The 121896-nt window shown below is 41.9% G+C and overlaps 1 protein-coding gene and 1 long non-coding RNA gene across 2 annotated transcripts; both read right to left on the bottom strand.

Annotated features, from left to right (window-relative positions):
• Positions 1-581: 581 nt before the first annotated feature.
• On the bottom strand, positions 582-91930 carry LOC117196135 (uncharacterized). Its single transcript, XR_007475780.1, has 9 exons — positions 91297-91930; positions 58442-60103; positions 57539-57750; positions 56173-56657; positions 29895-32676; positions 28759-28833; positions 10744-15309; positions 5366-5494; positions 582-2540 (listed from the first exon to the last, which is right to left on the bottom strand). It is a non-coding gene; the product is annotated as an uncharacterized LOC117196135 (long non-coding RNA).
• A 4680-nt stretch (positions 91931-96610) lies between these two features.
• Positions 96611-120772, bottom strand: MTPAP (mitochondrial poly(A) polymerase). The gene is given in 8 exon segments (XM_033403500.2): positions 96611-96684; positions 96764-96856; positions 106000-106057; positions 106060-106226; positions 109448-109659; positions 115417-115641; positions 116699-116932; positions 117460-120772. Coding segments are annotated over 7 exon segments (1248 nt in total). The 5' UTR covers positions 117799-120772; the 3' UTR covers positions 96611-96684; positions 96764-96843.
• Positions 120773-121896: the final 1124 nt, after the last annotated feature.

Genomic DNA, 121896 nt, shown 5'->3' with positions numbered 1-121896 from the left:
CCCTTTACAAGGGCAAAGGCCAGAGAACATATTTGTCATCTAGAGTCATTCAGTGAAGCAGCTAGACTAGACGCAGGTCAGAAGATCTCTGTGACTGCGGATCAGGTCGTGGAAATAACTGAAATGCAACGTCTGTGTATTTGTTGCATTTACATTACAGAAAAGGAGAATTTGAGATTGAGAATGTAGGGTGATCCGTAGGTATTGTGTCACACGAGGAGGATTTCCCTAGACACGTTTGAACCTCCAATTCTGCGTTTCCTTCTGAGTTTTGTCTGTCCCTGAGGCTTTAAAGTCGACCCAAGAGAGGGATTATGACTATTTCTGACTCTGCCTATAAAACACCACGGGCTTAACCTTGCAGCAGGCGAAGGGCCACCACATTTACACTTCAGTCTCCCTGCGGCTGCTTTGAAACGCTCTGCTTTTCTTCTCAGGGGCTGTGGGATCTGGGCAGACACACACTCTGGAGTTCCCTCCTCTTAAGCAGATCATGCAAGATTAATTTATCTCAGTAAACACAGGGCTCCCAGAGAGACAGCCAATCGCTTCCCAGGGGAATCAGAAAACCTCAAGGGAGAGAGAGAAGCCATCCCAGGCCTCTCCAGCAGGTCGACAGCACAGCGCCGGAGCCTCCCACAGGGGTTTGGGGTTGCCTGCGTCCCCCGTCACCCGACGCCATGGTGTGGGCGTGGCCTTGGGCAGGGAAGGCTCTTCTGGAGCTGTTTCTGCTGCCCCGGGGCCGGCACTTAGCTCACGGTGTGAAGCTGCAGAACAGGATTTCATGGTTTCCCAGAGCCCTCACCCATCCCCAGCCCTTGCCCTTCCAGGGCAAAAGTGCCTCAACCAGCAGCGGCTGGCCGCCTCGCACAGATGCTGTCCCACGCCACCCTTACGATTGCTTTACGAGCAGCTAGTGGCCAACGTCTGCATCTGCTCGGTAGATATTTAGTCTTCAAACTTCTGTTTCCTCCGACCTTCTGCCTGGCCTCCTGTGCTTGACTAGATCAAGGATTTCTACTGGTTCAGGGATGGATACATCACACCCAGTAAGAGTTCAGTGGGTCTGGGGGATTTTAGTTAAAGAAAATTAAGCCTGTCTGTACTACAGGGCTTCTCCGAGCCTCCAACAGGCCAAAATGTTCATTGCAAACTCCAAGAGAAGGGTATGGTGCAGGAATTTCCCAAACATAAGTGTTTACACACATTATCTTGGGTCCTAAAAGTCATGGGCAGAACACAATTTGGGGAACCCCGTCCTGGGCCACATCGGCCTCTGTGTTCAGGAGGATGGGAAGAGAGGGCAGAGTATCTACTGTGAGTCTGTACGTGCCAAGAGCCACGGTACTTTGGGCAGGCATTGCCTCGGCATCTGTAGTCTCTCAACGACCCAGCGAGGCGGGCACGGTCAACTCCGCGCCCTAGATCTGAGATGACGCCGTGTGCAGCCACAGTAAGGCCCCAACACTAGAAGCATCCGAACAATAAAACTTCCCCTGGGCTTCCCTGGTGGCGCGGTGGTTGAGAGTCAGCCTGCTGATGCAGGGGACGCGGGTTCGTGCCCCGGTCCGGGAGGATCCCACATGCCACGGAGCGGCTGGGCCCGTGAGCCATGGCCGCTGAGCCTGCGCGTCCGGAACCTGTGCTCCGCGGCAGGAGAGGCCACAACAGTGAGAGGCCCGCGTACCGCAAAAAAAAAAAAACAAAACTTCCCCTGAAGGATAGCTTTATGGTAATGCATTTACAAAATCAGGCCACTGTGCTGAGCAAGGAGCCGTATGCCGTGGTGCGTCGTGCGTGGCAGTGGTGTGCTCTGCCTGCTGGGCCCGAACGCCTAGTCAGTGAGGTCATGGCGGCCTTGGCCGTGGGATACGGACAGGATAGGGGTAGGGATGCCCATGGACGATCACAAATAGTCAGAAGACACTTCGTGCTGTGAAAACCTCAGCAATTCACCCAACAAAGGTCATTTACAGTCAAACAGGAGCTACTGCGGAGTCCAAGGCTGCAGGGGAAATTCTGGAAGGAAAGGAGTGTCCAGAGCCAGCCAGAGCTCTCAGAGGCCTGGGAACCAAGGAAAGGAGGATGCAGATGAATTTCCAGGTTTGGGAAAGAGAACTGATCAGCAGTATTCTTGCTTTTTAGTTTTTAAATAAGCTTTTCATTTTAGAACAATTTTGAATTTCCAGAAAAGGTGCAAAGATAGTCCACAGCCCCATGTGCCCATACCCGGTGTACAGAATTATTAACATTTGTCACAGTGAATGAACCAGTATCGTTACATCACTAACTGAAGTCCAGATTTTATTCAGATGTCTTCAGTTTTTACCTAACGCCCACTCTCCTTCTGCTCCAGGATCTCATCCAGGACGCCGCATCACACTTAATCCTGTCTCCTTAGATTCCTCTTGACTCATCGGACTCTCCTTGGTTTTGATGATCTTGGCAGTTTTGAGGAGCACAGGTCCAGTATTCTAAGGAATGTTCTTCTAGTTGGGTTTGTTGGATATTCTCCTTGTGGTTAGACAGGGGTTCTGCATCTGGGGAGGAAAACCGCAGAAGTCAGGTGCCCTTCTCATCACATCACATTGAGGGCCGGTACTATCAATGTGATTTATGTTGCCGTTGACCTTGAGCGCCTGGCTGAGGTAGTGGCTATCAGATTTCTCCGTTGCAAAGTCGCTCTTGCAGGCTCCCCTTTCCATGCTGTCCTCTTGGAGGGAAGTCACTATGAAGTCACAGCCCACACTTGAGGGGCGGGAGTGATGTACCTCCTTGACAAGGCAGTATCTAGAGGAGTCATTTGGAATTCTTCTGCCTGGGAACCATGTCTATTCTCCTCCATTTAAAACAATGTATTGGGATCAACAGATGAATGGATAAAGAAGATGTGGCACATATATACAATGGAATATTAGCCATAAAAAGGAACAAAATTGGGTCATTTGTAGAGACGTGAATCGACCTAGACACTGTCATACAGAGTGAAGTAAGTCAGAAAGAGAGAAACATATCGTATGTTAACGCATATATGTGGAATCTAGAAAAATAGTACAGATGAACCGGTTTGCAGGGCAGAAATAGAGACACGGATGTAGAGAACAAATGTATGGACACCAAGGGGGGAAGGAGGGGTGAGATATAAACTGGGAGATTGGGATTGACTTATATACACTAATATGTAAAGAAGAGATAACTAATGAGAACCTGCTGCAGAGCACAGGGAACTCTACTTCACTTTGCTGTACAGTAGAAACTGACACAACATTGTAAAGCAACTACACCCCAATTAAAAAAAAAAAAGAAAATGGTGACCAAAGAAAAAGTGTTGGGGGAGGGGGTAAATTAGGGGTTTGGGATTAACATATACGCACGACTGTATATAGAATAGATGACCGACAAGGCCTTCCTGTGTAGCCCAGGGAACTCTACTCCAGATTTTGTAATTACCTATAAGGGAAAAGAATCTGAAAAAAAAAATATATATATATATATATATATATATATATATATATATATAACTGAATCACTGTGCTGTACACTTGAAACTAACATGACATTATAAATCAACTATACTTCAATTTAAAAATGCATTCAATTATTAATTTATATCATGATGGACTCATGAATATTTACACTCTACTTTGTACAAATATGTGTATACAATATTACGTTATTTATTTTGTTGCTAAAATTACTCAACCTTGGTCACTGGGAACTCTTTCAGCAGTTCCTGGGTCCCTTAGATGAGCCCCCATTGGTGTGTGTGGGGGCTTATTTTGGGGGAGTTTTGTTTCTTTAGCCCATCCTTGTTTGTTAGCACTCCAAAATGCTCTAAGCTCATCTTGTATATTTCCTGCCCCAGCTCTTTCTAGAAAGAGCCTTTTCTCCAAGAAGCCCTGCTCCCTTCTATCAGAGAATGGTATTAGAAACCAAGACTAGGTCTTGGTGGGGGGCTTGTTATTCCTGGGGAGTCATTTCTTCTAGGACCTCCCAGCAAACAGAGCCAAAGGACCTATGTGTGTGTACTCACCTGAGCATGTGGCCGTCTGTATCTACACTAAGCTACCCCACGTCTCCACCTCTGATCCAGCATCACATGGACTATTCTCGCCTCTGCTTCTTGCTGGTCCGTAACCGTACAACCCAACCGTGTGAAACCTGGCTCCTGCCACCTCCTGGACATTCACCTCATGATTCAATTCCAGTTTACACATCTTGTGGCTTCAGAATTCTTAAGCCACATCCTCATGGGAGACAACTTTCCACCTAGAGTCCTGTGCTTGTGAGCAGCTCCTTTTGCCTTTGGTCTTAGAGTCTCCACTCATTCCCAAAGTTACTTGATCACCGTTCCTCCAACCCCCTCCAGGGAAGGTGTGTCATACATCTGTAGCACAGTTAGATTCTTTTGTCCCAGCCTGCCTTCCATCCTGGGATCCTCTGACCTCCTAAATGATTTTTTAAAATTTATTTTATTGAAGTATAGTTGATTTACAATGTTGTGTTAATTTCTGCTTACAGCAATGTGATTCAATTATACATATACATATTGCTTTTCATATCCTTTTCCATGAGGGTTTATCACAGGATATTGAATATAGTTCCCTGTGCTACACAGTGGGAACTTGTTGTTTGTTAAATGATCTTTTAAATTTGCATATACTAAGGTTAACGCTGTGCCATGAACAGGACAGTTTCGACAAATGCATAGCGTGATGTATCCGCCATTAAAGAATAGTTTCACTGTCCTGAAAGATGCCTGTGTTTCACCTATTCCATTCTCCTCCTGTATTTTTGTTTTTCCCTCCCATTTGCAAGTAAGCAGATATTTTAGATACCAAATAATGTTACAGGTCATGTAATTTTTAATTGCTTGACATCAAGTAGTTACAAGAAATAAAAGGTTGTTTTAGAATCACACTATTATCAAATATGTTTATTTTGTATTAGACCCACGTAACTTATTAGTCACAATAATTTAGAGGTTTAAACTTTTTCTTTTAGGTCACTGTGCACTTTCAGAGTTGAGAAAGCTGAATTCCAGAAATTTCACTACCCCTCAAAAGGTCAGGGTCTGGCCATGCCCAGGAAGCCATGGATACTGTAGCAAGTGCAGAGCCAGTGTTGATACATGGATTCAACTTCCCACCTGACCACGTCGTCACCTTTCAGAATTTTCATAAATCCGGGGGCTTCAAAACTTAGCAAGGACCTTCTTTTCGCCCAGCAACCAGCCCTTGCCCGACCCCATTTTCTTAAAGTCTAAATCATGTCTATTTACAAACTCCAAGTTTTGCCACAAAGGCTTTACTATGGCCACTTTGCTGACAAGATTAGAGCAAAATGCAGAGACGGATTTCCTCACCCCATGCTTGCAGTCAGTCGCTGCTTGTCGTTGACTACGGCTTCATGATCTCAAGAGCACATGTCGTGGAGGTAAAACTTTATGACTTCCATTAATTCCGTGTCCTCGGCTGTCATGTTTCTCAGCTTGCTGTCAAACCACAGAAGTATATTTTTAGGATATTTCGAAGGGAAGCAGTGTGAGGACTTCTCAGACAAAATTTATAGCAAGGCTTCCTGAGAGACTGAAGCAGGTGGATTCTGCTAAATACACACATGCGCGCACACACACAGAGAAATAAACGCACAGACACACGCACACACACGCAGAGACACGCGCGCACACACATGCAGAGACGCGCGCGCACACACGCAGAGACACGCGCACACACACGCAGAGAAACAAACGCACAGACACGCACACACACGCAGAGACACGCGCGCGCACACACGCAGAGACGCGCGCACACACTGCCTTGCACATAGAAAGGATAGGAGATGCACTCTTTGGGACCTCAGCTACATCACAAGAACGTCCTTCTGTGTGTGTATTCTGATTCCCGGGCCTGCGTTTTCCCTTTCGGTGTCACCTCGGGCACAGGGAAAAGCATGCCACAGTAGTAGGGAAGGAGGGAAACCAGGAGGGAGGGAGAGAATAGAGTGAAAGGACAGGAGGAAGGAAGGGGAGAGAGAAGGAGAGAGACACGGAGAGGCAGGAGACGCATCAGTGATGCCAGAAATGGGCAGAGGGAACGCTGATGGAGGGAATCGGGAAAGAACTTCTCCTTTCAGTGAAGAATCCGCAACAAGCCTCTCCCCAGGTGGCCAATCATCTCTCTCCAAGTGACTTTTTTTTTTTTTTTTTTGCGGTACGCGGGCCTCTCACTGTTGTGGCCTCTCCCGTTGCGGAGCACAGGCTCCGGACGCGCAGGCTCAGTGGCCATGGCTCACGGGCCCAGCCGCTCCGCAGCATGTGGGATCTTCCCGGACCGGGGCACGAACCCGTGTCCCCTGCATCGGCAGGTGGACTCTCAACCACTGCGCCACCAGGGAAGCCCCCAAGTGACTTTTTTTTTAAATAACGTTATCAAAATGTTCTGCCTCTAGCAAATCTTCTCCTGATCAGAGATAATAAATATGCAACTTTATTATTGCTTTATTCATCACTAACCCTGAACAATACCGACGGCCCGGGGCTCTTTGGCCTTCAAAGGACCTTCCTTCAATAAAAAGATTATATTTTATAACTGTTTGGGTATAAAGATGAATATATTGATAATATCTATTAACTTTTCATTTGGCCTAAAATTGTGTATTTTTTTCTTCTGGTTTTAAATGAAATTAGGACATTTTTGTGGGTTCTGGGCACACAAAAGTACTACGGGCCCTGGACACTGTCCCCACTGGGTACGTTGGCCCTCACGATACCCTTTTGTCCATTGGTTGGTTCACGCAGTTCACGTACGTCACCACGTGGTCCCCGGGTCCTGACCCCAACCTGGGGTGCGGAGTTAACGCCATATGCGATCCGGGTGTGAGTTTGTATTGCCAAGCGCCAGTGGTTGAATTCAATTGTTCTACATTCACTAAGTCTATTCTTAAAAATCAGCAGAAAATATGTGCATATCTGTACTGTAAAGTTGACAAAAGCAGCACTCCTGTGACAGAGAGGGACTGAGTTTACTCAGAAAGATGAGTTTCGTCCTGCTCCACCGAGAGCTCGTTTCTGTCCTGTGGAACCACCCAGCGTGGAGGAAAGTGACCTGGAAAAGGTAAGGTGTCAGGAGGAGAGGTTGTCATTCTTTTCTGGGTAAAGATTCTGAGGGCATAGGCATTAAAAAACAGAAAAAAAGAAAGAAGATAAGATAAAAGGAAAAGCAAATTCCAAAGACTCTCCTTTTCGTCTTGAGCATTAGACACTGTCCCTCAAGTCTTTCACAATTTTTAGGATTTGTTCTTAGGACGGTTTTCAGAATGAAGTAAGGCATTTCTTTGCCAAATTGATCTATTGTCAAAATATAGTGTTTACACTTTTGTAACTCAAATCGCTAGAGAACTTCACAGAGGAACCTTAGAGGAGCTGTTTTTTAAAGTACCAAACAGCCTCTAATGCAGCCACTGCATAGGCTGTGGGAGTGAATGGGAGCCTGTACAGCGAGTTCCCTTAAATGTGGATACACCAGGCAAGTACAGCAGAACAGTCAATTCTTTTGCACTTAAATTGCATTTTTTGTAGACCATTTCTCCCAGGTCTTTGCATGATTCATGTCATATCTTTAAGGTCACAGCTCAGCTATTCCCCACTAGAATGAGAACTTTCCCGACCACCCTGCTGTTCCTTATGCCACTTCCGTATTTTATTTTCCTGGTAATATTGGTGATCCTCAGAAATTATTTAGATATTTGTGGACTGGTGGTTGGTTCACTTGTGTGTTGTTTATCTTCCACTGCTAGAATTTAAGCCCCATGAGCGCAGACCACTTACATGTTTTGTTCGCTGTTGTATTTCCAGTGTCTGGAATAGTGTCCGCCACACATTTGTGGAATAAACGGTTGAATGAATGAATGAATGAATGAATTTAAAGTCTCCTCCAGAGACAATTGGAAACAGACTTCTGAATATTTCTGGGAAGTAACAAGGAGTTAGAATCGGAGGTCCTGGATGGTCCTCTGACCTCACTCACTCATTTACAGATGAAGACAGTGCAGTGACCTAAAAACGTAAGAATTGCCCTGGCGGGACCACTCTGAGGTTCAGAGGCCCCAGCTGTTTCCAATTCCTGAGGCAGCCCTCAAACCACAATTTGAAAATAAAGGCACATGAAAATCAGACAGAGAACCAACCCAAGGCATCTTCTCTAAGATAAATAACGGTCTGTCTGCTCTCACGCAGCTGATATTAATCAAGGCGAGGCCATCGGACACCAAAACCAAACATGTGTCTCTGTCTCCGAGCTTTTAGCCCAAGCTCGCGATCTCTCGTTCCCGTTCCCTCTCCTGGCTCCCACGTCCCTCACTCAAGGTTAGTAAAAATGCAAAGAGCTACAGCTTAGGAAGATTTCACCATATCCTGGGTATCACACTAAGTGTTTTATATTCCTCATCTCCCGGAGGAGACACCATTATCCCCAATTCATAGGAGAAGAATTTAGGCTTAAGATGTTAGACATTTGCCTGAGGTCACACAGCTAAGAATATGGGAGCTTGAGCACAGCTCAAAAAAATTAAATAATTTTTTGAATAGAGAATACATTCATAGTGTCCAAAATTTGAAAAATACGTATAAATTTACTAAAAAAAAACCCCACCCTCCTACTCATAACTACCCAGTGTCTCGCGCCACCCACAGACACAACCATCATAAGTTTCTTGAGGCTCTTTCTAGAGATACATTATGCATATACAAGTCAATAGGGTGTGTGTGTGTGTGTGTGTGTGTGTGTGTGTGTGTGTGCGTGTGCACACACACACACATGGACATTCTTTTGTAACTTTTTGCTGTGGAAAACCATGAACATATACAAAACCAGACAAAATCCTGTAATGGAAACCCATGTTCCCATCAACCTGCTTCAAGTAGTATCGCCTCAAGAACAATCCTGTTTCAACCACACCCGACCTGCCCCCTCCCAGACATCACAGCATTTCATCTGTAAATATTTCTGGGTGTCTATCTAAAGGATGAAGACTTTTAAAACATAATCAAAATACAATAATCACAACCTAAAAATGAACAATAATTCCTTAATAACCTAAAAAATCTAGGCAGTATTCAAATTTCTAATGGCTTCACAAATGTCAGCCTCTTTTATCAGTCACTGATACATCTTTTAAGTCTCTTTTATATATATATTTTTTACTTTTTATGTTTTAATTTTCATTTTATATTGGAGTATAGTTGATTTACAATGTTGTGTTAGTTTCAGGTGTACAGCAAAGTGATTCAGTTATACATACACATGTGTCTATTCTTTTTAAAATTCTTTTCCCATTTGGGTTGTTACAGAACACTGAGTAGAGTTCCCTGTGCTATACAGTACGTCCTTGTTGGTTATCTATTTTTTATATATAGTAGTCTGTATATGCCAATCCCATCTCCCAATGTAACCCTCTCCCCTCACCTTTCCCCTTAAGTCTCTTTTAATCTACAGATTCTCCCTCTACTTTTATTCTTTTACTCTCCTTGCAGTTTATTTGTTGACAAAATTGTTTGTTTGTTCTGTAGGATTTCTAACAGTCTAGATTATGTAAGCGGGAAAAAATCCCTTTTACACAAATGGTAGCATAAAATTCATACTGTTTTGTACTTTTTTCACTTAACAGACCTGGCTAATCCATTTGACCAATCCTTGTTGAGCACCTAAAGCTTTTCTGGGTGCTGCAGACAGAACAGTATGTAAAGCAAAGAGGCAAAGCAAACATCCCAGGGGATGGAGACGGGCACACCTAAATAAAGAAAGAAAGAAATGGGCACAACATTGAACACGTATTATCAGGAGAATAAAGCCGGGAAAGGACAGCAACTGCGTGATGAGAACTTCAAGTCTCAACCATCTGAGAAGACGGCATTTGAGCCAACTCTGAAAGCAGATGAGAGCCTGAGTCAGGCGCCTCTCTGTGGGAACAGCGTTTTAAGTAGAGGAACAGCAAGTACAGTGGCTCCATGTACACTAGAGAAACAAGACTTTAGTCCAGGAGTTGCAAATATTTCCCCTTCAGTGTAATTTTTCCCTTTTGCTTTTTGTATGGCGACTCTCACCATTTAGGAAATTTTGACTTTTAAAAATGTTGTCATCTGTAAATTTTCTCTTTTATGGCCCCTGGGTTTTGGGCCAGAGTTAAAAAAGAGCTTGGATTTTGAGTCACCGTGTTATTTCACGGCCCAAGATGGCCGGGGTGTAACTACGGTTCTAAATAACCGCAGAATCTCAACGGCTGAACATCACAAAGCTGATTTCTTGCTCACACCATCCATCCATCCAGGGCAGACCAGCTCAGCCTACTTTCACTCAGGGACCCAAGCCCCAGACGCGTCGACTACCGCTGTGTCAGAGGAGCTGTAGCGAGCTGCACATCAGCACTGGCAGGCTTTCGTTCACATTTCATGGGCTAAAGCTCCACCTACAGCCCACCTGAGCTCCAGGTGGTGGGCAGTGCAGCTCCAGGTGTGCCCGGCAGGGGAAGGGACCACGTGTGAACAGCCCAGGAGGGTCATTAGACCACCTAGCTCAAGTCACGGTGAAGGAGTTTTCTATTAACCCCATTTCTAGGACTTTCCCTAACCCAGTCAAAAGCAAAGTAGTGCAAAACAGACACACGACTAGACCCAGCTGATTGGTTTGTGTGGCCAGTTTGAGAATCTGTACAGGACAGGTGCCTCAGAGAGCATCACCTACTCACCCACAAAGCGCCACGGCTTCCACTGTCTTCCAGGACGAAGAGACTGTATCCTTCACACTTCAGGAGCCAAGAGGGCACGGTTACCCCCTGGCAAGGTTAGCTTTTCTGGGTGCGACATCTGGAACCAATGCATAAATGAATGCTGGTTACTCTTAGATAAAAATAAATAGTCTGTCCCCTACAGACCCAGAGAAAGGTGCTGTTTGTTTAGATGATGGATTTTTTGCAGATTTAGTGAAGCCCATGGGTCTTGGAACTTTCAACATAAACCATGAGGAAACCAAAATAAACACTTTTACAGAGCAGAGGAGATAGGAAGCTTTTCTTCAGCACGAATCATGAGCTAATGACTGCTCCTAAAAATGTAAACAAAATTAATTTATGCTCAGTCAGCAGCTAGAGAAGAGGAAGAACCCAGTACCTGCCTCGTGTTCAAATAGAGACTATCTGGAGACAAGAGCTGCGTCTGAGTTTTCTGCCTGCTAGGATACAATCTCCAGTAACGGGGGCTTCTTTTGAAAACATACATGAGTTGTAATAGAAACGGGCATCTCATGGGAAACTCAGCCTAGAAACCAGTGGAGACCCAGACTTTGATGGACATGAGACGACACCCAAAGCATCCTGAGAATCTCGCCCAGCAGCAGAAGTGGGTGGGGTTCTACGTACCTCGGGGGAAAGGGGGGACCTGAGCGTTAGTGCTGGTGCCTTGCTGGGACGGGTAGCGGTGAATCTGCTTCATAATCTGGGACAGAATGCAGTGGTAAAGGAGCTCATCGAAGTTCAGCTGCCTTTTGGGGATCCAGGCCACGCACTCACTGAAGAGACAGGGATGGTAAGGAAAGAGATGTCACGTGACAACTTCTTACTTCATTAGAACAGGAGAGCATGAAAAAGACAAATCCCTGTTTTGGATGAGTCGGTTTAAAGAAGATTTTAAAAAAAGACTGTGCCAGATGGTATTATTGTACTATTTATTCCAAATATTTGCTTTTCCTTGCTACTAGGCACACCCCTAGAGGCTCCTGCCTGGAGACAGAACAGACATACTGCCCACTGAGGTTCACTGTGTGACTTTCTTTGTCAAGTGGAATTTATACAATTGTCTGAACAGATGTTTTAAGAGCCCTGGCATGCTTCTGCCATTGTTTTGTTCCCTCTGCCACAAGACTAAGATAGGGGCCCCTCCTAGCCCGTATTGCAGAAGAATGCAGGGTGAAAGTTGATGTACCGCCAACACGTACACGAGCAAGAAATAAATATCCGATGTTGTAAGGCACTAGGGTTTTGGAAGCCATTTATTATTGCAACATAACATAGCTCAAGCTGATGGATATAGATATCAGGACCAGAACCGTAGTGCTGATCTAGCAAAGACCCTGACATATATAGCATGTTGCCTGCAATAAGAAAAATGGAGCAAATGAGCTTGTGGCTTTAGTTAAGAAGTGGGGAAAACAAAACATGGGTACCATGAATTTGCTTTTATTGCCTGCGTTTGACAAGGAACTACAAGAAAGAGATAAGTTCCAAAAAGATTTCCAGGTTGAAAGTAGAACTGAAAGGGAAATACGGGAAATCCCGATATCCCGAAGTTAAGAGAGTCAGAACAGGGCGGTGGGCAGTGAAGATGGGATAAGGGAAAGTGGGTGAAACCTGTCTCAGAAGTAATGGGTCTCTAAGTCTCCTTGTCCCTCCCCTGTCCTGGGCCACTTCTTCCTTGCCTCCCTGGAGAGGGTAGAACTGCAGGTCAGGGGACTGGGACATGGCAATCATAGTAGTGGGTACAGGTAAAGTATGTCTATTGAACGTTTGCTGCAGAGATATTCCAGCCTTTTTCTCCAATTCAACTCCCAGATCACTGGTGGCCATACCCTTCCTCTCCAGCCAGGAGATGAAAAGACTCCCCATGGAGAATCTCACCAGCCCGACAGGAAACATTCTAAGATATTGACATTAGGGTCCCCCAACAGATGGTCACAATATACTGTGAAAATCAACAAGTCCCAGTCAAGAACTCAGAGCTTCTAATCAGCCTTTTATTTCTCAGATCTTAAACTCTGCAGCCAGGACTGACTCACACACACACACACACACACACACACACACACACACACACACACAGTTAATATATTCAGAGACATAAGAGAAGATTTATCATCCATGACACAAGAATGAAGTTTTTTGAAAAGGGATCATTCAGACATTCAAAGTTCAAAAAAGAGCTCTTGGAAATTCAAATCAATTGCAGAAACGAGGAAATCTCCCAGAGAGTAGTCAAAAACACAAAAAGATGAAAAATACAGTGAAAATAATAAAATTAGAGGACCAGGTGGTCCAACACTAATATTTAATAGGCGTTCCAGAAATATACTAGAAAAAAAGAGATATGAAATCATCAATTAAATGGTTTAAGAATATTCTCAGAACTGAAGGACATGAGTGACCAAAGTGTGAGAGTCATTGAGATTCATATCAAAGCTCGACATGTGAAATGTCCACTTCCAGGAACCGTCAGGAGATCCTACAAGTTTCTAGAGAGGAAACACAGATCACGCAAAGGGTCAGTGTTCATGGCTTTAGATTTCTTAGGAAAGGTACAAGGGACTTCTCTTGTGGCGCAGTGGTTAAGAATCTGCCTGCCAATGCAGGGGACACGGGTTTGAGCCCTGGTCCGGGAAGATCCCACATGCCGTGGAGCAACTAAGCCCGTGTGCCACAACTACTGAGCCTGCGCTCGAGAGCCCACGAGCCACAACTACTGAGCTCACGTGCCTCGAGCCCGTGCTCCGCAACAAGAGAAGCCACCGCGTTGAGGAGCCTGCGCACAGCAACGAAGAGCCCCCGCTCGCCACAGCTAGAGAAAGTCCGCGCGCAGCCATGAAGACCCAACGCAGCCAAAAATATATATATATATATATACTAGAAGCAAGAAGATATTCTAAAGAAAAATATTATCTGAACTATTCCTCTCTATCTGGCAAAACTTGAGCTTGAGTATGAGAGTAAAATAAAGACATTCTAAGACATGCAAAGCCTCCAAAATGTATCTCGTACACACATATAATTTTGCAGGAAGCTACTAGAAGTACTCCACCAAAATGAGAGAGCATGGCAAGAAAGAAGAGGTGTGGGGTGTGCAGGAACCGCCCCCACCCCCCCAGAGAGAAACAAAGGGCATCCCGAGGATGAGAAGGGAGGCCCCGAGATGACCCGACAGAGGCAACCCCATCCGGATGGGAGCCCAGTGACGCCATGGGTCATCAGAACACCCCCTGCTGTCTCCTGAAACCAGGCGCCCAGCTGAGCACCCACCCCATCGAGCTCATCCGGCTTCTCCCGTCCATGTACTGATAAAGCCCCTTCTTCTCCTCTATGACCTACAGCTCCTGATCAGCTGAGACCCCCCATTTCACCCCCCAGAAATGTCCTTCTCTGGCAACTCCTGGGAGGCTCTGGTGACTTTAGACCCAGAAGTTCTGAGCAGCTGACCAGATCACATCGCCCCTGGGCCCAGAACCTGTTCCACAGCCAGGTACCTCAATGGTGTGAGCCCGGGGCTCCCCACGGACTTGCGTCCCAACATTTCCAGAAGGGCCTCTTTCTTTGCATTCAGGGAATCTCGACCCAGAAATTCCGTTGAAGTTACCTTCTCCTGGGAACCTAGGGGCAGCTTTTTAAAATCTATTTAACTTTTTTATTCCAGTTAATTTTGCATTTGCTACCCAATCAAAACTGAACAATGGATCCTTTGGGGATATACACATGGGCTGGAAATCAATTTTAAAAAGAAGAGGAATCATGGACACCAAAGTTTGGAGAGGGACCAGCTGGGCGTCAAGGGAAGGGGCTGCCACGAAAAAAAGGAGCAGGGAGGGTTTTGGAAATGTTGTCGTGATTCTCCTTCAGAGCCTGAGACAGGAGTAGGCAGGGTTCATTTTATTCCTCTTCTTCTGATGGCCCATAAATGTTTTATATTCTATGATGTACGATACATTTCACCAAAAAATTTATTTTTTTTATTTAAAAGAGTCAGGTAGCAGTGAATGGCTTAAGCAACAAAAATAAGACTGCAGGTGCTCTGTACTGACGCAGGAGGATCGCTAAGGTATAGCGTCAGGTGAACGGAACAGGGGCAGAACAGCCCGCTTAGGAGGCAGTCACTGAGTAGAGAAGTAAGAAAAGGAGACACCTACCTGTCCACCCCTGCCTGCGTATCCATCAAAATGTCCCTGTAAGGACACATTCGGGACAGTTAACACTGAAGTGAACACCGGACGCCGGGGGACCCAAAACACAATTATCCTCACATCCTGCCCCTTCATAGTTTTGAATTTTGAGGTGTTTGAAGGTTTTGCTTATTCAAAAAACTTTGTTTATAAAAAGAAGTCTGACAGTACCAAACGTTATTGAAGATGCGGTGGGCCCATCGGGAAACCTCCTTGGAAAGCAATCTGGAGATATCTCAGAGAGCTGGGGCCAGCGCCGATGCTCCCAGGAAAACCTCCCTCGCGTGTGTTCAGGAACATACACAGGAATGTTCAGAGCAGCCTTGTGTACAGTGAGCTAAAAGGGAAGAAAGATAGAAAGAAGGGTAGCAACCTAAAATCTCCCCCAAGCGGAAAATGCATTTAAAGAAATTCCCACTGATCCGTACAACAGACCATCATCCCAGAGCAGAAATGAATCCACGAGGATCAAAACCCCCAATTAAATGTGGAAAGGAAGCAAGTGTGAAGATGATACACACTCTGTGATACTGTTCATGTGGTGGTGTTCACACACATGAAAAAATTCTAGGGCTTCCCTGGTGGCGCAGCGGTTGAGAGTCCGCCTGCTGATGTAGGGGACACTGGTTCGTGCCCCGGTCCGGGAAGATCCCACATGCCGCGGAGCGGCTGGGCCCGTGAGCCATGGCCGCTGAGCCTGCGCGTCCGGAGCCTGTGCTCCACAGCGGGAGGGGCCACAACAGTGAGAGGCCCGCGTACCGCAAAAAAAAAAAAAAAAAAAATTCTATGTATTTATACGTAAAGTGCATGAGGAGGACCCAGGTGAATTTCCGGATAGATACTACCTCCAGGAAAAGATGGGAAATAAACTAAGGGAAAGGTATAGAGAGGCTTCACCTGGCTGGGTCGTGCCTTCTTCCTGAAGCTGTGGGTGGGCGCCCGCCCTTTATTACCTGTTCTAACTTCTCCATTCTACGTTATATTTCATTTAAGTCAACAAAATACCTCACTCGGCAGACATTAGATTATAATAACAAAAGATGAACAGAAAAGATCAATTCCAACAAGTCTGACCCTGCAGGGGTACGTTCACCGTGTTGCGTCCAGCCAGATTCATTTGAACAGAAAAAAAAAGGTAGGAATAAAAAGGTCCTGGAGTTTTGCTATGAAATCATCAGATATTTAGAGCTGTGAGGAATTTTACCCATTGCATAGTCCAAGCCCCTCATTTTTATAGAAGAAACTGGGGCCCAGAAAGGGAAGTGACCTGCCCACGGGCATGAGACAGAGAAAGTCCATGATGGGACCTCGTCCAGGTCCCCGTCTCCTGGCCCCTGGCCTGGGGCTTTGTCCTGGACGCCGCATTCTTATCAGGGAAGGAGCAGTGATTTCCCAAGAAGGCGTGTAGTTCCTGGACCAAAACATTGGCCAGGCTGTCGCTTGGGTACCACACCAGTGAGCCTCTGCCCGGCAAATCCTGAGAACGGGATTTCCTAGAGGGAGCAAAGCAAACAGCCCAGTGCGTGAGTCAGATGTGAGTGCAGCAACCTTCCCAGGAGGTGGACTGGGTGACTCGCCTGCTAGCCTGCCCCTTGTACACGTGTTACAGAGTTATAGATGGTGGACTGTGTGCGTGTGTGCCCGTGCGTGTGTGTGACATCTAATATATAGTAAGTGCGCGGTGGTTGGTACCATTAGTATCATCCTTTTGGGAGAAGTCACAAGTTTTCAGGGCCTGAAAACAAGGCTACTTTGGTTCAGAGAAGAGAAAAAAAACCACAAAACCGCCCTGGACCTAGTCCATCTGTCTCATGTTTCAAGTTTAAGGTGAACTAGCCTTTCCCAGCTTGCCGAAGCAATGCACGTGGACCTGGACGTGTGTTCTCCCATCCCCTCGGAGCGCCTCCACGGACACCCCAGGGAGGAGGGTGATGACAAGAAAATAAGACAGTTGTCCTTTAACCACAGACACATCCCCTTGAACGTCTGGGGACCTCACGGGCGGGTCAACAGCTCTCAGACGATGTCAGACCAGCCAGTGGGGCCACACCTCTCCTTGCTGGGCTGTGTGGCCACGTCACTGGCTGTACAAAGAAGCACATCTGAATGACAAGTGACAGGGACTTCAGAAGAGGAAAGGATCAGCAAAGCCTCCAGACGGAGGAAGAGGGGTCCCAGCCTTTGAGAACACGGGTGGTCAAGGGCTCTGCGTCCAGTTCCGGTGTGTGTGTGTTAGGGGTCCTCACACCACCAGGCAGATCCGTGACGCCCGCTGGGTGTCCTACACTTCAACTCGGTTCTCAGGCTGTCCACCTGGAGGCGGGTCGGGTCCCACGGCACAGGGGCTCGGCCCCAAAGGCCGCCCCCCAACCTCAGACGCCAGGCACAGGTGCAGACCGTGCCCTGGGCTTCTGACGAATGGCGGTAAACGGGAGGCTCCCGGGACCGGCCTCCTTGGGTACAGAGCTCAGAGAAGCAGCGTGTTGACTAGATCTCCACTTGGTTATAAAAGGGTGTAAGGAGGACGGGCCAGATGGAGGAGACGCAGAGGGCGGGCTCCGCGCCACCCCGGGGCACACCACCCTCCCAGACCGCCGTTGTCCACCCCCCGCAGCTCTCCAAGGCCTCTTCTCTTGCGGTTTCATGGAGGCTTTGTTACAGAGACACGACTGATTGCATCTCTGGCCTTCGGTGACTGATCTCAGTCTCCAGCACCTCGACCCTCCCCAGAGATGGGGGCGAGCCTGAAGGTTCCAGCCCTTTAATCCCGCGGGTGGCTCCCGGGCCACCAGCGCACATCCTTGGGTGGGTCCCAAAGCCAGTAGCATCACAAAAGGCACCGTTATGCCTCTCATCACTTAGGAAGTGCCATGGGTTTAAGCTCTGCTCCGTGAATGGGGACAATGGGCACAGACACTTATGCGGATTTCTTATTCTCAATCGCAACATCCTGGGGGGTTGGGTCCCGGGTCCCCACCTTCCTCACCAACAGCCCCTTCCCCTCACAAGTCCTGAGCGGCCTCCCAGCAAGTTTCCTCTGGAAGCTCGCTGCTCTCTGGTGCCTGGCCTTTCAGTCACCCCAAGACCCCTTAAAGGGTGAAGTGTCTGCCCTCGGGTTGCATTTCCTGAATTGGGGCCGGGGGGATGAAACTGGATTCATCACCTGATCTTTTTTTAAAATTCTACTGAAGTGTAGCTGATTTACAATGTTGTGTTAATTTCTTGTATGACATCACTTACGTGCGGAATCTAAAATACTAACCTGATCTTGACAGGACGGGCAGGGAATACCGTCTGAGGTGCGCTGGGAAGTGTGAAGGTCAGCGTCTGCCATGAAGGAAGGTCCCGTGTGTGCACATCCTCCCGCTGCTGAGGCCCCGCTCTGCTCGCCTCCAGGAGAAGACGATCCACAAGGCAGCAGTGGGCGGCTCTGGGGACCCGTGTTTGCTCAGCCTTGCCGCCTGGCATTTGGGAGCCATCTTGCTCGTCCTGTTCTCCAATCCACTCACCTTTCTAGTAGCACGGCTGCTTCCCCGCCCACGGAGTCGCCACGTTCCCCAGTTTTGTGATTACGGTTGGTTGCCTTCCCTGCTTCCGGCCCCCTTCCTCTCCTCCCCACTTCCCACTGGTGACCTGCACCCCCTAGCCCCCCACTTTCCTCCAGGCACCCCCACGCGTCGGAGCCCTTGAGATTCCGAAGCACCATCTGCTTTCGGTGGGGAGGACGTCTCCCCCCATCCCAGCCCCGGAATGGGTCCACCCAGGGGGCCAAGTCGGGCAGCTGCTGTGACATGCTGGGTCCGTGGTCCATGTACCCACGGCCCCTGCCCCCGGGAGACTCGGCCGTGAGCCCACAGGGAGCTGGACTCAGGAAACCCAGCTGCAGACAGCAAGCTGAACTCACACCCTCCCCGCTCACGTGCCCACCTTGCCTTCGCCTTTGTTGCCAACTCCCTGTTCTCATGTGAGGCTCCCTTGGTCCTCAGGATGTCTCCCCCTGGGAAGTGCCTTGATCGCTCACTAAAAGATAAGTTTGGGGAAGACCTGCCTTACCTGCTCATCCCTGGCCGGTCTAAACCCCGCACACGTTAGCTCAAGCCGGGCGCCCGCAGACGTGCACGACCCCAGCCCGGGTCGGGGGACCAGGGCTCTCTCACTGTAGACAGCTGTGTCGCTGTTTGGAGTCAGGACTAAGGTCGTGCGTGTGTCCCCGCTGCCGGACGGGCCGGGCGTTGGCGCCTCTGTCCTGAGCGCCCAGCGCGTCTGCAGCCATTGTGGTTTCTGACGGTCAGGTCACCGCAGGGCCCCCCATGGCAGCAGAGATGAGAAGTGAGCTCTGGACCCCACGGGCTGGGCCACCGCAGGGGCCTTTGAACAACGCAATGCTGTCCCGAGGGCCGGGGCTCTGCGCAGGGCCCCACTGGTGACAGTTTCTGTTGGGCCGCAGCAGGCCCTCCCTGTGCCTTTTTTGGAGACAGAGAAACGGGGTTTCTGCTTTGGGGAAAGATGCAGCGGAGAATATGCTTCTCATTACACTGCACGGAGACATGTGAGGAGGGTCAGGCCCGGGTCCTGGCGGCTGCGGCTTGAGCACCAATTTCCTCCCGCGGGTCAGCTGCCTGACTCACGCACTTTCCCGAGAATCTGACACTGTAAGACTCAGGGCATGGGAATGAGAGGCCAGGGGAGGCCAGAGTTTATCTCACTGGCTTGTTTCTTTCCTTCTCTCTCCATCTCCACCCTCCCTCGCAGCCCTTACGTCCCTGATTCTGTCTTCCTGCCTTCCAGCCCTGGAGACTCTCCCTGTCGCTGCCCCGTTTCCCACTCTGTCTCCGCGGCTCCGGCTTCCAGGCCCTCACCCCATCCATCCCGTCCGTGCCAGGGCTGCCCAGCGGGCAGACACATCAGAGGCGTCCCGGCCCGGCGTCTCCCCTTGCCCGTCGCAAGGCGCGGTCGCCATCTGCTTTCAATGAAGTGTGGGTTTTGGTACGTATTATGGAAACAGAAACGGAAAAACCATCGAGGTCCCTCCTGCAAAAACCATCATTATCCACCGAAAGGAGCTCTTAGCAACTTCCGGGTGGAGAGCACATCACTGTGAACGAAGAGGAATTCAGACAGGGATTCTGGCGGGGCTGCACAGACGGGAGAGGGAGACGTGGAATGTTCTCACTCACCCAGCAGTCGGGGGAGAGCGCCTTAGCCCGGCAAACAGAGCGGTCCTGGCGGTCCTGCAGCCACGGCTGCGCAATCCGACACCGGCCTGGCCGCCCGGTTTCTCTGTGACTCAGGAATGTGGGCTGGCAGGGCCGCCGAGGCCGGCTGAGTGGTGAGAGGAACACCCGCACCCCATCGAGGGCCAGCTCTAGCAGAGAGCAAATGCCATCTGCCCTAGGGCCCCGTGCACGGGACCGCGGCCCAGCTGCCCTTCCAGGAGGAATTCACCCTCCTCCCCTCAGCCCACGTGCCGAGGGACTGCTGTGTGTCAGGCCTCAACCTCAGCAGGTCTCCAGCTGAGCAAGTGAGGACAGTGCCTGCGTGTGCTAGGCACTCGGGAAGCATCTGGAAGGAACGCAGTCACCACAGATGGGGCTGGACAATGTCCTCTGTCTTTTCTCTGACACGAGGAGAGCCAGCACGGCCCCTGCCAGAGAGTGGCACAGATTTACGTCCTGCGTGAGATCCTGTGTGCATGTGTTCGTGTGTGTTTCAGAACCCCGCCATCCCTCCACTCAGGGATGCCTGAAATTCCAGGCTTACAGACCTCTTTCCTTCTTCCGTCCTAAGATACCATTATCTCAGAGAGAATAACACTTCGAGCTTTATCAGTAATTGGCATCTTAGGGGAAATTAGTTCATCAGACTTTCCTCAAGGGGAAGTCTTAATGGAGGGAAAAAGGAAGAAAATGAGTGCTAAGTACCGATGCGGGGGCAGAGCACACAGAGCTAGATGGTCCCAGTGGTCCCGGCGGAGGAGGGCTGGGCTGGGCTGGGCGCGGAGTGTGGAGTGCGTAGGTCTGACCTGCCTGCCCTCGGGGAGAGACACGCCCAGGGACCAGCGTCCACGCAGCACTCCTCAGGGAAGGGTCTCTGCTGAGAGGGGCCGATCACTGACCGAGGGGACCCGCTCTTCGGGATATCGTACTTCTCATCTGTCCACATCTCCACCGTGATTTTCACTGGTTGGTAAAAGGAAGCAAGTGGGGCACAGCCGTCCGTCTGAGAACGTGGTCCCTCAAAGCCCAGCCCTGGTCTCGGTTTCCTGAGCATCACTGATGGGAGCACAGCTGACACACGTGCTCACGTGCACACACACCCGGCTGCCACCACGTCTCAAAACCCAGCATGAACTATTCACAACAGCCAAGACATGGAAGCCACCTAAGTGTCCACCAGCAGAGGAATGGATAAAGAAGACGCGGTACATACATACAATACAATGGAATACTACCCGGCGGTAAAACAAGAACGAAATAATGCCATTCGAAGCCACATGGATGGACCTAGAGATTATCATACTAAGCGAAGTAAGTCAGACAGAGAAAGACAAATACCATATGATATCACTTATATGTGGAATTAAAAAAAATAATACAAATGAACCTATTTACAAAACAGAAACAGACTTACAAACATAGAAAACAAACTTATGGTTACCAAAGGGGAAGTGGGGGAGAGAGGGATAAATTGGGAATTTGGGAGTAACATATACACACTACTATATATAAAATACATAACAAACAAGGGCCTACTGTATAGCATGGGGAACTCTACTCAATATTCTGTAATAACCTATATGGAAAAGAATCTGAAAAAGAATGTATATATATATATGTATAACTGAATCACCCTGCTATACACCTGAAACTGACACTACATTGTAAATCAACTATACTTCAATTAAAAAAAATTAAAATAAACAAACCCCAGAGTGCATTTTCCTGGGAATGAGTACCCAGATAGAGCCCTGGAGCAACAGTGACTATTGTCTACGAGACCGAGGCTTGCAGCAGGTGTCCCCAACCCCCAGGCCGAGGACCAGTACCGGTCCGTGGCCTCTTAGGAACCGGGCTGCACAGCAGGAGGTGAGTGGTGGGAGGACGAACGAAGCTTCATCTGCCGCTCCCCATGGCTCCCCAGGGCTCGCGTGACCGCCCAAGCGATCTGCTCCCTCCCCGTCCGTGGAAAAATTGTCTTCCACGAAACCAGTCCCTGGTGCCCCAAAGCAGGGGACCGCTGGCTTCCAGGACAGACAGTAACCTCAGAAGGTTCAAGGTCAGCTTGCGGCGGGCAGTGTCTTGGTGTGCGTGTACACGTTAGCTTAGCAGTTACATTACAGTACAGCTCTCCTTAGTTTTTCCAGCTGAGAGAAGGCACTGAGGCTGAGAAGGGGTGCCACTCCCCTTCTCCCCCCAGCACTGCAGAGGGACAGGGGCTTCTCGTCGTCCTGGTGGGCGGGCTGTTTATTTACTCAGCTCTCTGGCAGCTTATGGACGGCATCCCAGTGTGGGCTTAAGCAAACCAGAGCAGGGTGGTGGCATGGGCTGGACCCATCACACCAGGTCTTTCCTGAGCTCAGAGCCACTATGTGGATCCCACGGCAGGAGGGCCAGGGTTCCAGGACCCCCTGTTGCCACACGCAGATCCAACCCAACAAAGACAAGAGGTGCTCCAAACCGAAGGATGGGCTCCAACCGGTGGCAACCGGGCATCAAAGGTCCACCTCGTCTGTCATACAAAGTTAGTGACGTAGTTACTCATCACACGTCGGTCATCCTTCAGTCTACACTACTGACTGCTCGCTTTGGAGTTTTCTGTTATTTTGTGGTCTACACACCAGAAGGTTTCAAGCAGGGATTATTCTTTCTCATTTTTAATAGACATTCACATGTGTTGAAAGTGCTGGCCACTCATTGAAGCCATGTGGATATGAGGATCTGGGCGGGTGAAAGGACTGTGTGATGTGTCCAAAGCTACATGGGGAATTTTAGGAATTTAAAAGGCCAGAGCTACCTCTGTACTCAAAATTCCTTCCCACCTCTGGAGGTACATTTAACTAGTCCAACCCCCGGACATGGTCTAGTAACTCTGGGTCAACTGGAATGCAGGGGCCAACCAATCACCTGCAGCTAAATGACCACATGGTGTGAATCTGATGGGTCGTTAGCATGGCTGGAACTAGTAGGGCAGAGTCAGTTTACAGGCAGAGCCTGGAGGTGCTGTGGGTTCGGTTCCAGACCACCACAATATAGCGAATGTCTCAGTAGAGCAAGTCACACAAATGCTTTGGTCTCCCAGTGCATATAAAAGTTATGTTTGCACTAAGTGTGTAATAGCACTGTGTCTAAAAAAAACGATGTACATGCCTTAATTAAAAATCCTTTACTGCTGAAAAATGCTGTAACCATCATCTGAGGCTTCAGCGAGTCATGACCTTTTTGCGGGTCGGGGATCTTGTCTTGCTGTTGACGGCTGCTGACTGGCCGGGGGTGGGGGGCAGTCACTGAAGGCTGGGTGGGGTGACAATTCCTTAAAATAAGACAGCAGTGAAGTGTCCGCACCCATTGACCCTTCGTGTCACTGAGCACTTAGAGGCCGTTGTAGGATGATTAACGGGCCTCATTTCAATATTTTTGTGTCTCGGGGAAGAGGGAGGCCCGAGGAGAGGACGATACTGGGGGGTGGCGGTCGGAACACACACAGCATTTATGTTTGCCGTGTTCTATGGGCGCAGGTGGCAGCACCTCGGAACAGCTACAATAGCAGCTGCAATCAGTAGTCAAAGCTTACTGGTCACAGATCACCGTAACAAACATGATAATAAGGAAAAGTGTGAAATACTGTGGGAATTACCAAAAGGTAACAAAACGCTGGGACAACAGCACCGACAGACTTGCTTGACGCGGGGTTGTCACAAACCTTCAATTTGTTAAAAGCACGGTACCTGTGACACGCAATAGAACGAAATGCGATAACACAAGGGACGCCTGTACTTCGGTCTGAGGCTCTGACCGTCCTCTGCTTAATGACCACAAGCCAGGAGTTCTGAGGAAGTGAGGTAACCTCCGTACCACAGTCCGAACAGATAACACACAGACAGGGCCTGCCCTGCGCCGGACATTGTTCCGAGCGCCTCGCGAGTGTTCACTCACTCAGTCCTCAGATCAGCTTCCTGACGTCAGCTCTATTATTGTCCCCAGCATGCGGATGAGGAAATGGAAGCGCGGGGAGGTGACTTTCCCAAAGTCACCAACGGTGAACTGGGCCACGTACACACCAGGTCCCCGGCTCACCTCCTACACGGGGAATTGCCAACCAGGATCACTCATGAACCCTGGACAGCTAATGCCGTGGACCTGCCCTGGCTGGATCTGTGCTGCCACCATGATTGGGAGAACTCACGCTCCAGCCAGGGCGGGGAGGAACTCAGGCACCAGGCCGATGTAGGCGGAGCTGGGGTCCAGGTCTCTGCTCCAGACCGCTCCTCCCAGCAGGGGCCCTGGCGAGCCAGGTGGAGAAGCAGAGTCGGCCTTGCCTGTGGGCTGCAGGGCATGAAACTGGGGTGCAGGGCCCAGGTTCAGAGGCCGGGGCCAAAGCGACACGAAAAGCCAGGAGACCGTCCAGCTTGGTCATGTGTCCGAAGGATTAGACGGATTGGAGAGATGCAGGTGTGAGTCAGCGAGGTGCAGAGCACGGGCCCAGCGTGGAGGCGGAACTCGGGAGAGGTGGGGACAGATACGGGACCAAGCCCAGGGCTGACCGCACGCTCCCAGCTGCTTCACACTGGGAAGTGCAGGCCGCGGTGGCTCCCGGGAGGGGGTGGGGGAAGGTTCTGGGCCTCCTGCCCTCCCTGGCTCGACCCGCTCGGTACTGAAGCTGGGATACTGTCCAGTTACTGGTAAGTTCTGGAAGGACAAGGCCAGGAGTCCCTGCTCACCCCATGCCCACCACGCTGGATCCAGAGAAGCAAGACGGGAGAGTGGGCAGGGGCAAGGCTTTGGAGTCAGCGACCCCTGGGCTCAGACCTCTGCTCAGCTGTGACCTTGGCCTCTAAGCCTCCGTCTCCACGCTGTAAAATAAGGATCATGATAAAACACGCACCTCCCCAGGTGAGTGGGTACGAACAGGGTTTGCGCAGGGGCCACGTCATTGATATGCGTTCAGTGGTCCCTCTCAGCGCTGATCGATCGGGGCTCCATTTTCTCCCCTAACTTCTGACTAAGTGGGTATCTGCCCTTCCAAAGGATCTCCCCCTTCCCCTGCCCCTCAGAACCCTGGGCATTTACCGGGACCTAAGGGTGGTGGGGTGGAAGGCAGAGGAAGGGCCAGGCTGGGGGTAAGGCGGTGACCCACATGGTCAGCAAAGCTAAGCCACCTCTGGTTTTAAGCCATTTTCTCAGAAGAGTCCTTCTGGCCCTTTCTCTGCTCGATCCTGGCATGCTTTCAAGGCCCCGGGAGCACCACGCTCCACGAGGCAAAGCCTGCTGGTCCACGGTTGTTTCCATCCCGGCCCTTCTGGCCGCATCTCAGTCTTAACAGCCTCCCCGGCTGTGAACACCCCATTAGCTACACGCATCAGCCATTGCGTCTCCAGCCTTTTTGCAAAGCACTGCTTAAGCTTCCATCTTCTAAACCACGAGGTCAAAATCTGTCTTCATATGTGGGGACAAAGCAGTCGTCCTCTTCCATAGATGTCGTACCGCCAGTTGAATGATAGGACGTGGGTCCCACACTCACCCACTGAGACCTTGAGCCCCAGGTGGGAAAAGCTCCTCCCCCAGACACCTCCCCCTCCCCCCAGGATGGCCTTCCACCCGTCGAGGGACAGCTGGGATGTCCAGGAGAGCTGGCCGCCGGGCCCGTGGCTCACATCGCCCCTGCCTGGCCGGGCCCGAATGACTTCAGGATACAGCAGTTAACAAAGGAAAATACGAAGGGAGCTGGATTTTCCCAGCTGCCTAAGAGGGGAAAGGAAGCTGGCCTCGGTGACTCATACAATGGCATCGAAACAATTCAAGGAACTGTCCGGAGGAAGTGACCATGACCAGAATAGCCGGGCGATGGCTGCGTGCTGGTAGGGTGGGGGAGGTGGAAGCCGGGATCTCTGCAGCACAAGAGAGGGAGGTTCAAAGAAGAGGAGGAAATTTCCCGGGGCGGGGGAACTGCCCTGCGGAGGCATTTACTGAAATGAAGCTGTCTGCCGACTCCCAGGCCCAGGAGGAGAAGGTCCACGGGGGAGCGCAGAGGAGAAGGCTGCGATGCTGGGGTCTCCCCAGCTCAGGGGCCGCGCGGGACGGGGGCAGCTCGCCACGGAAAGCGCGCCCCTGCCGCGGGAGCCAGGAAGGGACCCAGCGGGTCTCACGCAGGGAAAGAAGGGCCCTGGGCGCAGGCTGTGTGGTCCCCGGGGAGAGGGCCTTGTCTGCAGAGAAGCTTGGATATAGATGCTAAGTCCCGAGGTCGTCCTCCCCTCCCCCTGCTCTAAGCGTCAACTCCGAAAGCCTCTCTCAAGGGTGAAAGAGGTTCAGAGTTTTCTAGAGCCAGCTAACTAAACACGGAGCCCAGGAGAGGGTCAACAGCTGTCCGCGGCCACACTCAGGATCCTTGGCTTCAAAGGACTCCGACGTGATTACAAAAAGAACACGAGAGTTCTCTGTGTTTATTTTAAAGTAAGGCCCTTAATAAACAGTCATTTTTAAAAAAAAAAAAAAAAAACCCCAAATAACACACAGGGGAAGCAACCTTCTTTCTGTCTTTCATGCATCAGTCAGAGCATCACACTCCCCTTGGCTTTGGCTTAAATGAGTTTGGTTTCTTCGCAGAAGTTCACCGTTTATAAAATACATACATTTTATGGACTTTGTTCTCCCCACTGGCGCAGCTTGGGGTTGGTTCAAAGTTCTACAGAGTTAAACAAAACCACATGGGACCGGGCAGCTCACGTTGGCCAGTGTCCACAGAGGCAGTGTCAGCGAGGTGGGCGAGGCCCGGGGGGGGAGGGTGGGGGACCCACACAGGGGATCTCAGTGATGCTCTCGCCTCCCCTCTCCTGTCTCCCGCCCAGGGCACGCTGGCCCCAGGAGAGAGAGGTGAGCAAACTTGGCCCAGGGCCACCCGGCGGCGCACGGAGGTGAGGGGAGTGCCAGCCAAGCTGGCTCTGGTCAGGGCCCCTGTTTCTAATCCTCCCAGGACTGGGACACTCTGATGAAAATGCACATCGTGGAAGTTTTGTTTGTTTGATGTGTCTCCTTTCTTTTTTTTTTTAAGTTAAATTAAATTTATTTATTCTTATACAGCAGGTTCTTATTAGTTATCTATTTTATACCTATTCGTGTATACGTGTCAATCCCAATCTCCCAGTTCATCCCACCACCAGCCCCACTTCCCCGCTTGGTGACCATATACGTTTGTTCTCTACAATCTGTGTCTCTATTTCTGCCCTGCAAACCAGTTCATCTGTACCGTTTTTCTAGATTCCACATATATGCGTTAATATACGATATTTGTTGCTTTTTTTTTAGAAAAGGTAAAAACCACACCCCTTAATTACAGGAAGTCAAAAGTACAGGCATTTAAAGTCTGTGCATGTGTTTAGGTATGTAGGTAAGTAGGTTGAAGAGAGATAGATAGATGATAGATAGATAAGCAGATAGATGGTAGATAGATACATAGATAGATAAATGATAGATATATGGGCAGATAGATGATAGGTAGGTAGATAGGCAGATAGATAGATGGTAGATAGATAGGCAGATAGATAAATAATAGATAAATAGATGGGCAGATAGATAGATGATAGATAGATAGGCGGATAGATAGTAGAGCAGGCATGACTGTTACAGTAAGGTAGAGACTTATGATAGTGAGTTTAGTTAGGAAAACAGAAATCACACCAGATATTCCAGAGATGTTTTAACAACACAGGGAATTGGTGACACAGGTGATAGGAAGCTGAAACTGCAACATGAGATGCTAGAGGAGCCCAGAGACTAAGAATTACAGAAGCTGTCCTGGGAAGTAACATGGAAGAGGTGGTGTCACCAGCTGTGAGCTGACGAGGGGCCTCACGGAGCTGTTGGCCTCCAGAGCAAAGTCTTGTCCCACTGCTGTCCAGACACGTGGAGACAGGCAGCTACCACAAGTCTCTTCTGCCCCCTCTTCCACCTTCCAGATCCCCTCTAGTGCTGACGACTAACACACCTGGTAGGAAGCTGGCGAGGGAGCCTGGGAAATGTGGCTGGCACAGTCTCAGCCCCCGAATCCCAGAGCAGCACAGAGAAGCATGGTCGCAGAGCTAATGGACAATAGGTAAAAATCAATACCTGTTTGGCCAGCAACTACCATACACAGCCCTCTACCTTACAGGAGATTTCCTGCAACGATGACGACTTGCCTCTGTCCTATCAGATGCATCAATCTGTCTTACAAATGATGACCTTCTCCCCTTCTCCCCCAGAAGGTGAAACATCGGGTCCTAGGGGCTTCCCTGGTGGCGCAGTGGTTAAGAATCCGCCTGCCAATGTGGGGGACACGGGTTCGAGCCCTGGTTCAGGAAGATCCCACATGTCATGGAGCAACTAAGCCTGTGCACCACAACTACTGAAGTCCGCGTGCCTAGAGCCCATGCTCTGCGACAAGAGAAGCCACCGCAAGGAGAAGCCCGCGCACTGCAATGAAGAGTAGCTCCCGCTCGCAGCAACTAGAGAAAGCCCACGCGCAGCAGCGAAGACCCAACGCAGCCAAAAATAAATAAATTTATCTATTAAAAAAAAAAAAAGTTGGGTCTTACCTGTCCTCTCCCTATCTCAGATTTTCATGAACTCCTCTTCTAGCTCAGTCACAATCCCACTTGAACTTCTGTAACCTGGAGATGAAATGAAAAAGCTATCCATCAACAGCAAGGCTGATGTGAAATGATGTGATGACAAGCAAAGAGGACAAAGCATCACTGCTACAGTCTTCATTTCTATACAAGACACAGGTCATTGCTGATTTCTGTAACTTCCTTCTTCCCCTTCCTCACAGACAGACAGCCACTAGGTCAGTCCGAGTTCTCTACTTTGCTTCTCCTACTTTCATTCCTAAGGGACTGAATCTTCTACAGTCCTACTGTTCTTAGGTTACTAGAGTTTTCCATCAACGTTTGTTACAGGACTTCATGGGACCAAGAGCTGCCCCCAGAGGATCCCCCAACCTCCAGACACAGTCCTCCCAGCCCCTTTTGTGTAGCGGCAGCCTCATCTTCTGCTACGTAATCAGGATCAATCATCCCAGCCAGAGGGCAAACGCTTCTTTGCCTATTGGTTCGGTGGCATGAAAGCCCAAATGTCCAGGTAGAAGTCCCAGCTTTCAATTTGATGGAAGCATTGTGTGCCCTGCTGGAAGCATCTGTTGTCACTAAGAGCTCTAAACCCAAAGTTGCTGAGACGGGAAGGCAGTTTCTCCAGGGGATTTACTAGTGATAGGAGCCAAGTTCATCTTCACCCCTTGATTTCTAGACCCTTCAGCTCTGGTTATGGGGGCAACCGCACCACGTTTCCATTACCACACACTGCAGAGCGGCGTCCAGCATCTCAGGTGTTGTCCCTCACCTTGCAGTATAACTACTTCCTCTGAGGGCCACTCTTCGGTTCTCTGAAGCCACATGCTTCTGGGTGATGGGACACATGGCAAGACGAAGCAGTCCACCAGCCTAAGCCCACGGCTGCATTTCTTTGGCTATGAAATGAGTTCTTTGGCCAGAAGTGAGGTTGTGAGGGACCCCATGACAGTAAATAACGTAGTCTCTATGCCCATGGATGGTGATGGTGCAGAAGTATTTCAGGTGAAAGGAAAGCCCCCATCTAGAATAAGGGCTTATTCCCATAGTATAAATTGCTTCTCCCTCCTTAATAGAATAGAAGGGACCCAGTGGGATCACTCTACCTGCAGGTGGCCTTCAGGAGTGATGTCACGTCCAGGGCTCCACATGTTTCTGCTGTTGGCAGGTCAGGCACTCGCCCCAGGTCACCCGCAGGGAGGAGAAGTCCGTGTCGCCACGTGGAGGAGATGCAGGGCTTCCATCGCTGCCACTACGGCCGCGTCGTACGTGGACCCACTGACGGAGCACCAGTGTATTGATAGTTGTGGGGAAAGCTGGCCGACACTGCAGAGGGTCATGGGATTCATCGGATTAGTGCGAGCCTCTTGCAAATACCCCTCTGTGCGAACTCATATAGGACAGAAGTATCCTCGCACTTGGCACCATTCTAGGATGTCACCCTATTCCTCTTCTCTAGTTTCTAGGGTGTTCAGCGCTCAAGAGCAAAGTGAAAGGCAAGTTGCTGCATTTTGCACCTCCTAAAGGTAGGAGTAGCTTCTGCAGACCATTTGTACCCTACACACTGTGTGTGCTTCTACCAGGCAATAGAGCTCAAAGCCTAAAGGTCTGAGCCTGTCATTTTCCCTCTGTAAGTTCTCTTGTGTAGGTAGATGTGGCCATCTGGTTTCTTCAGTGGCCACTTTGCTGCAAGCACCACAGCTAATATGAACTGGACTGGTGATTGGACTGGTGATTTGGGTTGGCTTAGCCCTTCTACCAAACTGCTTGCTATAAAGCTGTCCTTATAACTTACACCACGGCAGCAGATGACAACTGAAAAATAGGCTCATGGCTTCAGATGGCTCCTAGTCTGTGCCACTGACAAAGAGCAAAGATCTCTTCCAGACCCCCTAGAGGCAGCGTGTACATTATCAGGCCAGCTGGAAATTTAGTTCTACCACATTATCTCTTTAAGAGAATGGAGGAATTTTTAAGACAGGCACTGGTCACAGGTCACGTCTTTTCCTAACCAAAACTAACATCCATTATTTTTAGTTAGAAACCCTAAGCTCAGATGAGAGTGTTCCAGGTAGAAGAAAACTGCATGAGTGCAGGCAGAGAAGTTGGAAAGAATGGTGGAGGGAACTTCAAGTTTAAGATCATAGACCGAGTGTGAATTAACTTGCTGTCTCTTCCCAAAATCCCATTGAAATGATAAGAAATGACACTTTTAAAGAAGAATAAACCCATTACAATGTTGGGAAACAAGAAGGGATGTCATAGGCAGACCAGAGTTTATCATAAGGTTTTTTAAAAATAAAATTCCATTGTAATTCACACTAATTATAATAAGTGAAATGATACACAGATATTTAAAGAAAAAAGTTAATCTCCCACCTCCCTAAGACAACCAACTTTTACAACCTGATGTGTACCTTTCCTGCTCTAACTCTCTTTTCCATATATACACATACACACGTACGTATGTAGATAGATGATAGAGGATAGATAGATAGAGGATAGATAGATAGATAGATGATAGGTATTTAGATAAGAGAGGGTATGTTTTGTTTTGATACAAATATTGTCTTATACAAGGTGAATTTATACTATACTTTTATTCTACAACTGTTTTCTTACTTAACAATATACCATGCATATCCCTTCAATTCAATGCAGAGAGATCTAACTCATTCTCTGCAGTTGCTGTGCGGTAGTCCGTGGCACGGATATGCCATAATTTCTTCATCATATTCTCTTGCTGGTGTTTCCAATTTTTTGTCACAGTAAACAATGAAACAACAAACAGCCTTATCCTTTCATTCTTATGTGTTAATATATTTATTGTGTAGTATAAGTTTGCACAGATGAACTTGCTAGGCGAAAATGTATGCAATATGCCTTATCTCTATTTATAAGTATAATTTCCGTGTTTGCTCTACTACTTGACAATTCTCCCCGGAATATCATGACCATTCACCCCTAAATATTTTAGCATGCCTCTCTAGGAGTAGAGAGCATCTTCTAGATAGCTACAAAACCACTGTCCTACCTAAGATAATTAGGAATAATTTCATCATGTCAGCTAATATTCAGTCCACATTCAAATATCCCCCCAGCTGTCCTAAGAATGTCCTTTATACTTTCTTTCTTAGCCAGAAGTCAATCTGAGCTAATGTACTGCACTTAGTTTTTGTATCTCTTTGGTCTCTTTTAGTGAAGAAGAGTTTGTCACTTTTTTCTTGAGACATTGGTGTTTAAGGTGTCTGGCTAAGTTATCTTGTAGAGTGTCCCACATCCTGGATTTCTGACTATTTCCCTCTATGGTATTATTTAACTTTTCCTCTATTTCTGGTATTTCTGAAACTGGAAGTTAGGTCTAGAGGCTTGGCTAGATTCAGGTTACACATTTCTGGCAAGAAAAACAAGAACAAATGTATACCACATGTGATGTTGTATAACAAATATATATTTTAACTTTAATAAATTTTGTCAGATTACATCTCCCAAAGATTGTAGCACTGTACACTTCCACCAGGAGTGGCTGCCCTTGCATTTTAGCTGCTCTAAATATTATTGCTTTTTTAATGTTCGCAAATCTGATGGATTTTTAAAATGGTATATCTGTGGTTTAATTTGCATTTTCTTGACTGCTAGGGAGGTTAAAATTTTAGTCATATGTTCAATGGGTATTGCGCCATTCCCTCCTGTGAATTTTATGTTCATATCCTGTATTTGTTAGGGTAATGCTAGCCTTAATAAAAAAGAAACCTCAGAGTTTCAGAAGCATAAGATAATACACTTATTTCTCGTTCATGTAACTGTCCAGTGAGTTTGGAAGGCAGCTTTCCAGATGATTCAGGGACGTGGACTTCTTCCATCTTCTGGCGCCACCATTCCTTAGAGCTGTAGGAAGAGAAGATGGAAAATTGACGCCTTTCCTTCACTTCCTTGACCCTAGCAATGACACAATCACTTTCATCAGTGAGAACTAGTCACATGATGTCATTAGATGCAAGTGGGGAGGGGCTAGGAAATCTGGTTCCTGATTGGACAGCTGCTTTCCAGAAACAACTCTAAACTATGACCTGAGAATATGTGGCCATCTCTGTTGGGTTGTTTGTCTTTTATTTTATGATTTCTCTATATAGAAGGGATTACTGTATATATGTTTATATGTTGCACATGATCACCATATGTGTATATTATATTTTCCCTGGTATATTAGTAATTGTCTTTGGATTCTATTCAGTGTGTCTTTGGAATCTATTTAGTGTGTATTTTGCTTTATAATTATTTTTAAAAATAAACAAACAGCTCATGCAGCTCAACATCAAAAAAACAAACAACCCAATCCAAAAATGGGCAGAAGACCTAAACAGACATTTCTTCAAAGAAGATATACAGATTGCCAACTAACACATGAAAAGATGCTCAACATCACTAATCGTAAGAGAAATGCAAAGCAAAACTACAATGAGGTGTCACCTCACACTGGTCAGAATGGCCATCATCAAAAAATCTACAAACAATAAATGCTGGAGAGGGTGTGGAGAAAAGGGAACCCTCCTGCACTGTTGGTGGGAATGTAAATTGATACAGCCACTATGGAGAACAGTATGGAGGTTCCTTAAAAAAATAAAAATAGAGCTATAATATGATCCAGCAATCCCACTCCTGGGCATATATCTGGAGAAAACCGTAATTCAAAAAGATACATGCAGGCTTCCCTGGTGGCGCAGTGGTTGAGAGCCCGCCTGGTGATGCAGGGGACGCGGGTTCGTGCCCCGGTCTGGGAAGATCCCACATGCCATGGAGTGGCTGGGCCCATGAGCCATGGCTGCTGAGCCTGCACGTCTGGAACCTGTACTCCGCAATGGGAGAGGCCACAACAGTGAGAGGCCCACGTACTGCAAAAAAAAAAAAAAGATACATGCACCCCAAAGTTCACTGTAGCACTATTTACAATAGCCAGAATGTGGAAGCAACCTAAGTGTCCATCATCAGAGGAATAGATAAAGAAGATGTGGTACATATATACAATGGAATATTACTCAGCCATAAAAAATGAATGAAATAATGCCATTTGCAGCAACATGGATGGACCTAAAGATTGTCATACTGAGTGAAGTAAGTCAGACACAGAAAGACAAATATCATATAATATCACTTATATGTGGAATCTAAAAAAATAGTACAAATGAACCTATTTACAAATCAGAAATAGAGTGATAGATATAGAAAACAAAATTATGGTTATAAAGGGGGAAGGGGGGAGGGATAAATTGGAAGATTGGGATTGACATATACACACTACCGTCTATAAAACAGATAATTAATAAGAACCTACTGTATATACAGGGAACTCTACTCAATACTCTGCAATGACCTACATGGGAATAGAATCTAAAAAAGAGTGGATATATGTATATGCATGAGTGATTCCCTTTGCTGTCCAGCAGAAACTAACACAACATTGTAAATCAACTATAATCCAATAAAACTTTAAAATAAATAAAAAGATACATCTCAAAAAATTGTTTGTAGTCAAGTATATATGTATTTACATTCATGTATGTATAATTATATAATTATAGGTATTTTCTATCATGTTATATATTTTTGCTTTCATTCATTGCTTCAGTATTTACTGTCTTACTAAGAATATGGCTTACTTTCTAATATGGCTTGGAATCCCACCTTTGTGTATATTGTTTCCATATATTCATGAATCCAATATCAAACTCTATTTTCTTCCACTATTTTTAGACATGTATTCTTATATATGAACTATGTAATAATTTTATTTATTTCCAAAAAATGGAGAATCCGTTGAAATTACATTAAAATAACTTGGAATGACAGATCATATTTTTGTAATTATATCTTCCCATCTAAGAATATGAACTGCCTCTCTGTTTATTCAGGCTTTGTTTCATGTTCTTCAATAATATCTAACAGTTACATTCATAAGCATGCTGAGCCTTTTAAAAATTTATTTCTAAATATGTTATAGTTTTTTCTATATATGGATGGTACTTATAAAAAAATATAACTTCCAACTTTTTATTGTTATCATAAAGAAAAGGTTTTGATTTTGTAAACTTATATTGTATCTGGTTATATTATAAAATTCTTTTATTAATTCTAATATTAAGACTTCTTTAATTTTCTGGATCTACAGACCTATCATCTGAAATAAAAGTACAGTTGTTTCTTTTGCCTACACAACCATGGGGTCGGCTGTGCCCCTCCTCCTTCCAGTATATTCCCAATCACAAGTGACTAGGGCAATTTCTCCTGAGATAAAACTCAAGAATGAATCTGTAAACAGAGTAAGCATCTTTCTTGGAAAAGAAGGAAGTTTCCAGCATGGACAATACAGTCATAGAGTGAAGGCTAATAGGGACTAGTTAGAAAACAAGGAGGCCAGGAGCAGTGGAATGACATCTTTAAAGACTGGAAGGGAAAAAGATGTCAACATTGAATTCTTTATCAAACTCAAGTATCCTTCCAGAGTGAAGGCAAAATAAAGACACTTCAGATTAAAAAAAAGAAAAGGAGAGTGACAGAATTTTTTTGTCAGCAGACCTGGACGACAGTAAATGCTAAAGTAAGTTCTTTAGGATGAAAGGAAATGACAACAAATGGAAATTTGCATCTACAGTGGAGAAGACTGGAAATGGTAAATGTGTTAAATAAACATAAGGCTAGTTTTCCCTCTTAATTTCATAAAAATGCATATGATTGTTCAAAGCTAAAAGAAAAACGTAGTTTGCAGTGCATAAAATATACAGACATATTACATATAACAACTGTAGCATAACAGATGGGGCTGGAAAGTGGGCTTCACACTTGCAAAGTTCTTACATTTTATGTGAATTGGTACAACGTTAACTCTCAATAGACCATAGAAAGTAAATGACCTATACTATAATCCCAACATAAACTCCTAAAAAGTAAATCAGAAAGCAGGGTTCTTTGTACAACCTTGAAGGGTGTAGGGGAAATAGAGTATATTTCTCCTTCCCATAACCTTCATCCACTAATGTTGGGCTTGACCGCGCGACTTTCTTTGGCCAATGGAATCAGAGCAGAAGAACTAGTTCTGAACTTAGACCTTAAGACACATCACACTTCCACTTACTCCTCTGGGAGTTTCTGACCTTCGCCATGAGAATAACATGCTCCAGGCTGCTTACAGCCTCTCCAAAAGAATGAAACATCGTTGAACCTCAGCCTGAAAGATCTCTGCCCAGGTCCACCAACATACACATGAGTGAGAAACAAATACTTGTTGTTTTAGGACACTGAGGTTTTATGGTTGTTTGTTATGCAGCCAAAGTTGACTCCAATACAGTAGAACTTGGAAACGGGCATAGAAGTAAGTAATAAACACAACTGATACCACAAACATACAAAGAATCACAAGAGACTACTATGAACAGTTCTAAGCCAACAAATTGGATAACCTAGAAGAAATTGGTAAAATCATAGAAACATACAACTTAACAAGAATGAATCATGAAGAAATAGAAAATATAACCAGAACAATAATGAGTAAGGAGACTGAATGAGTCATCAAAAACCTCCCAGCAAAGAAAAGTCTTGGACCAGATGGTTTCACCAGTGAATTTTACCGAACATTTAAATAAAACTTAATACCAATTCTTCTCAAACTCTTTCAAAAAACTGAAGAAGAAGGAACACTTCCTAACTCATCTTATGAGGCCACTGTTACCCTGATACCAAAGCCAGACATGGACACTGAAGACAAGAAAATTACATATCAGTATCCCTAATGAGCATAGATGCAAAAATCCTCAGCAAAATACCCCAAACAAAATTCAACAACATATTAAAAGGATCATACACCATGATCAAGTGAGATTTGTCCTGAGATTCAAGTATGTTTTTACATATGAAAAATCAGTAAATGTGACACACCACATTCATGGAAAGAAGGATAAAAAACAAACACAACATCGAAGTGGGCAGTGGGTACCAGGGACCTAGATGACCACTCTTAGCTGATTTGTCCCAGATTTGAAGTCATGAAAGAGGATGACATCGCCAAGGGACAAATGAGCGTAACAAGAGAAAAAGATCAAAAAGAGAATCTTGAAAAATGTCATTTCCATTTATGTCATCTTAACAAGAGGGGAATAATTGGACCCTCCCTCCAAAAAAAAAAAGAAAGAAAAGAAATGAAAACCAGGACGGCACTCAGGTGCAGAAAGCAAAGGAGGTAGGGTGTCAAAATGCTGCTGAAGAGACTGGATGGAAAAGCGTCCAGTGGGTTTGGTAACTGGAGGCCACTCTTAACTGACTGTGAAGTCAAGGGACAGGTAAGGAAACGAGATGACAAAGAGCAGAGCAAAGTGCACCTGGAGAAACGTCTAGGGCAGCATGTGAGACTGTGGAAGCCAGTGAAGGGCAGGTACAGGACAGGTGTCGAGAGTGGAAGCTGACCTAGGAAAGGTTTTGTTGAGGATGGGGAGACTGGAGCCATTTGTAGACAAGAGGAAAGCCACTGGAGAGAGAGCAGCTATGAAAAAAAACAAGATGGGAAGAAAGAGCTGATGAAGTGAAGGGGTCAAAAAATCAGAAAGGGATGGAAATGAGAGCCAGCTGCAGCCTTAACAGCCTTGGAAAGGGAGCCACTAGTAACTGTGGTTTGTCCTGTCCACACATCACAGTGTAGCCTCAAGAGTGGGGGCAACCTCGCCCCAGACCCCCAGCTTCCCTGGCTATAGTGTCTAGCCTTATAGCTGGAACAAAGGAGGGAAGCTATTGTGAAAACCCTGATGATAGTGATGGTATCTGTTCCTACCCTCCAGACATTCTGTTCGTTCCAACATGATCTTTGAGCAGAATATGGGACAGGTATTATTGTTCTCAGCAGAAATGGGAGTGCAGAGCTGGGTGCTGAAATCAAAGTCAAACAGCCAGGAGAGGTGGCCGTGCTTCCTGTTTGTCCCCTGGATAGCCCCACATTGCTCTGCAAAACCTCAATATTCACCGAACATCCACCCCACACTCAAACCAGAGAAAGCTTTCACAGAATGCCAGCAGTTCCAACAAAAATATTTGAACTTTCTTCAGTTCCTTTCATCTGATCCCGATATCCTTCCTTGAATATAGTGGCTTCATTGAATCCAGTGGTTCCTAGGAGCATGGAGAAAGGGAACAGATGGACGATGAGATAAAGGAGTTTGAATTTGCCTCAAGATGATAAAATCTTGAGGTATCCAAGCTTTCCATCTGTGTAAAAATCTGCCAAGAATCTCCCTAAATATTAGGAATTGCACTTAAGTAGCCATTCCTCTGGATGATGGTAACAATAAGGGTTTACTCTGGACCAGGCACTGTTTCAATCACTTTACATGTATCATCTCATTTAATCCTAACGAGAGTTCTGTGAGGGAGCTAGAACCACCTTCCTCCTCATTTATAGATGAGGAAACGCTGGCTTGGAGTAAGTGAGAGACTGGCCAAGCTCGTAAGTAGTGAGATGGGGATTTGAACTCTGGACTCTCATGGCGGAGCCTGCATCTCGGCCGCCATGAGGCCATCGCTCAGGGATATGTCCACGTCACTTTTCTTCATTATACTGGAAAAACACAAAACTCAATTTGAATTGTATAAAGCCATCTTTACTATGGGTTAGGAGCTACTTGTGGCATAAACGAGCTGTTACCACGTCTTTCCTACTCAGTGAAGAATAGCATAGATAAGTAAGCCATTGAGGTTAAAAACACTAACTCAGTGGCTTACCTGGCACGCCACCACCATTCTTGTCCTCAGTCTGTATGAAGGCAACTAAGAAGAGGCATGAAACTTGTGAGTGGGAGGAACAGCATGCAGTCGCAACTCCTCGTGCCTGTCACGGCAGCTCTTGGTCACCGCACAAGGCAGTGCATTCTCACACCTCAGAGCACTGTGAGTCTAGAGAAGCACACTCTCACATGAGGCCTCCAGAACCCTGGCAACACACTCACGTGGGGCACTTGCTTAAAACGCAGATCCCTGGAGCCTGCCTAGGCCTGCGGTCTGATCCATTTACATGTGGGCGGGGAAGGGAACGCAATCAGAGAACAGGAACCTCTGCAGGCCAGGGGGTCCTAGGCACCCAGCGTCTGGGATCCACTACACCACAGGTTTGTCCTGAGCACGTCACGACTGAAGAGACATTGAGGTCCGTGTCACAAAAGTCAATGCCAGAATGAACAACAATGGGGGGTGGGGGGGAGTAGGACTCTCGGGCGGAAGTGCACGTTTGCTAGTTTCTCATCTTGTCCTGGCAGCCTAAAGTGGGTAAAGACAAAATACCAGCTGAAGTTTACTCTTTCTAGCAAAAAGGGCCCCCAAGATGAGAGAAAAAAAAAAGGATATAATGACCAGGCATGACAGTTAAAAGAAGGAGGAGGGGAACAATGGGTTGAAAAAGTAGAATATAATAGATATTGACAGTGAGAACATTATAAAATCAATAATAAGGGGTTAGACAGACTAAAGCATTATAAGGGGAACCAATAGGAAAAATGAGCAACATTGAGATGCTACTGATAGGCTGGGTGTTTTCAGTCCTTCCCTCCTCTAGGGAGTTGGCTGTCAGACTACATCCTGGCATGTGGAGATGAGCACTTCCTCCCGTGAATCGGGGCGGGGCTGAGGTGGAGGTCTTTCCTGGCGTTACTAGTACAACTGAAGCCTCTTCTCTGTTAAGCAGACAAAGAAAGTACCTCATGACTTCCTGTGTTCTATTCTCCAGGGTCTCATCCTTGTCAGGAAATACTGAATTTAGAGAGGAAATGTGTTTGCTAAAATAGAAATAATAATTAAATCATGTAAATCAAAATAACAAGATATGTATGGAGTTTATAAAAAACTGAAGAAAATTCCAGTGAACCAAATCTAAATATAATCATATGAATATCTGACTAAGGTCAGTTAACTAACAAGAAGTTAGCAAACAACCTGTGTCCAGATGTTTCTGTGCTACCTAAGCGCTGCTCTGCCTTTTGTGAAATGTCTGCAGTGGACTTGTGATACTTTACTGATCAAGAATAGAGATGGTTCTATTGGAAAAGGATCCCAGTCAATATCAATATTAGGTAGCGTATTTGCAAAAAGAAACACAAGAATGATGAATTTGATGAGTGGATAGAAACAGGAAGGGAGGTAGGGGTGGAAGTGAGATATCTGGGAGTATACTTCTTTATATCTTTTTGATTTTGAACCATATAAACATTTTATATACTCAAAAAACCCAAAATTAAATCCAAATGGATTTTTTAAACTCCAAAACTGAAGACAAACAGAAGCGAATAAACTTAAATACATATCAAGTTGATAAGATAGCCACCCTTGGAAAAATAACTATTTCAAGTAACTTTTGATTTTAAGGAGCTTCTAATTCTGACTAATCCAAGTCACTTTTATCTCTAACATCTGTAATGGAATACATTCTAAGGTCAAAACGAATGGAAAGAAAGCTGAAAGTTGCTAGGTTTGTGGATAGTTGTAATACTGGTATTTGTGATTAATTTTGTGTGTCACCTTCACTGGTGAGTTGTTGAGAGTGTTTTTGCCATGAGATTGACTTTTGATTGGTAGACTGCGTCAAGCACATGGCGTTCCCTAATGTGGGCGTGTCTCATCCAACCCTTCAAGGGCCTGAATAGAACAAAAGGCTGACTCTTTCTCAAGTAGGAGGGAACTCCTCTTGTCTGGTGGTCTACAAGCGGGGACACGATTTTTTCCACGCCCGTGGGCTCAAACTGAAGCACTGACTCCTCCTGGGTCTCAGGCCGGCCAGCCTTTGAACTGAAACTACACCATTGGCTGTCTGTGGGTCTCCTGCTTGTCAAGTCACCCTGCAGATCCTGGAAATTATCAGCTTCCATAGTCATGTGAGCCAATTCCTTATAGCAAATCTCATACAGAGAAAGAGAAAGAGAGAGAGAAAGAGAAAGAGAAAGAGAAAGAGAAAGCTATATATATATATGCCTCCTACTGGTTCTGTTTCTCTAGAGGAACCCTGACCGATACAGTACTATAATTCTAAAACAATTTTATTTTTACTCTGGATAAGGCAAAAGGTAAATATATTAATCTTCTTAAGAAACAAAAGTTTCTCTGTAAGAAAAAAAAGAGATGAAAATAGAAAAGATAAGGAAAGGCCTTATACTATGACATTTGTGTGGGAAATTCATTAAGAACTCATGATTATTTTGAAAATATATCTGCCAGCTTTGTTCAGTGAAATGGCTAGTAGCCATGAGCACACATGGCACCCAGATTTTGGTTTCTAAATGCTTCTCCCCATTACAAGAAACCAGGGTGTCCTGGAGCAACGGCTGATTCCAGATCTTGGTCAGAGAAAGCACGAGATGAGTCTGGGACAACTTGTGCTGGAAAACAAAGTGGTGATCAAAGACTCATGGGGTCACATAAATGGTTATGGGGCCCAAATAAAGGGGCTCCCACTGGTGAAATTTAGGACAACGTGGGCATTAGAAAAATGATGGTCATTGTTTATAACAAATTAAACTGCAAAAATCATGAATTTATAATGATATGCAAAGAGGGGTATGGGGAGGGAGTGAGAGGGAGAGAGAGAAACGGAGGTGGAGAGAGAAAGCTCTTCTTTTACAGAAGGCCAGCTAATAAATATAAAATAGACCGCACAATTAAAAAAATCATCAACCTGCAGCCACAATATAATAACTCATACAGGCAGGGATCATCATGGATTCTTAAATTGTTGGACAAAATATTGCTAGTGACATTCTCTTCACACAGTCCCAAAGTATTCACCGCCCCCAATTATTTACCAATTTGAAAAAGAAAATCTATCTATATAGTGGAGGGGTCTGGTGGCCACAACCTTAGCCAAAAACATGAAATTTCATCACAAATGTTAGGACAATCTAACATCCTGTTACTCTTATAATGAAATACAAGTTCTCAACACCACCTGTGTAACATTCTTCAGAGAATTATTTAACCGTCATCTAACTATACATTTCGTCTTTACTCCAAGTTACGGCAAAAACACAGGCACTACCAAAAAAAAGCAAACACCACCATGAGGACACAGTCAGATCAGTCTACAAGGTAGAATGTTGTACAAGGCAATGGGCCTGCACTCTTCAAAAAATACAATGTCACAAAGACATAAAAGCAAGTGGACTGTTGTATCATAAAGAAACTTAATAGGATCCTGAATTGCACAAAAGAGTATAGACTGCATATGAGATGATATAATGAAATACTGTTCATTTTGTCAGGTGGGATAATGACATCAGAGTTATGTAAGTGAATATTCTAATTCTAAGGAGATGCATGCCGAAGTATTTGGAAGTGAACCGGCGTGGTGACTACAATTTACTTTCAAATAGTTCAGCGAAAAAAGCTAATATATGTATAAAAACTCAGAGAAAAAAGAGGGAGGGAGAGAGAGACAGAGCCAAAGAAAGCAAGCAAATGAGGCAGAATTGGTGAATCTAGTCCAAGAGCACATGGGTTTCATTTTTTAATTATTTCCATTTTTCTGTATGCTTGAAAATTTTCAAAATAAGAAGTTGAAGGGAAAGTATTGGTGCTAATACCTTTGAAAAACACAATTAAGTTACTGCAGGAAAGCGAAAGGATTGATCTGTGTTTTTAGGTAAGAATAGAAACTTCCCCCAAGCTGGGGAGGAGCACTGCGCCACGGTCAAGTTCACTCTGATTCTGAGCGCGTCTCATTAACTCAAAAGGGCAAACCTGACCTACATCCTCCCAAGCACTCCTTACAAAAGCAAGGAGCCCTTTTCCAGGGCAGCCAAGTGTCCATGGAGGCAAAGCTTGCAGGATGAGAGGACCTTTTCTTCAGAACAAAGAGCTGGGAGGGAGGTAAGTAGGACTTGCCTTTGAGAGACGGAGCAGGCGTATGTCAATGGCACAACCAGGACGAGAGGCAGCAAAACGAGTGAAGGGATAGGAATCTGGAGCTGAGATATGGGCTCTGAGATGGAAGCTTAAAATAATTTAACGCAAGAGAGTAAAATGCTTCCCAGTTTCCGGGAGAGTGCTTTGGCTGTTTTTGGCTATTGTTAAGGAAAGCCTTTCTGTGGCCTCTCGTTTCACCTGCCTACACCCCTTGCCCCCGTGTACCCGGTTACCTGCACGACCTCTGCCCCCCTCACTCTCCCACAGCGCTCAGAGAAGCACTAGCCAGCTGGTGTCCTGACACCCATTTGGGTCCTCCAGGCTCAGCCTCTCCCCAGGGAGCCTCTTCTTTTACCCGGGATTCGAAAGCACCACATGTGACCCTAAGAGAGTCCCAAATAGCCACAGAGAATCATGGTCTCACAGCATGGACTGGAATCACATTTCAAGTTCCTGCTAAACTGACAATTTTTAGGACTTCCCCGGCAGCGCAGTGGTTAAGACTCCACGCTCCCAATGCAGGGGACCCGGGTTCGATCCCTGGTCAGGGAACGAGATCCCACATGCCTGCCGCGACTAAGAGTTCGAATGCCACAACTAAGAGTTCACATGCCACAACTAAGAGGTCACATGCCACAACTAAAGAGCCCACATGCCGCAACTAAGACCCGGGGCAACCAAATAAATAAATATATATATATATATATTTTTAAAAAAAGAACGGCTATTAAAAAAAAAAGAAACAGGAGGCCACAGGAAACTGTAACACATCGCAGTGTCTCTCACCCCTCCTTCCCCCCACCCCCCACCAAAGGGACAGCACAGAAGAACTCAGCGGTCCTGCAAACAAGACATTTCCTTTAAAAATAATAATAAAATAAAAAATAATAAATTGACAATTTTTAACTTACTACTGGCAAAAACCTCAATAACTTTGAAAGGGTGTGGTCAGAGCTGGTTGCATTAAAATATATACATATGCTGGCTTTCCTCTTTTTTGGTGAGAGTCCCTAGATTTTTATTTCTGTGCAATGAAGGGTAGATAAGACTTGTCGATGCTGGTTGAAGGGCCCTCCAGAGTGGAGAACAGGCCAGGACATGCCGATACCTCATTTCTTCCCATGAAATTTGTTTAAAATATCTTCTATTGCAACTTCACATAAACTTATTTCCTTGAAAAATCAGATTATAGATGTATTGAGCTCAAGCATAAGATAGTTGCTGTTTTTTCCTTATTATCTATTTTATTTTTTAATGAATTTTTATTGGAGTATAGTTGATTTACAATGTTATATTAGTTTCCGGTATACAGCAAAGTGATTCAGTTATATATATACATATATCCACTCTTTTTTAGATTCTTTTCCCATATAGGTCATTAGAAAATATCGAGTAGAGTTCCCTGTGCTATACAGCAGGTTCTTATTAGTTACCTATTTTATATATAGTAGTGTGCATATGTCAATCCCAATCAAAGATGGTTGCTTTTGCATAACCCAACAAGTACCCATTTCCACAGAATGCCCAAGTGCCTGGCAGCTACTAACTTCATATACACTTAATACAACTGAAAACACTTCGTGCTCCTTTTCATCCTGGGGACTTGGCTTTGCGGGACGGGTATTTGTTGGATGGTTCCACAAGCCGGCTAAATCTGCTTTCCTTTTCACACTGACTGCAAAGTTGTTCAGAGCCATATTTGAAACCCACTTCGACCAGTGTGATCGAAATCTTACACCCTGCCTTTGAGGCAATGTTTTTACAGCCTCATGATGTGTTACCGTAACTGGTTGCCTTGCATCTTTCCTGGCTGAAGAGGCACTTACGGGATGAAGAGAACGCTGGCTGAATCCAGACCCCAGCAGAGGCTGCTCAGGCTCCAGGATGCTCTCAATGTGTAGTGGACCCTGAGATGCCTTGACAATAATCAGGGATCATTTACCTAAGAGCACCAGGCCTGTAAGAACAGCAGCTCCCTGGAGAGCAGCTCTCAGTTGGCAAAGCCAATACATGAAGCTGCCATTTTGGTTTCTTAGGAAGCACAGAGTGCATCAGGGAAGGAGGCGGGGCTGCGGCCCATCCACCCACCCCCACCTCCACAGGTGCACCTGCAGACGTTTCCAGGATGTACGGACTAGGAAGCTGAAAACAGTAGGAGCTCATTTTGCTGAACACTTGATATACACTCTGTAACAAGCCTGCAATGGGACATTATTATCCTACTTACACACAAGGAAACTGAGGCTCATAGAAAATGTTGCCCAAGGTCGTGTAGCTGCAAGAAAATGGCAAAGCAGGATTTAAGTCCCTGGTGGGCCTGATTCAAAGTCCTGGGTCATTGCAGCATGCCTGCAGGGCCAACTGCCTGCCCTCACCTCTGTTTCCCCAAATGCCACGTGTGTGAATATCACGTCTTTGATCCCTGATGAGGCTACTACATGAAGTCTATAAAATATTTCAATTCTTCGGAGGAAAAGAACCTTAAAAACATAAAGCCATGTGAAATGAGGCCAAAGAACTCCTGGATGACTGCCTGGTTTGATTTTGGGTCCCTGTGAAAGTTAGGGAGCAAATGTCAAAGAACAGATCTTGCTCTCTGGCATCCACAGACGTCACAAAAAATTCATGGAACCTCTGGAGAAGTCCTGCAGACTTCTGTAGCTACAGCGTTTAAATGCTGCAGTGGGACTCATCAGTGGGGTGGCCCCAGCACCAGCACCCTGCCCCATCAGCCCCGTCAACACACCCTGAGCACGGGCAGAAGCAGGGCACGGAGGGCCCTCTCTTCCTCCTCGGAAGCTGTGGTTCCCAGCCTGAGCTGTTGACACTGCACCAACCAGGGGCTGCAGCACTCAGAGCTCCCTGGGGGACCCCAGTGACCCTGCTTCAGAGCCTGTGCTTTACATTGTTCAGATCCCTCAGAGCAGTCCCAGGAGGTGTGTCCTGAAACACTTACCATCCCCTCCAAAGAGAATTTGTATGCGCCTCATTTTTTAATAAAGTTCTAGTCCTTTCTTTTCGATCCCTTTTCTTCTTCTATTCTGATATTATTGACACTGGTCTCTTTAAGTTCTTCTCTATGCCATGCTCTCTCCCATCACCAGCCTTTGCACAGTTCTCTCTGCCTGGAACACTGGGATACCTGCATGCTCCCGGGCCCCTTCCCTGGCTTTGACTTCCAGGTAGTTCTAGTTTAGTTAAGTCATCACTTCTGAGGAGGCCTCCTGACTTCCCTAGAAAGTCGGGCCTCTGCTCTGGAGCCCTGCTGTAGCACCCTGTGGTTCTTTAGCTTTTATCCCTGTATAATGGCCATTGTCTATCTCTTCCATAAGACCGCAAGGTCCATGGAGGGCAGATGCCCCAGCTTTACTGGTTGCTGCTAAAAGTTACACAAATGCCTGGCACAGAGCAGATGCCCAATAAATGTCTAATGAATGAATGAATGAATCTCTTTTAAAGAATGAAGATCTAACTCGGACTAGTGCCATAACAATAGTAACAAAATGTCCTCAGATTTATGTAGCTCTTTGTAGTTTAAAAAGTGCTTTCAATAACTCTATGACAATAAATTTGATAACCTGAGTCAAATGGATCAGTTCCTTGAAAGACATAAGTTGCCAAAACTCACCGAAGAAGAAATAGGCAATCTGAATAGGCCCGTGTCTATTAAAGAAATGGAATCAATAATTCACAACCTTCCCAAACAGAAAGCACCAGGCCCAGGTGGATTGAATTCTACAAAACATTTAAGGAAGAAATCATACCAATTCTCTACAATCTCATTCAGAGGATAGAAGTAGAGGAAATGCTTCCTAACTCATTCTGTGGAGCTGGCATTACTCTAGTACCAAAACCAGATGAAGACATTATGAGGGAAGAAATCTGCAAACCAATATCTTTCATGAACAGAGATGAAAAGTTCTCAACAGAGTACTAGCAAATTGAGTTCAATAGTGTATAAAAATAATTGTACACCATGACCAAGTGGGATGTATCCAAGACATGCAAGGCTGATTCAACATTTGAAAATCAAATAGTGAATTCCAGCACATCAAAAGGCTAAAAAAGAAAAATTACATGATCATATCAATGGATGTAGAAAAAGCATTTGACAAAAATCCAACACCCATTCATGATTAAAACTCTCAGGAAACTAGGAATAGAGGGGAACTTCCTCAAACTGATAGAAGCCTACAAAAGCCCTACAGCTAACATCATACTTAATGAACAGGAACAAAAAGCTTTTCCTCTAAGATCAGGAACAAGAAAGGATTTCCCTCTTACCACATCTTTGTGATATCATAGTGGACGTCCTAGCTAATGCAGTAAGACAAGAAAAGGAAATAAAAGGCATACAGATTGGGAAGGAAGAAATAAAACTATTTTTGTTTGCACATAACATAATCATCCATCTGAAAAAGTCAACAAAAAAACTCCTGAAACTAATAAGCAATTATAGCAAGGTTGCAGGATACGTGATTAATATAAAAAAAGGCAATTTCTTTCCTATATGTCAGCAATAAATGAATGGAATTTGAAAGTAAAAACACAGTATCATTTACATTAGCACTCCAAAAAAGAAATGATTAGGTATAAATCTAACAAAAATATGTATGATGTTTATATGAGGAAAACCACAAAATTTTGATGAAAGAAATCAAAGAAATACTAAATAAATGGAGAAATATTCCACGTTCATGGATAGGAAGATTCAGTATTGTCAAGATGTCAGTTCTTCCAACTTGACTCAATGCAATCCCAGTCAAAATCCTAGTAAATTATTTCATGAATATCAACGAAATGATTCTAAAGTTTATATGGAAAAGCAAAATATGCAGAATAACCAACACAATATTGAAGGAAATAAACAAAGTTGGACAACTAACATTATCCAACTTCAAGACTTACTACAAAGCTACACTAATCAAGTCAGTGTGTTATTGGTAAAAGAACAGACAAATAAATCAGTGCCCAGAAGTAGAACCACATAAATATAGTCAAATGATCTTTGACAAAGGAGCAAAGGCAATACAATGGAGCAAATGTAGTCTTCAACAAATGGTACTGGAAAAACTGAACATCCACATGCAAAAAAGTGAATCTAAACACATACCTCACAGCCTTCTCAAACATTAACTCAAAAATGGACTATAGACCTCAATGTAAAATGCAAAACTATAAAACACCTAGAAGATAACATAATAGAAAGCCTAAATAATCTGTGGTATGGCGATGACATTTTAGATACAATACCAAAGCATAATCTATAAGAGAAAGGATGCATAAGGTGGACTTCATTAAAATTTAAAACTTCTGCACGGCAAAAGACAATGTCACAAGAATAAGAAGACTAGCCACAAATGGGGAAAAGATATTTGCTCAAGATACATCTGATAAAAAACTGTTATCCAAAATACAGAAAGAACTCTTAAAAGTCAACAAGAAAATAAACCACTTGATTAAAAATGGGTAAAATATCTTGCGACACTTCATCAAAGAATAGATACAGCTGGCAAATAAGCCTGTGAAGAGATGCTCTACATCATATGTCATCAGGGAAATGCAAATTAAAATAACCATGAGCTATCACTACACACACATTATAATGGCCAAAATCTAAAATACTGACAATACCAAATGTTGGCAAGGATGCAGAATAATAAGAATTCTCATTCAGTGCTGGTGGGAATGCAAAATGGTACAGCTGCTTTGAAAGACATTTTGGCAGCTTCTTACAAAACCAAACATACTCTTACCATATATGATCCAGAAATTGTGCTCCTTGGTATTTATCCAAAGGGGTTGAAAACTTATGTCCACACAAAAACCTTTACACAGATGTTTATAGCAGCTTTATTCATAACTTTCAAAACTTGGAAGCAAACAAGATGTCCTTCAGTGGGTGAATGGATAAACAAACTGTGGTCCATCCAGATGATGGATTATTATTCAACAGTAAAAAGAAATGAGCTCTCAAGCCATGAAAAGACATTGAGGAAACTTAAATGCATATGACTAAGTGAAAGAAGGCAATCTGAAAAGGGTACACGCTGTATGGTTTTGACTACATGACATTCTGGAAAAGGCAAAACTATGGAGGCAGTAAAACGGTCAGTGGTTGCCAGGGGCTGAAGTGGAAAGGGATGAATAGGCAGAGTGCAGAGGACTTTTAGGACAGTGAAAGTACTCTGTTTAACACTATAATGATGGAAACATGTGGCTATACATTTTCCACACCCACAGAACACCAAGAGTGAACCCTAATGTAAACTGTGAGCTTTGGGTAACAATGATGATTCAGTGTAAGTTCGTGAGTTGTAACAAACGTCCCACTCTGGTGGGGGATGTTGATGATGGGGTGACTGGGTGTGTGTGGGATGAGGCGGTACATGGGAAGTCTCTGTAGCTTCTCCTCAATTTTGCTGTGACCCTAAAATTGCTCTAAAGTCTCTTAAGAGAAGTGCTTTCACATACGTTATTCTTATAACACTGTAAATTATGTTTCTTATAAAAGGCTTCCTCTTTCCTCCCAATCTTTCATTATTAGTAGTATATTTTTGCCCTGTAAGTGGTAGCAGGTCTACACCCCCGCCCCTCTATAATTTTTCATTCAGATAACTAACATTTATTTAGCTTTCATTATATACTAGGCACTTTACCTAAGATTTCTTATTGAAAACTCAGAAGAGGTCTTATGATCCCATATTTACAGCCTGGCTGACCTCCGCCTGGGCCATGCATCTCCTACTCCTGTCACTCCAGCCCCTCCTACCGTGGCCTCTACTGCTGCCCCTCATCCTGATACCCCCCTCTCCTGCCTCCTGGTTTTGTCTCCCGTCCAAGCGAAACTCTCACACCACAGGGTCCGGCACAGGAGACGGGTCCCAGCTCCTCTGATACTGGCCATGCTCACCCCTCAGACCTCCCCGTCCTCAGGGAGCTCGAGGCAGGCGCTGCCTCCTGGACCCCTCCACCAGCTTCATCCTGGCCCTCCTGGCCCTGAAAGCAAAGCGAATCTGACCCTGGGAGTACTTTCCTCACCAGAGTCAAGTAAACACACGTCCAGCAATTCAAGAGGATGCCACAGGCAGGGCTGTGAATTCAGCAAGAGAAATGTGGTTGGTGACCCCGAAATGAGTTGCTGGTGGAGGGTCCACTCCCAGAAAACGAGAAGGTCTTTGCTAATCTGCCACCAGATCCAGAGGTTGTTTTCTCCCCAAGTGGGTGCTAACTGCAGATACACTGGCTATCAGAAGAGGACACGCACTTTTGGAAAAACAAAAGGATGCCCACTTTGAAAGTTAAACACAAGACCGCTCAGGGCAGAAGCTGGCCCTTCTGTGTTAGATGGCTAGATCACATGCAGCTCCAAGTCACAAACTCGGGACTGGTCTGGGTTGAGGGTAAAGAAACGCAGTGGGGCCTGGGCCTGAGAACTACTCCCACCTTCATGAAAAGTGGGGGGAGGAGGTTCCCGAGGTCACAGGCTGCATGGGAGCCTGGCCCTTTCCAGGGTTTAGCTGGGAGACTCACGTTATAGCCTACGTCGTAGTCTGTAAGCTTGGGTGGTAAATTTATCTCTCTTTTTTTTTTCAGTGGGGAGGAGAGGGGATGGGAAGAGAAGGGAGGCCAAGAACAAATCGTCTGACAACCTTTGAATTAGGTGTCTTCCCTGTATTGGAAGAAAATATTTGGCTACTGGATTAAAACCTAAAACCCTGAGAATAACAATAAATAAATAAATCACAGTGGATGAGCACCCAGGGGAGGGCTAAGTACTTGACCCAGAACCGTAAATGCAAACTTGAACTCTCTTTGAAGTCTTAGGCTTGGTCTTTGAAATTCATCCACTTTTGCATTCTGCCCATTCATGTTTATTTTAGTATGAAATAATATTCTTTCTCCTCCAAAATCTTCAAACAAAGCCCAGTGCTTCAGGAAGGTGTGGCAGGGGAACGCACAGCCCAGTTTCATGTGTCCGGGGGTTTGAATAAGCACGTATCCAAAATCTCTGTGCATTTAGAGCAACTGCTGGTCGACGATCTGGCTGCCGTGGGTGACAGAGATAGGAGTGCAGACCCTGGGCGCTGGGTGACAAAGGGATGCAGAGGACCTCTTTCCAGGGGAGGATGGCCAGAGACACTGCTGAGCACCTTGCGTAAGTCACACTAGGAACAAGCATTCCATCTTGGGGCAGGCACGCAGGGGTTGCACAGGCTGCCAACACCCTGGTGTCCTTGTTAGGGTCTGCGTTCATTCAGGTGGGCAAGGCTGTAATAAAAGAACAGACACGAGCACGCAATGCTTCAGCACAAGGGAACTGGCACCATCCACGGAGGTCCAGGGAAGCAGCTCTGCTCAACGTAGACGTACAAGAACCCAGGCTGAAGGTGGTGTGCCGTCTTTAACGTGAGGCTTCCTGGGTCGCCTGGGGGTTGCCACCCCAATCACCGGGAGAAGGAAAAGAGCATATCGGAGAGTGGGTGTAAAGTTTTCAGGCCTGGGAGTGACGCACACGGTCTCCTACTCACGTCCCACCCACTGTCAGTCATGTGATCACACCGAATTGCAAGGGAGTCTGGGAAAGGGACTCCATCTGGGTGTTCAGGAGGAAAAGGGAAACAGATTATGTAGAATAGTACTTTTATCCACAACACCTAAGGCCGGGAAATCCCACCAAGCTGTGCATATTAATTTCAGACAGACTAAATAATGAGATAGTTGCTACACGGGGCACAAACACACCTCTAGGTGATTCTAGGCCCTCTTCAATATTCCAGGTATGTTACAGAGGCTCAGCCCAAAATCAATGAGCTATTGGAAAGTTTACTGGAGCTTTTTCTGAACATCCATTTTTCTAAAAGTTTGATCTGATTCAGTTAATTCCAGGCCCTCTGTGATGCAATTAATAAAAAATACTTGTCGCTCTAAGACCTACATTTTCTTCCTAAAACTCCCTCTTTATTCCTAAAACTGTCTTCCATTTCAACCTTTTAAATTTAAGTAATAACAAGTGTCTCTCTGGAGCACAGAGAGTTCCAGTGAGACTAATTCAAAAGAGCGAATGATCCAATGGTCCTGCGCATAGATTGTCTCCCATAGTAAGTTCGCTTCCTGGCTTCATTGGTTGGGCGGGTGCAGACATGGTTTGTAGCTTTGTGAGTCAGAATGACCATTACCAGCGTGACACCTGTGACAGTTCTTCCTCTGAACTGGAACACTTTGTACTCAGATTCAGAGCCAGGGCTGCTGTGAACTGCTTTTCTGGCAGCGGGAAGGTGATATCTGCATCTCTCAACCAGTGTTCTCCACCACGCAGATTATGTGAGCTCCCGTGTCCGAGGCCAAGAGACACCTTGGATTTGTTCAGTTTCCTCACCGGACTCTTGTTTCCAGAAGGATGGCACTCATTTCAAGGCACTGGGGCTCAGGCACGTCTGGCTGCCCTTGCTTTCTCCTTCCTCTTGGGGATGTGGCTGCATCACATCGTCTTGTGTGCAGTATGCCCTGAGTTGTGCCTTTCACCTTCACCCCAAAGCATGTCGCCCCGCTCCAGAGCGCACAGCTGTGCCCTCTGTGCATCATGAAGGCCTCCCTCTATCGTAAGAATCAGGAAGCCTGCATCTGAAGGGGGGCTTTCGTGTCTCCTCAAGTCCCCGTTAGAGCCTACAGGAAAAATTACATCAGCTGCAATTGAACAACAAGCGGGGACTTCCATTTTTAGAGATACGGTTTGGAAACCAAACCATTGCAAGTATTTGGTAATGCAAGATAAAATAGGACAAATATGACATTAAGTACAGCTTGAAGGAAAGGAAAGGAAAGCCCAGAGTAAGGAATAAAGAGTAAGCTAAGGACCAAAGCAGTGAGCATGTGAGCTGATACGGCGATTGTCCCAGAGGTAGGGCTGTCAGCCTACGTAATCTTGAGGCTTGAATTTTAATACTCCTGCCAAGACGGAAGGAAGAGTTTTGGTCCCATATGAGTAAAAGGGAGATCAAGACGCCCGCAGCAAGTGGGGGCCCTTAAAGAACACACCCTCAAGGAAAGGTTACACTAGATAAATATCCACGTAAGATCACAGAGACGTGACAAGAAAGCTTGTGTACTGCTTATCACACTGGGAGTCGGAAAAAAAAAATCCTTCCTGGGAATTGGTAACTACTCTTCATGCAGATTTTGGTTCAATTTCACACTAACAGCATGGTTCAGGAAAACCCAATTTAAGAAAAGAATATGAAATTTGTTCCAGACAGTGAAAATCCCCAGGGCACTAAACTCAGGCTACACAATATTTTTACAGAGGATGAGCTCACAAAAACTCTTGTTTGTGAAATGCCTGAGGAAATAATCTGCTAGGATTAAGAGCCCTCAGACATAAAAAAAGAGTATTAGAACCTGAGAACTTCAGATAACTGTTTAATCTTATAGACTATAAAATGAAAATATGTGACATGATTAATGTCAAAAAGGAAGGAATTCAAAAAGTAAGAAAAGAATAAATCATTATCAAAAATGAAACCAGGCAAAAATGAAGAGTAACCAAATACAAGTTTTAGAAATAAAAAATCTAGTAATTGAAGTTAAAAACTGAATGGATAGGTTTTATCTGATTAGATACAGCTGATCAGAGACTCAGTGAACAGGAAAGAAAATATGAGGGAATTTTACAACATGCAATACCCAGATCAAGAGGTAGAAATTATGAAAGAGGAGTTAAGAGATATTCGAATAAATGAAAACATCCAAATATATCTAATTAAAGTTGCAGGAAGAAAGAGTCAAGAGACGGAGGAGAGTCAGTATTCATAAAGAGAATGGCTGAATATTTTCCGGAGTTTATAAAAAATATGAATCTGTGGATTCAGGATGTGCAACACATTGTAAGCAAAATAAATAAAACACGACTATACCTGAACACATGTTGGTAAAACTGCAAATCAGAAGCAAAGAGAAAAAGCTTGAAAGCAACCAGCAAGAGCATTCTTGCTGTATCTGTAGATATACTATAGCAGCAGTCATAAAAGCCCAAATACAGTGGAATAATATCTTCAAAGTGCTGGAAGAATACAACTCACAATTTAGATTTTTATATCCACTGATTCAGAAGTGAGGAAAAATTGAAAATATTTTCAGACAGACCAAGACTGAGACCACCTAGCCCAGTAACTCTCACTGAAGGAACTACTAAAGGATTTTCTTCGAGAAGAAGTAATCAAATTCAAAAGAAACAAATATAATGTGAGCGGCAATGAAATAGGTAAGCATTCAGGTAAATCTAAATAAGAATCAGTTGTATAGGGGCTTCCCTGGTGGCGCAGTGGTTGAGAGTCCGCCTGCCGATGCAGGGGACGCGGGTTCGTGCCCCGGTCCGGGAGGATCCCACGTGCCGCGGAGCGGCTGGGCCCGTGAGCCATGGCCGCTGAGCCTGCGCGTCCGGAGCCTGTGCTCCGCAACGGGAGAGGCCGCAGCAGTGAGAGGCCCGAGAACCGCAAACAAAAAAAAAAGAATCAGTTGTATAAAAATCAATGACAGTGTATATAATGTCCACTCTACCAAATGTAAAATAGATAGCTAGCGGGAAGCAGCCGCATAGCACAGGGAGATCAGCTCGGTGCTTTGTGGTCACCTAGAGGGGTGGGGTAGGGAGGGTGGGAGGGAGACGCAAGAGGAAAGAGATATGGGAACATATGTATATGTATAGCTGATTCACTTTGTAATAAAGCAGAAACTAACACACCATTGTAAAGCGATTATACTCCAATAAAGATGTAAAAAAAAAATCAATGACAGACTTCAGGAAAGAAGTGCAAAAAGTGGAATAAAATACCAGATAGCAATAACTGATTGAGGAGAGACAGGAGGGCCATAAAGTAAGGCAACCCAGGGTCTGTACATTACAAAGTGGAAGGGAGAAAGGCTGAATGAGTACAGACTTGTTAATTCAGGTACGAGATAAAAATTGGAAGGCGACCACTAGGAGAATAGAAATAGAATGTATAACTTCCAAAGCAGCAGCAAAAATAAGAAAAGGAAATTAAGAAAACTCAATCATTCTAGCAGAAAGCAGAAAAGGAGAAACGAAATTTACATACGACATGTACACATACTGTGAACAGAAAACACAAAATAATACGGTAGGAATAAAGTTTTTAAATCACAATAAATATGGGATATATAAAATATGTATTAAAATATAAGAATAAGTATAATATAAATGCCTTAAACTTTGTTAGATAGATTTAATTCAATTCATGGAGAAGGATGCAACCCACGAAAGATTTAATACAGCTCACTACAAACATGGAAAGAGTTCTCAGCCTCCCTAGTAATTAAAGAAACAATGAGTTCACATATGGATTTTAAAATGACAACCCTTAGTGCTGAAGAGAGCGGGTAAATCGGCATTCTTTGAAAATGTTGACTGTAAAGTGAATTGGAACACATTTTCTGGAGTAGAGTTTGCAACATGTATCAAAAGCCTTAAAATATACACATGTAGCAATTACACTTTGAGGAAATAATCAGATAACATGGGCAAAAATTTACCTGCAAGGATGCTCTAATAAATTATTTATAATATCAAAAACCTGAGATCTAAATTTCCAGCAATTAATTATATTACTATTACAGCTACCACCACTACTACTACTACTAATAGTGATAAAATATAATATTTATTAAGAGTTTATTACGTGGCAGGCATTGTTCTAAGTGCTTTACTGATGAGCACATTTTGATCTCCATTATAACTCTATGAGATGGGTATTATAATCATCCCCATCTTACAGATAAGAAAACGCAGGCACAGAGAAGTTAGTAATTTGCTTAAAGTTACCCAGTGATCAAAGGGAAGCGCCCCCCTCACTTTTTTCTTAGGAAGGTTCTGTTTTCAGGGGCTTGTCCCTTCCCACTTCAAAAGGCTTTTTGGGGACACTCATCATAGCCGAGAGCCGAAGGCCAAGGACAGCTGGTGCCGAGAGTCTGGTAATAATCACCATGGCAAGTACTGAACCCCCTGAAATCCCCTCCCTCGGTCTGACCCAGGCTGTTCTATTTTTGTCACCTCTGTTTAATCTTATGTCATTCCAGTGATTAAGCTCTTGCAGGAGGCAGAAGAACACGGGGGAACAGGTAAGATTATGTAGCAGGTGTGACGGCCAATCCAAGCAGTGAACACTGGGGCAGATTTTTCATAAATGCACAGTGTCTTCCCAGGTCACAGGCTACTCCAGAACCTTGCCACTGCCCCATTAGGAGGGAGAACCTATGTTCCCTCCCCTCGAACCTGAGCGGGTTCTCCAGAACGACCACGACACTTGCGTTTAGGAGATTATGCAGCCGATAAAGAACATGTTCTAGGCAATACTGTGTTTTAATAACGCAAAGCATAGGAAACAACCTGTACTGTGAATCCTCATACTGTAAACACACAGACGTATGTTAGTATAAAGTGATACTTACACAGGGACATATTTAGTTGCAGAAACAAGTATGGCTGCATCGTACACTGAAATACGAACAATCCTTACTCTGGGTACCAGGATCACAGGGAACTTTTGTCCTTGTGCTTACTTTTCACATTTCTACAAGGAACATACATCACTCATGCGATCTGAAACACAGAACTTGTAATTCCAAAGACTGAAAACATCCATGTGGTTGGTGGGGTGGGTGAGGATACGGGAGTCAGAGGAGGGAGAAGCCTCCCCTGCCTGCCCAGCTGGGTGCTTACTTGCTTCTGAGGCCTCTTGGACCCACAGAGTCCAATGTCACAGGTCACCAGCACACGACCAGCCAGGGTCTTTTCCTTCAACGCCCAGCATCTCCAGCTGCGTCTTTCGTCAGCTATCTGTCCAGGGTCAACTGCTTAGACTTCGTCCTCTTGGCCCAATCCAAGAAGACGCTCAATCACGTGGGGAGTCATACAGGCGTTTCCTTCCTGTCATCTGAGGAAATGAAGCCAGGTGTACAGTCCACAGTGGCAGACAGTGGCGATGCATTAAATGTATTCAACAATTGTTGACTGGACGTCTGCCACGTGACGGACACCATCTTTCAGGCCGAGCAACCTTGCATTCAAGGACAGTAAACTAGGCCTCTTCCAATGCACTCCTCTAGTGTATTTTTATTTTTTTAGATAAAGATCACAACAAGTTAAACTCCTCTTGTGGCAAGATTATAAAAGTTCTTCGTCTGGGAATAAGTCTTCCCTGATAAGCTCATAGGTTCCAACAGACGTCTAAGTAATTATTTGATCGTGACTAATTCCTTAATTGAGCTAATCATGCTCTATAGCACTCATGCCCATCCCCCAAATGAAATCAAGGCTGCAGCATAGAAACTGCTCAACTGCCATGCTACTGTGTAGCCGCACTTTTTTTTCTTTTTCTTTTGCGATACGCGGGCCTCTCTCACTGTTGCGGCCTCTCCCGTTGCAGAGCACAGGCTGCGGACGCGCAGGACCAGCGGCCATGGCTCACGGGCCCAGACGCTCCGCAGCATGTGGGATCTTCCCGGACCGGGGCACGAACCCGCGTCCCCTGCATCGGCAGGCGGACTCTCAACCACTGCGCCACCAGGGAAGCCCTAGCCGCACTTTTTAAGCAGTGAACCCTTAGTCTCTTTTGGATGGAAACGTCCTGCCTAATGGAAGTTTAGAAAAAGCTTCCTGCCGTTGGCATATCTTTCATCTCAGGCTTGCCCAAGTCTGAAACGGCAGTCTGACGAGGCTGGCAGTCCTTCAGATTCAAACCTGCCCTCAGGAAATACCCTCAGTCATTTGGGGTGCAAACCTGGAGAGATTCTTCCTCGGGATCCCACTTCTTACCTTTGCTGGCTCATCCTGCACCTTCTAACCCTTCTTACAAAGCTGTGTGTAGATGGACAGAACCCTTTTCAATAGGTGTGCTTCTCCTTGAATTAAAATGCTGATGAGGGCAGCCTTTTATCTCTTACAAATTCTATTCCTCTTCATTGTTGAGATGCTGATGACACCCCACTCAGTCGAGCGGGGAAACATTTCATCCACAAGAAATCAACCTGAGAAAACGCAAATAAAAATTTCTTAGTTTTTCTTTTTCCCTTGGCCTGTGTTCCACATTTATTATTTTTAAATGTTATTTATTTATTTAATGACACTTCATTTAATTAATTTAGAAAGCATCTACTTATCATAAACTTTATTTCCGTAGAATCCCTACACTGGTCTAAACTAAACTAACCTGAGCTCTAAGTAGATTATTGCTTGACTGTTTGGGTTTTTTTTTTTTTAACCCTGTAGTTGTTCAAGGTTTACACAAAATAATTTTAACTAACAAAAAAATTCTTTTTCTTACACAGCAAAGACTGAAAGAAGGAAATATGTCTCATACCCCATAAAGAAACATCCCTATAATATTTAACTGGACCAAGGAATCAACAAGCACGACCATTCTTGATCCCTGTTTCTCTCTGTCTACTTTTCTCCCTCCTTTAAAGAAACTGATAAGCATCTGGAAATCAGACTCCACCATTTTGCTCACCGTGGTCTGAAGCATCCATTCAATTCAAAGGTAGACAAAGAATAGATATCAGGTCACAATTGTAAAGACTCAGGGGATTCTGTATGTATTTGAATTCTCACTTGGGGGTCTTGAAGCTCCATTCTTTTCTATCTCTTCTGGTTTCCTTGAAGCAAACAAATACCTCCTCTCTGAGAGAAGCACGGGCAACAAGTTTCTTAAAAACTCACATTTTTCTCTCTGTGGACGGTAGCCAGTGCGAGAGCTGCGGTCTCCACCCTCTTTGCTTCTTCCAAACGCTCAAGGGCAGACAGACTGCGGTGTGCGGAGCAGACTCACTGCCTTGTGTCCGATGTGCCGCTCCCAATAAAACATTTGTTCCGTGACAAGTTAAATGTGCGCTGCCGTGTCACATGGCATCTCAGAGTTCTCTGCCATCACATGGACAGCAAAGGGTCATGAACTAGCCGTTTAATGTCTGGGTCGGATGGGCTGAGAAAACGAGCTACAAGCAGCCCTAGAACAAGCCACTCGTCCTCAGATCATCAGCTGAATTCAGGACACGTAGGGAGAAGGGTTTTCTCTTCAGTCAAGCTGAGTTGCCATCGCAGAACCTTCTGTGGATGTCAGGCCGTTCCTGCTCTGATCTTCTCCAGTGCAGGAAGCTGTCCTGACACGGATTTTGCAAGTGTCGATCGCAGAGCATGAAGGCTTTAGGCAGTACGGAGCCTATGAGACCAGAAGGAGATACAGCCATGGTGGGCAGCTCTGTGTTGGAGGTTCTGAGCAACTCTTTTCTTAATGTGTTTTCAATTTTCAGAATGTTCTGTAATGAGTATGTCTACATTTATAATTTTTAAAATGAATTTAAACAGTAAATCGCAAACTATACGGAAGAGGAAATGGTTCTTTGTAGAAAGCCCAAGGGTGCTGAGTTCTCAGGACCACAGAAGACTTCTTGTGGCCTATCCCTAGAAGGGAGATTTTCCAGAGCCTTTCAGAGCGCTGTGGAGCACGTGTGAGTAAAACCCTCTGTGCACTGACCCCGACTCCCGGGGTGGAGATCCATTACATAGCAGAGCAGTAGGGAAAGGAAAAGCTAAGTTGACTCTCTAATACTATATAGTCCATAAGTCACTCCCCTACATTAACCAATGGGCCAGATGTGCATTGGAGCAAAAGAAAACCACAGAGCTCCCTCTGCAGGCCAATGACGGTATTAACTGACCACCTCTCCACCCTCGGCTTCCTTGGAAGAATCCAAGCCCCTGTCAACCAGGATGTGGTCATTTTAAAATGAAATGAAATGTGCTGACATCAAAAAAAACCACCCTTTCTCCTGTGCATTCTAGGGTGGCAGAGCAAAACAGTATTTTAAACAAGTATAGAAAATAGAAGCAGCCCTTATAATTTCAGTTCTGTGGAAAAACTCAGCAGGGGGTGATTGAAATAACATTACCCGCTTGAAAGCCAAAACCAAGGCTGCAAGGCAGTATTTCCAGCTGCAGTGGACAAAGGCCTCATGTCCTCAAGCTGCTTCACGGAACGGGAATTGGTAAAACAAAGGTGACAGGGTCAGACGGGATCTCTTTCCTCCTTTCCCCTGTGAACGTTGGACAGCTTCTTGATAGCCCTGTACCATGCTCCCCATCAGTAAAATGAGAGTGGGCGGGGTCATGTCTCAAGATTCCTTTAAGTTCCAACAGAAGAGAAACAAATATGCGATAGTAATGATACACATTTGTCACCAAGGTATATATTAAACACTGGATGGTTTCTATCCACAAGTTGGTATCGGGGTGGAATCAGATCTGAGGCCAAGTTCCATCTCAGCTGCTTGCCACTGGTGAGACTTCGGAAGCTCACTTCTCTTAGTGTCAGTTTACTCACTGCTAAGAGTGGAAACAGTAACAACAACAGTCAGTCGTAAGACGCAATGAAAGAAAAGTCCCCCTTTTCATAGTAGCAGTAATAAGGAGAAACTAGCTAGGAATACACCCAAGAAGAAATGGGCGTGATTTATGTGATGAAAACTGGAAGCACACTCCTGAGGCAAACGAAAGAAAAGATACACAAATGGAAAAGTTACCATGTTCCTGGGAGGGAGACTCAACATCACGTAGCTGTTAACTCTTCCTAAGTTAATCTATTAATTTAATACGATCCCAATTTTAAAAACCAACCAGGTTTTTTTTTTGGAACTTGGCAAGCTGATTCTAAAGTTTATATAGAAAGGTAAATAAACAAAAAAGTAATGGGAGGGATATAAGCCCTTCAGATGCTGAAACAAATTATAAAGCTATAATTTAAACATTTTGCTTAAACAGTTTGTTAAAACCATTTGGAATGGACACTTGAATAGACAAATCAGTAGAAGAACACAGAAGGTCAGAAAGAGACCCCAATACAAACTGGAGTTTATTATATAATAAAAGTAGGATTTAAAATCCAGGAGAGAAACATGTATTATTTGATAAATGGTATTGGGACAATTAGGTAGCCATCTAAAAAATAATGGACACCTATTTCACGTGTCGTAGTAGGATAAATTCTAGCTACATCTAACATTGCAAGCACTGTAATTGCAAAAACATTAGACGAAAGCATGAGATAATTTTAAAAATACTCCTGAAATGGAAAAGGCTTTCTTGACTCTAAACAAAAAATGGATATACTTTTACCATGTAAAAATAAAACATTTCTACATGGCAAAAACCACAACAGTAAAGTCAAGAGACAAATGGCAAGCGAGAGAAAAATACAACCACTCCATGGTCGAGGAGCCAATTTCCCTAATATATAAAATGTTCTTACAAAACAGTAGAAAAGACAAGAAAGTTTTTTATGAAGTAAATAGTTTGCAGAATAGCAAATTCAAAAAACTTACTCATAATAAAGAAAATGCAAAGTAAAAGCATGACACCATTTTTGAACTGATATTAGTAAAGATTTAAAAACACTGATGCACTCTTGGTGAGGGTATAAAGTAACAGGCACTATCATACATTGGTGCGAGGGCAGTTTGCAGTACTCTCAAAATTACAAATTCATGAAACTTTTGACCCAGAAACACCACTTCTAGGAATTCATCCTACAGATACATTAATACATAAAACAAATGATAATACAAAATATTATTAGCAGCATTGTTTGTAATTGCAAAAGATTGGGAAAAAATGTCTGAAGATAGGAGACTGGTTAAACAAATTCTAATTTATCCGTTCAATGGAAATTTATGCAGCATAAAAATGGACGAGGAAACACTTGCTATCTGATACAGAACAGTTACTAAGAACTAATGACAAATGGAAGGAGGGAGGTAAAAAAGTGGAAAAGAAAACACAGGCAAACGTTTTTGCTTAAGCATAAAACTGGTGGCAGTGGCATGAAAACCTGGGTGGAGTGGGGCAAGGTAAGAGGAAGACCTTTCACTGTGTTTCATGGTATGTCCTTTTGTAAATTCTGAATTTTGGACAATGCAGAAGTTTTACCTCCGAAGAAATAAATTATAGTATAAGGGGTATGCCTTCAAGCTCGTTCCAGAGGGAGGGTTAAAGGTGATAGATGATCTATATAAACTCCACAGCACATAGTAGGTACTCAACAAGTAGTTCCTGAAGAATGACTGAGCACTGCCATCTGGGGTGCGAACTGTGTCTTGTCACAGTGGCCGGTCCCAACGCCACTCTCTCCCTGGAAGAGTCCTTCAGGCATTCAAGGAAGCCTCTGACTGGCCTTCCCCACGATTCTTTCAGTATATTTGAATCCTACGTGAAACATGACTGGCTCAAACTCTAAGTCCCAGCTATCACTTTTTTTTAGAGAGAGAAAATTGAAACCCTACTCTCATGGAGTTCATGCAAAGAAGACTGAGAAGGGAAACTGCCTTCGCAAGACTATCTTTAAGGTTTGGAGAACAAAAGCAAAAACAGAATAGATTAACCTAGACTCTGAGAGGCACTGCAGATGGTGCAGACAGAATCTGTGGTGCACATGCCAGGATTTGTTTACCGGAACAAGTGATGACAGCACTGCTCCATTATTTTCAGGCGGAAGCACTGCTAAAGCCTAGCTGGGCTTCTTAGTATCAAATCGTCAGAAGCATACTATCTTGTGAGTCAACGAGAAACGAGGCATTTCCCTTTACAGCGACACGATTGGTGGGGAGACAAGCGAGCCCCACCATATTCTAGTGCAGGGTTCCTGCAGGCTGGCCTCGACCTGTGAACCGTGTACGATTGGCCCCGACTGAGATAAGCACAGAAATGGAAAGAGAGAGCCTAGAATAGTATGTCTACTGAATCCGATATTTTAAAATTAAGCTTGCATTTTACTTTTCACTTTCTATTTCATTTTTATTTTTTCCATTCTTTTTTTTTTTTTTATTTCATTTTACAAAAACGTCAGTCCAAAATAGATTGAACATTTAAAAAACACAAGCACCGGTCCTACACCAGAGCTAGTTTGAGATGCACTGTTCTGGTCTACATTTTCTTCCAGCAAGAATGACTTCGAAGTTCCTGTAGAAACTGTGGTGTCCTACATGGCAGCCACTGACCACACACAGCTATTGAGCACTTGAAATGTGGCTGGTCTGAATTGGGATATGCTGTACGGGTAAAACACACACTGGATTTCAAATCCTGGTGCAAAAAAATGTATATTATGTCAATGTTTTAATAGAGGTTAAGTATTGATATATTGTGCTAACCAAAATATACTATTAAGATTAATTTAATAGTTTTCTTTTTACATTTTAACGTGGCTTCTAAAAGTTGTAAATTCCATGTGTGGCTTATATTTGTGGCTCACACTACACTTCTGCTGCACGTGCTGAGTGCTGCTTTAGACTTAGCCTGCTACATCTGACACAGTGTTGTGGTGCCCAGTCTTTTCGCTACATATTCATCCCAAATATCACCTCTTCAGTTAACTGTCATGAACCATGACTATAAATAAAGCTGCTTTTTATGTGACTCTTTAAACATTCACATAAAGATTTTTGTGTGAACATGGTTTATATCTCTCTTGGGTAACTACATAGGAATGGAATTGCTGGCAAGTATATGATTAACTTTATAAGAAACTCCCAAATTGATTTTCAAAGTCGTTGTACCATTTTGCATCCCCACCAGCAATGTACGAGAGTTCCACTTCCTCCTACCTTGGCCAGCACTGGGTGCTGTCTGATTTTTAAAAAGAAGTCATTTTAATCAATGAGTAGTGGTACCTCATTTATGTTTTCTTTTGCATTTCCCTAAAGACTAACGATGTTGAGCACCTCATCTGGCAACTGTGTCTTCTTTCATGAAGTGCCCATTCAAATCTTTTGTCGATTTGGTTTTTATTGAGTTGTTTTCTTATGGTTGAGTTTTGAGAATTTTTCATATATTCTGGATACAATTCTTCCACCAGATATGTGATGTGCAAATATTTTGTCCTAGTCTGTGGCTTGTCTCTTTATCCTCTTAATACTGTCATTGCAGATCAAAAAGTTTTCAATTTTGATAACATCTGATTTACCTATTTTTTTAATAGAGCATGTTTTTTTGTGACATATCTAAGAATTATTTGCCTAACTCAAGGTCATAAATGTTTTCTAACACGCTTTCTTCTAGAAGTTTTATACTTCTGTGTTTTACATTTAGATTGATAATCTATCCTGAGTTAATTTTCATATGAGGTATGCATTATGGGTCAAGACTCATTTTTTTGTATATGAACCTTCAATTTTCCAAGGATCATTTGTTGAAAAGACTATACTTTAACTGCCTTTGCACTTTTTCAAAGATGGATCTGTATCTAGGCTCTCTATTCTGTTCCATTGATCTTGTTTTTCTATCCTTTCACCAATTCAACACTGTTTAAATGACAGTAGTTTTAAATGTCTTCAAATTAAGTAATGTGAATCCTCCAACTTTTCCTTCTATTTCAGAACTGTTTTGACTCCTCTAGCTCCTTTGTCTTTCTATATAAATTAAATGTCAGTTTTTCAATATCTATAAAAAAATTCCTGTTGGGATTTTGACTGTGATTGCCCTGGATTTACAGATCAATTTGAGGAGAATGGACAATGTAACTCTATTGATTCTTCCAATCCATGAACAGGGTATATGACTCCATTTACTTGTTTTCCTTGGTTTCTTTCATCAGTGATTGTAGTTTTCAGCACACATACCCTGCACATACTTTGTTGGATTTATACCTAAATGTGTGTGTGTGTGTGTGTGTGAGCACATGCACACTTTTTAAATTGTTGAATTCCCATTGCTAGGGTAGAGAAATACAATTGATTTTTATATATTAACCTTGTATCCTGTGTTCTTGGTAAACTCACTTATTAGTTCTAGGAATTTTTTTTAAATAGCTTTTTTGGTATTTTGCTTATAGACAGTCATGTTGTCTGTGAATAGAGAGTTGTATTACTTTCTTTTTTATCTATATGCCCTTTATTTCCTTTTCTTGCCTTATTGTACTGGAGAGGACTTCCCGTTAATGATGAAAGGGGATATCCTTGCCTCATTCCAGGTCTATAAAGAAAGCATTCAGTCCTTGACAATCGAGTGTGGTATTAGCTATAAGACTTTGTAGATGCCCTTCGTCAGGTTAAGGAAATTCCACGCTATTTCTGATTTACTAGGAGTTTTTATTATAAATCAATGTTGATTTTTGGCAAATGCTTTTTCTGCATCTACTGAGATGATCATACGGTTTTCTTCTTTAGTTTGTTAATAACAATGAATAATACTGATCGAGTTTAAAAACATTGAACCAAGCCTGGCATTCCAAGGACAGACCGCACCTTGGTTACACTGGGTTCTTTTTTGTTGAGTGATTTTACATCTCTGTTCAGAAAAGATGTTGGTCTGTAACTTTCTTTACTTATAATGACTTTGATTTTGGTATCAGGGTAATGCTGGTTGTATAAAACGAATGCGAAGCGTTCTCTTTTCTGGAATAGGATGCATAGAAATGGCATTATTTCTTAAATGTTTGAAAGAATTCATCAGGTAAGCCATTTTGACCTGGAATTTTCTTTGTTGGGAGGTTTTAAACTATGAATTCCACTTCTTTGATAGGATATTCAGGTTATCTATTTCTTCTTCAGTAAGTCTTATTAGATTGTGTCTTTCAAGGAATTGGTCCATTTCATCTAAAGTGTCAAAATTGTGGGCATAAAGTTGTCAGTAGAATTCCCTTATTAGGATGCAAATGTCTCTTCTTTCATTCATGATATTGGTGATTTGTGTCTTCTATCCTTCTTTCATGGTTTATACGTTTATCAAGTTTAATGATCTTTTTAAGGAATCACATTTTTTTAAAAGTGTTTTATGAGGTATATGACTTTGAGTTAGCAGGCTTTTTCTTCTTTCAGCACCTTTAAAAATACCACTCAATTGTCCTCTAGCTTAGGTGATGATGAGTCCTGTGATTCATAGCACTGGTTCTCTGTACTATTGCATTTTTTTTCTCTCTAGCTGCCTTCAAGATTTTATCTTTGTCTCTGGTTTTCAACAGTTTGAATAGGAAATCAGTTGGGGGCTGGGTGTGCTTTGGTTTTATCCTGCTTGATGTTCTCCGAGCTTCTCGGTCTGGTATTTGTGTCTATCATTAATTTTAGAAAATTCTCAACCAAATATTTCTCCTGCCCTATTCTTTCTCTTCTCTTTCTTGGGTTCCAATTACACGTATGTTACACTATTTGTTATTGTCCCACAGCTCTTGAATGCTTTATTTCCCACTCTTTTTGCTTTAGTTTGAATAATTTCTATTTTTCATTGAAGTATAGTTGATTTACAATATTATTAGTTTCAGGTGTATGGTATAGTGACTTCGAATTTTGCAGATTATACTCCATTATAGGTTATTACAAAGTAATGGCTATAGTTTGGATAATTTCTATCAACCTATCTTCAAGTTCACTAATTCCCTCCCTAGCTACATAAGTCTACTGATGAGCCCATTGAAGAACAGTTTCTTCATCTCTGTTACTGTGGTTATTTTACCTTTAGCATTTTCACTTGATTCTTTTTTATTGTATCCATCTGGGCTGAAATTGTCCATCTGATCTTGCATGGTGCTAATCTTTTCCTATGAACCATTAGCATATTAATTATGGTTATTTTAAATTATCTGTCTGCTGATGCCAACAGCTGTGTCATATCTGAATCTGGTCTATTGTTTGCTTTTTTTTAATTGACAGTGTGTTGTTTTTCTTGTTTTTTCATATGCCTTATAGTTTTTTCTAGCATTAGTCAGTAGTGACTCATGCCTGGAGGTGGACATGCCTTTCCTTCTACTTTTAGTATGGGGCTTTGAGTCCATCAATAGGGTTGAGCTGGGTTTAGGATTTGTTGTACACCCGTCTTCAAATTCTTCTATAAATACTTGTGTTTAGGGTGGGGCTCATTTACCAGAGGATTTTTCTCAGTGTCTGCTCCTCCTTCAACTTTAGGCTATCCTTTTGTGCTATACCTCTTGATTCACGTTCTTACAATTCTTGCAAGCAATGTTCCACTGTTACTTGACACAGTCATGCGGCAGAGGTCTAAGGGGAAGCACCCACTGTCGTTCTGATTAAGCGTCAGTCTAAAGCAGGTCTTGTGTCCCTGAGTCTAAGGATGTGGTCCTCTTAGTGCTTCTGTTCCCACAGTTCTGGGCCCTCCATGTATTGCTATCCTTCCTCAGGGAAGAGGTTTTTTTTTTTCCTTTTCCCTTTCTTCAGCTGCAGTGGTGTTTTACCAGTGCCCTCAGAATGAGCATTTGTTACCCTTTCCTCTGCAGTTTAAGGTTTTTAAGGGGGAAGGGATCTGGGTAGGGTTTCATACCTTTCCCTCCAGGCTGGCACAATGAGAGCCCATTTCTCAGAATTTTCATGTATCATTTCTGTGGGCACCTGGTGAGGTTTGTGAAGAAAAGTATACACCTGGATGTAATTTTCCCTTGTATCTGCAGTCCCCACAGCCTCCAAATTCTGTCACCAATCCAACTTGGCTTTTACCTATTTTCTAAGAATCCTAGCTAAATGCTTCTTCCTGATGTTCAGCTGCATCTTTCCCAGGTAAGCTTGCATCTTGTCTCTCCCTGCATGTGCTTGCCTCTCCTTAGATTTGGGGCTAGCTTGTAGCACTTCAACCTCCGCTCTCTAATGAGTTCAAGAAAGTTGTGAACTTGAGGTTTGCTCAAGTTTCTTCTTCTTGTGGTTGTAATGGTGACAGTGATGATCATTCCAGCTCACTGCACCCTCCGTGGAAGCTGGTCCTAGATTAAGCCTGTTTAGCCTCAGTAAATACTGCTAACTAGATTCCCCAAATGGCTACAGTATATCATTTTACATTCAAACCAACAAAGTATGAGAATTTTAGTTGCTCTACTTCCTTGTAAACACATGGTAATATCAATCATTTTTAGGCAGCATCTGATAACCTCTTTCTGCTTTCTGTCTCTATAAATTTGCCTATTTTAGATGCCTCATATAGGTGGAATCATACACTATCTGATTTTTTGTGTCTGGTTTATATCACTTAGCATGTTTTTTAAGACTCATCCACATTGTAGCATGGATCAGAATTTCCTTCCTTTTTAAGGCTGAATAATACTTCATTTTATTTATAAACCATATTTGGCTTATTCATTTAGCTATTCACCTGGATCATTTCCACCTTTGTACTATGGTGAATAATGCTTCTATGAACATTGGTATACAAGTATCTGTTTGAGTCTCTGCTTTCAATTCTTTTGTGTATTTCCCAAAGAATGGAATTGCTGATCATATGGTTTGATCATTCTATGTTTACTTTTTGAGGGACCACTAAATGTTTTCCACAGTGTGCTGCTCCTTTTTACATTCCCACCGGCACTGTACCAGGGTTCCCATTTCTCCACATTTTTGCCAATGTGTGTTATTTTCCATTGTTTTAATATAATAGCCATCTTAATGAGGGTTTGAAGTGGTATCTTACTGTGGTTTTGATTTGCACTTCTCTAATGACTAATGATGTTGAGCAACTTTTTAGGTACCTATTGGCCATTTGTATAGCTTCTTTGGAGAAATGTCTATTCAAATCTTTTGCCTATTATATTAACTGGGTTGTCTTTTTGTTGTTGAGCTGTAGGAGTTCTTTACACATTCTGCATATTAATTCTTTATGGGATACATGGTTGGCAAGTATTTTCTCCCATTTTGTGAGCTGCCTTTTTACTCTACTGATACTGTCCTATGATGCATAAAAGTTTTAAAAAAATTTTTATAAAGTCCAATTTATCTATTGTTTCTTTTTTTGCCTATTCTTTTGGTGTCTTCCCTGAGATCATTAGTAAATCTAGAGTTATGAAGCTTTTCACCTATGTTTTCTTCTCAGAGTTTTATAATTGTGGTCTTACATTTAGGTCTTTATTCATTTTGAGTTAATGTTTATTGTAAGGGTTCAACTTCATTCTTTTGCATGAAAAGACTGTCCTTTTATTGTTGACTAGTCTTGGCACTCTTGTCAAAAATAGACAATATTTATGTGAGGATTTATTTTCAGATTCTTTATTTTATTCCATTGCTGTATATGTCTGTCTTTATGCCACTGTTTTGAGTATTGTAGCTTTGTAATAAGTTTTTGAAATCAGGAGGTGTGAATTCCCCAATTTTGTTCTTTTTAAAGATGTTTTGTCTACTCAGGGTCACTTGAGATTTCCTATGATATTGAAGACCTAACCCTCAGGGTGACAGTATTCGGAGATAGGGTCTTTAGGCAGGTAACTAAGGTTAAATGATGTCATAAGGGTGGGACCCTAATCTGAAATGATTGTTTTGGTTTTTCGTTTGTTTGCTTGTTTTTTTGGCCATGCTGCACAGCTTGCAGAATCTTACTTTCCCGACCAGAGATTGAACCTGGGCTCCCTGCAGTGGAAGTGCCGAGTCCTAACCATTGGACCGCCAGGGAATTCCCAATACTGTTGTTCTTAAAAGAAGAGGAAGAAACACCAGTGATCTCTCTCTTCACAATGTGAGGACCCAGTGAGAAAGCAGACTTCTACAAGCTAGGAAGTGAACTCTCACCAGAGACCAGCCCTGGTGGCAACTTGATCTTGGACTTCAGAACTGTGAGAAAATAGATTTCTGTTGTCTAAGCCACCTGGTATGTGGTATTTTGTTATGGCAGCCCTCACACACCACTACCCAACTAGTGTGTGTAAATGGAGAGGGGAAAATCAATACTGGAAGTGAGAACAGTTAGGAGTGACAGCAGCTTGAGCTAGGGCGTTTATAGTGGAGATGGTGGAAAGCAGACACAGCTGGGCTATGCTCTGGAGAGTAGCCCACAGGACATGCCAATGGACTGGAACCTGAGGATGTGGGAAACAAAGGTATCAAATTCCAGATATATAGGGAGGTAACTAAATCAGGCCAACTTTCCATTTTTAGTTTGGACTTTAAGAAGAACCATTTGGCTAAAAATGAGAAATAAGCTTGAAGATGAATCAGAAGATATTTTCAGACAGAAAGAACAGTGAAGTTGTATAGGTCCTAATTATCATTTAATACTATGGTGCAATTTATGTTTTTTTCATATAACAGGCTCCTGCAATCTGAGTAAATGGAGGCAACACCATCTGAGAGAGACATAAACCACTTCCCCCAACTCATCTACATTTCTCCCACACAGTAACGAATAACTTCTTCCCTCAGTGGAGGAAGAATGTACATTTTGACGAAGGTCTATATTGCTCCCAAATCATTTGGGCACATATGAGAATAAATATCATTTTAATTCTGGAAATCTCTGGGAAGCCACTACTTTGGAGCCAAGTTGCAGCCCTCATTTTGCTTTCACATTTCCAGAGAGCACCAGCCCTTTTAAGAATAAGGTTTCCAGTCCACAACAGCAGCACAATCTGCTTTAGTAGCAGAGAAAAAGGGAAGTAATTAGTTTCTAACACACACATTTTTTCTTGTTACCAAAAGTTTGCTTTTGTTTTTTTGGTCATCTTCAATAGCTTTTGTAATGTGACACCACACCACTAACCTTCCAGAGTAGCTGACTGGCCTTCTCTACCCAGAATGTGTTCTTCTGAGTATAGTTTCTCCTGGATATGAGGAATAAAGAAGAGACAGGAGAGTACTGGGGGCAGAGACGTGCGAGGATCCTCTTAAATGAAGCAAACTGCCATTCTTTGTTACATGTCTGATTTGCCCCATTCTAAAGCCACCCAATCAGAATTGGAATAATAGCTTTAATTTATCCAGCGCTGACATTGTGATTCTGATCTACTGACCGATATCCAGCCTTACTGCCAGCTACGATGGTAAGCTGTCAAAAAGCACAAAATGCCACTTCTCTGCTGCATGGAAACGCTATGTGGCGACTCTTATTAGCAAAATTACTATTAAATTCATTTCTAAAGTTTTTCCTATCCAAGACTAACTATGGAATTTTCTCTTAGTCACAGCTATAAACTCCTTGAAGATTAATATTTATGTTAAGAAACACGCATCATAATGAATATTATATCCAAAAAGGTATTATGGGTTATTGATGTATTTCAGGACCAAGTATTATTACTGTATGTTTGAAGGATTATTTTTTCTGGCGTTACATCTAGAGTATATATAATCTTGGTATTCATCACTTGTTAACTACAACTTGTACTGGCAAAATTAAAACAATATCCATCACTATTCTTGTATTCTTTTTTCATATCAATGTGAGTCATGAAACTTCTACTTTTTCATCACTTAAGGCTAAATTCCCCTTTCATTTAAATGAGCAGGGCGTTCTAATCTAAAGCAGCTTTCAGAGGAAGAGACCAAACACAGACACAGACCCACAAAATTATTTTCATGAAACCTAAAAAAAAGATATAAATATACAAATTTAGGAGTTTCTTGCTATCTAAATTACTGTTTTTAGATCAAAAGGCATTATTTCTTAAGGAAAACTTAGAACCACATTTCCAGTTGTTCTGTTTCCAGATCAGTAATTAGAATGCCTACTCAAGCTTTCTTTCTTTACCCCTGTAACTGCTGTAATTAATATAAGTCCACAATGACCTAGTGCATAAAATAACTATTCTCCTGAGACATGAAAAATAGCTCACTGGCAATGGATACTTGTCAACACATTCAAAATTTATTTTTTTTCCTCTTACTCTAAGGGGGGAAGAAAAGCCAAAAGATTAAGATCAGTATAAAGCACTTTTATAGTACGCTTAAAAGAAACTAGGATGCTTTTTGAATTAACATATTTATCATCATTAAAATGATTTTTAAAAGGTCAAAGAAATACCTTTTTAATGGATAATTGTAAGGTTATCAATGTAAATCTAGTTTACAGAGTAATTGGTAAAACCAAAGATTACTAATAAAAGCCAAGTTTAAAGGGTTAAAAAATTATAACCCTAAAAACTTTTATAGATTAAAAAAATTAATCAATACTGTCTTCTGCTTCCGCCCAAGATGGAGTAACTAGATTTACTATCCCACTTAAAACAACTAAAATGTTAAACTACGAAAAAACAGCTTTCATGACTTTGGACATAAAGGAAAAAAGAAGTGAGCCCTGAGAGAGGGTTCTCCCAGCTCACTGCCTTGAGTTTCCCAAACACATCCCTGGGAAGGGAACCCAGGCAGAGACAAAAGGACTTCCTGAATCAAGAGGATGGAGACCAAGGCACTACAGTTTGCAATGCAGAACGTTGGAGAGGAGAGAGGGGCACAAACAGTGTACAGTTGGATCTTGTTTTTTTATCCTTTCTGCCATCTCTGCCTTTTAGTTGGAGAGTTTAATCTATTTTCATTTAAAGCAATTGCTGGTAAAGGTCTTACTTCTGCCATTTTGCTATTTGCTTTTTTATATATCATATTTTTTGGTTCCTCAATTCCTCCATTACTGTCTTGTTTAGTGTTTGTTTGTTCTAGGATACTATTATGATTCTCTAATTTACATTTCTGTATATTTTTTACTTATAGGGATTAACATTAACATCTTAAATCTATAACAATCTAGTTTGAATACCAATTTAGCTTCAATAGTGTAAAAAATCTCTGCTTTTACACAGCTCTGTCCCCCCTTTATGTTGTAATTGTCACAAAGTACATCTTTATACATTGTGTGTCCATTACATAGATTTATAATCACTGTTTTATGCATTTGTCCCTTAAATCATATACAAAGTAAAAATTACCAGAAAAATACAGTAATGCTGGCTTTTCTATTTACCTACATAGTTGACCTCATTCTCGTACTTCATTCTTTCGTATGGCTTTGAGTTATGTCTAATGCCCTTCATTTAAGCCTGAAGGTTCCCTTTAGCATTTCTTGTAGGGCATGTCTCCAGGTGACTGGTTGCCTCAGCTTTTGTTCATCCAGCAAAATCCTATTCTCCTTCAGTTTTGAAGGATAATTTTGCCAGATACAGTATTCTTGTTTGACAGGTTTTTTCCTTCCAGATTTTCAATATATTATCCACTCTCTGGCATCCATGATTTCTGGTAAGAAATTGGCTGTTAATCTTATTCAGGATTTCCTGTACATGATGGGTCACTTTCAAGGCTCTCTCTGGCTTTGATGGTTTAATTATAATGTGTCTTGGTGTGAATCTCTCTGAATTTATCCTGAGGTTCTTGCATTTGTAGATTCACATCTTTCACCAAATTTGGTGAAGGTCATTAATGTTTCAAATATTCCTTCTGCCCTTTTCTTTCTCTTCTCTGCTTGGGTTTCCATTATGCATATGTTGTAAGCTTGATCAGGTCCCACAAGTCTGTGGGTTCTGTCCACTTTCCTTCATTTTCTTTTCTGCTCTCTAGACTGGATCTCAACTCACCTACCTTCAAGCTCACTGATCCTTCCTTCTACCTACTCAAATCTATTGTTATATTTTTCCAAAGAACTTTTTAATTGTTGTAAGTTTCAAAATTTCTATTTGGCTCCTTTTTATGGTTTGTGTCTCTTTATTGATATGCTCTACTTGGTGAGACATTATTCCCCTATTTCCTTTACTTCTTTGTTTGTGATATCCTTGATCTCTTGGCATATTTAAGATGTTCTAAAGTCTTTGTCTAGTAAGTCCCATGTCTCTGCTTCCTCTGGGACAGTTACTGTTATTTTTTCCCCAAATAATGGGCCATACTTTGTTTCTTTGCATGCAACATAATATTTTTTGAAACCTGGACATTTTGAATATTATAATGTGGCAACTCTGGGTTTGTTGTTGCTACTTTGAGGGAGGTTGTAGTTGCTTGTTAGTGGTTTTTCTAAAATAAATTTGTAAGGACAGTATTCTTTGTCATTAATGGCCACTGAAATCTCTGTTATTTAAGCTTACTGGTCAGCTAGTGATGTAACAGAGATTTCCTTAATTGACTTGATCTAATCATCATTGTCATCACTGTCATCATTGTCACCTCCCAGTCTTTGCAGATTGGCTCTGTGTTTAAGCACTCCAGTGCTTAGTCAAGCTGTGTATGACTGGAATTCCTGATTCTCTGGAGCCTACATGTCAGTTGGAGGTGAAAGCTTAGGATCTTCTCAGGTCTTTAATGAGCACACCTCCAGTCCTGTGCATGTGTGTGGCTTTCTAGATTCCCTGTATACCTGAGAGCTTTTCGAAGCCCTTATATCCCTATGCATTTCCTTTCCCAGTCTCTTCTTTCCTGGAATTTTTCAGTGTGTCTACTGCTTGTCCCAATTGTTATCTCTTACCCCCAGGCAGCTATAGCAAGTATATTTGTCGCTAAATGCTTTGGACAAATGTTTCCCAGGAATCTCATGTGTCTCCGAGAAGGTTCTGAGGCAGATGAAAGAAAGCCAAGCCGTTGAGTTGATTCCTCAGGGAGTCACCAAATGGATCAAGACACATAACCACAATTATTTGAGAATTGGGTCCATATTACCCCCTCTGCACCAGGAAGCTAACTAAGTATATGGGTTGCTATCTTCATAGTCACTGCCGAGCATAGGAGTAATAAATGGCAAACAGGTGAATTAAAAGGCCACAGAGCCCTCCCTGAAATTCAGCAGCTTCCTTTTTCATTATGCATCCTCCCATTAAGTTTTTTTTTTTGTTAGATTTCAAACTTCAAGAAAAGTTGATTCTGAAAGATTGTGCCAGCTTAATCCTTGTTTCAGGGGAGGGATGGCATTTCAGAGTTCCCTACCCTACCATGTTCAATGATGACTCTCATGGACAATGGCACGAAGTCAATTTGATGGATAACTGCATGCAAAACAAGGTACTCAATCCATACTCTACACCACATATAAAAATTAACTCAGAATGAAACATAAACTAAATTTAAAATATAAAACATCTGCAAGATGTAAAATGCAAAAATGTAAAACATCTAAAAGAAAACAAATGAGAAAATCTGCTGCCTTGGATTAGGCAAAAATTAGATGTGACTGCAAAAGCATGATCCATAAAAGAAGCAATGTATAAACTGAACTTCATCAAAATCTAAAACTTCGGCCCTTTAAAAGATACTGTTAAAATAACGCAAAGATAAGCTACAGATTGAAATATACCTGATAAAGAACTTGTATCCAAAGTATATAAATAATATTCAAACCTCAAAAAGAAAACAACTCACTTTTTTAATTATGAAAGATTTGAAGAAACACCTCAATAAAGAACATATATAAATATTGAGACCTTCAAGATGGCGGAGGAGTAAGACATAGAGATCACCTTCCTCCCCACAAATATATCAGAAATACATCTACACGTGGAACAACTCCTACAGAACACCTACTGAACGCTGGCAGAAGACCTCAGACTTCCCAAAAGGCAAGAAACTCCCCACGTACCTGGGTAGGGCAAAAGAAAAAAGAATAAACAGAGACAAAAGAATAGGGATGGGACTTGCACCTCACGGAGGGAGCTGTGAAGGAGGAAAGGTGTCCACACACTATGAAGCCCCTTCACTGGCGGAGATGGGGGGTGGGCAGGGGGGACGCTCTGGAGCCATGGAGGAGCACGCAGCAACAGGGTTGCAGAGGGCAAAGCGGAGAGGTTCCCGCACAGAGGATCGGTGCCGACCGGCACTCACCAGCCCGAGAGGCTTGTCTGCTCCCCCGCCGGGGCGGGCGGGGCTGGGAGCTGAGGCTCTGGTTTCGGAGGTCAAACCCCAGGGAGAGGACTGGGGTTGGCTGCGTGAGCACAGCCTGAAGGGGGCTAGTGCGCCACAGCTAGCTGGGAGGGAGACCAGGAAAAAGTCTGGACCTGCCTAAGAGGCAAGAGACCATTGTTTCAGGGTGTACAAGGAGATGGGATTCAGAGCACCACCTAAACAAGCTCCAGAGACAGGCGCGAGCTGCGGCCATCAGTGCGGACCCCAGAGAAGGGCATGAAATGCTAAGGCTGCTGCTGCAGTCACCAAGAAGCCTGTGTGCAAGCAAAGGTCACTATCCACACCTCCTCTCCTGGGAGCCTGTGCTGCCCACCACTGCCAGGGACTTACGATCCAGGGACAACTTCCCCAGGAGAACACATGGTGCGCCTCAGGCTGGAGCAACGTCACGCTGCCCTCTGGTGCCGCAGGCTCACCCCGCATTCAGAGGCCCCTAATCAGCTGCTACTTTAATCCCGTCCTGCCTGAGCGAAGAACAGACGCCCTCAGGTGACCTACACGCAGAGGCGGAGCCAAATCTAAAGCTGAACCCCAGGAGCTGTGTGAACAAAGAAAGGAAAATCTCTCTGTGCGGTATCGGGAGTAGCAGATCATATCTCAACAGTCAACTTGATGTACCTGCATCTGTGGAATACCTGAATAGACAACGATCAACCCAAAATTGAGGCGGTGGACTTTGGGAGCAACTGTAGACTTGGGGTTTGCTTTCTGCATCTAATTTGTTTCTGGTTTTATGTTTATCTTAGTTTAGTATTCAGAGTTTATTATCATCGGTACATTTGTTTATTGATTTGGTTACTCTCTTTTTAGTTTATATATATATATATTTTTCCCCCTTTTCTTTTCTGTGAGTATGTGCATGCTTCTTTGTGTGATTTTTGTCTGTAGAGCTTTGCTTTTACCATTTGTCCTAGGGTTCTGTCTGTCCGTGTTTTTTTCTTTCTTTAGTATAGTTTTTAGCGCTTGTGATCATCGGTGGATTTGTTTTTTGGTTTGGTTGCTCTCTTCATTCTTTCTTTTTTTATTACGTTTTAATTTTTAATAATTAAAAAAAAATTTTATTTTAATTTTTTTTCCTTTCTTTCTTTCATGTCCTTCTCCCTTTTCTTCTGAACGGTGTGGCTGACAGGGTCTTGGTGCTCCAGCCTGGTGTCAGGCTTGTGCCTCTGAGGTGGGAGAGCCGAGTTCAGGACATTGGTCCACCAGAGACCTCCCGGCCCCACATAATATCAAATGGTGAAAGCTCTCCCAGAGATCTCCATCTCAACACTAAGACCCAGCTCCACTCAACGACCAGCAAGCTACAGTGCTGGACACCCCATGCCAAACAACTAGCGAGACAGGAAAACAAACCCGCCCATTAGCAGAGAGGCTGCCTAAAATCATAATAAGATCAACAGACACCCCAAAACACACCACCAGAGGTGGTTCTGCCCATTAGAAAGACAAGATCCAGCCTCATCCACCAGAACACAGGTACCAGTCCCCTCCACCAGGAAGTCTACACAATCCACTGAATCAACCTTACCCACTGGGGGCAGACACCAAAAACAACAGGAACTAACAACATGCAGCCTGTGAGAAGGAGACCCCAAACACAGTAAATGAATTAAAATGAGAAGACAGAGGAACACACAGCAGATGAAGGAGCAAGGTAAAAACCCGCCAGACCAAACAAATGAAGAGGAAATAGGCAGTCTACCTGAAAAAGAATTCAGAGTAATGATAGTAAAGATGATCCAAAATCTTGGAAATAGAATGGAGAAAATACAAGAAATGTTTAACAAGGACCCAGAAGAACTAAAGAGCAAACAAACAGTGACGAACAACACAATAAATGAAATTAAATATTCTCTAGAAGGAATCAATAGCAGAATAACTGAGGCAGAAGAACGGATAAGTGACCTGGAAGATAAAATAGTGGAAATAACTACCACAGAGCAGAATAAAGAAAAAAGAATGAAAAGAATTGAGGACAGTCTCAGAGACTTCTGGGACATCAAATGCACCAACATTTGAATTATAGGGGATCCCAGAAGAAGAAGAGAAAAAGAAAGGGACTGAGAAAATATTGGAAGAGATTATAGTTGAAAACTTCCTTAGGATGGGAAAGGAAATAGTCAATGAAGTCCAGGAAGCACAGAGAGTCCCATACAGGATAAATCCAAGGAGAAACATTCCAAGAAACATATTAATCAAACTATCAAAAATTAAATACAAAGAAAAAAATATTAAAAGCAGCAAGGGAAAAACAACAAATAACATACAAGGGAATCCCCATGAGGTTATCAGCTGATCTTTCAGCAGAAACTCTGCAAGCCAGAAGGGAGTAGCAGGACATATTTAAAGTGATGAAGGGGAAAAACCTACAACCAAGATTACTCTACCCAGCAAGGATCTCATTCAGATTTGATGGAGAAATTAAAACCTTTATAGACAAGCAAAAGCTAAGAGAAGTCAGCACCACCAAACCAGCTTTACAACAAATGCTAAAGGAACTTCTCTAGGCAGGAAACACAAAAGAAGGAAAAGATCTACAATAACAAACACAAAACAATTAAGAAAATGGTAATAGGAACATACATATAATTACCTTAAATGTAAATGGATTAAATGCTCCAACCAAAAGACATAGACTGGCTGAATGGATACAAAAACAAGACCCGTATATACACTGTCTACAAGAGACCCACTTCAGACTTAGGGATATATACAGACTGAAAGTGAGGGGATGGAAAAAGATATTCCATAAAAATGGAAATCAAACGAAAGCTGGAGTAGCAATTCTCATATCAGAGAAAATAGATTTTAAAATAAAGACTATTATAAGAGACAAAGAAGAACACTAAATAATGATCAAGGGATCAATCCAAGAAGAAGATATAACAATTGTAAATATTTATGCACCCAACATAGGAGCACCTCAATACATAAGGCAAACACTAACAGCCATAAAAGGGGAAATCGACAGTAACACAATCATAGTAGGGGACTTTAACACCCCACTTTCACCAATGTACAAATCATCCAAAATGAAAATAAATAAGGAAACACAAGCTTTAAATGATACATTAAACAAGATGGACTTAACTGATATTTATAGGACATTCCATTCAAAAGCAACAGAATACATTTTCTTCTCAAGTGCTCATGGAACATTCTCCAGGATAGATCATATCTTGGGTCACAAACCAAGCCTTGGTAAATTTAAAAAAATTGAAATCATATCAAGTATCTTTTTTGACCACAATGCTATGAGACTAGATATCAATTACAGGAAAAAATCTGTAAAAAAATACAAACACAGGAAGGATAAACAATACACTACTAAATAACCAAGAGATCACTGAAGAGATTAAAGAGGAAATAAAAAAATACCTAGAAACAAATGACAATGAAAACACGATGACCCAAAACCTATAGGATGCAGCAAAAGCAGTTCTAAGAGGGAAGTTTATAGCAATACAATCCTACCTCACGAAACAAGAAACATCTCAAATAAACAATCTAACCGTACACCTTAAGCAATTAGAAAAAGAAGAACAAAAACAAGCCGAAGTTAGCAGAAGGAAAGAAATCATAAAGATCAGATCAGAAATAAAGGGAAAAAAATGAATGAAACAATAGCAAAATCAATAAAATTAAAAGCTGGTTCTTTGAGAAAATAAACAAAATTGATAAACCATTAGCCAGACACATCAAGAAAGAAAAAGGAGAAGACTCATATCAACAGAATTAGAAATGAAAAAGAAGTAACAACTGACGCTGCAGAAATACAAAGAATCATTAGAGATTACTACAAGCAACTATACGCCAATAAAATGGACAACCTGGAAGAAATGGACAAATTCTTAGAAAAGCACAACCTTCTGAGACTGAACCAGGAAGAAATACAAAATATAAACAGACCAATTACAAGCACTGAAATTGAAACTGTGATTAAAAATCTTCCAACAAACAAAAGCCCAGGACCAGATGGCTTCACAGGCGAATTCTATCAAACTTTTAGAGAAGAACTAACATCTATCCTTCTGAAACTTTTCCAAAATATAGCAGAGGGAGGAACACTCCCAAACTCATTCTAGGAGGCCACCATCACCCTGATACCAAAACCAGACAAAGATGTCACAAAGAAAGAAAACTACAGGCCAATATCACTGATGAATATAGATGTAAAAATCCTCAACAAAATACTAGCAAACAGAATCCAACAGCACATTAAAAGTATCATACACCATGATTAAGTGGGGTCTATCCCCGGAATGCAAGGATTCTTCAGTATAGGCAAATCAATCAATGTGATAAACCATATTAATAAATTGAAGGAGAAAAACCATATGATCATCTCAATAGATGCAGAAAAAGCTTTTGAAAAAATTCAACACCCATTTATGATAAAAACCCTCCAGAAAGTAGGCACAGAGGGAAACTACCTCAACATAATAAAGGCCATATATGACAAACACACAGCCAACATTGTTGTCAATTGTGAAAAACTGAAACCACTTCCTCTACGATCAGGAACAAGTCAAGGATATCCACTCTCACCACTGTTATTCAACATAGTTTTGGAAGTTTTCGCCACAGCAATCAGAGAAGAAAAAGAAATAAAAGGAATCCAAATCTGAAAAGAAGTAAGCTGTCACTGTTTGCAGATAACATGATACTATACATAGAGAATACTAAAGATGCCACCAGAAAACTACTAAAGCTAATCAATGAATTTGGTAAAGTAGCAGGATACAAAATTAATTCACAGAAATCTCTTGCATTCCTATACAGTAATGATGAAAAATCTGAAAGAGAAATTAAAGAAACATTTCCATTTACGACTGCAACAAAAAGAATAAAATACCTAGGAATAAACCTACCTAAGGAGACAAAAGACCTGTATGCAGAAAACTATAAGACACTGATGAAAGAAATTAAAGATGGTACAAACAGATGGAGAGATATATCATGTTCTTGGATTGGAAGAATCAACATTGTGAAAATGACTATACTACCCAAAGCAATCTATAGATTCAATGCAATCTCTATCAAATTACCACTGGCATTTTTCATAGAACTAGAACAAAAAATTTCACAATTTGTACGGAAACACAAAAGACCCCAAATAGCCAGAGCAATCTTGAGAAAGAAAAATGGAGCTGGAGGAATCAGGCTCCTGGACTTCAGACTATACTACAAAGCTACAATAATCAAGACAGTATGGTACTGGCACAAAAACAGAAATACAGATCAATGCAACAGGATAGAAAGCCCAGAGATAAATCCACACACCTATGGTCACCTTATTTTTTTTTTTTTTTTGCGGTATGCGGGCCTCTCACTGTTGTGGCTGCTCCCGTTGCAGAGCACAGGCTCTGGATGCGCAAGCCCAGCGGCCACAGCTCACAGGCCTACCCGCTCCACGACATGTGGGATCTTCCCAGACCGGGGCATGAACCCGTGTCCCCTGAATGAGCAGGTGGACTCTCAACCACTGTGCCACCAGGGAAGCCCCTGGTCACCTTATTATTGATAAATGAGGCAAGAATATACAATGGAGAAAAGACAGCCTCTTCAATAAGTGGTGCTGGGAAAACTGGACAGCTACATATAAAAGAATGAAATTAGAACACTCTCTAACACCATACACAAAAGTAAACTCAAAATGGGATTAAAGACCTAAATGTAAGACCAGACACTATAAAACTCTTAGAGGAAAACATAGGAAGAACACTCTATGACATAAATCACAGCAAGATCCTTTTAGACCCACCTCCTAGAGAAATGAAAATAAAAACAAAAATAAACACATGGGACCTAATGAAACTTAAAAGCTTTTGCACAGCAAAGGAAAATATAAACAAGACGAAAAGACAACCGTCAGAATGGGAGAAAATATTTACAAATGAAGCAACTGACAAAGGATTAATCTCCAAAATTTACAAGCAGCTCATGCAGCTCAATATCAAGAAAACAAACAACCCAATCCAAAACTGGGCAGAAGACCTAAATAGACATTTCTCCGAAGAAGATATACAGACTGCCAACAGACACATGAAAGGATGCTCAACATCACTAATCATTAGAGAAATGCAAATCTAAACTACAATGAGGTATCACCTGACACCAGTCAGAATGGCCATCATCAAAAAATCTACAAAGAATAAATGCTGGAGAGGGTGTGGAGAAAAGGGAACCCTCTTGCACTGTTGGTGGGAATGGAAATTGATACAGCCACTATGGAGAACAGTATGGAGGTTCCTTTAAAAAATCTAAAAATAGAACTACCATATGACCAAGCAATCCCACTACTGGGCATACACCCTGAGAAAACCATAATTCAAAAAGAGTCATGTACCACAATGTACATTGCAGCTCTATTTACAATAGCCAGGACATGGAAGCAACCTATGTGTCCATCGACAGATGAATGGATAAAGAAGATGTGGCACATATATACAACGGAATATTACTCAGCCCTAAAATGAAATGAAATTGAGTTATTTGTAGTGAGGTGGATGGACCTAGAGTCTGTCATACAGAGTGAAGTAAGTCAGAAAGAGAAAAACAAACACCATATGCTAACACATATATATGGAATCCAAAAAAAAAAAGGTTCTGAAGAACCTAGCAGCAGGACATGAATAAAGACGCAGACATTGAGAATGGAGTTGAGGACACGGGGAGGGGAAAGGTAAGCTGGGAGAAAGTGAGAGAGTGGCAATGGACATATATACACTACCAAATGTAAAATAGATAGCTAGTGGGAAGCAGCCACGTAGCACAGGGAGATCACCTCGGTGTTTTGTGACCATCTAGAGGGGTGGGATAGGGAAGGTGGGAGGGAGACACAAGAGGGAGGGGATACGGGGATATATGTATATGTATAGCTGATTCACTTTGTTATATAGCAGAAACTAACACACCATTGTACTCCAATAAAGATGTTAAAAAAAAATGTTAGCAAACTAGAAATGACAGGGAAATTCCTTGAAGAAACATTTGCATTTGATATGATTATCTACATAAGCAAATTAAGAGACCATCTAGGCAAGATATTTGTTTTTTTTTTAAATTATGGATACAAAATCAAATAAAATTAGTGTATTTGAACACCACGAACAATAAGTTAGGAAATGTAGTTTTAATGTCTTACTCCAAGTAGCTAACAAAAAATAACATTCCATAGAATAAATCTAACAAAAGATCTGTAAATGCTTTATGAGAACAAATTTCATACTTTATTGAAGGATATAAAGGAAGACCAGTTGGAGAGGTATACCACGTTCATGGATGGGATAATACACTATAATAAAGATGCAAATGTTGAAGGTTAATCTATACAATCAATATAATTTCAAAGATTTTTGTTCATAAAACTTGACAAACAGACCCTGATATTCACAAAGAAATGTTGAAGCCCAGAATAGGCAAGACAATTTTGAATAAGAACAGGGATGAAACACCTATAAGATGTGAAGACTGGTTATAAAACTTAATAAAAAAGTTGATTTGGTGAAGAAAGAGATAATTAGAAAAATGTAAAAAATAATTACAAAACCAATCCAGAATATGACAGACAATATTCACAATGAATAAAGCTAGAATACATAAGAAGCTCTTAAAATTAATAGGGAAGATACAAAACTGAGTAGAAAAATGGCAACAGCAATTTACACTAGAGGGAACACAAAATAACTATAAATATTTGGAAAATGTGCTTAGGGAACTGCAGGGTTTTTTTTTTTTTTTAAGCCGCATCATCAAACTCTCTTAAGTTTTTGTAGTAATGTGGAAATTTTGAATTTTTGTATTTCTGTAGGAGGGAAAGTTTTTACAATCACTTGGCAAAGGAATTTGGAGGTATCTGCTGCATTGCATTGTTCTCCCTGATCTCCACCCCCTACCCCCATACACACACATTTTAACATTTCTGAAATGCAGATCCATTTTACAATTGTTGGTGTCTTAAGATTTTGAATGATAGCATTTTGGGTACAACTTACATTAAATGTCCTCTCAGTTTTAATAAAATATGTAATAAAGTTGAAAAAAAGGATATATATAAAGTATATAAAGCTATAAGTAGATAGTAAGAATGTAATGAAGAAGATATTCATAGGACATTAGCAAGATGGCAGACTAGGAGGTCTCAATACTAGAACCCCCAAAAAACAACTACTAAAGTTTTTATCTTTGAGGTGTTCTTCGTCCTGCTTGTGTCCTACGAATCACTGTTTTGCTTTCTTCGATGTTAACAGGCTTCTCTCAGATATCTTGTGTACTATTTTCCTACTGCTGCACAAATTACCACAAATGTAGTGGCTTAAGACACCACAGATTTCTTAACTTACAGTTCCATCGTCAAAGACAGCAGTGCAGTACCTTCAAATACTTCTCCACCTGACCTCTGAATCCCTCATCACATCTTTTTTCCTCCTACTGACCCTTATGATTACATTGCGCCCACTTGGAAAATCCAGAATAATCTCAGGGCCTTTAACTTAATCACACCCACAAAGTCCCTTTAGCCATGTAAAGTGACATGTTCAGTTTCTGGGATTAGAACATAGACATAGTTGGGGCCTTTATTCAGAGCACAGCTATAACCTTTGATTCTTTACTGATGAGGATGATTACTCATATCAATCTTCACCCTTTGACTCCAGTCCTGAACAAAGATATTTACACTGTAAAGTGAATAAACAATAATTTAACTTTCACAAGGGAGGTTTTCCCTAATGTATTGATTTTCTATTACTGCATAACAAACTCCCACGAACTTAGCAGCTTGAAACAATATACATTGATTTTCTCAGTTTCTGTGGCTTGAGTCAGAAATCGATTTAACTGGTCCTCTTCTCAGTCTTAGAGTGCTAAAATCGATGTGTTGGCCAAGGTGTCATCTCACCTATGCTCAGGATGCTCTTAAAAGCCCCTACATTTGTTTATTATCTCACAGTTTCCTTGTGGCTGGGAACAAGGCCCCTGATTGCTTGCTGGCTGTTGGTGGGGACGGCTCTCAGCTCTTAGAAGCCACCCTCAGGTTCCAGCCACGTGGCCATGCACAATGAGACAGCTTACTTCTTCGAAGCCAGCAGAAATGTCTCTCTCCAGTCGGCTAGGAGTCATATCAGGTAATAATCACAGAACGATTCAACCATCACCTTCGCCATGTAACACAACCCAATCAAGGGACTGACTCACAGGTCTGATCACACTCAAGGAGAGGGGGTTACACAGGGGTGTCCTCCAGAGGGTGGGAATCTTGGGGCCATCATAGAACCCTGCCTACAACACCATGCATTAATTTTGAATCCTTCTTTTAGAAAAAGAAGTTAAAAATTTTTAAATGGAAGCTGAGCTCTTAAATTTTTCCTAGTACTATTTTTATTTCTTAATACCTTTAAAATCATGGGCTAAGAATGGGGGTGGGATAAGGGAAAGAAAGCAATGTTTATCGATTACCAAATACGTGCCAGGCACTGTGCGAGGTCCTCTACTTCCTCCATATCAGAGAAAAGAACTGCACTGAAACCGATGTACTGTAAGAAATGTGACCAAATCAAATATTGAGAGTGTTCTTAAGGCTTTTGTTTTGTTTTTGCGGTACGCGGGCCTCTCACTGCTGCGGCCCCTCCCGCTGCGGAGCACAGGCTCCGGACGCGCAGGCTCGGCGGCCGTGGCTCACGGGCCCAGCCGCTCCGCGGCATGTGGGATCCTCCCGGACCGGGGCACGAACCCGTGTCCCCTGCATCGGCAGGCGGACTCTCAACCACGGCGCCACCAGGGAAGCCCTCTTAAGGCTTTTAAGTACAGATAAGAAAATCAGACAATCATAACAAATGCCATTAAATTGATAGGCTAAAACTAGTATTTCAAAATTTTCCTAAATATGTGACCGGGTATGCTTTTGATGGTCTTGGATAACAAATACTCCACATTTTCCAGTGCAATGAACTTTTTATTTTTAAAGCAAAACAGATTTCATTGCACAGAATTTAAAACATACCATAGCTTATGTAACTAAATTTAATGGCCTAAAATATTTTCTCCTAAATCACGCTGCACATATTTTACTAATCTATGAATAAAATTTATTCCAGGATGGTACTGTACGTATTTAATCATAGTCAAATCTTTCTTCATCTAAAGATCAAATATAGCTAATATTGCTTAGAAAACGGAAACTACAGAGGGCTTTAGAATTAAGAAACATTTTAAACCACATTTAAATTCAAATACTACTTAACACAATTTTCACCCTGAAGCGTCGAGAAGTTTGAAGTACTGGCTTTGTTCAGAGCAACCAAGATAAAAACACCGAATTATTTTGCTTTTCAAAATGATTTTATTAAATATTTACACTTGAGTTAAGGTTTCTGGCAATATGGCAATGCTAGAAGACAAGTACCAAATTATAATTTGAAAACTAACTCAAAATTATGATAGCTATTTTTAATTGCTACCTCTCTGTTACCTAAACAAATATAGGCTGATAATATAGCCGAAAAACTACAAATATGAAATAGCTAAATATTAGAAAAATAACTTATAGAAAAGAAACACGAGTTATTTCACTGATGTAAAAATGCACTAAAATCTTGCGTTCATAAATAAGATACTCTAACAACATATGCCTAAAATTCAAAAGGGAACTCTATTATAAATCATAAAATTTCCAAGGGGTTTTTGGCCTAAAATGCTTTCATTCTTGGTCTCAGCCCAGATAAATATTTTGGAAAACTGGAAGAAAAATTGTATTTCACAGTTGTTTGAGGTGTCTGAACATGGTTGGAAAAAGAAGATATTTTCCCCATTCTTATTTGGGCACTTTGCCACTCATTCACACATGGCATAAATTTAAACTTTCAAATGGCATGGACAAAATCCTCTATGAGGAAATCACAATCCAGAAGTAAAAGCTGGAAATTTCTGATTTCTGAAGCCGAGCACAGAACAACACCTGCAGAACCTTGTTTCCTCAAGGGTGAACTAGGCTTTCACTTCAGCCAGGTGTCCGCACTGCTAGGTAAAGCCCAACTCAAGGCTTTTCGGCAACTGAGACATCATGTGAAAGCCCCTTAGAAGGAAGTAAACTAAATGAACAGTATACGTCATTCCTATAAAATTAAAAAAAAAAAAAAATATATATATATATATATATATATACACACACACACATATGGGATCAGAAGCTGGACTCAAAAAGAACTCAGTGGCTTCCAGTAATGGCAGTCTAGGCAGTACATACCAACTCTCTCTCTCTCTCTCAGCTGTCTTTGCAGCTGGGCAAGACAAAAAGCAGTTGCTTGAAAGCATCCAAATGCTATCAAGGCAGTGAAAACCTACAGGACTGCAGAGACGCAGACCTACACTAGGTGAGCCTAGCACGTGGGACTGCTTTCCCCACAGGGACGCCTGCGGATGAGGCAATCAGAGCTGAGCAGGGCTTTCAGAAGGATCGCAGGGAAAGGGAGCTCAGGACCTAACGAGGAGAAGGGGCCCCGCTGAGCCCTCCTGGCTTTGGGCGAGGCTAGAATCTGGAACTGAATCCAAATTCAAAATCTTAAGCCCCTTCTGGACCACAGTGATCCAGGATCATCAGTACTCCCACCCACCTTCCAGAAGCAAAAATAAATCCATTCTGAAGGGAAATCAACATCACCCTCCCTCAAGTAATCTATTTTCCACATACAATGTCAACACACAAAACACTACCAGTCAGGCATCCTAGAATAGAAGTCAGCATCATGAAACACAGAAGCAGACCAGATCATCAATCAACTTATCAGACAGACTTTATAAGAAAATCAAAGACAAGACTCAGAATTCTGTCAGAAAATTAGAAAAAATAATTTCAAATACCAGATAGAAATCCTAGAACTGAAAAAACAAAAACAAAAATAAAAACCCTACTGGAATTGAGAACTGAATGAATGGGTTTAAAAAATTAGACACCTCTAAAGAAAAAAACTGATGAGCTGTAATACAGATTAGAAATACCCACAATGAAGAGACAAAGATAGGAAAAAAACAGGAAAGAACATGATTGAAAGTTTTCTAAATCTGATAAATATTCTTATGTCATTAATGTTGAACAACTCCACAGCACAGAATCATATGTGCCAACAAAATCAGCACCGTCCGTGTTGTGGGAAACTCCCTAAGACAGATAACCCCGTATCTTCAATATATCGCAAAAGAAAAAGAGATGAAGTGTAAACCTAAGAATTCAAGAGACTTCAGAAACAGGTCAACCAATCACAACATGGGGACCGTAACTGGATCACAATTCAAACAAACAGTCTTGGGAAAAAACAACTGTGACATCCATAAGACAATGGAAACTTGAACTCTAAGTAGATATGAAGATACTAGAGAATTATTGTTTTGTTTGTTCTTCTTAGGTTTAATAATGATTTGTGATTATGTTAGAAGAAAGCTCTTATCTTTTGCCAGTAACTGACATATTTACAGATAAAATGATAGAATGACTGAAATATACTTAAAATAATACAGATTGGGTAAGTAAATGGGTTATATATTAAAGCAAATTTGCCACGAGTTAATTATTGAAACAGGTGATGGATTTATGCAAGTTCATTATACTTTTCAGTTTACTTTTGCCTGGGTTCAAAATTCTCCGTAATAATAATGTTTTATATAATTATCTGTAAGCTTGACCATCTTTATTACTTGTCCATTTTAACTGCTTCTATGATATAGCTTTGTTCTGCCTATTTCTTATACATTTGTGGAGCTCATTATTAGAAAAATTGGCCCTTTTTCCATTAGGATCAGAATTTTGGTTATGGCTGTTTTGTGGCATAGCTTTCCATTTTAAAGTAGTCAAATTTATCAATATATTCTTTTATAAATGCATGTCATCCTTGAAAAGGCACCCTTCCCTATCCCAAGTTCATAATATTCATCCAGGGTTTCTTTAGGACTTTATGATTTCACTTTCTTCCCCTCCACATTTAAATTCCAACCCACCTGGAGTTTATTTGGGTATTAGAGTGAGACTAGGATCAAACTATTTTTTTTCCAATAGCTACCAGTTGTCCCAACACTATTGAATAATCCATCTTTCTATTGATTTGAAATGTTGCCCTTTATCATATCACTGTAAATTCCCTTATATATCTTGAGTATATTTCTGTTACTGTTCCATTGGTTTGTCTATCTCAAACCAGTAGTATTATTTTAATTACCGTGCCTTATATTTTAATGTTATTTGTTGAATTTTTAAAAATTTTTTCTCCTATTTTTGTATGTTTATTCTTCCTCATACACTTCCAATGACTTTCAAGTTTCTTTAAAAAATTCTTAAAGAATTTTAATTGACTGCATCATCATTAATTGATACGTAGGCAAAACTGTTACCCTTACACTAAGCCTTTCTATCCAAGAACAGAAATCATTTTTCTGGCAATTCAAACCTTCCGTCTCTAGGTATGTCTCAATTTAGAGGGTCTGGTACATAGCAATCACGGGTAAATGTTTACTGAATGAATGACTCTGTTGTACCAGTATTTGGGGGATTAAGTGTCATTAGTAGAGAAGTTTGAAAACTTTCAGAAGTCAGTGGAGTTTATAAACAGAAGACATTTTGATGTTACAGAAAAGAATCCAGTGCTTTGTACTAATTAGAACCTTCAACTGGTATATGTTTTGTACACCTGATATTTAGAATGACCTTAAGCTCTGCACAGTTTCAAGGTATCTTTAGAACTGCAATAAACACATATAATTTAATGTTAATTTACCATAAAAGGTACTTTGACTCCTATTCCTTTGAAAATTGACAGTTTACATGGGTACACAGAAGAGGGAAAACAGTGGGTTGGGAAACTAGCTAATACATTATTGTATTAAGTTAGAAGAGAGGTAATGACATAAACTAAGCTAATGGCAACAGAAATAGAGAGATTAATTAAACAAGGTGAAAAAAAAAAGGAGTCTAAAAGGATCCCAGAGTCTGAGCTATGGTGGCAGAGAATAATGATACCAACAACAGAAATGAGCCAATTATGAGGTTAGCCAGTTTTGAGGAAGAAAATAATTTTAATTTAAAACAGGTTGAGGGACTTTCCAGGTGGTCCAGTGGTTAAGAATCCACCTTCCAATGCAGGGGACATGCGTTCGATCCCTGGTTGGGGAACTAAGATCCCACATGCCATGGAACAACTAAGCCTGCGCACTCTGGAGCCCGCACATCTCAACTACTGAGCCCGTGCACCACAACTAGAGAGAATCCTGCAACGAACAGCCCGCGTGCCGCAATGAAGACCCAGCACAGCCTAAATAAATAAATAAATAAATAAATAAATAAATAAATAAAAAAAACAGGTTGAATTGGAAGTAAAGCACAAAGTCCAGTGCACAATAATGATGAAGTTCTAGAGGTGGAACTAAAATAATCATTTGACAGTCCTATGTCCAGAGATGAGGATAAAGCTCTGGAAATCAGTGTTATATGAAAAATGTGTTCACTTGAACCCATCTTACCACTTAACAACAGATAAGTGAAGTACCACTGCTCACTGTTATTCTAGTCATCACTTTTTTAAAAAAGAAAGATATCAAAATATAAAAATATTTTGATCAAATAAAAAATATATGAAAAATGCTGTAATCCTCTGTTTTAAAAATTCCATTATATAAAGCTGAAGAAGACCCCTCAGTCCTGATAACTGAGCTTTACAACCAGTGATGCCAAGAATCTAGCAGGGAAACGCCAAAGATACTTGCTTTAGGTTTGATTAGAGAACTGGGGGGAAAGGGGACATTATCACATAAATCATAAACAAACAGTCCTTCTCAAATCACCAAAATCAACTGCTAAAGAAGAAACACAAGGTGAAGCTTGTGCTACTTTTAGACTGACAGGCGTATCTACAGAATTATAATACACATCTCACATGAAGTTAAAAAAAAAAAATCAGGCTTTGAGTTTCAAATTCCACTGCAAGACATCAGCCAGCTTCATAATCCACCTTTTACTCAGTTTTTGAGACAAAGAGATGTTAATGTTATTTCACACCACTCTCCAAGCCCACGTGTAAGTTTAGCAAAGATTAATTAAAACTCTAACCATTAGGCACCATTAATCTAAGCCAAGTACCAGTAACTCTGTAATAAGAAGCTTCAAGATGTATGACTTCCATTGTGCCTGACACGTTAATGAATTTGGTGACACAGAACATAACACAAACCTAATTTGTAATCTTTCATTAACTTGCTCCATTTTATTTGACGGCATCCATTGTAGTAAGTTTTCAATGTGTCATACTTCAAAATAAACCCAGAAAGTATCATTTATAATTTATATTTTTCATTATGTTGGACTTGCTCTATTCCAAATTAGGTATTTTACCATACTATGTATTCTTCACAGTGTAACATTTACTGTTTCAAATCCCATCTTTCCAATACTCTCTTTAAAACATCTCAGCACCCCATCCTAAAAGATGAGAAACTTTGCCGTGAAAAAAAAAAAAAAGTTTAAATGTATTCATCTGAAAGTAGACAGAAAAAGTGAATAATGACTTTAATCTAGTTTTGACCCCACTGAGCACTTAAAGCTGGGTGGATACACATACACACAGATAACATAAGGGATCGCATTTGAAATATAAAGAGTGTATTTTCAAAATAGTTTGTGGTGATTTATATATCCTGTATCATAGATATTTCTGATTAAAGATTCCACCTAAAATAGACATTTTCTGGGAGTTGCTCCATGGGAATTCCAGAGGAACATTGTAATGTTTATATTCGTTGGAATATGTATCCACAAGAAATTGAACTCAGCATGGAAACTAAAATAAGCCTTTCAAGTATTTAAAATAAAATTTCCAACATCATCCCAAGGTGAAAAGTGACTTCTGATCATGTTTTCATTCCTGTCCAAGTATATACTGCAAAGAATTTCTCATTAGGAAGGCTTTACATAAAATTACATACCATGACCTGATGATATTTCCTGATGATGGCTTTAAGCCACTTAAACTTTGCCTTCTTGTTAAATACTCTTCTGAGGTATATGAGAGTCAGCTCCTGGACCTGTGTGCAAAATTTAACAGCCAAATTTTATCTAACTCAATGATGGAACCTAAGGTACTCAAATTTGCTAAGAAAAAAGCAGCGGCGCTTGATAGCTACTTAGTATCAACAGATTAATCATCTAAAGTACTGCTTTAACTTTTATTACTCTCGTACACAAAAACCTTCAATGCTCTACCGCTGCAAATATACTCAACCTCCTTAACTCGCTGTCCTTCACCATCTTGCTCAACCTCGACTCTCTGAGTATCACAGCCAAAACCCCACCCCAGCCGGTAAGGCGGCCCGCACTCCAAACGCGCTTCGTCCTCCTGACTCCCATTTACACTGCCTTCTGCTCCCAGAATGACAATCCCTATGGCCCCTCCTTTGGTCTACAGGGATTACAGTTCCTTCAAGGCCTACCCTATTCTATTTGACGAACATCGGCCTCTTCTATCTCCGGTAGAAACAGTTTCTTCCTTGCTACAGCGTTTTGAATGTTCCCCTCCCACAACGGCTCCTGAAGGGGCTGAACCGAGACACTAGGACAGCTACTCACCAACTGAATACGGAACTCTGGAGAGTGGAGAAGAGAGCTGCTACCCGGACGTGCTGCGACTGCCTGGTGGCTCTTTCTGCGGGTTTTGCTGCAGATGTTCTCTGTGCAGGTTTAAATTATACATGTAAATGTGGCGTTTGCCTACTGTGGCAGCATCAGGCTGTAACGAATTGAATAGAGCTGTATGTCTAAGGCCAAGTGATTTCTAGGAACATGAAGTGACTTGAAACAGTCTAATTCTGGTCTCACCCTAGAGCAAAACAAAGAGCTAAGTAGTGAATGATCGCAGGAAGAAAGTCCAACTGCAACTGTTTTTATCCTCTCTTCTTCTCTATGATGACTGAAGGTCTGTGAATGAGACAGATTACGCGTTGTTTTCCTAGAATGTCTGGACAATTCTCTGATTTCCTAAAAATGGATAATAACTCCACGAATTAGCCTAGTGGGCTATAAAATCAGGAATGATGTATAATGAAATCAATCTGATTCAGGCAGGCTCACATCAAAGTTACTTTCACACAGAGAATAAAACTTATTGTTCATGAGAGTTAGTGGATGAAACCCTCATAATAGCTAGAAAAGAAAAACCTTGAAAAATTTTCCTTACCTTTATTGCTGCAGTTAGTTTTAACTAAGAAATGGCAATGACAAATAACTGCTGATTATCCCCTAAGATGTAATAAAAACTATCTTTTAAAAATTTGGCAAGTGATACAATGAACTTATGAAAAAACATAATACATTTGTTTGTAGTCATATGCAGTTTACTGGAATGAAAACTTCATGTTAAAAGATTAGTGTAGGGACTTCCCTGGTGGCACAGTGGTTAAGAATTCGCCTGCCAATGCAGGTGACACAGGTTCAATCCCTGGTTCGGGAAGATCCCACATGCCGCGAAGCAACTAAGCCCGGGCGCTTCAACTACTGAGCCTGCGCTCTAGAGCCTGTGCTCCGCAACAAGAGAAGCCACCACAATGAGAAGCCCGCACACCGCAACGAAGAGTAGCCCCCACTCGCCGCAACTAGAGAAAGCCCATGCGCAGCAATGAAGACCAAACACAGCCAAAAATAAATTAAAAAAATAAAAAGAAAAAAAAGATCAGTGTAGATTAAAACATCCTATAATTAAACCTCATTCTGAAAAGTAAAACAGACCTAGAGTGTCAAAGTTATTCTATAAATTACAAAAAAGAAAAGAAGTGCTAACACATATACATACTTTATGTGCTTAAATGACCATTTTAGACTTAACACCAACCAAAAAATGAAAATGTCCAATCAAATACCTGTGAACAGAAAAAAAAATCATTTCATTTAGAAACTCTTAAATATTTATGCTTTTTAAACCTCTTTTTAACTCTCAATACAGATTTCCGGCCCAACAGAATTAACCTAATTAAAAAACAAATGAAAAACGGCTTTTAATTTAAGGACACCGCCTGTATAGAAGAACACTGATGCCTGCCTGTTTGTTGGTTTCAGATGTGAAATCAAATAGCACGGCACATGGGCGCAGAACTTACTTGCTTCATGACAATTCTATCAATGAGTTTCCCATAACGCCCCAAGCAGAGCTCATTATCGTTTCTGACCTAAAATTTAGATGGGAAACTATTTTGAAAACCAGTACAAATGCTACATCTGTATTCTGAGTAGCAAGAATAATAATTCTATACCACAAACATTACAAACATGTGCTAAGTGCCAGGCCCATGACCTTGCACTTTCCTATGGGCCTCGCCTAACCTTCACAGCCATCTGGTGAAGGAGGCACTATTATCATCCCCATTTAACAGAAGAGAAAACTGGGGCCCAAAGCGGCTGAGTAATTCACCGTGAAGTCAGCTGGCTCAAGTGTGTATTTTCCAACTCTATATTTGCTGCATAAACTGAAAGTTACTCTACAGGGAATGTAATGGAAATAGTATTTCAATACATACCTATTCCCCACAGGGAGAAAGGAATTCTTAAAAGAGAAGTGAAGGAATATTGGCAATACCACATACTAGTAGAAAAAGGATTTTATTTTTGAAAACAGAAAAATTAACTAAGTAATATTTTTAAATACAGCGCACTAGTATTTTCATATATTTGGCTTAGAATACCTAGAATGTAGTAACTGAAGTGTCTGCGTTCATCTGTTTTAAAAACATGAACATTTTTGGAAATCAGTACCCATCTGTTTTTATTTATATGTGAATACGAGTACTTGGAAGAATACAAAAATAAAGAGTACTATCAAATTCTGCAGCTTTATTGTATTCATTGCCTACGTATGTACATACCTAGAAGTCCTTCTAAATGATTTACACCCAGAGACTGATGCAGATTTCAACAATGGTTTGATTGTAAAACTAATTTTTCCCACTTGCTTTGTATATTTTAACTGAAGCATATTCCAATCTTCTTTCACCTGTTCCCATGGCTGGCGTTTTAATACAGTGCCACTGGCTTTCAGACTGAAAACATCGCAGAATGTCAGACCAGTTTAAGGGGCCCAATGAGAAGATCATGAAAACAGAGACATCGGATGAAAGTGTGATCTGCCAGAATTTCACACCATTCTTCCAGGCAGTCCAGGGATTATCTTAGAGGCTAAAACCAGTTCTGAAAGCGAAGGAGCATCCATCATGCCTGAGTACTAACTGCTCTTTACCCATTGGTGGCTGTGGAATTTTCTGTACTCTCACTTTTTATGGATTCCAACAAGTTTTTAATTCTTTCACTTGCAGGCTTCTTTTTCTTCTTGGCAAGAGACATACTATTTGCTACAGAAGGTAGCAGCAGGGCTGCCAGCCCCCAGGGCTGATTATTTGATGGCGAAAGGCGATCTTTATCTTCCTGATGCAAAATCCAGGCACTTTCTCTGGCCAGATCTACAAATTTTTGCAGCTGACTTTGACTTACATTTTTGCTAATGTTGAGAGAAGTTTCAAAAGGATTCTGAATGTGCAGTGGAGAAGATTCAGGTTTGTTTTGTTCCCTTCCCTACAGATAATTACAAGGAAGACAAAGATGTATAAATATATGAAGGGCTCAGATATAAAAACTGTTTGGTTTAATAAAACGTCAAAAATGCATAAAATACCAGCATTAACTTTACAGAGTAAAGAGTTTCTTCCCCAAGGGGAGTGGGTATATATGCATGTTATGAGTTAGTGTATATGTGTGTGTGTACTTCTGACTGATTTTTTCCACTGTAGTTTTATGAATATTCTTTAGAGAAAAGTAAATTAGGTTTATGAGCTACGGATGATGATGTCACTGCTCTGATGAGAGGTATCTGGGCTGAGTCAACCAATAAAAGTATTTTTAAAATAACATAATATTTACCTAACAGAATAGAGCTGGGAAAGAAAAAAAATATGAAAAAGAAAAATGGCAGAAAACAAGATACAGTTATGTTTGAAACTTGCTAAAAACATACTTATTACAGTGGGAATAGAAGCACACAAAATCAGAAGCCTTAAATTAAATATAGTAATTAATGTTGCACAAATATGAAATGAGAAAGGAAGAGAAGGAACAAAGGATTATTCATTTAAAAACACTAGACGTTTCCCATCTACATTCCTAAAGATCCAACTTAAATAAGGCTCTGCCAGGTAAGACACAGAAATAAAAAGAAAAGCTAGAGCTCGAGTCACAGAAACATCAGTGATCCACTAGCCTATATAATCGTTTCCTCTTGCAAATGACACCACATGTATGACTCAGACACTGCAAAACCAGCAGTCAGGTCTCCAACGCGAGCAGCCCGTTAATTCCCTAACTCCTCTCAAGCCGCTGCCCCGCAGGGTCCTGCCTGACCACCATCCCCGAACCTTAAGGGGTAAGGGTGCAGAAAGGGTGAAGAACTCCCTATGCTCTGTGCCTTCTTCCTTCTAGACTGCAGTCCAGAGCGCTGGGCCTCTACCCTCTCCCAACCCCACACTTTCTTTCTTTTTTATTTGTTAAAAACAAGATCTCCATGAGCAGGATAAGGGTTAGGGAAGAATGAAAAAAGGAGAGTTGACGAAACAAAAACAATATCTGAGTATGTGCTTTATGAAGCCCGTCTTCTAAGGGCTGTAACCAGATACCTACATGCTGAGCAGAACAGACCCGGAGCGCCATCTCGAGTATTTCCCACGTGCAAACAAGTTTTGCTCAGGGTTTACTCTGATAGATTCTCTTTAGGGAAAATGTCTGTCATTCCAGCTACTCAGATGAACCCAAATCATAATTCACTTGCCTAAGTAATTTAAACCCTAAGGGTTCAAACTGAGGGAATCACTCACATCTATCTTTGGGACTAGGTATTCTGTTTCTTTCATAGAAACCCAAATCCAGTTTAAAGAGAACTATATGTAAAATCATGCTTTCTAAAAAACTTTCAGAATATATTCCACACTTTGAAGGACACCGTATTAGTAGTAAGTGACACAAAGTTACTTGGCCACGTGACAAAGGCAGAAGTTGAAAAGAGCTGGCCTTTGCTCCTCCAGACACTAGATGACTGATCTTAGCCAAGTCATGTAGCTCCACTAAGGTACCAGCTTTCTTATTACCGTCTATCACCATAGAGGTGACATGCAATGACATTTGTTACAGTGCTTTGAAAACTAAACTCGTTAAATATTAGTGCAGTAGAAGACCATGTAGCTAATAACCAAACATTGAAACAGTATTTACCTGTCGAATATTAATGGAATTTTTATTGAACGCGAAATTTCCAAAATATTCAAAAAATTCTTTCAGTAGTAATTCTGTAAGAAAATAAAACAAGGAAAATAATAAAAAAGTCTGTTTCGGTCCAAAAGGAACAAAGAGCAACAAAACACCTACCTAGTGTTTCTGAGTTTCCTGAAGGTTTAATTCTATTGAAGTCGCGAACAAATGTACAGTTGTGGCCTTCTATTATACACTTATCTTCTGCATCTTAAATAAACAGAAATGAAAAATATTTAACATTCTATTTCAAAGATATTCCCTATTTCAGAAATCTATAATCACATAAATCAAAGTTACAGATAAATGTGCCCTATTATTAGTCAGTGTTTTTTATATATAGTATAGACCGTTAGTAGGATTAAAACTCGATTAAAAAAAGATTTGAGAGCAATTTTACTTCGGTAAAATTAACTTCACATGTACTTTAGCAAACTAGAATTGTCTATCAACACTCGATGATTCCTAATCTATCTTTTGAGGTCATCAGTTTTCTAGCTGAAAATGTAGACAGTTCCCATCTTTCACCAACTTAAATCCTGGCACTATCTTTGATCAATAATATTTAATTTCCATTTTCATTCTTATCACCCTTTTGTGCGTTTACTTTCAACAATTCATCCACGATACATACAAATTGAATGTTCTAAGAATTTTGAAAAGCTTCCAGTAATTTCTAAGATGCAGGCCTCTAGAGTGACTGGGATTCAGTACCACACATTTAACAGCACAGTGGACTTAAACATTCACCTTTCCTAACAGTATATACATCTTCAGAGGTAATCATTTCCCTAGTTATCAATAAATATACAGCTACCATGAAATCCTGCAACCATTTTAACCTACCTTCCACTGTACAACACGCAGGCAAACTCCCATTCTGGAAAGTCTAATGAGTGGCCACCTAAAAACGGCTTTCGCCTTCCCTAACTCCAAGCTGGCGCTCCAGCCTTTCTGTTCTGTGCTCCATCGGCACTTGCCCGACTGCGCTATGACTGCGTGCATGCTGTCTGCTCCCTTACCCCAGTCTGGGGCTACAGAGGCCACTGTCCAATCAAGGCAGTGATGACCTTCCCTCCCCGCTCCCATCCAGCCCGTAAGAACAGAGTCCAGCGTACAGCGGGCACACAACCAAGAATCTGAATGATCGCTGATATTTGACTCTGAGTGCTTATCTAGAACAGCCAGAAAGAAATTTAGAAAGAGGTAAACAAGATTCCTTCCAACTTCTGTCTCCCCTTTTTTATGATTTTGGTTATTTTTTGGTTAAGACCTGAGTTACTGACTTAAGTTGTCAAAAAGCATTCCAGATTCTACCATTAATTCTAGATTCTAAAATTAATTGCTATTAATTTCAGTAGCAAATTTTATGTACTCTACTATACAACTGAAGAACTTATATACAGTTCCACTTAGATCTACTTTTTATGGGACCTGGGCATATGTTTTATTATTTCAAATTATCAACAGTTTATATTTTTTGTGACACAGGCCAGTCACATATAGTGATGCTCTTTTAGCTGCTATGTCCTTTTTTTCCCCCAGAAATGTAATTCTAATAGAAAAATGAGATCCACATTAAAGTATTTCTACATTAAAGTATTTCTAGGAATGTACACTGATGAAAAACAGACTGTGTCTATGACTGCTGGTCTTCACTAAAAGAGTTTTTAACAAAGTAGTAAAACTTAAAGGACAAAAATTATCCTCTGATTTAAGATAGGGCCATTTTTGTTTTTTCAAAATCCCCAAGGCATTCAAACCTAAGAAACAACTCAGCTGTTAAAGTCTTCCCCTTTTTTCTCTCCCTCGTTTTTCTGCTATTAAACTATCACCCAAACAACAGCTACACAGCCCAATATAACAGCCACTAGACACATGCGGCCATTAAAATTAAAGATTCAGTTTCTCAGTCACACTAACCATATTTCAAGTGCCTGATAGCCACAGATAACAAGTGGCTGCCCTAATGTGCAACATGACCACAGAAAGTTCTACTGGACAGCACTGCCACAGAGAAATGATGCTCAACCTACTCAGACGTAAGATACCCTATTACTCTTCGTTAATTCCCGCGGCAATGACTTTCTTCTTAAATGTACTGTATGAAACACTGGCAGAAATTCTTAACTAAATACGAACTTTCTCAGCTGTGGACAAAATAGCCGTGTAAGCTCCTTAATTAACTCAGAATAGAGTCCTTCCCCTTAAGTGAGCTTCAAAACTACACGAAAACAATCAGGATTATGCATTTACTAAATCTGATTTTCTTGCTTCCTTTGGAAATCTTTAGATTTTCAATGATTGGTACAGCAATTACTGTTTTTCAACATGATACATATGACAAATGAAATTCACTGAATAACATTCTCACAGACATATCCAGATTGATAAACGTACCCACATTTGTCAGGGAACTAATACTGAACTACCATAACTCACAGTCTGCCAGAGAGATCACAACTGGCAAGAGTTGGTATATATTGATAGATTACTAAGGGCTGCAGTAGAGATGATCGTATCTATGGGGTTATATTATTATTTAGGTTCATCTTTCTGTTCGAAGGAGCCAAAATCAACACTGCACCAGCCACATGCGTTTCTAACAAACAACCTGAAGTGGACAGGCATCTAAATAAGGGACGTAACAACAGGCATCAAGTTTATATGAAAGCTGATTAATTTTTCTTTGGTAACAAATCCTTTATCATGTCCTACTCTTATAAGAAGAGTTTACTGGAATTAAACTTGAATAGCTACAATTATATAACTAACTACAGCGCCAAGCCTTCCGGTATGCCATGGGTCAGTAGTAACTGAGAGACGCCAGCAGGTGGCAGGGGACTCCGCCCCACTCACTTGTGAGGCTAACTCTTTAATATCTGGGGGTGGGGCGGGGGTAACACACCCGGGCAGTTGCCGTTTTGCTTCCTTCTAGTCCACCAGCCAGTGATTTTTGAAAATGCACATCCAAGGGAACGCCTCTCAAGTACCTGGATCTAACTCTGTGAAGACTCTGAGTGTCATGGGTATATCCCCCCTTGAAAGCAGCTCTAACACCTCGTAGCTCACTCGACTCCAGAATAATTCACACTTAGATGCTGTTCCTCACACGTGTGCATCTGTAACACAGACTACTTACTGTTAATCACCCGTGCTAATCTACAGACGAGGCCAAGTCCTTCTACGCCCCCCCATCACGCCGCGCGCTCCAGTGACACTCAGCCCCTCTGGGGTAAAGATGGCAAAATAAACTCGGCATCTACCTTTACCCCCTCCCAGAGCACCACTGAAATGACAGTAAGATGACATACAATCTTAAAGGTGGAGAAAAGAAGAGCCAAGAGCAACCAACATTTTTAAGATGAAGAACAGATGCACAAGCAGCAATGACTCAGGCAATGTGCAAACACCGGGTCCTAAACCAGCAGTAAAGAAAGCCAAGAGGAAACCAGATGTCCAGGCAGAGCTCCCAATGGCTCAGGAGCTGAAGCGCCAGGTCCAGCCCGGACGCCTGACGGTGACAGAAGCACTGAGACCCTCCCCCGACCCCAGGTCTCTTCCTGACGGAAAATGTCGCATTTACCCTGGAGACAGAAGAAAGAACCTCTAGACTGGGAGATGCAAGACACAGCTGACGGTGGGAAAACTGTTCTAAATGCAATAAATGGCATAATAAATGCCAAAGTTTCAGCATGCCAGTAGCCAGGCCTTTTCTGCCAGAGAAAAAGATCGAAAGAGTCCTTTCTGGGAGCCTGCAGCCCCAGAGGAACGACCTGGATGTGGGGACGCTAAAGCCCCAGAGAACAGCCCGGCCGGGCCCTGTATCGTGTGTCACAGCCAGCAAGCTCCCCCCGGGCTCAGAGACTCAGATGAGCTTTTAGTTTCTAACTCAAACATGAGCAGAAATTCAAAGATTACCAGACACCTGAGGAAGGCCTCTAACGTGAGACTAAACAAAATAAAATGAAGAACTATTTTTAAAAAACAGAGGCTAGGTGAAGAAGAATTAATTAACAGAGTATTTGACGCTTCTATTTTGAGAAAAGATTTATTGAGATAACTCGTGGCAAGTTTGAGATTCAATTAATGTTAAGTACATGAAAAACTAAGCAAACAAAAATAAATAAGGAATATTAAAAACCATTAACTCCAAAAAATATAAGAAGTTGGGCAGGAAAGGAAATTAATTTTAGTTTACTGCATGGATCAGATATGAATAGTGTTTCCATAGTCACAACAGTGTCAAGAGTGCACAGCAAGATCATGCCGTAGCTCTAGTCACAATACGAGGGGTGGAAAACACGTGTGTATGTGTGAGAGCCCTACAGGAGCAAGAGTTATTCCTCCTCTTCCATAAAGGGAAGTCACAGACGGTGCCGAATGCTAAAGAAAAAGGAAAATCAAGAAACAGCAATTCAGGATTTTATTTTGGAAATATGGTTTCAAATATTAAACAGGTCAGGTAGAAGAGTTAAAAGCGGTTGCCTACAGTGAGAGACTAAAGGAGTAGAAGGCACGGGCCCAGAGCGCGAGTTACAGTCACAAAGTCCGCAATAACCATGCGCATCTGTAACTGATAGAACTGAAAGCCACAGTCCTTTTCATCAGACACTATCAAGGGCGTGAAGGGAACCAGTGTGCACATAGTTGAGATACACAGATACGCATATACATACAGAACACGTGACCAAGAACTCACATGCAGAATATGTAAAGAATTCCAACGAATGAATTAGAAAATGACAGATAATCCAACAGAAAAATAAGCGAAAGACTTTCAGAAACTTCACAAGAGATACCCAAATGGCTAATACATATACGAAAAGGTGCTCAATGTTATTAGTCACCGGGGAAAAGAAAATCAAAACGAACCGCGATGCCACGACACATGCAATGAGAGGAACTACATAAAAAAAGATAATCCCAGGTGTTGGCAAAGACCAACAGCATTTACAACTTGTACACTGGGCCTGCGGGAGTTCACACTTGGGAAAACTGTTTGCCAGTGTCTCTCCCAAAGCTCAATATACCCGAAGCCTGAGACTCAGAAACGCTACTCCTCAGATACACTGGGCAGAACTGAGTACCTGTGTTCAGTTCTCACCAAAAGAAATGCGTCAGAACAGTCACACTAGCACTACCTGTCATAGTTCCAGACTACAAATTACCCAAATGTCCACCAAAAATAGAACTTAAAAAAACGTTTGGAATATTCATATAACAGAATACTACATAGCAATGGAAATGAATGGTCCACAAATGCACTAAGATGAGTGCATCTCCTAAACACAATGTTGGGAGGGAAAAGCCAGACACAGAAGAATATGTACTCTGTGATACCTTTGACATAAGAGACACGAACAGGTAAGATTCATCTACGCTGTCAGAAGAGACTGGGCTGGGGGAAGGCGTACAGTGACCAGAAAGGAGCACAGCTGGTACTTCTAGGTGCTTTCTCCAACCTGGGTGGCGGTTACAGAGGTGTGTTCCGTTTGCGAAAATCTACACACACACACACAGACACACACACACACACACACACATATGCACTTTGATGTGTATTATATTTCAGTTGGAAAAAAAGTATAAGCTCTGAAAAGTGCTTGCATTTGAATTCTGACTCTAGCATGTCTAACTATGTGAACTTAGGAAATTGAGACGATGCATAAAATTTTTTAGCCAAGTGCCCGGTACTCAATACATTGTTACTGGGTCACAGAAAGCTAGCAGATAAAGCTCTCTTCTGTGCTGGGGTCTCCGCATCAAATTTGCTGAAAACACTACCCAGTCGTTTCTTCCTCAAACCTTCAATTTGTCATAGGAAAGAAAAGCAGGAATCCTAAACAAAAGAGCTCTAATCAAACAACTGATTATAAGAGGAAGATGCTATATTAAAAGCATTAAACACAGAAGTAAATAGAACAAAGGTAGCAAAGCCCAAAAAAGGGCAGAAGACCCACGAAAATAAGACACATGGGGGAAAGTAGTAGCGACTAAGAAAGGATAAAGAAACAAAAACTCAAGAATAACCAAAATACGAAACTTGCCATCATGCTCAGTACAAAACCACCTTCAACTTTAAAATGTTCATCCAATCATTTCAATCTATTTACCGAACTTCTCTAAGCCAGGAGCAGAAAATGCAGAGACGAATCAGACACCCTGCCCTAGAAAAGCCTGGCCAAGGCAGGCAGGTAAAAGAACGACAGCAGCCTACCCGCTGTTACCAGCCAGGTGCGCTCCAGGTGCGCTCCAGGTGCGCTCCAGGTACTTGGGAGCCGACAAGGCACTGCCTCCTGGGAGGCAGGGGGGAGAGAGAAGCCAGGAAAGAGCTAACAAGCAAGTCTGTGGACTGGGCATGTCCTCTCTGCCTTGATGATGAGGGGGTCCTCCAGGCAAGAAGAGGAGGCAGGAGGAAAAGGCCACCTCAGGCGAAGGCACAGAGATGTGCACAAGTGCAGAAGGGCTGCAGCTCCCGATCTACACACAAGAGGGAAGGTACAAGAGGAGGAGGAAAACGAAGACCACGAAGGACCCGAAACACAAGGATAAGAAGTTTGGACTTCCACTTCTGGATTTCAAACAGCGGCTGACAAAGTCCTAGAAGTGCTGACAGGCGCCCCAGAAATTGACGCTGCCGTCTACTAACAAACAAGCCAGCAGGCAGGCATGCAGGTAGGCACTCGTGTCGACAGGGTCTCACTGTCTTCTTCGTGAAACAACACAAACGACAGCCTCTACCTGACTATCCAACGAGAGGCGCAGTTCAGGAGGCAAGGACTGTAACAGGACACACGTCCCTCAGCTGCTTAGTTCTGCAGCGCCCGAGGCGGCTTCGGTTATTTCATGATTTAACACTGGTTTTCTCTTAGCCACACACTGCTGAATGTGCATCAGTACGGGACCACTGCTTAAAATCAGAAAGTATAAAAAACATGGATTCTGAAAAATACTTAAATGAGTAGGAAAAAAATATTTTGACAAATTCTCCTCAAAATCATCTTCACCACATCCTTCATGTACATTCATCCACAGAAAATTACTTTACAAGTTCAAGATTTCACTAGAACTTCAAAAGCCAAAGATAAAAAAGTAGCAACATCAAATTCGCTTTACACTGTTGGCAATTCACACCTATAATGTGCTGTGTGGAAAGAAGCAACTGAAGTGGTCCCAAAGTTTCTCTGACCACGTTTAAAAACATGAAGAATTTTTAACAACTAATTTGGTGTTTTTAAGTAGAAAATGAAGGAATTCACAAACTAATTTTGTCGGTTTTGATGCCATAAGATGTGAATAAATTTAAATTGGGTTTAAAATAGATTTGGAATAAAAACTCAACATGTCTTTTTTTTTTTTTTTTTTTTTTTTGCGGTACGCGGGCCTCTCACTGCTGTGGCCTCTCCCGTTGCGGAGCACAGGCTCCGGACGCGCAGGCTCAGCGGCCATGGCTCACGGGCCCAGCCGCTCCGCGGCACGTGGGATCTTCCCGGACCGGGGCACGAACCCGTGTCCCCTGCATCGGCAGGCGGACTCGCAACCACTGTGCCACCAGGGAAGCCCAACATGTCATTTTTAATTAGTTCACAAATCATATTTTTTCTGAAACAATTAGTGAAAATTAAAAAAAAAAAAGATACTAGGAAATTACTGAAGGATTTCAAGAGAGAGAATACTACAATTAGACATGAATTTCTGAAAATCACTCTTAAGAATGGAGCAGTGGGAAGGAGAGAAGCAGTATAAACCTCCCCGGGCAGGGATGCGAGGGGCCTGAGCGTGGCAGGTGGCAGCGCTTGTCAGACTGGAAGAGAACAATCACGATGTTAGCAGCAGTCAGCCCCCAACATAAACCTGCCTCAATTCCTCCTCTTTTTCAGTTTCTACTCTTTCTTAGCTTCTGAACTCCAAGATTCCATGATATTTCCCCAAAGTGGTTTCTAGGAGAGCAGTCAGAAGCGTCAGGGCACACAGCAGGGACTGAGCAGGAAGTGCTATTTCCAGGCTGCTTACTGGTGAGATCTACCCATGTTTTCTGTTTGTTTCTTACCTCTTTACTAGACTGAGTTACCTGAGAACATCGTCTGTGCCAAAAATCACACCTGACACATAGTAAGTCACCAACAGATCTTTAGTGAACGAATGACACCAAACGATGAGATGAGCACTGGCGTGGACGATGCCCTTTATCCCAACCTCAAAGATGAGACACAGGCTCACCACTCCACCTCCCTGAAAACTTGCTACTTTCCATTAACCTGCCACATGGAGCTTTTTTTAAAGCTTACTTTCAAGCTGTACCACCACTTACAGTGTTCACAGGAAAGAAGAGATTACTTCTAATTTGAATAGTAAGGAAAAGTGGCATGGAAGGGAACTTAAAAGAACTTAGAGAAGAAAAGGCACATTCTAGGAAGAAAAACACACAGCATAAATGAAAGAGCTAAGAGAAAATGTTATGAACGTGATATTGGCTGAAACGTGGGAACACATGAAGAAAAATGGTGGGAGAGGAGGTTGGAAAAATTGGATGTGGCTACAGGTGAAAATCTTAAACACCAAGCTAAGTCAACTGCTTGAGGTTTATTCTACAGGGAATAAAATTCCTTTAAGGTGATTTTAAACAGGGGCGATTCAGGGATGTACTTTAAAAGAACCATTCGGCAGCAATATACAGGAGGGGCAGAAGATGGAGTGCGCATACACTTTGAGCACATCCCTGAATCATCTTCCTTTTAGAATTCAGGACTGTAATACTTTAGTATCTCATCCAGCAGTCTAGCAAAATTTCAATTTATTTAAGATATAAATTAAATAGTATACTAATTTTAAAACCATTTACCTACGATTCCTTATAAGCTTTAACAAAAAAAAAATTTAGGATCTCTGTAAAGCAATTATGATCCAATAAAGATGCTAAAACGAAAACAACAAAAAAACATGAAACAGTTTTTAGCATCTCTAAGAGAAATCTGGAAATAGCTTCAGACTTGGAAAGCCATCTCTGAAGCTGGGATCCTATCAGAAGCTGCATCTGGGATATATTTTTTTCCAAGGTCATTCCAAGATTGGTAAACCAAGGGAGAGGTTCCAACTGGCTCAGGAGATTGTAAACAACATTGCCAACTGACACAAGACAGAACTCTCAAAAAATTCTAAAGGCCTCAGCTTCACAAATCATCTGCTCTCATGACCTCTGCTGGACATTAAGAAAATTAAAAGCTCTTAAATTTTAGATTCATAAGGCTTTGAAAATACATGACCACCAAACACACACACATGCTTCTGAAAACACATGGTAATTCTATCCATTCAAATGTCAGAGAGAAAATAGATGCTTCCAGTCTCACCTGCAAGGGTTTTTAGGTAATCTAGTGTTGGAAGAATAGGGGGTGATCTCCTCTGGAGAAAAAAGATGACCATCATGGTAAGGGAGAAATTTGTAATCCAAGCACCAGGAATGCTACTCGTTAACGAATGTGCTCGAGCCCAGCATCGGATACTGAACACCAAGGCCCTCACTCGGGAGTCCAGGGCACCATACATATAAAGGAGTTCAGAACTCTTCAAGGCAATCCTTCAAAAGAGAAAAATAACAGGAATTTTCAAACCCCCGAATTATGATCCCAGAGTAGAATAAAACACATACCTGGGGACGTATCTGAATATCTTACTCTACCTGAACATATTCAGAATAACAAGAGCGGATCATCAAAAGCATTATGTATTCGCAATATAAAATTTAACGTGAACGGTTATACTTTCATTACCCTTAGAACATTCTTCTAACTGCTGACAACCATGATGCAGTTCTAAAGCTTAAAATTTTAAACTCAAAGTTCCTAGACATGAGCTAGTAAGTGAAATACTACCTAAGCACTCTTTATTAACTAGCAGTAAAGACACCAGCACATCTGTAAATAAGACGCTTCGCACTTCAGTTGCACACCTGGATTATCTAGTCTTTTTTTTCTTTTTCTTTTTTTATTTTTTGAGCTATCAGTTCATGTGTTTATTTGTTGCACCCATTGCTTTTCCAGTGTTTTTAGGGAGCATTTAAGAACCCCTATAGTAAGTTGTCCAGGTATGAGTCTAGAAATTTAGATCAGAGAAGATACAGACAGAATGAACAAAGTCAGCACCAGAATGCATTCGGGCTGTAGGCATTCCAGCCCGATGGTTCTGCAGATTAATTAAAATTTGAGCTGCAAGTTTATTTCTGATCTTCCTACCAGAAGTAGCTAGAAATGAAATGCGGTCATTTGTAGGATTTACACTGGCAACAAGGAGAAACATGATAATCCTTCCAGGGTAAAGATTTCCTGATAACTGAATTTCAAAAACAATTTGATCTCATTGTAGATTATAGGTGAAATAACCTTATACTTTATCATCTAAATCAGGACACTTTAGAATGGGAAAGGGGGGTTATCTAGTCCTTTGACAGACAAGGAAAACATTCTACTTATTTTATCAAGAAAGTATAAATGTCTTAAAATTCAGCCCAAATTACTTAAGTTTAATATTTATAAAAACCACAATCCATGAAGATAAAATGTCTATTAAGAAATCAATCTTCAGAGCCTGTTTTCAATAAGTTTTCTAGTCATAATGTTACAGTGCAAAGAATTATAAGAATTATTTTAAAATTAATCTCCTACTGATCAAGACATGTTTTTTAATTACTCAAAGAGCTGAGAGAGGGCACAGCATCATTTCACAGTATCAACTCCAAACTGTCTACTAAGTACCACCATGGATGGCATTTACCTCCTGAGTTTAAGGAAAAGAGCAGAAATGTCAAATTAGAAATTCATGGTGATTAAATGTTTTATCCATGTAAATGAAGGTAAATTAAGCTGAAAAAGAAATATCAAATAGTGCAAGGTATCTGATATAAAAAAACAATGAGAGTATAAAAACCTGAAGCATATTAAAACAAAATTTTTAAAACTATACCAACAAGACCATGAAAATAACACTATTACAAAGATAAATGTCCTTTTAGAGACACAGATGTAGAGAGCAAACATATGGACACCAAGGGGGGGAACCGCGGGGGGTGGTGGGATGAATTGTGCGATTGGGATTGACATGTATACACTGATGTGTATAAAACTGATGACTAATAAGAACCTGCTGTATAAAAAAACAAACAAACAGAAAAACAACTAATACTAAACTTTCTTTGGGTTATTTGTATGGAAATATGTTAATATAAATGTTTCAGACGTTACATGAAATTTCTAAAAATCTTATATGTCCTGGTATAATGTTATAAGTCATAATTCTAGTTATTACTTTAAAATGCATATCTCAGAAATAACTAAATTTCCTTGTCAACTGCATTATTATAAACTTTTATCAAATCTTTAACCGTGGTCATTTTTAAGTCTTTTGTCATTTACAGACAGTTCTGGGTGTACTCTGATGCTCTTGCAAAAATGTTCCTATAAAAGGGTTTCATCTTCAAGGAATTCATGGAAAAGACTCTGACAAGTACAGGTTTCTGGTAACTGACTATACTGCTGAACTGAATGAACAAGCATTTTCAGAACTCTAATGGAAAACTGATGAATTCATAAAAGTGCTAACAAAAGATCAAGATGAAAAAAAAATTAATTACATGGGACTGAGTGAACTGATGAGGATGATTATAAGTTTTGTGACTTTCTGTTTGAATAAAAAAAAATCCCACAAGGACTCAGAAGCAAAATATATACAAATCAATTTTCACTGCAGAGTAAAGGAGCTGTTACAGTGGACGATTCCTGGACTGAATGTCACTATTATGACATAGTGTGAGTGGGTTTCGTGTTTGGTAATTGCAGTCATTGTTGCTTTCGTTGTGGTCATCCATTTACAATGCTTGGTGTCAGTCTATCTCTTGTAAAAATAAAATACAGCGTGTATGTGTGAAAAAAAAATTTCAATAGTTTAAAAACTATTCTGATTGTATGGATTTATATAAAGGTGTTTCGTGCTAAAAAAAAATTAATGATGTAATCTTTCACCTCTAAAAAAAAAAGTCATTTTATTCTATTTATATACTATAAAGAAAATATAGTAATGATAGAAATACAGTATATATTTTTATTATTCAAAAGTACTTAGCACTGACTTGTTAGTGAACACTTGAGTTTAATCAAAACTGCTCTAGACTGGATTTTCTGAATCTATTTGTACTTCTGATTATGTATCTAGCAGATAGTACAGTGAAACCAAACACACGTAATGAGCATACTAGAGTATAAAGAAACAAACTCCTCAGCTGAGAAGTCTTCCCTACTGAGAACCAAAGAAAAGTCGTCAGAGTATAAAAGAACTTGTCATTCTCATCCCATGTGTTTTAAAGCAAACAGGTTGATAATAAAATGAAAACATGCTGAAGAAAAACTACGCAGTCTCATTAGGCTGCTCAGACCACCGTCTGACTTAAGCAAATGCTACCTTTGTTTGGACACACAGTCAACTGCATCTGGAAGCAGCTGAGAGCACAAACCCAAGGTACTGCTTTATTTTCCAAGTGCGCTAGAAGGCTATATACTTCGGAATTTCTGAGTTGTTATCAGGCTACGTAAGTAAGAACAATGAAACACAAGTCTTCTCAGAGGATGTTAGTTAGGCATGTTAATATTTTAATAATTGAAAACCCTACTTTTCAATTCAAGTGTTCAAATTTTTAAAAAATTATTATTAAAGCATATCAAAGAGTCGAAAGCCATTGTTTCTGTACCAGAAAAACTATCCTAATATCTTATAACATTCACATTTAAGATAATAAATAAGAGACCATACCTATTGTTAGTAGTCAAATCACACTGAAATCCAGAGGCCTGGTGTGAGAACCGGACAAGGGGGCACCGAGCATTTAGTATTTTCTGCACTCCCACACAGCCCGGGCCAAAGTGGTCAAGGCATTCTCCTACCACAGACAGGATCTTCTGTGTTGCAATTCTTTCCGAAGGAACATTTTTCACTTGAAATTCCATCAGAAAATTTCCTGAGGCCTGAATAATAAAAACATTTGTAAACAGGAGCTTTTCATAAAAAGGAATTTCTTAAAAAAACTTTTCTAAAAGGATGCTCTAAGGCATTTCTGGCCAAAACACACACACACACACACACACACACACACACAACCCAAAACAAACAAAGAAAATCAATAACCACACAAACACATACACAAAAAATTCTTCATGCGATCACAGCCAAAAGCAGACCAAAAATCTTCAGCTCTCAAAATAGACAACCTACAGACTAGGAGAAAATATTTGCAAACGATGTGACCGACAAGGACTTAATTTCCAATATATACAAACAGTTCATACAACTCAATAACAAAAAAGCAAACAACCCAATCAAAAAATGGGCAGAAGACCTAAATAGACATTTCTCCAAAGAAGACATACAGATGGCCAACAAACACATGAAAGAATGCTCAACATCACTAATTATTAGAGAGATGCAAATCAAAACTACAGTGAGGTATCACCTCACACCCATCAGAATGGTCATCATTAAAAAGTCGACAAATAATAAATGCTGGAGAGGGTGTGTAGAAAAGGGAACCTTCCTACTCTGTTGGTGGGAATGGAAATTGATACAGCCACTATGGAGAACAGTATGGAGGTTCCTTAAAAAACTAAAAATAGAACTACTATACAACCCAGCAATCCCACTACTGGGCATACACCCTGAGAAAACCATAATTCAAAGAGTCATGTACCACAATGTTCATTGCAGCTCTATTTACAATAGCCAGGACATGGAAGCAACCTAAGTGTCCATCGACAGATGAATGGATAAAGAAGATGTGACACACACACCCCCACACACAATGGAATACTACTCAGCCATTAAAAAGGACAAAATAATGCTATCTGCAGCAACACGGATGGACCCAGAGATTATCATACTAAGTGAAGTCAGAAAGAGAAAGACAAATATGTGATACCTCTTGTGTGTGGAATCTAACATATGATACAAATGAACTTATTTATAAAACAGAAACAGACTCAGAAGACATAGAAGACCAACTTATGGTTACCCAAGGGGGTGGGGGAGGGATAAATTAGGAGTTTAGGATTAGCAGATACAAACTATTGATACTATACATAAAATAAACAACAAGGTCCTACTGTATAGCACAGGGAACTATATTAAATATCCTGTGATAAACCATAATGGAAAAGAATATGAAAAAGAATATATGTATGTATAACTGAATCACTTTGCTGGACACCAGAAATCAACACAACATTGTAAACCAACTATACTTCAATAAAAATACTCTCAAAATATCTTCAGTTTTCTTTTGTTTCTCTAGAGTAAAAATACTAACCTGAAAAATCATTGGCTTTTTATAATTAACTTACATACCACAGTATATATCATAAAGTAATACTATAGTAGAACCATAGATTCTATAAATTCTGTGAACATACATGTGCCCTTTCCAAGTTAGCCTTTCCATTTTAATAAGATCTGTAAACCCACAGTAGTTATAACAGGAAATATATGCACGAGGACAGTAGATCAATAGAAGAAAACAGTACGAACAGACCTAACTACAGAAATTTAATAGTTAATAAAATGAACTCTGCAAATTACTGCAGGAAAATTGCTATTGAAACAATGAGCCAAGTGGCCATTAAAAAAATACACTAGACTAGTCCAAAACCAAAGTAAATTCAACACAGACCAAAGACTTAAACATAAAAGGTTTTAATCAATAAAGTACCAGAACACAATGGGGCAAAGTTTCTACAATCTTGGAGTGAAGGATTCTCTAAGCATGACATGAAATTCCAGAACACACAAAAGAATACGGATGAATAAAAATTAAAACCATCTTCAGGCCAAGCATATATTCATTACTAGATAAAAGACAAATGAAGACAATAATACATATCATATAAAGGGCTAACTTTCCTAATTTATGAAGGGTTTGTACAAATGGAAGGGAGGAAAGCCCACCCAATTCTAAAAATGGACAAAAACACTTGAATAAGAAACTAACAGAAGAAATAAAAATGAGTAAGACACATAGAAAGAGATGTTCTTGTTGTCCAGAAACTAAGAAGAAATTAAAATAACAATAAGATTTTTCATTGATCAGTCTGGCAAAGACAAAAAGGGTGACAGGACCAGTGTTGGTGGGTGAGGGGAAACACATACATCCCGTCAGTGGGAGTGTAAACCGGGACATACTTTTGGGACAACTTTAGTATTGAAATAGCAAAATTTTAAATACATATCAATAAGATTTTGATTAGCTATTAAAATCCTAGGAAGTCACCCCAAAGGAACGCTCATACAGATGAGCCGATTTGCAAGGCTGTCCCCTCATTGCAGCATTATTTGTGTGGTAGATAGTTTTTAAGAGCTCTGTCTAGCTTAGTAAAGCCTCCTACCCCTCTTTGAGAATCAGTCCCCCTGAAAGGATCATGGCCCTGACAACACATGTGGACCAGGCAGGGCGGCTGATGTGAGCACTGTAGGGGCACCCCTCATCCAGCCAGCCGTCTCCACCAGGAACTGCAGCTGGGGTTACGAGGCAACCACGTGGTTGAAATATAACTCAGAAGCTTTGGGGCAGGCACAGTCTACACCATGAGGATGAAAATGTAAAGAAAATCGAAGCGGGTGGGGAGAGGGGAGTGAAGGGAAGGAAGATATTAAGTAAATCAAATACATGGAGAAGAAACAGAACCCTTCGTGGACTCTTGATTGGCTATACTTCCTAGTGCTGTCCTTTCCTAAGACTCACCCACATTCCTGACCCTGGGTTCTCGGATGCTTCCTCTACTTCTTTTGTTTGCTTGTTTAAGCTGCTTTGGGTTGGTTTCTGTTATGCACAACCTAAGAATATTACCTAATATAGTTGGCAATAAAGTGGGGAAAAAAGATACCGTCCCCTGTCTAACAAATAAAGCACTGGTTAAGTAAATTATGGTACATTCATTCAACAGAACATTCTGCATCCATTGAAAAGGATGCAGTAGACTGAGATGCTGAGACACTATTAAGTGGGGGGGAAAAATCACGTTAAAAGCTGTATAGATTATATTATAATCTCTTCCTAACTGCCCTCAACTCAGGCTGAAGAATAAAACAAGCCCAGAGAACCACACACCAAGGGGGAGTGCTGGGACACACGGAGCACCAAGAGGTAAGAGGGAGAGGCTCACAACTGCATACAGTGGTCAGGAAGCCTTTATGGAGGATGAGTTTAAAAGTGCTCCTGGTTTTTTAAAATCGATTCTTATTTATTTAAAAATAAAAAAAAATAAAAGTGCTCCTGTTTTTCATGTTTCATTTTTAAAATGTTTCTATTAGCAAAGCTATTATCATCTTAAACAAGCATATATTTCAGAGTATATGTTTATAACAACACTGCATAAGTTAAACCTACATACGAAATAATGTTAAATTGTTTAGTGAGACTGGAGCACCGTCTTTTAAAATATCTTTTCCTAACAGCTCTCTATTTTAGAAATCTAAGATCCAACTAAGTTTCCAACTCCTTCCTCTCCTTCCAACAGAAAAAAATGTATTTCTTGCTGTCTAGCAATCCTCTCAAACACCCCATGAGCTGGCATTATAGCACTATGCCAATTTTATGGCTAGGAAAATCGAGGCACAGAGAAGGTAAATAACTTTCCCAGGGTCATACAGCTGGTAAGTAAAAGAACTACTATTCTGCACTCCCGAGCCCAAGCTTTCACCATTACAACACATTATAATGCACTTCAATTATCTGGCAAGGTCTTCTATTTAATATAAAAATAGCCTAAAATAATTTAAGTGTCCCTGCCAGGAATTTAATACAATTTCAAGTACATGTTAGTCTTAATCAGACTGACCCGTTTCACTTTCATGTGTTTCGTATTTCTTGGCCAGTTTCAACTATGTAATTACATGCTGAGCAGATAAAGTATGGCGGGATGAGAAAATGAACAGACATGGATCCTGCCCTGCCCACGCTTAGGATACAGTGAGAGATACAGACCAACCACGAACTAAACGTAACACAGAGGGAATCTGGAGACAGAAGTATGAGCTACGCTACAAAAACGGAGTGATTAATTTTGACTGGAGCAGAGGAAACAATCAAGTATGGTTTAAGACGGTGGAGTCAGCATGAGGCCTTGAAACCCGTGTAGGGATGGCAGCCAGGCGGGGAAGGGAAGCGCACTCCTCAGTGAAGACACAGAACGACGGTTCAGTGGCCATTCATACCCTAAAAGTGCCCCACAACTGGTAATTAAATGAGTGATTGGAAAACTGGGTGTGTGAAGATAGAGAAAGACAAACGATTACTAAAATCAATTATGAGACAGATCATTTCAATTCTGTGTTAAAACCAAGAACTGTTCTAAGCTTGTGGATGATCCAGTCTGTGTTTTAAGATAACTCCAGCAGAGACTGAGGGCTGGAATACCAAGGCATGACACGAGAAGCACGTGGAAAGCAGGATGTTGCTACAACCATCTAAGTGAGAATTTATAAGGGACCGTGTCACTATAGCTTTGAGTATGTAAATGAAGAGGTAGACCTGAAAGATTAGCTTAGATATCTTCGCTTAGACGACAGCAAATGTCAGGAAAGCTAAAATGCCACTGATTAACATGTGACACATACCTAAGAACTTTTATAAAAACTTATAAAGAATATTTACAAGGAGATGAAGATAAAGTTTTGTTTTCAAAATGTCAAGTTTGAAGTTTCAACTGGACATCTACACAGAGATGATTACTAGTTTGAAATACATAAGAAAGAACAGTCCTAAAAAGCTAAGATTTTACAAAAGCACAGAAGCCTTTTCAAATCAAAGTTGTAATGAAATTAAAGCACCTCATATTGTTTGGGATGATGACAGACACACTGATTAAGTTTACTCTGTCAGACACGCATGTTAATAAGAACATAAATGGGATATACAATTTCTAAACTGTAACAGGAAGGGAGGAAAGGGCAGACTAAAGAAAGAATCCAACAGGAGGAGGAAAGGAAAGGAATGAAAAGCAAAGAAAAAGCATAGAAAATAGGAAATAAAAAATAAGACAGTAGAAATAAATCCAAAAATTACCAGTCATGATAAATAAGAAGACTCACAGATTGGAGTAAAAGCATAGAATTCAGTGACCTGCTATTTATACTCAAAACGTAACAACACATGTGAAGGCTGGAAATACTGATGCAGGAGGAGAAGGTACATGAGACAAGTAACGAGCAGCCATCTTAACCAACAAAAAAGAATTGAAAGAAAAGGCATTTAGAGATGACGGGCAAAATTTAATGATAAATGAACAACCCAATAAAAAGGTATAATAATCATATACCTGTATGTAGCTAACATAGTCTTTGAATAAAACAAATATCAAAAGAATTCTGAGAAATGAAGAGAAACAAAAATCATGAGATGTAAAAAGCATTTCACTAACTAGATCACGCAGATGAAAAAATTAGTTAATACACACATAATCTGAATAACACAGTAAGGAACCCTGGCCTACCCCAAAAAATTCTCAATCCTCAAAAAGAACAACCATTTTATTACATGTTTAAGATAGTCACAAAAAAATGATAACATTAGACCAATACAAAGGAAGACTTTACAATTCCAAAGAATCAGTATCAAACAGACCCTATTCTTTAACCATATTGCTTCTTAAGCTTAGAAATCAAGTTGTAATTTTATTAAACCCAAAGATTTCCTTTATTTTTTCTGACAACGTTGAGATTTAAAGAAATGTAATTACCTTGTGAGTACTAAATTTTGCAATTTCATCTAGATCCAAAAACATGTCCAAATCACATCCTAAGTTTCCAAAACTGTTCACTGAAGAGCCAAAGGGTCTGACGGTGCAGTCCGGAAAATACGCAGCGGCTACATCTTCAATAAGAGAGCAGGTGAGATATCGGAGCTTGGTGTTCTCCTCTGTGAGCTGGAATTCCCTCAGGAGAGTGTTCAGCTGATCATCGACCTAGCTGGCCGGAACAAAAACAAGAGAATATAGAAAATGTTAAGGTCACGTGAAATAATTGTCATTTTACTTCCAGAAATTTGATGGCTCAGGAGACCTACCTTAAAAATGCGCAATCTTTTTACATGTAGCCTTAAAAGTGGATTTTACAAATGCCCTTTAAAAAGCACTAAGGGATGAGGACACCAGCAAAAAACAAAAGTTGCCTAGAATTAAAACTACTGTTTTTCTTAGGCCATGAGTATAAAGTATTGTTTTAGAGAATGCAAACAGTAAAATGCCCCAGTAGAGGAGGTCAAAGCAACCACAAAGCTGGACATTTAAATGAAGTTGGGGGGAGAGAAGAACCAATGTTAAAGGCAAGTAACACCAGAAATAAGCAAGGCTCCGAGGAATGCAGGCCCAAGGTCCCCCAGTTCCTCCGAATAGCAGGCCTGTATGTTCCCTAGAAGGCTGGTGATAGAACGATCACACACTGTGAAGGCGCACGCTGGAGCTGAATATTTAAAATGAAAACCACAGCCTTAAATGCCCACATTTGAAAATCATATTGAAAATAACTGAACTAAACACTTAACTCAAGAAAAATAAATAACAGAAAGCAGAGGAAATAAAAAAGTTTTTTCTTTAAAAATTAGAAAATCAACCCCCAAAATAGTATTTTGCTAACTAAAACCATGAACATATTCTTGGAAAGGACTAGCTAAACCTTTGACAAGTCTGAGTAAGAAAAACCAAAACTACTATAAACATTACTAGAGCAGAAAAAAAGAGATAAAACCAGAAATAAGGTATTTTAAAATTTATAAAAGAATGCCATGTACGATTATATGCCATGTTGACAAGAGAAAGAAAGCCAGAATAATCCAAAGGCCCAAAACTTTGGAAGAATGTGGTTCCTTCTGAGGATTACAAATGGGATATGGTGGCAGGGAGTAGGGAAGGATTACTTTTACTTTTCACTCAGTAGGAATATCTAATAATAAAAACTTACAATATACAAAACAAGTCAAACACACACACATATCAAGTCGGGGAAGGACACCTATAAACTTACACTTTCTGCACAACAAAGTAATTCAAAAAGCTTCTTGCTTGAAGGAGAAGACTGATTCCTACATCGAATACTTGACTGCTCAGAAGTCTGGTTTAATGGAGTCTTCAACTTTAAATTGAAGTAACGTGATCTGAATGGAATTGCAGCCTCTGTGCCCAGGCTTGGAGTACGAGTTACATTCTGCAGCGAAGCTACGCTTTCCTTCTGACTGAATTCTACAACAGCATGAAGACCCTATACCAAAAACACAAGAAGAACAGAACACACTTCAAAACTCTATTTTTAACATAGTATGTTAGTTCATATTTCAAAGCAATTATCATAACAGGCAAAATACTAATTTTTAAAATTTACAATGATACACTTCTAACACGAGCAATGGTTTTAACCATTATAAGTAGATTAAGAAAAGGAACGTTATAAAGTGGTATTAGTTAAGAGAAGCTGAAAATAATGCTGAGATAGAAAATTAAAAGGCAAAACAAAGATCTCCCACTGGCTTCTACACCTAAGGTAATGGAACGATTTAAAGTATTCAAATTATGGAACGATTCAGGTATAATTATGCTTATAATTCTGTGATGCTCCTATAAGGATTTCTATTCTCATATCAAGAAAAATCTCACTGAAGAAATTTAGACAAAGATAGATGCAGGACATCAAAACAGAATCTAACTTTACCATACTGCAGAGGCAACAGAGCAAAACATGACTTTAAGAAAAGTATGAGGGCTAAGTTCGACTGTTTCTCAAATACTCACAAAGCTCTCATAGAAGAAGTGGCTGCTAACGGACCCGTGCCGGGATAGGTGCTTGAGAAGCCTCTCCTCGCCGACCCCGCCCGGGCAGTGGATTAGCACAGTCCGCCGCGCCTGCTCCCGCCTCTCTTTGTGCACCTCAGAGAATCTCCTCCTTGGGGTCCCGCCTTCAGAGCCCATGAATGAGACAAAGACATTCCCACACACGTGAAACTCAAAGCATCTCCTGGTGCGGCATACAGAGACTTTACTCCTGACCACACCAACTCCATCCTCATTCCGCCTGCTTTCTTCTCCTTGATAAGGGGGAAGCTGTACCATTCCCAGCCTTCCTATTACCATTCAATTGTCCACTCTGTCTTGACTGACTATACTCAAGGCAGAGCGCTAGAAAGGGAGCACTCCACACAATTTTAAAGGTAAAACCACTTCCACAAATACACACATACAAAGTCTGTATAAGCTGTAACATTCCAAAACCTGAAAAAAAATGATTACAAGCCTGAGCGCAACGAGACAATGAGTTTAGAAGTTTAATGTATTAAAGTAAGTTATTAGTTTTGGGGACTTCCCTGGTGGTCCAGTGGGTGAGACTCTGTGCTCGCGATGCAGGGGGTCCGGGTTCGATCCCTCACTGGGGAACCAGATCCCACACGCCGCAGCTAAGAAGTCCGCCCGCTGCAACTAAAAGATCCCACACACCGCAATGAAGATCCCCACACAGTAACTAAGACCCGGCGCAGCCAAAATTAATTAATTAATATTTAAAAATAAAATAAGTGATTAGTTTTTCTCTGTAAAGGGTCTTGATCTGGCTCAAACAATTAACAATGAGTTACCCACTATCATGTGCTCTGCATCACAGGGAAGTCTGCGAGCCTGAACCCTAGCTGCTGCCCATAAAGAGCTTGTGATACTTTTTACTAAAGAAATAGACGGGGTTTTTTTTCCCCATTAAAAACCATCCAGGGGTTAGGGAGTTTACAATCACAGGAAATGAAGGCAAGAGCTGTGATAGGCAAGACGTAAATACTCCACTGACCACAAAGGAAAGATCAACAAGTGAGCTAAACACAAGGAAAACGAAAATCATTCAAGTTCTAATTCCAAAGAGATTAAATGTAACCGATGCACAGAAATCAGCAAAAGCTTTCAGCCTCATCTTCTTTCAAAAGGTCACAAAACTGACGGAAATACTGCACACACACTGAACCTTCATTTCAGCAAACCCCAAGACATCCTCATGGACAAGACAGAGGAAGGCAGGCGGTAACGCGCCGGTGGACCCTCCAGCCTGCTGGGCTGCATCCACCTCGAGGCAGGTCTCCGCAGAGCACTCTTGGCCCTGCCCTACTCCACGTTTCTAACAACTGATCAAACACACTGCGCGTCTTCCCTACACTCACTGTAGAGATGCTAAACGTGCACCTCTTAAATACGCGTCCTCTCCTCTACGCCGGATGCCAATTCTTCCACATCAATCTCTCCTCTCAGGCCTGGAACACAGCAGCCTGATCGCTAAACTGGTCTCATTCGCTCCAGCCTTGTCCTTCTCAAGCCACTCTCCACACTGCTGCCAAAGTCAGCTTTCTAAGGTAATCGATTTCAGAGAGTCTTCTTCTCTGACTTCCCTGCCGCATTCGTGATGAGGTCTGAGCCCCACAGCCCGGCTATGAAGCTGCCGGCATCTCGGCCCCCTCCTTAGCCATGTCAACCTCAGCCCCACCTCCTCCACAATGCTCACGCACGCTGCCCTTCACGGGGCACCACCACACACACTTGAACTCTTCAGTCTTCTCCTCTCTGGCTGGAATGCCCACCTTCTCATTTTCTGCCCTGCAAACTCCCATTCATCCTCCAAACTGTGCTCAGCTCTGTGAAGAGCTGACTCTGCAAGGCAGAATTGCTTCCACCTCTGCACTACCTCACTTCGACATCTATGGAAGAAGGTAAGTCACGGTGCTGTGTTTACGTAACAGCACGGAAGAATGTCTGTCTTCCACGCTGAGGGCAGGGACTACTCTCACTCACTTGGACCTCAGTCTACTGACAGCCCTTCCAACTGGTCCTTCTTTTTCTTATGGTCCAGGCTTTCCTCACCCGCTTTTCCAGCTGGAATTACCACCTCTATCTTCTTGTCTCTGATATTTACCGAGTCTACACTGATGTCCAACTGCTTACTGTAAAAGTCAAGTCAAGCTGTAAACTTTCAGAGAGTAAAAGTATAAATCCTCCCCTTGTTCCCTCCAATACCCACTTATTAGGTGTGACATAAACATATACATTTGTAACTCTCCGGAGATAAACATTTTTCACACAATTACTGAAAATGTACTATACATTCTCTTCTGTAACATGCTTTTAAATATTTAATACATAGTTGATATCTTTTTGTGTCAGTAGATATATATTTACCTCATTTTTAAAATAACTGCATAAACATTCTTAGGTGTTTATGGTAATTTAATCAATCTTCTGATAAATAGGGAGATGGTTTACCTTTTTCACTATCACAAACAATACTGCAATATCACTGGTATACAATGTTTTGCACTATTATGCAGGTATCCCTGCAGCTGGATTACTGGGGAAGAGCAGGACTGCGTGCGAGAGGGAGACAGAGAAGTGTGATGACAGATGGGGCGACAGGCTTGAACAGGACTGACGGCTCTAACCTTGAACAGCAGTAGGCACGACGGAGTAGACGGGACAAAGTCATGAGGGGGACAAAAAGTTCAGGTAGCATAAGTACATGACCTTGCAAAAGGCTTGTCAAATCTACAAACAACACAAAGTTGGAGGAAAAACTAATAAATGTTAGTATTTTAAGGCAGACTCAAATTTGCAACGGTCTTGATAACAGAATCTGAAAACCATAAGCACAAAACACACTGTCCTGCGTTTAGAATTAAAAACAACATAAAGACACAAGCACATAATGGGGGGCGGGATTCAGCCAGCAGTAGATGGACAAAAGAAGACCAAAAGTTTGATCTGATGAAGGCTCAAAATGAGCCAAGGGAATGTCTTAGCTTCCCGGGTGAGGAAAGGGAGAAGACACATATAGATATCAAATCCAAACCCAAGGGGGTAAGAGCACTTCCTTCCTATTTACTGGTCAGGCCAAACTTTTGGCAACGAGTTCTCACAGAGTGAAAAACTGAACTGGAGATTTCTCAATTTCCTTCTAATTATAAAAGTATATGCTTCTAACCTAGGGGTAAGACAGGAATAAAGACACAGACCTACTAGAGAATGGACTTGAGGATATGGGGAGGGGGAAGGGTAAACTGTGACAAAGTGAGAGAGTGGCATGGACATATATACACTACCAAACGTAAGGTAGATAGCTAGTGGGAAGCAGCCACATAGCACAGGGAGATCAGATCAGCTCGGTGCTTTGTGACAGCCTGGAGGGGTGGGATAGGGAGGGTGGGAGGGAGACGCAAGAGGGAAGAGATATGGGAACATATGTATATGTATAACTGATTCACTTTGTTATAAAGCAGGAACTAACACCATTGTAAAGCAATTATACTCCAATAAAGATGTAAAAAAAAAGTATATGCTTCTAAGTGAGTTATAATAATCACCTTCTTCTCTTTAAAAATGGAAAAGAAATTCAAATGAGGATTTTGTTACTTGTTATGCCTCACAAGAGTCCCTGGATATTTAGCCAGTCGTATTATCCTAATGATACAAAATGAAACACATTTCCTGAGAAAAACAACAAAGCTCTACTAAGTGAAGCCTTGGAATCAGAAGGGTTTATTCTCACCTTTGCTACTGAATAGCTAAGCATGATCCACTTACCAGCCAGCTGTACCAGCCTGTTTCCACATCTATAAAATGGAGTAATAGCAATTCCTTCCAAACCTAGTTCACAGAGTTTTATATCTCAAAGAGCATATGAAAATACTCTAAAATTTAAACCACTATACACATGTTAAATCACAATAGCTCCTTTGGCAAAAGCCTTACTCACATTTTCAGTCACTTAAGAGTTTTTAACAGAAACAGCTTCTACTAAATACAGTCCAATCACCATTTCAATGAACTGTCATGGTAACTGATATTTCCAACGCTCTGTCAATATGAGTCTCTCATACAGTCTGATGAGGACAGCAACCCTATCATTTACTTTACGGGAAAATACCGTACTTGTTTAGCCTTCTTTAGAACTGTTCCCACAAATGATCTCATACCTTAAAACTACAGCTCCAAAAAGTGGTAGAAATCAACACCTTTTATTTAACAGCGGGGCTCGAGGTCTAAATTAACTCAGCGGCAAGTCCCTAGGCTCTCTGCGCCTCTGTCTCCATCTCCAAAATGGAGACCGTGATACAATCCTGCCAGATTGTTTTAAGAATAGTAAATAACATAAACGCAGCTCTTGGATCACAAGAGGGGGGACTGGGCTTCTCAACACACCAGCCTATA

This window comes from Orcinus orca, chromosome 2 (genome assembly GCF_937001465.1).
Source record: "Orcinus orca chromosome 2, mOrcOrc1.1, whole genome shotgun sequence".
NCBI lineage: Eukaryota > Metazoa > Chordata > Mammalia > Artiodactyla > Delphinidae > Orcinus > Orcinus orca.
This window is presented reverse-complemented; position numbering and strand designations above follow the sequence as displayed.